This window comes from Miniopterus schreibersii, assembly GCF_964146895.1.
Source record: "Miniopterus schreibersii genome assembly, chromosome: 12".
NCBI lineage: Eukaryota > Metazoa > Chordata > Mammalia > Chiroptera > Miniopteridae > Miniopterus > Miniopterus schreibersii.
The window spans coordinates 16,871,675-17,015,853 of record NC_138112.1 but is presented as its reverse complement, the minus strand read 5'-3'; the positions used below and the strand labels follow the sequence as shown (position 1 = coordinate 17,015,853).

Genomic DNA, 144,179 nt, shown 5'->3' with positions numbered 1-144,179 from the left:
AGTGTTGAAGTGTGTCTGGATGATCGACCATTTGTCAGGGTTTCATAGAGGAAATAGAAAAATTCAATGGGTATTGAGACAAGTCTCTAAAGACAATTATTGAGTGCCACGGCCTGTGCAAGTCCTTGGACAGCCTGAGTAAATTAGGTGTCCTTCCTTTCAAGAGAACCATGATTTATTGGGGCAACAGATTATTAAAAGTCAATGAAATATAATATGATAGATAAAATGCTAAAAAGAGGAAGCATTGGGTGCTATGGGGTGTGGAGAAAGGGCACTATTCTGAATTCAGGAGATGGCAAAAGTGACTAAAAGAAGGTAGGCTGATTGCAGAGGGAAAAGTGGAAACAGTTGTGCCTGGGTGGTTGGTGTCACCCAACCCCATTTTGGTGGAAGTGAGAAGCTGCCAGGGGCAGGGCTCTGCAGTAGGCTGGGATTCCACCTTGCATGGGGGGGGGGCGCGCTAATAGAAGGTTTGGGGGGTGGGGAGGGAATAAAGCCAGTGATGGGATGAGCTGCACTTACTCTTTTTTCATGTTTCATCCTTTCAACCAACATGGTGCCAAGCACTCCTCTAGTTGCTCACCCTTTAAAAAAAGAGCTAGACATGGCCTTTGTTCTTAAGGAGCCCACAGCTCGGCGATGGAGACAGACGTAAGGGTTAAAAACCACAGGACAAATGAGGTCAGAGCGACAGAGGCACAGCGTGTGAAAGGAGTGACGATAACCCCAGAGCTGAGGGGGAAGGAAGGCGGGCGGGGGTCAGAGGAGGTTTTACCCCTGAGAGGAAGCATCCTGAGTAGACCTGAAAGGATAGCACATGCGAGGGGGTGAAGGAGCAACCACCCAGAGCCTTGACACTGAATGGGCTTTCTCCTGGATTAAAGCCAGTGCTAAGCCGGCCGGGCGCCGCTCGGGGGTTGAGCATTGACCTAGGATCCAGGAGACCAGGGTTCGATTCCCCGTCAGGGCACAGGCCGGGGTTGCGGGCTCGATCCCCAGTCGGGGGCATGCAGGAGGCAGCCGATCAATGACTCTCATCACTGATGTTTCTCTCTCTCTCCCCCTCTCCCTTCCTCTCTCTGAAATCAGTAAAGATAGATTTAAAAAGAAAAAGCTGGTGCTGATGCTGAGTAGCCTGGAAGTTGAGTGCTCGCACTGATGGACTGGGGGAGACTGAGGAAGGGCGGGATGAGGGAAAGCTGAGCAGGAATGGTTGCGGGAGGGCCAGCCTGGGGCGGCAGGGAGGGTGTAGGGAGGGGAATTGCGTGATCGGCTTTACCTTCAGGGAGACTGGCTTGGAGGCGGCAGTGCGAGTTCGAGTGACTGTGTGTCGGGCCCTGCAGCAGTGGGGCCGGGAGGCGATGTTGCATCAACCCTAGAAAAGATGAACAAGGCCCGAGCAAGGAAATGACTCATTTCACAGAGGTCAAAGTGACATGACATGGCCGCTGTTCTGAAAGAGTAATTTAGGGGAATCCACTGTGTCTCAGATGTCTGTAGGATGCTGAGGAAGGATCAACAATAAAACGAGCCTGCCCAAGTCTTAACACACAAAATCACGAGAAACAGCAAATCATTTTAAGCCACCAAATTTTGGCAAAGCTTGTTATGTAAGAATAGATAATTGAAACAGTAATCGTGGGACCATAGTATTAGAAACCCCTGAGCTATTCTGGTTTGTAGCTGAGTGCGGTAAAGATAGTCGGTTGTTTCCCAATGCTCTCAATGGTCTCCTTTTCCTCACAGTAATAGAAACCCCAATTTTTAGGCAGGGACATAGCAGCTCAGGGTAAAGGGGTTCTATTTTCTAGCCTCTCTTGGTATTCTCCGTGGCCATGTGACTAAGTTCCAAACAATGGAAAAAGAGTAAATGCATACAACTTCCTTGTTGATGCCTTTTTCTTTAGCAAGAGAGGAAGAGAGGGGTGAGAAACGTTAATGTGAGAGCAAAACATTGATCAGCTGCCTCCTGCATGTCGCCCCCGGGGATGGAGCAACCCTGGCTTGTGCCCTGACCGGGAATCAAACCGGGAACCTTTAGGTGCACAGGGCTACACCCAACCAACTGAGCCACACCGGCCAGGGCCTTCTTAAAGACAGAAGGGAAGCTTTTCTGTGCTGCATCCCTTTACCCTGCTGCTTGGAAGATTTTGGACCACACAGATGGGTGCACTCTCCAGAACAGATGGAGTCACAAACTAGAAGTCTGGGTCCCTGCATGATTTCATGAAGCAGAACTGCCATCCTCCTAGACCGCCTGCTTATTACTTGAAAGAGGAACTAATATTTTGTTTCAAATCTCTGTTCTCTGGCACATGTGGCTAAATGAAGTGTGCTATCCATTTCGTTTCTGCAGACCTGCAGATCTAGGGAGCAGTGAGGCCCAGGAGAAGGGATACAAAGGCTGCCCTAGGAGCTTCCCATGAGGTCAAAGTCCTGCCAAGGGAGAAACTTGGAGGTGGGTATGACTGGCTACTTAGCTTGGGGAGTTAGTCTCTAGCAAGTGTAATCCTCGCAGGTAAAGCAGAGGTGTGTCCTCCAGCTGAGTGTTTAGAGCTTCAGTGCGTGCTAAATTCGGGCAGTGGATTCTGGGTCTCATCCCGCTCAGGAGCCCGCATCGCACCTGCCTTGTGATTTCATCAAGCGTGTCATACCCGCGTTGCATCTGTCTGTTGCCTGTTTGGGGCCCACTAGACTGTGAGCTCCGTAAAATCATATCCTATGGGTCGGGCAGGAGCTGGGTAGACGTTGCCTACCCCAAGTCTGGGCCTGTTTCTCCTTCATGAAACGTAGACTGTGTTTGAGGTGTATCCAGCTGAAGAACTGTTTTTCTCAGATTCTTTTGCAATATGGAGATGATCCAATACAGTTTCCGCCCCTGAGATATAAGGAAAAGTCATACATGGGAAACGGCTGTGAAAGTTGTGTTTTCTTAAGAGTAAGTGCTGCCTCCTTCCTTGTTATCCCCCTGCGGGAAATGGGTGAAAGGCTGGAGGTGGAGCACCCAGTTAATGGTCATAAAAATGAAAGCAAGAAGGAACCTGAGACATTCGTACCATCGTGGAACCTGGACTGATTAATTCCAAATTGTACTGTTTTGTGAGAAAAAGCCCATATTTCAGTTACAGTTGGCCACATGAAATACCTTGCCTCCTCCTCATTTTACTAAACCAACCCATTTGCAGAACTAAAGAATATCTATCACGGAGAAATGTCACACTTAACATACATGGTGGCTGAGTACTGCTAATTTCTTCTGTGCCTTTCAAGGAACCAGAAACTGTGATATAGAAGGGTCTATGTTTGTGACCTACCATATATATATGTATGTATGGTACATAAGTGTACACATGTTAGACCTTCCCTGAGTCATGCTTCTTCCCATTTATATGTCCAGTGGCTAAAAATCACCAATCCAATGATATATTACAGATTTGTAAAGCCTTTTAACCTTAAAAATGAATGTTTTATTCATAATAAGTTTTGTTTATGATTCCATGAGACTACAATGAATCTGCTTTAAAAGTTATGCATTATAGCAAATGGCTCATAGCAACACAGTTCATCTAGATACAGTGCATTCTATATAATAAATGCTTTAAATGCTTTCTCCATCCATCGCTAAATTCTTTCCAGAGGGCTGCCCTACATGAGACGGACAAGATAGACTTGTGGACGGAGAGGCCAAGGAAGACGCTGGAGTAGGAAAAAGTTGATTTGAGGGACAACAGGCATTAGGGAGAAAGAAGACATTTAGGGGTAGCAGGGTGACAGAGATGAGGGGCTCTGTAGAAGGCCCCCAAACAGGGCATGCTGCCACTTATGACCAAGGCTGTTGTAAAACACTAAGCACAAATGGAGGCTCAGAATGAACAGGGCCTCTCAGAGTCAGCATGAAGGGAGCGTGGAAGGGTCTGGAACTGCTCCTCCCAGCTCTTGGTTCAGCGATGCTCTCTACGGTTGTGCAAAGCCTCAGCTCATTCATCATCAAGGAAGCCGTGCGTTTCTCATTCACTTCATTTAACATTTCGACTTTCAAATGTCTAAGTACAAAATATATTTGATTCTTTATTCTACCTATCTAAGTGGAAAACTTGCTTATAATTGTGAACATTTTGTTCTTATAACTTCACTGGTCAACAGGCATTGTAATTGAATGAAATGGGGCCAGGCTTGGAGTCAGAAACCTGGTTGTAATCATGGGTAAGCCATAGGCCTTATTGTTGTGCAACTCTTACCTGTAATCCTCAATTTCCCATGCAAAAATTAGAGATAACACCTACCTTACAGTTCGTTTCAAAGTATTTTGTAAAATAGTGTAAGGCTCTTCCCACCATACTCCCCAGCAAAATTGAAGAGATGAAGGGTAGAAACATCAAGCAGGGGGAGTGGCCCAGACAGCATGGGTTAGCAGGGCTCTTACATGCAAATGCCTACTAGGCCAGGCAGGAAAGGTGAAGGTGCGAAGTGGGCCAGGTAAGGCTGTGATCATTTAGAGACCCTGAAAGGCACAGGCTGATTAACCCCCAACTAATTGTTACCATGCAAAAATGCAGGCTTGGAATTTCAAATTTTTAAATCATATCAGAAGTCTGGGTGTTTATGTGTAATCCCTTGCTTTCAAAACGTTGGCAAATATTTCAGCATGTTAAGTGATTTGTTGGTCCAAACACAATTCCGTACGGAGCTAATGGGCTATCAGCTTGTCATCTTTGGGTACCAGGGAATGTTAGGGCATTTTCTTTTTTTCTGGCTGAAGAATAGGTCCTCTTAGATGAGGAAACTTGCACATGTCTGAGGCTCTTCTCACCAACACAGCTTCCTCATTTACCTTACAACTAATCAGGATCCATTTACACTTCAAAAAAATTTCTTCTTGACAGTGTTGAACTCAGACAGCTGCCAACACACAGGAGAGCTCAGCAGAATCTGAAGGTGTGGAGAAGTTGCATTATTTCATTGGAACAATGAGTGGGCTGAGGAAGTATCGGCTCGGAGTCTGAAGCGAGGGTGATTGGATATGGCCAGAAGTGGCCGACGATATGGACCTCTAAAAGAGGTCACCTCAACTAGTCTCACTGGGGCTTCAGGGAAAAAACACACAAATATTTTACCCAATGTCCAGTCTCTTTTAGTTTGAGATCCTCAGGTTTAGGACCAGTCATAGTCAGTACCATCCAGTCTTTTTTTTTTTTTTTTTTTTTACTTTTTAAATTTATCTTTATTGTTGAGAGTATTACAGGTATACCATTTTCCCCCGCAACTGACCCCCTCCACTTCGCTCCCACCCCCTCCCCAGGCCTTGACCCTGTTATTGACTGTGTCCATGGGTTATGCATATATGCATATAACTTCTTTGGTTAATCTCTTCCCACCCTCCACCCCCCTTCCCTCTTTCCTCTGAAATATGATCGTCTGTTGCATGTGTCAGTGTCTCTGGATCTATTTAGTTCATCAGATTCTTTTGTTCATTAGCTTCTTTTTAAAGAAGACCCTTCAACATTTCCTGTAGTGCTGGTCTGGTGGTGATGAACTCCTTTAGCTTTTTCTAATCTGTGAAGCTCTTTATTTGACCTTCAATTCTAAATGATAGCTTTGCTGGGTAGAGCAATCTTGGTTGTAGTTCTATGTTTTTCATCACTTTGAATATTTCTTGTCACTCCCTTCTGGCCTGCAAGGTTTCTGTTGAGAAATCAGCTGACAGTCGTATGGGTGCTCCCTTATAGGTAACTAATTGCTTTTCTCTTGCTGCTTTTAAGCTTCTCTCTTTGTCTTTAACCTTTGGCATTTTAATTATGATGTGTCTTGCTGTGGGCCTCTTTGGGTTCCTCTTGTTTGGGACCCTCTGTGCTTCCTGGACTTGAAAGTCGATTTCTTTCCCCAGGTAGGGGAAGTTTTCTGTAATTATTTTTTCAAATAGGTTTTTAATTCCTTGGTCTCTTTCTGCCTCTTCTGGCACCCCAATAATATGAATGTTGGGCCTCTTGAAGTTGTCCCAGAGGCTCCTTATACTATTTTCATATTTCTGGATTCTTTTCTTTTTGCTCTTCTGGTTGGGTGTTTTTTGTTTCCTCATGTTCTAAATTGCTCATTTGATTCTCAGTGTCCTCTACTCTACTGTTGATTCCCTGTAAATTATTCTTCATTTCAGTTCCTGTAGCCTTCATTTCAAATTGGTACTTTATTATGTTATCCATTTTCTCAGTTATTTCCCTAACCATCTGCTTAAACAACCTTATAACCAAAATTCTGAACTCTCTATCTGTTAGCTTGCTTGGATCTATTTCATTTAGTTCCTCTTCTAGAGATTTCTTCTGTTCTTTCTTTTGTGACATGTTTCTTTGCCTCCACATTTTGGCTGCTTCCAGGTGTTTGTGTCTATGTATCAGGTAGAGCTGCTAGGTCTCCTGGAATTTGTAGAGTGGCTTTGTGTAGTAGGTGTCCTGTAGGGTCCAGTGGCTCAGCCTCCCCAGTCACCTGAGCTGGGCCTTCTAGGTGCTCCCCTGTGTGGGCTGTGTGCACTGTCCTGTTGTAGTTGAGTTTGGTTGCTGTTGGCGTCCCTAGGAGGAATTGACCCCCAGGCCAATCGGCTGTGAGGACCAGCTGCAACTACAGCCAAAGAGCTGCTGTGCTGGAGACACCCCTATGGAGCGGGATTTACTTCAGTGGAGCTTTGGTTCACCAAGTGCGCCCCTTGAGTGTCACTCATGGATGTGGTAGGGTTGTAATCCAGCGTGGTCGAGTCTGAGCACCAGGTGCACTGTCTCTGGGGCCTCCCGGGAGGTGCAAAGTCAGCCTGTGCCAGTGCCTTGCCCAGGGCCCCCCAGCATGAGCTACACAGCAAACCGTAGTTGGCTGCTACTTGTGCTGGGCTTTGGGGTGTCCAGGAGAGGCCAAGCTATGAGCCAGGGCAGCTGCCGCTAGTGCCAGGCCTGGGGCCGCTTATCAAGCCGTATGGGGCAGCTGCTGCTTGTTTGAGAGATTTTAGGAAAGTCCTAAGCATGAGGCTCGAGAGGCCACTTGCACAGAAAAGCCCCTGGAAATGGCCTGGATGAGATGCAGGTGGGGAGGGGCGGGGCCTCCGGGAATCACGGGGCGGGGCCAAAGGTGCGAGTCAGGTGCTGGCGACTCAAACCTGGCGCCTGCCTGCCGGCTGTGCGGGAGGACTCGCCAAAGGAGCCATGGCCTCCGCCAGCCCTTCTGCCCGGGAGGAAGCCGCCCTCCGCCTCTCGCCCGGATCTCAGGCAGGTTAGTTCCTCCCTGAGTGTCCCGGGTCCTTTCAGGCCGCTGCCCGGCGCTGGGCTCAGAGGGAGCATCCGAGTGAGTCCGTGCCGGGCCCTTTAGAGGAGCTGCTGGGGCTCCCGCAGCCTCCGCGACCCTCAGGGACAGTCCCCGCTGGTTTCACAGCCGGAGCTGTGGGGACGTCTCTTCCCCGGCCTGGAGCCCTGGGCGGGGGGCCTGATGTGGGGCTGGGACCCCTCCCTCCTCCGGGAAACCTCCGCCGCTGAAATTCCCTCCCGGGTTTCAACCTCAGCACCGGGGGTGGGCCCGCGGCCTGGTCTCTGGGATTCAGCCCCGATCCGCCCGCATCTCTGCCCCTCCTGCTCTCGGTGCTTCTTCAGCTCCCTGGTTGTGGGGCTTCTGTTCCTCCAGATCTCAGGAGGCCCTGAGTGACGGTGGTTCTGTATTTTAGTTGTAATTTTGATGTGGTTGCGGGAGGCGGCGGGTGCAGCTGTGACCTACGCCGCCCTCTTGTTTTTCCTCCAGTACCATTCAGTCTGTGCATGTGAAGCACATTCATTGTAATCTTAGTGCCTGGACACTTCAATCCTGATCTCTCTTTTATGTTTTAGTTTTGGTAGCATCACCTTGGGGGAGAGATGAAATTTCTCTGCCGTTGCTTTGTTCTGACCAGGGAGGCCACATATTTATGCTGAGGTGGGATTTTACAGATGCTTCTCTAACCACAGATTAAATCTGTTAGAACCAACTCTAAACACAGATTAAATCTATTAGAATCAACTCTTTGAAAATCCCGATTCCTCATGATGTGGATCCGCTTGTTTCTGAGTAGGAGTGGAACAGTGACGGGGTGGGGAGCAGGGGAGGGGCCATCGCAGAGAAAAGGAGGGCTGCCTGACCTAGGCCGTGCTAGCCTAGCTGCTGTGAAAATTTCACTTCTGGGGTGTAGATTTCTAGGCCCTCCCCACGCCAGAGAAGTAATTCTGTAGCTGCTGCTTTCCCTCTTCATACAACAATAGGAGGGCTCAATAAAAAAAGAAGAGAAAAAAAATGAATTTTCTGTTTTCTGGATGAGAATCTCTTTGTCTTTACACTTTCACAGAATTGTCTTGCTTGCATGTTGTTTTGTTTTTACTCTTTCAAGAGCCACCCTCTACTGATGGTTTTACCTTTTTCTAGTATATTATCTTTCAGGGGCAGATAGAGTCCGAGTTAAACTCTGAAGATGCACTTTCTGATCTTGATTTTCTAAACCTCAGTATTCTACCCTGTAACACGGGGGTACTAATAAGATACCGCATAGATTGCTAGTATTACATAAAACATGAAATAGTCCTTAATGAAGAGTAGGTATTGCTATAATAATAATTATTATAATCATTTAGTTATGTCAATCCTGGAAAATAAGTGTTATCTAAATTCTACACATGTGGAAAAAAATGTAAGAAACTGCAATAACAAGAAACCACAATAATCTTAAAATCCCTTTACTTTTTTCTTCAGAACCAGTCCCTCTCATGGGTAGTTACTGATTTCTGTTGCTTCTTTTAGCTCCAGTTAAGGAATAGATTTTCCACTAAGACTGAGACAATCTTCCTGTTCATGATGATGCAGAACTAGGCTGATGGTGTGCTGGGTTTTTGGTTGTAGCAAATGATTGGTTTAAAAATGCAGTTCCATGTATCAATTTAATAGGTGTGCATTCTCCGGCACAGGATCAAAAACACTAAATAGGAACCTTCCATGTTGCTAGCACCGCTGGGGGGGGGGGGGGGGGGACACAGCAATGACAGAGAAACAGCGTTTCAAATACCAGACTTCCAAAATTAGGTATACTTGCTTAAAGCTTTTTCAGTCATTTTCAATTCTAGAACACAGTTTAACAGGGATTAAATCTCTGTCGTAGGCAGCTTGTGACTGGCATCCAGTGTCTCTGTAATAGTTCAGAAGAGAGAGATATTATTTTTCAAACTGACCTGCTCTATAAAGGAAGAGGCTGGTGCAACCTCTAAGCAAATGCAGAGCTGAGGGACAGGAGGAAAATGGGCCAGGAGAGTGGTCAAGACTGCATTTGCCTCTCCAGCTCTGCTATTGCTTTTGATAAGGCATCCCATCTCTCTGAGCTTCATTTTTGGCACTTCAAAAAGGCAGAAAATAAATGCCTGCTTTCTACCAGGGATGCTTTTCCAGATGAGATAATGGACATGAGGCAGCGATTGTGGAAGCTTTTCAAATGGGAGAGATCGATACAAATATAAGGAGTTATTAATGGTTCAGCTGCAGCTTGAAAAAAGCAAAGATGACAAAGTGAGTTAATTTTTTATTCCAACGGCATGAGATTCCCATCAGGAATGGGGAACCTTTTTCCTGCCAAGGGCCATTTAGATATTTATAACATCATTTGTAGGCCGTACAAAATTATCAACTTAAAAATTAGACTGCTATATTTGGTCAAACATTTAACTAATTCACCCCTAATGTGGTGGCTGGAACTTCTTTTTGGTGAGACCTTGGCAGGGCCATTCCAAATGATTTCGTGGGCCATATACATACAACCCACGGGCTGGATGTTCCCCACCCCTGCTAGACATTACTGAGGGGCATAATTTGAATTACTATTTCTATTTCATGATAAGATTTAATACCTATTTTGTTTTTAGTTCTCATGCTTTACACAGCAAAGGTTTCTGAACCTTGTTATGAATGAAACAGTAATCCTATAGCAAGTATGTTAATAGATAAGTGAAAGAAATAGCATGAGGTAGGAGGGAACATCTTTCAATATTTAGATTACAAATAGCTTCAAATTTCTAAAATTCTTACCCAAGCTAAGAATCTTATTTGCTAAAACATTTCCATGCTTAATAGATATTTCATGTGCTATTTGAATAAATAGCTGTGTTGTTTAGCAGAAGCAAAACTGACCAAGGAGTGTTGCCCTCTAGTTCTCAGCAAAGTCTCTCTAGTGTCCCCTAGTCTTTTGTGTCAGTTTTCTGTGGCTGCCAGATTTAAACAGGTCTAGGAAGAGGAGATTATTTCTTACTGTGAGGATTAAGGAGGTCATCATGGGGAAGGAAATTTTGATTTAATCCTTGAATGATGAGAAAGATTGAAAAGACAAATAAAGCAAAGGACACATGGAATTCCAACAATGAAGAGTAGGTACCTTAGTATCCGACAGATTTTCACCATTAATTTCATGGTTCTTATTTCTCTTTATCTGTTTTCAACTTAAGAATTATACCTAATTTAGTATGTCTTATTTGTATAATTTGCCTGGTCACATGGGCAATTTACATATGTTAAAACTTATTCTTATGTGGCCAAATGCTCGTATTCAAATATAATGTACTTTTTAAAAGCATATTTCTAATGAGGCACCTCTTTTTGACCTTCAAGAATGAAAAAAAAAAAAAAATCCAAAAAAACCCCAGCTCCCCAAAGCTCCAGGGAGAGAGAAGATGGTAGGTGTTGGTTGGCCACATGGAGCTCTGAGCTGCATCCTGATTCACTCTGGACTATACGTGGTCCTTCAACACCCAACTCATTATGCCCTCAAACCTCTCAAGGGTAAAAGACAAGGTTCAACTTTGGTTTCCTTGAAAACCTCCTAAAGTTTTAAAGTCTTTATGCAATGGGCGAAGGAATGGTCTCAGCCATTTCTTGCCCTGGAGCCTGTTATTTGTAAGATGTTTGTTTGGACACTGCCAAAAATAAACAGGAATTGTGGACTCTCAAACACATTTACTGCCTTTTTTTATCTCTCTAGATCTCAAACAGACCTCTAAGAAATCAATACAAATTTATATAAAAGTGTTAGCAGGACCCTCTTGCAGATGTGAATGCATATGTGCAACATTTGTAGTCTTATTGGAAAATATTTGCATCTTCTCTCATAGCTGTAATTGGAGAGACATTAGACTTTAATCATTGTCAAACAACTTCTAGCCATAGTTACTGTCATCCACAAAACTATAATCCTTTCAAAAAACCTTTTTATTAACCTAAATTCCAAGACTTTAGCACCCAAAAACCTCTCCAAGAGGCTCGTGCCTGATAACAGAAATACACCATTCCCTATGGACGGATGCAGCACGTTTTCTTTTGATAGACAAGTGCCCCAGGAAGGTGTATCCTTTCATTTACTTCTTAGAGTATTGATTGATCAGCTGCTTCCTACAGAGGCAGTTCACTGAGTGTGGGTTTGCAGGGAGTGAGTGTGGACAGGTACAGGCGTGCAGCAGACAGGCTGGGCTGGGGGGAGCTAGTGCAGCCTGCCTGGGCTGACTCAGTTCACAAGGCCCTGCAAACATGTGGGAAATGCCCTAAGGAAGAATTGGAGACAACTAAGCAGTTATGGGTGGAAAAATAAATCTTTCACAGCTCTCTCTGGGATCACTTCTGAGTCTTTGGGTGCCATTTACAAACGTATTCTTTAATTCTTTAGCAATAGTGTGAAATTAGCTAGCTTTCCATTGTATTTACAGTAACAACCTAAAAAGCCCAGCTAACCCAGAGCCACTTCCTTTGCCAAAGTTCACATTGTACTTTTGATATAAACACGCAAAGATTCATGGGAATGCTCATTGACTTTCAGATTTAGAACACAGAAAAGACTTAAAAGTACTGTACATAGGAAGCTGAAACCTTTGTTAATGTAATTGAGGAGCTGAGTTATATTTTTTTCAGTTGCTGCTCCTGGCAGTGAATTAAATATGACCTTATAAGGGACCACAGTCGGCTATGAGACTGCCCCCACCCCCTTAGTGTGTATGCGCGCTCTCTCTCTTTGGGTAGGCTGTTCTCATAAAGTGAGTTGCCACTCCGTTGATTTACTGTAGTTTGAGTTCCTCAGATGTTGAAATTTTTGTTTGAAAAGGAAACATAAAAATAAGTCATAACAGCAGCTACATTTGTGAGAAAGAAATAGCTGTTAAATAATGCCTAAACTAAATGCCCTTGCGGATGGCTGCAGGGACAAGATTTATTTACTGTGGCATTTTTAATGTCATATTACCTATTTAACTTTCTCAAGTTCTAAGTTTTCTTTTCTTATTCAATATTTCCTATTTTTCTCATTTATTTAACATCTCTTTAATGATACTATCAAACCATGGTAGTTTTCCTACTTAAGATGTCTTAAACCTCTTCTTTCTTGCTTAATTAACTTCTCTGTAGTTTTTTATAACATGAAGTTCTCAGACATGTTTTCTATTTTAAAAAATTTTTTATTTAGTGATTTTAGAGAGAGAAAAGAATGGAGAAAGAGAGAAACATCAATTTGTTGTTCTGCTTATTAATGCATTCATTGGTTGATTCTTGTATGTACCCTGACCAGGGATCAAACCCACAACCTTGGCATATCAGGATGACGGTCTAACCAACTGAGCTAGACCAACATGTAACCCAGCCAGTACAACATGTTTTCTATCTCGATTGGCTCTTTCATTACCTTTGTCTGAAGAAAGTTTCCACCTATAAGGAGTTTCATGCTGTAACTTTGACTTGCTATTTCCATTTTAGTCAACCTATCCAACTCCAACTGACTCAGTTTCAGACTAGGTTCCTCTGGTCTACACTAGCCTTTCTCTTCTCTGAACCTGAACATTAGAATTAAAGCCTATGATTTAATATTTATTTATATTATAGCTTAAATTTCCTTGAATTTCTCATGTGTGCAATATTCTTTATCTCTATTAAGACCATGATGTAATAGTGGGTGAGCATTGCCTTCTATTTAGATAACCTTGTAAATTCTTGGATGGTACATAATAGGAGCTCAATGCATGTTAGTGAGTGCCTTAGAAAACTGTGAAGCACATTCCTTCCTGACATTTTCAGGATCTTATTTGGTCTGAAGAAATGTTTTCTATTGCATTCCTCCCATCATTTTTAACTAATTTAGGTCTTCATTAAAATTGGATTTGATTTTAATAATGACCAGATCAAGTATTTAAATGATAACCTAAATCTTTTTTTTTTTTTTAATCATGGTCACTTTTGAAAGACAATGCAGCTTCAGTCTGTTTCTAGACCTACTAAACTATGCTTTGAAATATTTCAAAACAAAATGTATATTCTAGAGATCATTCCTCTCTTCATTATATATTTGGAATCACCACACTGAGTTTTGTACACATTAGTGGTGAGATACAAAGTTCCCAAACTGATAAACTCTTTATTAAACTTTATTCTGAGTTTTTTTTTAAATCCTCAAGGATATGTTCCTTATGGATTTTTAAAAAGAGAGAACAGGAGAGAGAAAGAGAGAGAGAGATGTGAGAAAGAAACATCGATTGGTTGTCTCCCCCACATACCCTGACTGGGGATCAAACCCACAACCTAGGTATGTGCCCTGACCGGGAATCAAACTCACAACCTTTTGGTGTATGGCACTATGCTCCAACCAGCTGAGCTGCCCAGCCAGGGCCTGACTTTTGTTTTTACTTTTCTCCCCTCTAACCCCAAAGAATAAGAAAGAAAAGATTATAGACATCTACTAATGCACAGGTTAAAGATCATAATCAGTGGTGCAGAAATGCCTACATCTATTATTTCTTTTGATTGAGAAAAAAGAATGGTCAGAGGTTTATTGTGTCCCCAATGAACTCCATTTATCTTCACAAATACGAGAGTTCATTTCAATTTTTCCATAAATCCATATTTTAAGACATAAAGTATGGATAATAAATTATAACTACATTATAGTTGTAATGTAATAATATTGTGATGCTAATTGAAATGAAAGGTTGCCCGGCTGGGTGTGGCTCATCAGTTGAGCATCGACCTAGGATCCAGGCGATCGGGGTTTGATTCCCAGTCAGGGCACATGCCCAGGTTGCGGGCTCGATCAATGACTCTCTCATCATTGATGTTTCTGTCTCTCTCTCTCTCTCTCTCTCTCTCCCTCTCCTTTCCTCTGAAATCAATAAAGATATATTTAAAAAAAAAAAAAAAAAAAATGAAAGCTTAACTTCACTACTTCAGCTCTATGTGAACAAACTTAAGGGAAAGCCACAATTTACTGGCCTCTTATGTCAGCTGAAAAACCAGTTCTGTTGGGAGCTCTGCTAGATCAATCATATTCAGGGGTCAACCTACAAATCAGTTCCTGGATCCAACTCTTACATTTATACCCTCTATGACCTTGGATGACTTGCATGCTCACTTGAGTCTCAGATTCTTTATTTGGAAAACAAGGTGGTGGAATGGATTTGTTTCTTAATATGCTTTTTGTTGCTGCCCCTTCTGAGAAGTTAATGAAAGCAATGGATAACACATGTACACACAGGCACTAAAATTACACGCAGACTGTGTTGGAATTTAAGCTGCCTCAAAGCCAGTCCTTGGACCACAGATAGAGAGCCCATGGACCAGATGATTTTTGATGTCTGTGTAACTCTAATGTCCCTATGACTCTCTGGGCATATTTTTATTTTAAATCAGCTTAAACAGTATACTGAGGAAAAAACACACAAACAGACAAAAGGATAAACATAATATTTATAAGCAATAAGATATTTCAAGGGCAACACAAAGCTGAGTAAGAAGAATCAATTTAGATACAGGATTGTGGAGTTTGAAATATGGTGAAAAGAATGACTTTGATATGCAGAAATGAATAAAATACATCAGAAGTAGCTGCATTTTAACAGTAATGTTTCAAATGGTAAATTGCTGTTTGTTACAAGATGAATTAATTTACACACACTCTAGAGGTATGGGTTCTTCTGCCGTTCAAAAATTTCATATAGATTCAAAGAACAAATTAAAACAATGGCTTTCAAATTAATACAGAAGACACTAGTATTTGAAATACATATCTTGAAGATAATTTTTAAATAACTAATTTTTACATTTAGCATGCACTGTCAAAATCTTCAGTTGAAATTTATTTTACAATTAATTTTGGTATAATCAATAAAATAAACTTTCATATTTTTGTTTAAACAGTGTATCCTTGGGGTATGGTTTAAAGTTAGTTGCTTATTATTTTGAGTGATTAAAACAATTGTTTTTATAATTTGCATTATTTCCCCACTGTGTTAAAACTTTGTATCTTGTGTCACCTGGAAGCATACTTTTGCAATTGAGTTTCCTGAAAAGATTTGAAGCACAAAGTTGACCAAGGAAATAATAAAATACAGCCATTAAAAAACAAACAAGCAAACAAACAATGTCATTGTCTGAATTTAGCAGGAAAGAATTAAAATAAAAGTCAACATTTTGAATTGTAATGTCAGATGCAATTATAAGAAAGTATAATAGAAAACATCATTTGTTCTCAGAACCAAAGGTGCTATTAAAGGGAGTGGGTGGGGAGCAAATGGAAAGACAAAGAAAAATTGCTTTTTAAAAGATGGTTAAAATGTACTGAAAATAGAGTACAGAAAAAATAGGATTTAAATGCAGGGAAAATACATTAGTTTTGAAAGTATCACATATTGAAGTATAAATATTTTAAGAATCATTAATGTTATATACTAAAGCTAATCAATTTTATAATTAAATGAGTAAAACCAGCATAAAACATTTGGGAAATTTTGTAAGTACCACAAATTACTTCAAATTATTAATAGGTATATTGAAAATAAAAAGAGGCTAAATGTTTCTTGCATTCTTTTTTCAGAAATTATAAACAGGTTGAAATTGCATGAGCTTAAACAAGGCAAGCATGTACAGCATAAATTAAATAAGAATCTGTTAGAGTCAGATTGAGCCACTGCTGTCCAGATTTCAATACCAAGGAAAGACATAGTGAGGGAGTCTGAAATGAAGTTAATAGACTATGATTTCCAAAATTTTTGAGAAACATATATATCATGGACCCTCGTTTTTCAGAGAGGGAAAGTGAGTTTCAGAAAGGGTAGGTAACACACTAGCTCAATAAGAAGTGTCAGAGTGCAGCTTACAACCTTTTTTTCATACACTTCCAAACGCCCCTGTATTTTAGCCTGCTTGATAACTTTTGTTCTCCTGTGAAAGACACGTTTATATTTCTCTAGATCGCTGTGTACGTCATCTCCCCTCATGCATTCACACAGAATTAAGAAGAGACATTTCCTATTCCAGGTTAGTTTCAATGTAGGCCCTACTTAAGTAGAGATAACTGGGATAGTAAGAAGTTAAAGCAATATAGCTCCACATGATAAATGTAATTTTATTCTATGCAAAAGTTTTTTAAAATATGAAAATTATGTGAAGTATGAATAGCCCCTGAATGTAACTATAGCATTTCCTTAGTTCTTGAAGAAATACATTTTGTATCTACACAGTAAAAATGAAATAAACCACCGGGCAAGAAATCAGGTGAATTCAGCCCTGTTTAGGTAGCCAAATCAGATAATGTAGGAACAAACAATAACCTCTTCCTGTAGCCAGATCACCTCTACTTAAGCCAGTTTCCTTCAGAAAATACTCTATTAACTGACCTACTTCCAGAGAATACTTCTGTTTTAAAGGATATACAAACTTTCAATAATAAAATGCTTTATTTTCATAAAATTTGCTTGAAAGGAAGGTCTCTTAATAGTCATGACTATGATTCTCTATTTGGAAGGAGGAAACCAAACATTCATGCGGATGTGCAATCAACCACTTGTGACATCACAGTTTTCAAGCAGCAGCTCCTCAGGGATCTCCCATTGCAGGGCACAGGCCTGCAGGGACAGTGGCCGCCCAAGCTGCACAGGAGCGTGAGCAGGCTGCTCGGCCAGAGGACTTGAGGATCCCATCCTCCCCATGGGCTTCCACACAAACTGCCTTCTCTCAGGTGCCATGGCTTCTTTGCCAGATCAGCATTCTAATTTTGGGGGCGGGGGGTGGGGGAAGGAGAAAGGTAGGTATAGTGTTTTAGGGCTTTTAAACAAATAGCTGTATCAGTAAGCTGAGTGTTTTGGGTTATTAAAAATCATGTATCTGGTGACTAAGATTAATTTCTCAACATTGTAGAATACATGTTCTAACTGTTAAGAATTTTTAGCATGTGCTTAGCTATTGCTTAGAGAAATTATGTTTGCAGGATGCTTTATAGTCTGTGGAGAACTTTTATAGGCACTATCTCATTTAAACACAAAGCTCTCTTTTGAAATAATTCTGTTTGATACGTGAGGACACTGGAGTTCAGAGAATGGAAGATAGATTACTAAGACCACAAAGCATGACATTTCATGGAAGTGACAAACCTATTTTTAAAAACTGAGTGAGTGGAGCGCTGCTGTTTGTTTTACTGCATGTATTTGAGTGCTGGTAACAACCATTTGAAGCTGTGCTTGGGCTTGCTCCGGGTCATTCACAGGCGTGCGTGGTCTGGCTCATTAGTTACCTCCATTCCTGCCTATGGACCTTAACCTTTTATCCATCAGGCTATTGTTGTGTTATGCATTTTAGAAATTCTTAGTGAGAATTATACTTTTCATAAATCAACACAACAAACACTTCCACCAAAATTTGGAAATTTGACCAAGCTAAATGTAAATACCCATTGGCTAAACTAATGTGGATATCACATAGTAGTTTTCCCCTCGGTTTGCATTTTCTTGCATAATTCTTAGATTTTTCACCTTATTCTATATTTTCTCAAGTTTTGTAATAATTTATGTCATATGTTTTTAACTATGCATAATTTCAACATGTGAATATCATTTAAGAACTTGAATAACTTTATAATAATGATTGTAAATCGTAAAAATTTTCATGAAATCTAACAATTTCTTGACAGTGACTCAAGTTCTTAAAATTATTTTCTTTCATGAATTTTTCATGACTCTAATGGTTTAGTAAGAACACTGCATCGTTGAAGCACTGCGATCATCAGGAAATGTGTAAGATTTGTGAAAATCAAAATACATCTGACAAGTAAAAACATTTCCTCTGTTTTACATCGTCCAGATTGGTCAGATTTAAATATTACTTAAGGGAAACATTTTTATTGTGCAGTTATGCTAAAATGGTTTTAATAAATTAAGGGAGAATTAATTTCAAAATTTAAATATAAATTCTATTAATAATCTGATATATGCAGCATTTTTTTCCCTGTCCAGCATGTGGCCTAACTTTAAGTGTTTTTCAACAGAACACCTTGGTGTTTACATGTGTCGTACCTTTAAATAAGTAGGAGATGGTTGTTTTTCTTAACCTTCTGTTCCATAAGAATTAAAACATAAAAAATGAAAGCTTTGAATTAGGACAGGCATTAAGGTATCAATTTTATCAGAACTATTTGTAAATACAATGATGGCAATATTGAGAATATGAATTTATCCTCAAATTTCTATCCAGGGTAGACTTCTGGAGCTACCCTGAAACTATGAGTCAAATCAGAGAAACTTTGACTTTCAAGGATGATAAATTCATCATACTTTATACATTGTTCAGCACAGGATGTGGCGTTGGGAACTATGAGCTAGTTATATTTGGGTTTCCCAGGACAATTGTCTTTTCCCCCCAAAAAACTCTTTATTAAGATTCCAAAGCTGATTCATTTTGACGAGGCTTAAATAGGCAGCCCATTTATTAATATTGATTACTTTAAGTTTCTTAATCTTTCAAATAAAAACTACCAAAGATATACTATGTATGCCAGGAAAAATAATTCAATTTGGAAAAATGTGGCAGACACTCTTTTCTTTTTGGAAGAGCAATTTATTTGCAAGAAACTGTTTTTCAAATTTAATGAACTACTCTGAAACTCTCTTTCCTCTTCTGTAAAATGAAACTCACAGTATTTAGATTAAAAGATTATTGTAAGCACTAGAGATAATATACGTACAACACCTCCCTAGTACAAGGCCTGGTGCATAGTAGCTACTCAAATAACTGACAGTTAAAAAAACCCCACAGTAACACCTGTTGAATGCATATTGATTACTGGTCTATAATAAATAGAAATTAATATTAATACAGATTAAAAGAAGTAGAAGCCGTGACATTTTAGGAAGAATTAATATATATATATATATACACACACCATATTTCATTGATATTAGGGATGTTTTTCGATCCTACCAGCAAGTGTCAAGGGAAGGTTTTCACTCAACTGGGTATGACTTCCATTTGGCTGATGGCATTGAATATAACATTAATTATAAGATGCATCCTGGTTTTAGAGATCTTAAAATGTGAAAAATCAATAAAATACATTATAGTTGGCTTTTCCACAGTAAGAAAATAAAATACAGAAGGCAAATCAAAAAATATGCTACACACATTACCACACACAATGGTTAAAAATGTTTAATGTTGGATATTATTTTATTCTCCTTTTAACATATTTTATTCAGTGATCTGACTTGTTTTATTGTGAAAAAAAAATTTTAAATTTCCAGGCTGTTCATCATGCGTGAGAACAACACAGAACATTATTCTCAAAATCAGGATGTAACTTTGGTCCCATAGTAATTTCTGAGATATTCTGTAAACAATATTGAAGTCCTTTAATCCCAACAGAATGAACTTTTAGATTCATAATTTAAAGTTAAACTTAAGTATTTTACAAATAGATTTTCCAGTAGTATTGTTTTATTAAGCATTGTAATACATTTAAAAATTATTTTCTTTCTTTTCCTACATACTTCTTTTCAAAGAGACATTATTTATTGGGGAGAAGGAGAGAGGCTGCTATAGATTTGGTTAGTCCAATCTGCTTTAAATGGAAACTGCCTCAAGTGCAGGAATTGAAGAATTGTGGCTACACTGGTAGATAGTTTTATTGATATATTTGTGATCATTTTTTAAATTTAAGACAATAGTCTATCCTTAATCTCATTTGCTAAAAAAAATTTACTTTGATGAATACCACACTATTGGATTTCACATGTCAAAAATTAAAAATTACTATTGCTTATGAGTTTTATGTGAGATAAAAATCTAAATGTCCTCTGAATCCTTAATCGTCTATTAAAGAAAAAGCCATTTGAATTGGATAAAACACCCAGACAGCGTGTACTATGCCAGGCAAGGCACTTATACTAATTCCTTTAATCGTCTTAACAAACCTGTGAGAGAGGTACTATTCTTATGCCCATTTTACATATATAGAAACTGAGTCAGAGAGGTGAAGGTAGCAAATGGTACAGCCTGTAAGCAGACTGAGACAGGCTCCAGAACATATGCTCTTCAACGCTGGGCTGTCCTGCTATCACAGCACAACTATATTCAGCTGATTTCATTCAGGTATGAAAACAGAGAGCTTTAGCTGTTTAATGCTTATGAAGTCCAAAGTGCTCAAGATCACTGATCACAGATCTGTGCATTTTATAAAGTCAAAATATTCTGTTTACTTGATTTAGATCATTTATAGGTTGGAATTTGACCTCATCTGATGAGGTAAATATATAACATCCTACCATTTAAATAAAATGTTGCTTTTAAAAACTAGGTAGAAGGGTATGTACACTCTTTAGCTTGTTATTGTGACTGACACCAGGGAAGAGTGTCACATGTATTTACACCCAAGACCATTGACCACGTTTTCTCTTTATTCATTAGTTAACTTAAATGTAAATTAGAAAAACTCCACAAACCATGAGAAGCAGATATTTACAATAAATATAGCATATAGTTTCAAAAACAAACATCATTTCTCAACATCAATTAAGTTTGTAATTCTGAATATGAGGACAGCATTTTAGAATTCTGTAATTCAAAAAACAGAACAGCATTGAAGAATAAATGAAATAATTTTTTTAAATGTTATAGGAACATTTTCATGGTCAAATAATCCACTAAAACTTTCTGGTTTCTCCAATCTACTCCAAATGTAGCTGATTGAATAAGAAAAAAGTATGTTTAAGTCTCACACAATATCTGACATTTTTATCACCTGGAACGTAAAAGCAAGAAATCTATTCTACACTTTTGTCTTTGTGTCTCCACATTATTAGCATTTAAGGCCTTAAATAGGTTCCATATACATTCTTGTACATGAGGTTCCTTATACATTCTAGGCACTTATTTTATTCACTAAAGGAGAACATTTGCATATTTTCAGTATTATATTGGAATATATAAAATATATAAAAATTGTATTCCTAGTAATGAAACCAATGCACAAGAGCCTGAAATACTTTGTTATTAAGTTAGATTACATTCTCTTTCACTTTAAGTGCATTAAATTTCATAGGAAAATTTATATAATTGTATAAAAATATCAACCTTTTTACTTTACCAATGTAACCAAAACAGTGCTTTATTGAAACATACTAGATACCAGTTGAGTGTATTGTCTTTGTGAACAATCAGTTGTACTCAATTTGTCTGAGATTCATTCCTTGTTTTGTTAAAATGTACACACAGTCAAGGATATTGTCTACATAATGCCATACCATCCATATTAATATCTCACCCTATGCCATGTATACTGTTGTACAAACTGAAATGCTGGTTATAAATTTAAAGTGACTGGTAAAGAGGAAATGTACTGATGATTCTTAAGTACCTTGTATATAACTGCATATAATTATTTTGAGGTTTGGGGTACTCTAATTCATTAATAAAGAGATATATAGAAATGAATTATTCTTATCATACAGAATAGTAATAAAAATAATAAGAGGAATTAGTGGTAAATTATTTTTAAGAAAATATATTATTTGAAGATGATTCATTTCAAACCACCAGCCAATTCAATGTTAGACATTTGTCAAGTAGAGCAGACTGACTCCATTTTCTCCTGTGACTCGCAAAATAAATTTTCTGAAATCCACCTTTACTTTAAAAACAGAAATTATATAGAAAGTAATGGTAATGTTGTTAGGTTCCCACTATCATCTAATTTTTACAGCTTTGCATTTGGCAACCAACCATCGCCTGGCAACCAGTGCCAGTCACATCCTGGTGAGGGAGAGTCACTTTCTTGGCAAAAATCTCATTCCAGTGTGCTTGCAAATATTGTCTTGCCCTCTCAGAAATATGGCAGTAGGTATGTGAAACTGGCTCAAAAAGTGTATAGGGGCCCAGCCGGAGTGGCTCAGGGGTTGAGCGTCGACCTATGATCCAGGAGATCGAGGTTTGATTCCTGGTCAGGGCATATGACCAGGTTGCAGGCTCGATCCCCAGCAGGGGGCACGCAGCAGGCAGCCGATCAATGACTCTCTCATCATTGATGTTTCTCTCTCTCTCTCCCCCTCTCCCTTCCTCTCTCTGAAATCAATAAAGATATATTAAAAAGAAAAAGAAAGTGTATAGGGGCTAAATTTCTTTAAAAAGTCTGGTGTATGTACTTACTGTTCTATATACTGAAAGTAGAGTAGCAGCAATGAGAACCAAAAGAGAGGGAATGATGATTCCCTGCGTCATGTGCCAAATATTATACTACTTTAATTTTTTGTTTTAATTTTTATTTATTGATTTGTGAGAGAGAGAGATCAATTTGTTGTTCCACTTATTTATGCATTCATTGGTTGATTTTTGTATGTGCCCTGACAGGGGATCAAACACACAACCTTGGCTTATCAGTGTGACAGTCTAACCAACTGAGCTACCTGGCCAGGGCCACTATACTAGTTTTATTAACAATGAACACAGTGGATAACTTTGAATTTTTCATTAATTTCAACATAACAAAATGTAAAAATCTGCTATGTGCAAAGAAGTCTGCTAAATATTTCAGGTAGAGTATAAAGCATTAGATTGAAAATAAGTAGGGATTATGTTGTTACGAGTCCACTACCACCTACTTTTAGAGCTATGCGTTTTTCACCAGCCAGTGCAGGAGCTCTTAGGCATACACAGATGGATGGAGGGTGTCACCTCTTGACAGAAAGTCTCACCTGAATTCCCAGAACATATCTAAAGAAAGTATTTGTTGAAATGCATTACTCTTTGTATTTTTCTTTTTGTAACTTGGCCCTTTTCCTGCTCAGTTGGAAGCAGCCATGTTGCTCCATGGAGAATTAGGACTCTTACAGTAGAAATGCTTAAAGAAAGTCAATGCTCAGCTTCTGACTTCCACACTGGTCTTTGGGACCCGAGCAAGACAAGTCTGGAGAATGGGACTTTCCTAAAAGGAAAAAATGGTCTTCTAATATCAAAGGTATCCCCAGGAGGTAGACTCAAAAGGAGAATTAGTAGGAACAGGTGAAGAAAACTCAATGTAAGACCCGAGGGAATCCTTGGACAGACAGGAAGAAGAAGTGAGAGGCTTCTGTTATTCAGAAGAAGGAAGAGGTAGGGCAAGGTGGTCAGATGACAGTGACCCAGTTTCGAAGGAGGTGGGTTGGGCAATAGAACATCCAGACAAGTAACGGGGAGTCCAAGAAAATTGTGGCTTTTGTGCATGGCTGTACAATCTGCAAGAGAAGCCTGGACTCAGCCTGGTGTCAGCTGAGCGAGGGCTTGGCAGACAGTGAAGTGGTGAGCCATGGCTCTTCTCAAGGGGCAAGGTATCCCCACAGAGAGGCCACATGGGGAGAGCAGCTGGGCATAAGGGCCTGAGCCAGCATGGAATGGAAGGTAACAAGTTAGATAAGTTACAGCACCCTGCAGCACTGACGAAGAAAGAACAGGTAAGTCTATGAGCCATAGACTCGGCTATGAGGTGAGAGCAGTGGGTTCTGAGCAGGCACGGCAAGGGACTGACAAGGCCCATGAAGACCAGGAGAAAGAAGCCCCTTCTCATTGCCACTGCCTCCATATAAGCTGCTTTCTCTACCTAGCTGCCATTGGTTAATGGAAGTAAAGAGGAGGAACAGTCCTTGGTGGGAACTGAATGAGGAAATCAAAAATAAGGCTCCCCGAAACTAAAAGAGGTGGATATACTCTTAACTGCCAAGTTTGCTACCCATTCTATCAGCCACCAGACTCCCCACACTCTGTGAAGAATTCATGAAGTCAAGACCCCTTACAGAGAATTAAGCATTTTGTGTGTGTACCATTTTTTAGTTAAACTGGAAAATGACATCTGAAGAAAAAATCTGTATAAAGGATGTGTTTGTATTTATTAGTTGAACTCAGTTTTCCTTTCTTTCCTATTTGCTGAATCTTGAGTGGTTCTAGTCTTACCTTTGTGCACAGACCAGGACCATGAGGTTCAGCCGACATGAAAAGGTGGGGATATGTGGGAAGCCTAGAGATTGTTTGGTTAGATAAGATTCTTGAACTTAGTAAACTAACTTTCTTAGTTTTTATAGTCCTTCTTGATAAAAAAAATATTTGAAATTTCAACACAGCAGCAGAATAAATATCTGAGCTTGTGTTTGACAGTTTATATGGCATATTTCACCTATGTTCATAAGTTCTGTCAATCTTTCTAAGTTAGGTTTTTAAAAGCTTCTGGAAAATTAGGGAGGAGGTTTTGATCATCCCCAAATTGTCATTGTTTAAGACCATCATTTTTCATCAAAATATTGTAACTTCCTCAAAAAAATTCGACTTCCAGATTTAGCCATCTCAAACTCTATTTTCCATATTGCAATGAGAGTGAATTTTCTTATATACCCATCTGAATTATAATGCACTCCTGCAGTATAATTAAGACTACACAACTTAATATGGTGTACAAGGCCACTGATACCCAGACCTTGTTTTGTTCTCCAGCCTCACATCAGCTCCCACCCACACTATCACCATTCGTCTGTGTATGCACACTATTTTTGGAATACTCTTTTCTCCTTGCCTTCGCATTGTCTGACTCTCCATGCTCAGCTAATTCCTAACCCAGTTTTAGATCATGGCTTAGACTTTTTCCCAGCCTTTGACTTCCCTTAAATTTAAGCTAGGTGCCTCTCATAGGTGCTCAATCGTTCCTGGTATTTTCTCCATCATAGTACTCACCAAACAATATTGTAACTATATTTCCCTGTCACCAGTCCTCATCCAATTCTAAACTTCCTTCCCTCCCTTCCTTCCTCCCTCCCTCCCCTTCCTCCCTTCCTTCCTCCCTCCCTCCCTCCCTCCTTCGTCTTCCCTCTTTCCCCCTCCCTATTCTCTTAATTTCTTTTTATAATCTCTCTTATTTCTCTTTTCCCCCCTCTTTTTCTGTGTTAAGACACCCAATTAACTGGCAACTAAACAGAGACTTAGAGATTGTAATTTTCCCCCCTAAACCATGTAGCCTTAAATTAGAAAATGAAGCACTTTCTGAAGAAGCAAAAAGCAAGTCTCTGAGCACATTTACATTTTATGTTTGGATAGTGAGCAATAATTTCTCTAACATTTAGCCTTAGCCTTGTTATCACTACAATCACCCATGTTTTGTGTCATTGGCATGATTGCTTGCTCAGTAATCAAGGGAAAAATATTTAATCTATTGTTTAGAGAAGCTCCCATTTCACTTTTGTAAGTAATATTTACTCCTTCCAAAGGACAAAAAACTTTTACATTTTTCATCTTTTTTTTCCTCCAAATTTCAATGAAAAGCTATTTAAAAAACTCTGCTCTGAGTTTTCTTGTGAATATGCACATATCAGAAAAGATAAAATGCACAAAATACTTGGGTTATAAGGAGATACTTTATTGGTTAAAGTGATGAATTCTGAAGACTGTCGTGAAAATCTCTTTCCACCCCTAGTTATCTCAAAAAATGGAGTTACCATTTTAAGTAAATTGTGGATAGTATTTTTGCCCTACGGTGAACAAGCAGAGCTGCATATCTCTGTTTTGACAAGAACACAGTATGCTTATATTAACTCCCTATAAGAGACTTTTGTCTTTCTCATGAGTTTTAAAGCTTTTAGAAGAATAAGACTTTCTTTTATATAATATATTATGACCTTAGATCTCTGGCTCTTAATCTAGTTTAGGAAAGCTATGACAGATGTCCATTGACTATTTTGCTATTATCTCCCCCCAACCCCAATTTTGTACCTTCTAAGTTAAAGCTGCATAAAATATATTAAATCAGTATGGAATTAACTGTTATGCTGCTCAACACCTTTAATTGATATGTCTGAATAATAAAACATGAAGAAAACAAAACAACTATTTCTTAATAGGAATACAGTTTGATGGGGGAACTTTAAAATATAAGCTTTTCTGAGAAAAGGACAGTAAATGGTATCTGTAGTGGCAAAATGTTTAAAGCAAATGCTTTTTATAAATAATTCATAACAATAAAACCTCACAGGTAAGTAAACATCACAGAAGAGATGTTAAGCTTTATGTATAATCGACTAAAGGAAAACATATTGAAGTGGGTTTCATTTAGAATAATTTGTTTGCTAAACTGGATATATCAGGATTTGATGTTTTAAGAGCAATTTCAAAAGATTATAAAAATAAGCTGCAGTGTATGATTTGACAACTATTTACATTACCATTTAAATATTTTGCTCATATCTATCTAAATATTGACCATGATGCTGATGTCACGCTGCAGAGTTAATGATACCATACATTTTCTTTAAAGAAATGGACACGGTATGCTTTCTTAGCTGCTTAATTCACATTTCCATAGAAGTGCTTTGTCAGTTAAAACTTTCAACTGGCTTAAAAGTAATGCTTTCCTCATTTCTCCATGAGTGGAAAGAAAGCAAACAAACTTGTGTTTAACAGTAAGGTCAGCATGACATAAAGCAACAAGTCAGTAAATTGAAAATGAGGTTGACATTCTGGGGCTAATCCAGCAGTCCAGCAACAGCCTTCCAAACTCCACAGCTGCACGAGGCTGTGGACAGGCCTGGGCGCAGCCTCCAGGCATGTGCCCGGAACTGCCTTGGAATGTGGTCAACTCCAAGGAGAGGAGCAGACCCATCCCTTCACGTTTTCCTTTGCTTTGACTATAGGATATTCAGATAGTGTATGCATTAAGCCACTACCTCTATGAACTGTTGCTTTATAACGTATCACCAACACCTTCAAAATTCTTAAATCCTCTGCAATGACAGGGAAGACAAATTATTAGACTACTCTTGGATTCTTATTTTCAATGTTTCTGTGGTCACATTATTTCAGTTCTATTAGTCCTATGTAGCTTATGGTGTATAGGATCTTTTTTTCTGAGTTTAAATAGGGATGGATGTGATTCAGACTGAATACAATTATCTAGTCCTAGTTCAACCTGGATTCAGATTATGGATGTAGACTAACCCAGGTTAAATCAGATTCCATAATATTGGGTGAGTAGTCACTTATTGTACTGCTTTTTGTTCAATTTTCGGATTTGATAAGGACCAGGGAGTATGGCCTAATGGTACATTAAATAGATGGAAGATGCTAGGTGGAGTTTGAGACTGTCCTTTTCACCAAAACTTGAGTAAGAAAAATACCATTATACCACAGACCCTGAGCAATATTTTCATTAAAATAATTGCATGACTTACTCTAGTGAATATAAGCAATATTCATATGTACAGAGAGATAATGAACAGTAACTGCATTTTCTAGATTCCTTGATTTCACTAGAGAATGTACCAGATTAATCTCATAAAGTTATATCTAGAACTATGGCTTAATGAAAACGTAACAGCAGTTACCATTTCTGAACACCTGTATATTTTTTTGTTTTCTATTTGTCACAAAACAATTCTGCAAAGGCAGGTTTATTCAGAGAGGTGAAATGACCTGCTCAAGCTCATCCGGATAGTTAATGCCAGAAAAGTGGGGCACAGGCCTAGGTCTGCTCTTTCCACAATACCCATCATAATTCTATCACTGCAGCTGTGGGTAATTTACAAGCTAAAGGTTGACATGCCAGAACTGTAGGAAAGGCATTGTTTTGGCTGAAACATATTGCCTATCATATTTGTCTATCTATGTAGCAATAAATTATTTTAATGTTAAATAAATGAAAAATAATAGCATTGGTTAATTTAAAAGTGCCATATTTTAAATGAAAACACACAAAAAATCTGTATATAACAACTGATAACAGAGGTACAATTGCTTCAGACTCAAGTGGCATCTCAAACCTTTTTAAGGGAAATACTTCATTAACTCAATAGTCTATTTGAGTAACCTGCAGGTGTTTTCTGATACACAACTTGTCTTTTTATGATTTCATTTCGCTTCAGAGCTACCAGAAAGAACATCACCTATAAAATAAAGTTTACAATGACATCATAATAGTTAGAGACATTAGTCGTCAGGAATTTGTAGAGCAAAAGATTTAGAGACTAGATATCTTCCATTTGGTGATGTCATGTTGTTTTTCAAGAGGTTGTTGTTGTTTCTTTTAAATTAGCCCAAAATATTAAATCCTAGTATTTAGACATGTACATTATGAATTAAGATCAAGATCAAATATATGAAACATCCTTATGAGACTGTAAAACAATAACCAAAACAGGAATCCCAATCCCTCTGATCACCACATTCTGTTCATCCATAGTTGAGTGAAATCAGGAAATTAAAAGTTATGTAAAAAATTTTTCTTAATCATGCTAGAATTTAAATCTGTACTGATGACAAGAGATCTGTGTCACCAAAATATTGTTTTAATTCAAATTAACAAGATCAGATAACAAAATGATCACATGATTAACTGTTCTCTTGGGTCCATTACTTGAGTGTGAAAGGCTAATGACATTGTTTTTTTTGGACATACCTACATTCCTTTACTTATGTCACATAATCCATTCTTAGAGGTACCATGTTCACATTGGTAGATTTCCTTTATTACATATGGGAAAAATTTAAAAATGCATTTATTGGGATGAAATTTATTGGGGGAAAGACATTGAAAGCTTTTCTCAACAAAATATACACACAGATTTAATGCAAATGAAATTTTGATATGACTAGACTAAGACGTCATTTGATATTTAAGGCTGGCATCTTATTTTGTGCTGCATTTGCCTCAGTCAAATTATACATAAATCAAATCCACACTTGTACACTCAACAAATATTTGAATGCCTACTATTTATTACCAGGCACTGTAACTTATACCTGTTACTGAAATGTAACTTTCTTGAGTTACAAGGGTCAATAGCATAGAATAATAATGCTTATTAACACATTTTCATGTGATAACAGCAGATACTCAATATTTGTTGAATGAAATAAAAAATGAGGAAAATTTGTATATTGGGGTTTATAATACAAGATAATTAAGGGCTACTTAAATATAAAAAACAATTGAATCTGGAATTTTTCTTAGGGAGGGAAATAATATTCCATTAATTCAATTTTAAAATTTAGGATAAAGAGCATAAAGTGTTTTTCTTAATAAATATAAAATGTACTTACATTCTTCTATGTTATAATCAGTACAAGGAGAGATCTCACAAAGTAGGAAGAATAGGTGGAAAAACAAAAAGATGAAGAGAAACAAAGAGAGAGGGAGGGACCATGAAAAGAAAAGGTGATAAAGTCATGTGTGCAGAGATGTGGACTGATGTAACAAAAGAATGATAGAGATCCAAGGTAATACTAAAAATAGAGAGAACATGTCATTGAACTCTCAGTCAAGAAATGCTGTTGACCCACCTCAAGTGGCTCCCAAACTTGTAGGCGAGTCTGAACTGTAGAATAACACACTATTGTAATTCCAATGTGCACAACGTGCCTGGTGAACCTTAGGAGGAAGCAAATAACTGTCTGGAAGATGCAGGGCAGACATTACAGAAATGATGTTTGGCTGAGTGCTGAAGGCTGAGATATAAATGGGACTGGTATCAAAGGGAGAAAATTTGGGCAGAAGATTGATTTACATGACTGGAACATAAGATAAGATGAATATGTGACAGAGTTGGACAAAGGGAAGCAAGTTATAAGAACTGATGCTTGAACACCATTGCAGAGTCCTCCTATGTGCTTGCCTAACAAAAGCGGACCAATTAAAATATAATCTCTGAAGAAGGAGCCCAGTTAAAGGTGTTTTTTAAAAGCTCATTTAGACATTCTCAAGTGCAGCTCTAGTTGAGAATCACTATAATAAGTGACTGGAAGTTAGTGAATGTTTTAAATGAGGAACTGGCATAATTAGATCCTTTTTAGGAAGATAACTTTGGCCTGGATAGTGCAGAGAGAATGAGCATGGGGAGGTATAAAGACCCTGAAGAACTGAATACCGGTGGAGTCTATTGTAATACATATACATTCACAGAAAAGACATGTAGATAGACATACTAAAGAAGAGACCATTTTTACTCTAATGTTGAAACTATTTGGAATACCTAAGTTAAACTCTTATTCAACGTTATAACCAAGGGTTATATGATTTGCATATTATCTATTATATTTGCCACACAGATCTGGTGAACCCAAGTCAAAGGCCCTACCTAGCTGGAGCTTGTTTTAATACCCATTTCAAATGCCTTATGTGAATTCACTATTTATAGATACTCATAGCTAATTCTTTTTTGTAACCTGAAGAAATTATTGATAAAGATTATGGTAACACTATTATGCTAATGTTTTGATCAGATAAAACCACTTTATCTTGTTTTGGGGGGTCATACTAGTATTCATTAAAATTATTCTGTTACTGTCCCTTGTTAAACTGCAAGTATTTATCAGTTGAAGGGAATGAGCAATTAAAAATGCATTAAGAAGTCAAAATTAAGTTTTCTATTTTGCTTTCGAAGTTACTTTTTCTCATGAACTACTAATTTACATAAGGTGGTATTTTTATTTGTCAGATAATGTCTAATTTTAAAGAAATTTAGAAGAAGAATTGGGTCTACTAGTTTCTCTGAGCTGCTAAAAATTATATATGTATCATATATATGATCTATAATAGGCACATAGAGCACATAGATATGCCTAATATTGGTATAAATTACTTTATCTAGAAAAGAAAACAATGGCTGATTTCAATTGACTTTTACCAGTGCTATGAACTTGGTTCTTCCTGTTTAAATATATCTTTAAAAAAATAGATCTCCAGTCACTCATCTCAGGAAAGAACTCTTGTCTATCTTCTAAAAGAATATTTTCAGTTCATAGGACAATGTGAATTGTATTTTCTAGTTATTGTAATTGGCTGCATTATTTTAAGACAGTATCTAGTATTCCCTGAAGTATCTCTCTTAGAATTAGATCAAAGGCACTCAAAAAGTTTCAACCTGTGATTAGACTATTATGCTTTGCTGGGTAGAGAAAGAGAATAGTACCTCTCTCTCTTTTTCCCTTCCCTCCCTCTCTCCCTCCCCCCTCTTTTTCTCCCTCCCTTTCTTCCTTTTTTGGCTTCTTTGATTTGAGATGTTAATAAGAAGCTCTGATCAAAAGGAACATTTTGCAGTAAAGATATTATTACACCAGTGTTAAAGGTGAGGAAATTGAGAACAGTAAAGTGACTATCCACATGCTCCCAAATAAGGAATGGAATTAGGCCACCAACTCTTCTGACTTCCTATTTCGATTCATAATATCTTACTAGAGGACAACTCCCCAAAGTTAGTAAAAAACTACAAAACCCACAATACTGATGTCATAATGATATGGCTCTACTTAATAACTTCTTTAGAGATTTATGTTTCCAGTCTGGGAAACAGTTTTATATATGTGCTACTTTTCCTAGTTTGAGGAACATCGATCTCTTTCAAAAATTTTAAACTCTTTTTCTCTATGTATTTTTTTTTTTTTTTTTGCATTTAAAAACTCTTGAAAATCTGATAAAGGTTATAAATTTCCTTCTAACAAAAATGTATATACACCCATGTAGACAAAATTTTGCATACCATTTTAAAGGTCCATTTTTGTAAAAGTAATCAAGGAGACAAAGGGAGCTGCCTAGAAGGAACATATATAATAGCTTTTTAGTATTACGTGTAAGACTTTTTTTCTCTCTAAAGCAGATTTGTTAGATGCAAAAGTTCAAAATCTTCACCTAAATGGTGTGAAATAATATGGATAAGATTAAGTTTACCTTAACCATCAATTTTAGTACTTTTTCAATCTTGTAAACTCGTAAAGAAAATATGGATACACAAAAACACTCAAAAATTCTAATGACACTGTATAAAGGAAAAACCATTAAAACCTCACAATTTTCTCTGGCATTTATACAGAATGGTATGATATGAATGTAAGGCTTTGAGAAGAGACATTGAAAGAATTTGAGACCTCATAATCCTAACCCAAACAAAAACAGACATACCATGAAATTTAATTTTTTTAAGGTAAAAATGGCATTCACTTTTTATGAAAGAGAAGATGTTTCACCATCCCTGCCAAGATTTTGGGTAATTGTGCAGCAATAACTTCAGACATCATTTCTGGAAATTCAACACTCAGTGCCCGGGACTGGATAAATGTATTCAAGCAGTACAGATGAAGTTGTTTGACAAGCTGTTGGTTTAATAAATGGGTAAGAAACATGTAAGAAAAGTAATAAATTCACATACCATTCAAACATGGCAACTTAGTTTTCTAACAATATATATACTTGCCAAGATGTTTTCTTCTTACCAAAATGAAAATAACTCCCTCCACCCTCAAGAATATATAAAATATCACATACCATCAAACATTATGATAGTACAAAAATATTTTTAAAAATGAAAGTAATTCATAATCCCACAAGATAACCAATCTGAACATTTCGGTGTATTTCTTTCAATTTTTTTCTTTTTATACATGTATACAGACATATCCAGGTACACATGCATATATATATGCACACATGCATATATATATACAAAAATGTGATTATTTTATAAAGTCTATTTGTTCATGTCACATTATATTGACTCTGTCAATAAAAAAACCCAACATAACTCATTTTAATCTAATATTTTTGTCAAAGTAATTCATGAACATAATTTCAAAAGTCAAATAGTACTGTAAGACTTATAACAACAGAAACAACAGCAACCAACTATGCGCCAAGAAACTAGACAACCTAGACATGGAAAAATTCTTAGAAACTTACAAACTATCAAGACTGAATCAGAAAGAAATAGAAAATCTGATTACTACTAGTAATGAGATGGCTTCCCTGGTGAAATTTACCAAACATTTAAAGAAGGATTAACAGCAATACTTCTTAAACACTTGCCAAAAACTGAAAAGGAGGAAAGACCACAAAGACCTGGAATAGCCAGAGAAACCCTAGGAAAGAAGAACAAAGCAGGAGACATTACACTTCTTGATTTCAAGCTACACAAAAGAGTTATAGTAATTAAAACAGTGTGGTACTGGCATAAAAGCAGACAAATTAGACCAGTGGAACAAAATCAAGAGCCCAGAAATAAACCCAGAGTCAATTTTTTTTTTTTTTTAAATCCTCACCTGAGGATATGTTTATTGATTTTAGAAAAAGAGAGAGGGAGAGAGAGAAAAGCAAAAACATCGATGTGAGAGAGAAACAGACTGGTTGCCTCCTGTACATGCCCAACCAGGGATCAAACCCACAACATTTTTGGTGTACAGGACTACACTCCAACCAACTGAGACCTGGCTGGGGCTCAACTAATATTTGAAAAGGGGTCCAAGAATACTCAATGGAGAAAAGACAGTCTATTCAAGAAATGGTGCTGGGAAAACTGGATATTCACATGTAAAAGAATGAAACTTGATATTTACTTATACCACTCACAGGGATTAACTTGAAATTAATTAAAGACTTAAATGTAGGACCTGAAAGCATAAAACTTCTACTAGAAAACATAGTTAAAAAAGCTCCTTAACATGAGTCTTGGTAATGATCCTTTGGAAATCACACCTAAAACACAAGCTACAAAATAAAAAAAAGCAGGACTACATCAAACTAAAATGCTTCTGCACAGCAAAAGAAACCATCAACAAAGTAAAAACACAACCAAAGGAATGCGAAAAATATTTGCAAACCATGTAACTGGTAAGAGGTTATTACCCAAAATATATAAAGAACTCCTATAACACAATAGCCAAAAAACAACAAAAAAAAACACCAAAAAATAAATTATCCAATTTACAAATGGGCAAAAGACCTGAATAAACATTTTTACAAAGAAGGTATATATGAATGGCCAACAGGTACATGAAAAGATGTCATTAGAAAAATGCAAATAAAAACCACAATGAGATATCAGCCTATGCCTGTTAGAATGGCCATGAGTAAAAAGACGAGAGATAACAAATGCTGACATGGATATAAAGAAATGCAAACCTTTGTGCATTGTTGGATGGATGGTAAATTGGTACAGCCTCTATCGAAAACAGTATGGAGATCCTTCAAAAAATTAGGAGTGGAACTGCCATATGATCCAGCAATTCCACTTCTGGGAATATATCCAAAAGAAACAAAATCTCTAACTCAAAAAGATATCTGCACCTCCATGTTCATAGCGGCATTACTTATAATAGCCAAGACACAGAAACAACCTAAGTGTCCATCATTGATAAATGTATAAAGAAGATGTGGCATATATATAATATATATATGTTATTTGGCCATAAAAAAACGAGGAAATCCTACCATTTGCAACAACGTAGATGGACCTTAAAGGCATTATACTAAGTGAAATAAGTCAGACAAAAACTGTATGACTCACTTAGGTATAGAATTTAATAAAGAAAAGAACCCACCAAACTCAGGAAAAAAGATCAGATTTCTGGTTACCCAAGTGTGAAAATGGTGGGTGGAAATAGGAGGAAGGTGGTAAAAAAGGTGCAAACTTTCAGTTACAAGATAAACACTAAGGATGTTATGTACAACATGATGACTATAGTTAACAGTGCTGCATGATATATAGGAAAGGTGAGATAGTCAGTAGATCCTAAGAGTTCTCATCATGAGGAGAAATGTTTTTTCTATTTATTGTATATACAGGGTGTCCAAAAATAATACATACACACTTTACAGCTGATAGCTCAATGGATGTTTCTTTTCAGATTTAACCCACTGGAATTAATAATCATTCAAAGTGTGTACCTTGTATATAATATATATACATATATATATACACACACACACACACACACACGTTATATATGTATATGTGTATATGTGTGTATGTGTATATATTGGTAATCATTTCACAATATAAGTAAATCGAACCATAATGCTGTACACCAGGGGTAGGACACCTTTAACTTGCCAAGGGCCATTTGGGTAGTTACAACATCATTTGCGAGCCATACAAAATTAACAACTTAAAAATTAGCTATGAAAAAAGCTCCTAGATTTATTGAATTTCGAATCCCGCCTGTGGTTGCCTTGGCAGGGCCAGGCCAAATGATTTCACAGGCCGCATAGGGCCCACAGGCCACATGTTCCCCACCCATACTGTATACTTTAAACTTATATAATAATATATGTCAATTATTTCTCACTAAGACTGGAAAACAAAACAAAACAAAGAAAAACAAAACAAATAAGCAACCCCCGCCCTACAAAAAAACTGCAGCAACAACAAATCCCAGCAGTTCCTGATGTACTTCTTCCGATCCATATTCCAGCTCCCTAGATGCAGCCACCTTCAACTTTTTTAGCCTAGGCCTTTTAAATGTATCTCTGTATTTCTAATAATTTCCCCCCCAAATTAGACATTGATTGAATCTGCACTATGAAAAATGAGGATTTATTTCTCTTATACTACCCCCCCCCCTTTTACTTTCTTTACTCTCTATTCTCTTTATAGCTATATCTCACTTTTTGGCTAAATCAATATCCAATATGTATAATATAAAGATTTTTATTGTTGCCTTCTGTATTACATTTCCTCTCCTATATGACATTTTTATTTTGCTACAGCGAATCACCTTGCATTTCCACTTGTTTCATTTTCTCTGTATTTATCACAAAGCCACAGTCAAATTCTCTGACAGAATTGTAAAACTCACGTCAGTATATTCATACATACTAGTAATCTCTCAGTTCTTTTTCCAGGGACTAGATCCTGAAATCCGATGCATTACTCTCCAATATAGACTAATGACTGCTTAGCACAGTTAATGAGCTGGGGTGTGCACTGCATCTCTCCTGGACTGAGTCTTATTCTCTGACTTACCCTCAGTGTTTTGTTGTAAGACATCTTACAGATGTCCTTGAGAAAAACTGTATTTGAGGAAGCACTATGAGACCCTAAATGTGAAAATACTTTGATGGTGCTAGCCTACTTGTTTTACAGTTTGGCTGGGTATAAGGATCTTTGAAGATTTCCCTTTAAAATTCTGAAGGCTTTGGGTCAGTTTTCTGGATTCTAGTATTGCTGTTGAAAAGTCCAGCATCTTTCTAAATCCTGAAAATTTATGTGTGACTTGTTTCTTTTCTCATTGGTATATTTTAGGATATTGTCTTTATTCCTGGTAGGCTGAAATTATAGAACAACATGCCTTGCTTCAACTGTGCTGTGCCTGTATACTGGACCCCTACATTCAGATAACTAGTATCCTTCCGTTTCAGTGACTTTTCCTCTAGTATTTTTAACATAATTTCCTCTTGATTTTCTTTATTCTTTCTTCTGGAACTTTCTATTAATTGGAGAATGGAACCCCTTGGACTAATCCCCTAAATTTTCTCTCTCACCTCTATAATTTTTCATATCTTTATTTTTTGTTATTTTTTCCTGGGAGTTGCCTGAGATTTCTATTTCAGCTTTTCTATTGAATTTTTAATTTCTGATCTTCTATATTTAATTATCCAAAAGTATTCTCTTGCTCAGTGTTCCTTTAAAATGTTTTCTATTCTCATTTCATAGACACCATATCATTCTTATTTCTCTGAATATCTTAATTTTTTTAAAGCTTTCTTCCGTTCTCTGTACGCATGCTTTTTCCCTTTAAGTTACTTTGTTGTTGTTGTTTATTCTGCTTTATACCTTTTATTTTAGAAGCTTCCCCTAAATGGCTAATATCTTTGGCGGTCTGATTACATTCAAGAGTAAGTTCTCAAATATGACCTGGTGAATGGACAGCTTGTTTTGTGCCTTGACTGTCATTCAGTGTGGTTTCTGAACACAGCAGCAAGAAAAGCTTGTATTTAATATGTCTTGACTAGCCACAAAAATCTTGTTTCAGTAATCCAGTTCTAGTGTTGGAAATTTCTTGGGTTTTTTCTCTTGTATAAGCAATGCTACAGTGAACTTCCTTGCATATGTATCTTAAATATTTGCATAATAACTTATTTAAGATAAATCCTAAAAAGTGGAAATTTGACAAGCATGCCAATTTCAAATTTTGCTATATAATGCCAGATTGTTCATCAGTATTGTGTGGGAGTTCAGACTGAGTCACCCAAAATGTGCCTCTACGGTATATGGATTATTTTGAGCTATACGCAACCGAGACCTTGCAGGCTCAGGAGAAATTTCTGTATCTCCCACCCTTAACTACCTAAAAAAATTTAAATTAGTGGCCTTGCCCATAATAAGAAATTATAGATATAACCTTTTTGACCTCTCTTTATGGCAAGGCAAACTACTAATTACTGAACCACTGTTCTTCTTATTGTTCCTCAATTACTTTCCTCTCCTCTAATGCCCCAAGGCCCCTTACCTCATCCTTGGCTCAGAATGCCATATAAACCTCATTTTACCTTTCTGTCCCTGAACTTCTCATGCATGTGGTGTCTCTGACTCTTTCATGGGATTCTCATATGTATATATGTAATTAAATTTGGTTATTGTCTCTTGTTAATCTATCTTCTGTATACTTCATTATTAGACCAGCTGAAAGAGTCCTGAAGGGTAAGAGGAACATTTTTTCCTCCTCAATTTTTATTAACTTATAATTTCATCAAAAATGCTATGAGAGTGTTATTTTCTACATCCATACCTTTTCTTTTTCTTTATATATGTACATATATGTAAATTTTGCCTAACTGAAGGCAAAAAATATTTTAGAACATATTCAGGAAAATGTATCACAATTCCTATCAACTCTTAGATGACCCTCAAACTACACAAATACTAATAAAAGGATATTAGGGTGATCTAAAAAAAGGGCAAAATATAAACTCAGAGCAATATGATGCAAATACTGTTTTAAAATATAAGGACAAATATGAATTGAAGGAAAACATGAAGTAAAATTTAGATTTAATATCTAAAAAGTTACAGAAATTCAGAAAATAATCGTTGATATTCTAGAAAACAAAATACTTACATCATGCAAGTTATCAAGAAACTTTGTAAGTTGGTAGAAACGCTGTGAACTAGAGACAACTCCTTTTTGCCTCAAACCAATTGCTTTGATGAGCTCTCTAATGTAGCTTGCTCGCATTTCTTCAAACTGGTTTTGACTTCTTAGTCCTTCCAAAGGAACTGCAGAAAGACAATGACAAGTGTCAGTTATGTTTAAAATGATGACACAAGCGGATTATAATACCAATTTTTGGGCCGTATGGTGATTTTTTAAAAAATATGTTTTTATTGATTTTTAGAGAGAGAGGAAGGGAGAGGGATAGAGAAATAGAAACATCAATGAGAGATACGTCATCTGTCAGCTGCCTCCTGCACACCCCCTACTGGGGACAGACCCTCAACCTGGGCATGTGCCCTGGCGAGGAATCGAACTGGCGACCACTTGGTTCCTGGGTCGACGCTCAACCACTGAGCAACACCAGCTGTGCTGTAGGATGATTTTTTAAAATTATGTAACTATATACAAACATCTTAAATAGGAAATAGTGTTACTGAGCTTTAGGACATATAAATTTCTAGTTCTCTGGAAGGATATAAGAGCAAGTATGTAAGATAAACAACATTTCAGCTTACCTATTTTAGAGTTGTGTCAATGTATTATGCATTTTAAGTGAATTAGAATTTGCTTAAAAGAGCCCCTGACAGTATTCTACAATTTTGTCTCAAATACTTGGTTTGACTTAGTTTACAACAACATGTAGTCTTTTATCTTTCTTTACTTTTAACAAATACTTGGATCTCTCTGTAAACTCTTGTCTTCTATGGATGAAAAAGGGGTGTTGTAATAAATCTAACAGAAAGTAACCTTACAGGGTGATCTGATCATAAATTCCTAACTGGGCAGGTCATAGTGAGTAGTCCTGACCAGGTCTGCAACTTCCTTACTGAAAGGTTTTTAAGCCAGCCCTGTCCATTGTTCTTGTGCAGCTGGGTTAACAACACCTTTGAAATGCCAGAACGAATCCTTTTTTCCAAACACCTAGAAGTTGTAACCACCCTCAAGAGAGCACTCTATCTTAACTGTCCCATAATCCAATCGCTGCCTTGCTTTCTCCCACCTTCATGTAATCTCCCTTCCTTCCCTTCCCTTCCCTTCCCTTCCCTTCCCTTCCCTTCCCTTCCCTTCCCTTCCCTTCCCTTCCCTTCCCTTCCCTTCCCTTCCCTTCCCACTTCAAAATGTATAAAAGAAACTGCAAACTGTTATCCTCTGGAGCATTTGAGATTTGCTTCCTGGCAACTGTCATTAGTTTGGCTCAAATAGACTCTTATACAATTGTCTATAAATTTGGATGTTTCTTATTTTGATTTCATATAAATCTCAAGTATTTCTCATTAATTAAGATTATTCCTGGATAACTTATTTTTGTTGTTGTTATTTTAACATTGCTTCATTAAATTTTCTAACCCCTTCCTGATATGGGAGAAAACTATTGCTATTTGAATATTTCCCTTATATCCTGCCACTTGGTTCTACTCTATTTTTATTTTTTATTTATATTGTTATTCTAAGCTTTTGTTGATTATACTTTGTTTTCATGGTATACAACAATACTATATACAAATAATATCTTTATTTTCCTCTTTCCAAAACAGTTGTGTACCATGTAATGATGTTTCCATCAACAACAACGGGCATATACAATGGTGGTCCCATAAGGTTATAATGCAGCTGAGAAATTCCTCTCACCTAGTGATGCTGTGGTGCAACGCATTACACAAAGAGCTTCTATGCTCTTCCTTGTTTCACTGTCCCAAGTATATTTTTGCTGCCATTATGGACCCAATTACCCTTTGGCTCAGTGCTGTGTAGTCCTTTGAAATATCCCCACCCTTCCCTTTGAATCTCCCCACCCCCTTTTAATACATTTAATTTTCCTTTATTCACCCATCTGGGATGGCTATTTAGCCTGCCTGCGCACCTCTGACCGTCGTTACCCTTTCATAGGCTATCTCCCATATAGCCCAGGTGTGTAGGAGGCTATGCCATCCAGGTCTGTGCAAGTGCACTCTTCAATGTTCACACATGATGAAATTGCCCAATGTCCTTTTAAGTAGTGCAGGACTGTAGTTGTAACTCTTATTTCTGCTTCATGATTCAGTACATTGTTCAGAACTTCCAGAACAATATTAAACATATTAGTGATGACAAATGCCTCTATTTTGTGGCTGATTTTAGGAATGGCTCTTATTATATGATGTTAACTGATAATTTAGATACTTATCTCTGAAATCTTAAATTCATATATCTAGATCCTAGGCACAACTTCCTGTTCTTATGGCTAGGTCTCTTGTTTTCACTACATTGTCAGTTTACCTACATCTTTGTTCTTAAGTCTATTAGGTCCTTTTGCTACTCGTCTGAGATGTCCTGCTTGATCTCTTTGGTGATTTCTTCTTTTATGTTTTTTACTGTTCTTTCTAGATCACCAACAATTTGGGTGTCAGACCTCCTTGATTCTGATTTCCCACATTTTTTGGTTTTGTTCTACTTTTAAGACATTTTTAAACTTTGTCTTCCAATGCCTCTATTGACTTTTAAATTCTGCATATATAAATATATAGATATAAAATTATTCAAAGTGGGTGTATACAGTTTGGGGGACTCTATATATAGATATAGGTATAGATATTGAGTTATCTGCTGTTAAAGTGTGTGTACATTTTTTGGGGACACCCTGCATACATATAATTTTAGTTTCCAAGGGCTCTTTTCTTTCTGCGTGCTATTCCCTTTTCATAGTATCTAGTTCTTAATTTCATGGGGTACAATATGTTCTCTTATCTTTCGAAGGAGGGTTAACTTTTGAATTTTTCTGAAGTTTTTGTCTCCACGATTTCTGTTTCCTCCAAGTTCTTTTTTTTCTGTTTTATCTTTGTGTCTGATGTCAAAAGTATCCCTCAGATGACTTGGTTGTTTATTTGTATTCAAGAGTGAAAAGCTAAAAAGCTGATTGATAGTTATGTCTGAATGGGTAGTGCTTAGTGACCCTGAACTTTCGTGCCAGGCAATCTGGCGGAGCTATTTCAAAGAGAAATTAATGCTATTACTTAGTTATTTTTCTTTCTGGCTAAACAGCTTCCGCAGAGAAGAACCTTCCATTCCCCTCTCTGCAGCATATAAGTTTGGAAGGCAGTGTTCTGGGAGGCAGGCGGGAGAAGTATGCTGTCTCAGTATTTGGTATATAATCTGAGTCTATTTTCAATACAGAAAGCCTCACCCTCAACTGTACTGTGGTTCACCAACACAGCTTTCCTCTGTTACATCTTCTTCAGGAAATAAATTTACACTCTCTGTCTGAGCTGGAGAGAATCAGCTGGCGTGGTTGGGTGATATTTGGAAACAGACTTTCAACAGAACTTCCTGCTTTTAACTCTGCCTTCCCTGTCTTTTCAAAACATCACGGAAGAACGTGCCAGAGGCTCAGTGATGCAAATAAAGGTACTTAGATTTTCTTACTTGTGGCTTAGAACTCAACCTTTTTAGGTATGCTAAATTTGTGGTTCTTGCTGGCATACAAAATTTTATTGCTATTGATTCCTCTTTCCTTCTCTCTTCATTTTTTCTTTTTGTAAAATAAAGTTAATCACAATTATAAAAATGTGGCATTGGGTTTGCACCTCATTTTTATTTTTAAGGATTCCATTACTAATATCTTAGTGTAGTTTTAGAGGGATCAATGGAAAAATGTATGTGTTCAACCTGCCACATTTTTTCTGGAGATCTGTATTTTAGTTTTTAATGGCAAATGGGAGGCTTAAATTTTTATGTATCCAATCATCAAACTTTTCCTTTGCCAACTTACTCATTGCATTTGTTTTTAAAAAGATACTCTTTCTTTAAGATTTCAAAAATATTTATATTACTTTAATATATTATTTATATTAGTTTGTTTTTAACAATATGAGTGTTCAAATTTAACTTTTTTTCACATTTAACTTAATTATTTGGTATTTATTTTAAAATATAATTTCAGCTAAATATCCAAATGAAATTTTTCCAAAATATACTGTTATTTTTTTCCAAAAATGTTTATTCCATACTCATTGGTTTGTGATGTTTATATTACAGTATATGAAGTTCTAATATATACTAGTCAGACTTGGACTAACAGTTCAATGTATCTATTCTTTTCTCACACTGTATTAATTATGGTAGTTTTCTAATTCCCTCCCCTGTCCCCCAATTTTTGTAATGCGTATCTATTTATTCCCTTCCTTTCCACTGCTCTAGTGACTGTGGAAACAAATGTCAAGATACAGCCTCCATTTGCCTGGGCACCCACGTGAGGACAATGAGGGGAGCCCATCTGTTGATTTGCATTAGCCATCTAGTGGGAAGAATAAATATTTGGAATTTTGTTGTTAAGCTACTGAGATTTCGGGATTGTTTGGTCCACAACATAATGTAGCCTATAAATCAGAATTATGTTAATGATAACTTATATGGGAAATAAAATAAGACCATCTATGACATAACTGTTATTGGATTCATCACCGTCAAGAGAGAAGGGCAGAAGTTACTGCTATAATTTTGTTTATGCCATTTGATGCTCTTGACCGGTCCCACATCAATGCTCTTAGTCCACTTTGTGCACTTGATCAAATTAGGCTTGAAAATATTTGCTCCAAATGAGTTTTCAAGGGAGAAATAAGGCTATAAATCCTTAGATCCTGAATTTGTAAAGACAGGTCCCTGTCTTTACAACGATTTCATAAGGAAAACTTATTTTTTAAGGGTTGAGCTCTTCTGCCTTTCCTCCTGATGTGTTTGTTACTCCCTTACCCCCACCATTTGAGATTTGTGCCACTAGAAAGAAGTTCCTGCAAAGATACTACTGATAAAGACCCTTGACTCGCCTTCTATCTAAGATCATAGCTCTCTTCTGTTCCCTTTCAGGTCACTATGAATGAAGGAAGGATCAATTCAGACATTTAAGGGCTGAACTTACCTGTGCATGGAAAGGGTAAAAATAGGGTAAAAGGTAAATGCAGTTTAAAAAATTTGCTCACCCAGACCCTTGGGGATCCACTGAGGCAGAGGTGCATGTGTTCTTTGTGCAAAAAATAGGATGAAATTAAATGCCCCTACATTCTGGTGACCAAAGCTGTTTCCTAATATACTATTTTCTTTTTTCTTCTGAATATACAGCTCAGGTGCATTTCCTAGCCTCTCTTGCAGTTAAGGTGGGCCATGGAAAGCAGGTGGAAATGACCAGTAACACATGATACTTCCAGGTTTCCCCTCCAAGCCTTCTCTCACTCATTGTTCATCTTCTAGTCATATCCAGTGGCAGGCTCCAAGCTGCTAAGAAAGGGTGGAGTCCCTTTATGAAAGGAGCATGGGTTTTCTTGTTAACCCACTGGACTATGACTGTGCATGATAAACAGCTATTGTATTATGCTGGTCTTCTTTGTAGTTATTTATCATAACAGTTAGCCAATCCTGCCACAGAGAATACTTCCAAACAAAACTGTGTAGTTTATGCAGTAAATCCTTTGTGGGGTGGGGTGGGGTGGAGAGAAGCACAGTGTTTATGCAATATGAATTAGTTTATAATAACCTAAATGTGTGAATATAAAATAGTCATTTAATGTTTTATCCAAATAACAGAGTTGGCTGATTTGATAGGTTATTTTAGTACTATGTGACAGGTAAAACCTGAGAAATAGAAATTTTATTAATGTCTATGATAATAAATAGGGTGTTTCTCCTTTGCAGTTACAATAGAAGATTCATACCTCATGTGTAATCATATGATCATATAGTTGATTAGACTTCCCTAATAAATTAAAAATAAAGAAAGTAAGAATCTTATATTAAGTTACTTATACTCACTTGTATTAAGAAGTAGCAATACTTTCATACAGAGGAACTCTTCGTGGCTAACTTGAAGCTTCACAAACTCCTGTGGAATCTGCCACATGGTAAGGCATAAGGAATAGAATGATAATTCCTTCATCCGCTGTCTTCCATCACACACAACACCCAAAAGAAAAAGAAAAAGGAAAAAAACAACCACACACACTATGTTAGCCAGTTTATGTAATTTATTATAGAATATAAGCTTTAGTAATTACCTTGTTTATTACTGAAAATTACTTTTCATAAAGAAATTCAGTATTTGGAATCTTAAACATCTAAATTTTTTCACAATGAGGAATTTTTGAGGTTAAGAAATTTTAAAGTTAGAAAATCATATTAAATACACATTGACCAAGGTTAATATTTCTCTTTTCTATCATCACAGTTTAGAAACCTAAACCAAGAAGTTGTAGGAGTTGAAATTGTGGATCTAAGGAATGCTCAGGAAATAATTTATTTACTGATGATTTTTTTCTGTGAAAAAAATATATGAAATTTTGTGTGCAACAATAGGAGAATGGATTTACTTCACAGAAACTAGAGTATAGAATAGTTCAGTGTGTTCAGTTCAGAGTATTCAGTGTACAGTTACACTGTGAACTATTCTAGGGGAAATGTATGGCAATACAGGAAAAGAACATTAGGAATAATTAAATAATTGACAAAGTCAAACACTAATTCTGAAGGTTAAGGACATTTAAAAAAATTATTTTCTCAACGTGTACTGTTTTACAATATTAACATTAGTCAAATGAAGCTAACAGGAATGATAAAAAGAAAAGCAGAATCTGACTCAGAAGAGTGAAAGATTAATCCCGACTGCCATTCGGATTCTTTGGCATGTTATGCCATGGTTCTGAGCCTCAGTTTCCTGAGCTCTAAAATGAAGGATATGGACTCCTTATCAATTTCAAGGGATTGTAGGATAAAATGGATTAAAGTATACAAAAGTTACCTACAAGTATAAGTTAACGTTATATAAATCTGAGTCAGCATTCACCATTAAAACAGTATAAATTATTTCCATGAAAAGATTCTTATTTAAAGGAAGGAATTAAAAGTAGGCTGGAGGAAGCGGAAGATAGAATCAGTGATTTGGAAGACAAGGTAGGGAAAAAGCTCAAACAGAGCAACAAAATGAAAAAAAGAATTGAAAAGAACAAGGATAATTTAAGGGAACTCTGGGACAACATGAAACCTAACAACATCTGCATCACAGGGATACCAGAAGAAGATGATAGCAAGCAAGGGATAGAGAACTTGTATGAAGAAATAATCACAGAAAACTTCCCTAACCTGGTGAAAGAAAAACCTATACAAGTCCAGGGAGCACAGAGAGTCCCAATCAAGATGAACCCAAGAGTCTCACATCAAGACACATCATAATTAAAATGGCCAAGGCTGAAGACAAAGAGAGAATGTTAAAGGCAGCAAGAGAGACAGTTATTTACCTACAAGGGAACTCCCATAAGGCTGTCAGCAGTTTTCTCAACAGAAACGCTTCAGGCCAGAAGGGACTGGCATGAAGCATTCAAAGTAATGAAAAGCAACAGCCTGCAACCAAGACTGCTCTATCCAGCAAGGTTATCATTTAAAATTGAAGGCAAAATAAAGAGCTTCCCAGACAAAAGAAGGCTAAAGGATTGAAGTACCATCAAAAGAGCACTGCAAGAAATGTTAAAAGGACTGCTTTAAGAAGAAGAAGAAATATAGGGAGAAAAGTACATAGGCATAAAGGAAAAAACGGCATTAAATAAGTACATATCAATTATAACCTTAAATGTAAATGGATTAAATGCTCCAATCAAAAGACCTAGGGTGGCTGAATGGATAAGAAAACATGACCCATATAGATGCTGTCTACAAGAGACCCACCTCAGAACAAAAGATTCACACAGGTTGAAAGTGAAGGGATGGAAAAAAACCTCCCATGCAAATGGAAATGAAAACAGCTGGGATAGCAATACTTATTTCTGAAAAACAGACTTCAAAACAAAGACCATAACAGGGGACAAAGAAGATCACTATATAATACTAAAGGGATTAGTCCAACAGGGTGATATAACCCTTATAAACATATATGCACCCAATATAGGAGCACCTAAATATATAAAATAATTCTTGGTGGATTTTTAATGGTGAGATCAACAGCAATATAGTCATAATAGGGAACTTTAACACACCACTGTCATCATTGGATAGTTCATCCAAACAAAAAATCAACAAGGAAACAGACCTTAAATGACACACTAGATATAATGGATTTAATTGACACTTACAGAACATTTCATCCCCAAATGGCAAAATATACATTCTTTTCAAGTGCACATGTGTAATGCTCAGAGATAGGCCACATGTTAGGACACAAAACAAGTCTCTACAAGTTCAAGAATATTGCAATCATATCAAGCATCTTCTAAGATCACAATGGCATGAAACCAGAAATCAACTACTATAAAAAGTCAAAAATATTCAAACACATGGAGGCTAAATACCATGTTATTAAACAATGAGTTGGTTACCAACGAGATCAATGAAGAAATAAAATACTTCCTGGAAACAAATGAAAGTGAACACACGACAATCCAAAATTTGTGGGACACAGCAAAAGCAGTTCTGAGTGGAAGATTCATACATAGCATTACAGGCATACCTCAAGAAATAAGAAAAAGCTCTAATAAACTTTCTAACACTACAGCTAAAAGAATTAGAAAGAGAACAGCAGGAAAAGCCCCGAGGAAGTAGAAAGAAGGAAATAATAAAGATCAGAGCAGAAACAAATGGCATAGAGACTAAAAACAAAACAAAAGAATAAAAAAGATCAATGAAATCAAGAGCTAGCTCTTTGAAAAGATAAAAAAGATTGATAAACCTTTACCCACACTCACCAATAAACAAAGAGAGAGGACCCAAGTTAAATAAAATCAGAAATGAAATAGGTGATATAATAACTGACATCAAAGTTATATAGGATTGTAAGAAAATACTATGAGCAACTATATGCCAACAAACTGGACAACCTGGATGAAATGGACAAATTTTTAGAAACATACAATCTTCCAAAACTCAATCGGGAAGAATCAGAAACATGAATAGACAGATAACAACTAATGAAATTGAAGCAGTAATCAAAAAACTCCCAGTGAACAAAAGCCCAGGACCAGGCGGATTTAAAGGTGAGTTTTACCAAACATTCAAAAAAGAATTAACATCTATTCTCAAACTATTCCAGAAAATTCATGAGGAGGGAAGACTTCCAAGATATTTTTATGAGGCCAGCATTATCCTAATCCCCAAACCAGATAAAGATACTAAAAAGAAAGAAAGTTACAGGACAATATCCCTGATGAACACAGATGCAAAAATCCTCAACAAAATATTAGCAAATTGGATCCAACAATACATTACAAAGATCATACACCATGACCAAATGGGATTATTTTCAGGGATGCAAGGCTGATACAATATTTGCAAATATATAAATGTCATACATCACATCACATCAAATTGAAAGACAAATATCACATGATCGTATCAATAGATGCAGAAAAAGCATTCCACAAAATCTAGTACCTATTTTTGATAAAAACTCTCAGCAAAGTGGAAATAGATGGAACATACCTCAACATAATAAAGGCCATATATGACCTACAGCTAACATCATACTCAATGGGCAAAAACTAAAAATATTTCCCTTAAGAACAGGTACAAGACAGGGTTGTCCACTTTCACCACTCTTATTCAACATAGTAGTGGAAGTCCTTGGCACAGGGATCAGACAAGAAGAAAAATAAAAGGCATTTAAATTGGAAAGGAGGAAGTAAAACTGTCATTTTTTGCAGATGACATGATATTGTACATAGAAAACACTAAAGATCCTACCAAAATACTACTAGATCTAATAAATGAATTCGGAAATGTAGCAGGCTACAAAATTAACACCCTGAAATTGATGGCATTTTTATAAACCAATAATGAACACCCAGAAAGAGAAACTGAAAAAACAATATGATTTACCACTGCAACAACAAATAAGATATGAAGGAATAAACTTAACCAAGGAGGTAAAAGACCTGTACTAAAAAAACTACAGGACACTGAAAAAAGAAATAGAAGAAGATACAAACAAATGGAAGAATATACCATGTTCATGGACTGGAAGAATTAACATCATTAAAATCTCCATACTACCCAAAGAAATCTATAGACTCAATGCCATTCTTATTAAAATACCAATAGTATATTTCACAGAACTAGAATAAATATTCCTAAAATTTATATAGAACCAAAAAAGACCCCAAATAACCACAGCAATCTTGAGAAAGAGGAACAAAGTTGGAGGGATCACTATACCAGAAATCAAACTGTACTATACTACAATGCCACTGTAATCAGAACAGTCTTGTTATGGCACAAGCACAGTCCTATAGATCAATGGAACAAAACAGAGAACCCAGAAATTGACCCAAGGCATTATGGTGAATTAATATTTGACAAAGGAGGCAAGAGTATACAATGCAGTAAATACAGTCTCTTCAATAAGTGGTGTTGGGAAAATTGGACAGGTACATGCAAAAAACATAAAACTAGACCACCGACTTACACCATACACAAGAATAAACTCAAAATGGAAAAAAGACTTAAATGTAAGTCTGGAAACCATAAAAATCCTAGAAGAAAACATAAGCAGTAAAATCACAGACATCTCACGTAGCAAAATTTTTGTTGATACATCTCCTAGGTCAAGAGAAACAAAGGAAAAAAGAAACAAATGGGACTACATCAAATTATAAAGCTGTGGCACAGCAAAAGAAACTATCCTCAAAATGAAAAGGGAACTTGTTTGCCAAGGATGCATCTGATAAGGGGGTAATTTCCAAAATATACAAACAACTCAACTCAACAAGAGGAAGACAAACAACCCAATTAAAAAATGGGCAGAGGACATATGTCTGGCCAACAGACATATGAAAAATTGCTCAACGTTGCTAATCATTAGAGAAATGCAAATTAAAACCACAATGAGGTATCATTTCATATCTGTCAGAATGGCACCATCAACAAATCAACAAGTGACAAGTGTTGACAAGGATGTGGAGAAAAGGGAACCCTAGGACACTGCTGGTGGGAATGCACACTGGTGCAGCCACTATGGAAAACAGTATGGAGGTTCCTCAAAAAATTAAGTATGGAACTGCCTTTTGACCCTGTGATCCCACTTCTAGGAATGTATCCTAAGAATCCCAAAACACCAATCAGAAAAAATACATGCAGCCCTATGTTCATAGCAGGATTATTTAAAATAGCTAAGATCTGGAAACAGCCCAAGTGCCCATCAATATATGAGTAGATAAAAAAGCTCTGGGACATTTATATAATGGAGCACTATGCAGCTGTAAAAAGAAAGATCTCTTACCCTTTGAGTCAGCTTAGATGGACCTGGAGAGTATTATGCTAAGTGAAATTAGCCAGTCAGAGAAAGGCAAATATCACATGATCTCACTTTATGTGGAATCTAAGGAACAAAATAAATTGTCGGACAAGATAGGACCACAAACATGGAAGCATGAAACAGACTGACAAATCTCAGAGGGAAGACGGGAAGGAGGGCAGGAAGAGATTAACCAAAGAATTTATAAGCATATATGAATAGCCCATGGACACAGACAATAGAAAGGTGAAGGCCTGGGGGGTTGGGGTGGAAGATGGGTATAGGGGGGGAAAAGGGGGAAAATAGGGGTCATCTGTAATACTCTCAACAATAAAATTTTAAAAAGATTCTTATTTAAAGGTTATATGGGAAAATTACAGTAATTTAAATATAATCAAGCAAATTGGAATATTTATCTTTCAACTTTTTTCTTATTTATATTTACTTATTTTAATCCTCTCCCAAGGATATGTGCATCACTGTGAGAGAGAAACACTGGTTGCCTTATGTATGTGCCCGACTGGGGTTCCAACATGCAACCTAGGTATGTGCCCTGTCTGGGAATCGAACATGCAACCTTTGGGTATACAGGACTGCGCTCCAACCAACTGAGCCACACCAACCAGGGCTAGTTTTCAATGTTTAAAATAAATTCCCAGGATTGTTTTTACTCTAAAGAGAGATGTCTTTGCCTTCTGATGGTAAGTCAATACTTTCAAGCAAGTTATTTCTAATTTACTTCATTATCTTCATTGGTACCAAGGTATGAAATTTTAACATTTTATTCTGTCTTTTAGTTCTTGATATATTCTTGATGTTTAAAAAATTGGATTTCAAATAACTACTGTACATTGAAGCAAAAGGGAAACTCTCCAAACATTAAATTGATAATATAATTTTATTAATATTGTCAAGCTGTAATACCAATTGTTATGAGGTAATTATGAGAAACCTTTCAGGAAAACCTCCACTTTGTATACTAAATGTATGACTATCTATTGAAATGTAATTTTCAAGATCATCCTACATATACACTTAGAATAATAAGGACAACAAAAGTCAAGTTACTACTTACTCATTTAGTATTAGATCAGGTGCAAAATACAGCATCTTCCCACTGACATGTTTATAGGATCTCCACCCTAGTCCAAACACCATTAAGCTCATCCAAGAATACTGGATGAGAGTTATCTGGTCATCAATGTGTAAGTTTCTAAAACCTACAAAACACATTAAAAAATAAAATGATCATGAAAATGTGTGTCCAAAATGTTAAAAATACATAGAAATTTGAAAATAAATGCAATTTTAGTAATATTATATTTTCAATTTCAATACATTTTATATTAAAAATAAGGAATTATTAATAAATAATAGATTTTGAAAAATTGAAAAAGAGCAGCAATTTTGGAAACCATTAAAATTAGTCACTGTGATTTAGCATTTTTGGGAATCCACTAATTGACTCAATTGTCCATCACTCACTCATGTAACACTCATTTATTGAAAACCATTTGTATATTGGGCATTATGTTAAAATGCCAGGGTTACAAAGATGGATAAGACACAACCCTGGCCCTTAAAAGAATCTCACAAATCAATAGGAGAAACAAGCTCATAAGTGCAGTGATAGAGACGGTTAGAGGGAGCACACCTCACAATAGGAATATCAGGAAAAACACACTAAAAGAGAAAGAGACAATGTCCAGGCAGAATATAATGTTTGCGGGGGAAGCTCAATTCTTTAAAACTTAAAAATAAAGTATTATGGTTTTTGTTTGTTTTATAAAACCGCCACTTACAATTGTGCTGTATCTAACTTTTCTTCAACATCCCTTAATTATGTGTTGGGTAGATCCCATAGTTTTCTAGTCACTCTGTGTTTTTGAAACCATCCAGTTTCATTTTAAACTCCTAGGTGGCTTAAGATGTTTAGAGAGTCTGTGTGTATATGGACACTCTGGTGTTTCACACCTTCACCACCTCCCTCTTGTAGGCCTTTCTCTGGTACTGGTGGCACAGGGAGGATAACAGGGAAAGGACAAATGCATTGTGACATAAATGGTCAAAGTCTTCTCTCCATCTCATTGCAACTTTCTTTTTCCTCCTGGGGGGAAGATCACCAGCTCAGCACTGATGCCCTGACAGGAGGGAGAAACAGGTAAGTTTGGAGATGCAGACTGGGGTCACATTGTGGGTAGCCTTTATGTCTATAAGGAGCAATGAGAGGGACACAGCCTTATTTATATTATGGATGATCCTTGGTAGCTACGTGGATGATGATTTCCAGGGAATAAGTCTGGGGTTAGGGAGAGAATTTGGGAGCTCTTGGCAAATGCCAGGTGAGATAAAAGCCTGATAAATGTCAACAGGTAGGAGTAGAGAGGACAGAGTGCATCAAAGAAACATTTAAAGAGTAAAACCAAAGAAATTTGGCAAGTGATTGTATGTAAGTAAGAGGAGGAAGTTGCAAATGTATTTTTCAGTATTTTACTTGAATGATGGACGACGGTAATGACATTAATGTGATAAAATAAAGAAGGGGAAACAGGTTAGGGAAAAAATAGTAAGTTCTGGATATGTTTGCGAGACCTCTGGGATATCCAGATAGTAGCTGGACATACAAATTAAAATAATGGAGAACTATGTGAGCTAGAAATATAAATTTTAAAGTTATTTGTATTTGAGTGTAGCTGAAACAATGAGAGTGGATGAAATCTTTTATTAAAGTTATAGAGAAAAACAAATGTTTTGGAACATCAGCAGCTTTCCACAAAGCTATTTAAACATCTATTCCCCCTAAAAATCCATTGAAGTCTACCTACAAGTGACCAGTTTTAAAAGTAAAACCAAAGCAAACTTAATTTCTTAGATCTCAAGGGCAAAAGACATTTATTTCCTGATTTTCTTCATCATCTCAAGGTTGGTGGCAGAAAAAGTTATCTTCTTTCCATACACTCCAGATAGTCCCATCTTCATGTGAATAGTAGGTATGTATGCATTTCATACTTATGTTACACACCAACAAATATATATTTGTCAAATATATGTGTCCAGAATATATTTCATTCATGTCATTAGAGATACATAACAGATTATCATTTCATATAAATATATATACATATATATGTGAAAAATGGCAGACTCATAGCAAGTGAGGTTCAATTAATCAGATGTATTAAAACATTAACATATTTTTCACTATCATCCCTGATATATTTTTATTCTCTGCACCTTTCTTAGTCAATGTTACAGCTTTCTATAGAAAGCATTATATAAAATTAAATATTTGACCTACTACGCTACATATTTTATATTCTAGAGCTTTGTTATATGTTAATCTCTGAGTAGTTTTTAAAACCTGACAAAATTAGAAAACAGTTCACTCATCTGTTCTTTTTTTAAAAAACCACAGATTTGGCTTATATTTACATACTTGCATTTATTTTACCCTTTGGTGATTTTTTTGTTTTGTTTAGCATTCTGGAATTATTAAGGACTAGAAATTATGAAACACTTTTATTATATTATAATATAAAAGGCAAGTCTTGCTGAAATAACTTAAAGCTTATGAAATTACCAATGTTTACAGCAGAAAGTGTACTCTTTCCATTTAACAGAATGTAATGCAAAGCAAAACATAGCTTTATTTACTCTGTCTTTTACGAAGCTTATCTGTGATAAATGTACAATGTTAAATTGACTTGAACAGAAGTCAATGCCTGGTCCAGCAGTGCAATTTTTCCCCAATTAACTGTAACATTATTCATTACTTTATACTGGAACAAAGACAGGAACACTGAGATCAAATTCCCATTGATGATAATGATCGGGGAAACTCAGCACATTTGACATGATGATCAAAATGAAAACCTTGACATAAGAGAAGTGATGGATGGTCCCAAATTGTGTTTAACAAGTTGTAAAGAAAAATACTCTCTCCTTTTATGTGACTTGACCTGATAATTTTTGACAAAAGCCCTGCTACAATCTGCCCAATCCTTAATGCTTAAAAAAATATTTAAAAGAGTAAGGACATGGCCTGTACGACCTTCTAGGTTCTCCTATCGTCCAGAGTTCTCATAAAATAGTTTTTGCTTCTGTAGAAACTGTCATGTATTGAAACAGTAAATCTACAACAAAGGCAGAGCATTGAATACCTCAGCAGCTTCTGACACAAAGTATGAACTTTGAGGAGCACCATAAAGCTTCAGCACAGTAAGTACAATCACTAGCATATATTTGATGACTTAAGAACAAAGACTCGAAGTTTAATGGTCTAAGGCAGCATAGTTCTTTTCATATCAAAGCCATAATTTAAATTTCTATAAATAACCTATTTGGAATGAAGCATTATGCTTGAAACCAGGCATAAAGATTGGAAAGATGGTGTCTCTGTCTTTAACACTGGTGAGACAGACCAAAAAGTAGAACATAATTATAACTCGGAGTAATAGTGGTGTGGTTGACAAAGGCAAGGGTGATGTGGGAGAGCAAGGGGGCCTTTGACTCAGCCTGGGAAGACTCAGGGAAATCCCGAGGGGAAATAACAGGTGATCAGAATCCGGAAGGCAGATTAGGGACCAGCCAGTGGACGATGCAGGAGAGGAGAAGGGCCCCTAGGCAGGGAGAGCAGCATGCGCAACAGAAAGCAGGAAGCTGAGCAAAGAGCAGTGTGGGAACTGAATCTTAGAGTCGTTTGATGAGGAAGAGTGAGAGGTAACGTTGCAAAGTCAGGAGCCAGATCGCGGAAGGGCCTTGGATGATAAGGCTAAGAATTTTGGACTTTGTTCTGAAAAAGAAAGGGAATAATATAATTACTATAATTCTTTTACAAAGATGATTTTGGAGGCAGAATAGAGGATTGTTTGGAGACAGTGTGAAACTATTGAAATAAGCTCTGTGTGTGTGTGTGTCGGGGGGGGGGGTACAGCAGAAATCTAGGAAAGAATTGTGAGGACCTAAACTAAGTCAGGGCAGTAGCAGTGGAAGCATGTAAAATGAATCATATAATTCATAAGCAGAGATGACAGAATTTGATCACTCATTGGACAGGAGGTGATGGAGAAAAGTGAGCTAAGGATTATACATACCCATGAGTCTATATCAGGTGCCATTTCAAGATACAGAAGATGGTTTTAGGTTTACAGAATAGGTTTATGCTGAGTTGGAAGTTCATCCAGGTGGGAATGTACAATAAGCAGTTGAAATACATGGTCTAATAAGTTCAGTAGATGGTCTGGGTTGATACTATGTATTTGGGAGTCATCAGAATATAATGGAGTTGAACACAGGCTATGAATGAGTTCATTCAGACTGTGTAGAGTGAGAAACTAATGCCATATTTATGGTGTGAGGAGAAGAACAAATCTATAATGAAAACAGAAAATGTGTAAATTGAGAGAACCGTATCTACCTCGAAGGGAGGTAATGAATGACAAAGGAAGAGTTTCAGCAAGAAGTGGTTTTGTCAGTGGCCTCAGAGGCATGTGAAACCTGGTAAGGACTAATAGTATTTATTTAGTTTGGTACGTAGTTTCAGTGGAATAAGATGTTAGAAAAATCATTTTTTAAAGTCTCTGTAAAGTATTATTAAAGCCTAACTTTACTAATAGGCTAATCTCATTTCTTTCCCATCCCTTTTTTGGGGAAGTAGTTCAATTTTTCATTTTATTTAGGAAGAAAGAAGAAAATCCTTTGTCGCATATGCAGCGGCTGCCACTGACTCGGAAGACACGCTGGCATGCTCCAAAGGCAGAAAATGAGGCAAAGGGCCGAGCCAGTCTTCTGATACTGATGACTGTAAGGAGTCTGGCTTAGACCAAGAAGTATTTATTAAAAAATGCAATGCTTCAAAATGACAAAGCACTGGCCTAAATAAATTTTTTCCACCAAATAAACAGAAGAATCAAGACAAAATTTATAAAAAAGAGATATTTTCCCCAAGCCTCTTTGTCACATCAGTGCTGCTACAATGTATTTATATACCTATGAAGAATATTTAAAGGAGAAACTGATTTGGGAATAAGTACTTATTAATTTAATTTCCAAAGCCTACCCTGACTTGTAAGACTCTACTTGATCAGCCCATAACTGATGGATTTAAATTTACTTTCTGCTACTCTCTCCAGTATAAATTTAGTGTTAGTGGTGTTTCTAATACTCAGGTAATGAAAACCCCAGGAGACTAGTATTTATTGTAGTAATGTTTGAGAAACCTTATGCACAAATATATTTTCTCAATCAGCAGCTATTTTAAAAGTTATAGTATTTTTTATGTTACTAAGGAACCCTCATACTTGAAAAAATTGGGAATCATTCTTATGATGGTCTAAGTCATTATTCACCAAACATAACTAATGCTTTCCTTATTTCACATCATCAGCCACACTATTCCTTCTATCTGGAATGCTTTCTCTTCTTATCATGAGTTATCAAAGTCTCTTTTCTAATTGAAGGTGCAATTTAATGGACACCTTCCCTCAAGCCTTCTCTAGTTCCTGAAGCCAGAAATGTTCTGTTCCCATTTTCTATATATCTGTATCTTGTCACTTTCACTATAGTTGTTTGGGTATCTTATTTGCCCCGTTGGATTGAAAGTTCCTTAACAGAAAGACTATGTCTTGTTCATTTTTTAAATGTTGCAAATACTGTGTTACTTCACTCTCCAAATAAGAAAATATCACCCATTGAAGTTAAGAAGCAAAAAGCCTATGTAAAACCATTCATATATAAATGCAATTTGTCAGATGTTATGTACCCTCACAGGTCATTTGTAAAAGTGCTGTCATGAGGCTAAAGCATCTTTCAAGTTTCCATTAAATAGTGACAAGAGAAAAATTCTGAGATGTCTTAAATTAAATTACAGTGGGCCAGAGAGTGAAAGAGGCAAGAGTAATAAACTAATTAGTAGCTGTAGGCCAACTAACCGACTGCTCACATTCCTGAATATATGTTGGAGCTTTGAACCAACTTCCGGTGGCTATTTAAAAAGAAGTAGCCGAACACCACCTCATCCAGCTTACACAATGAACTTTAAGGACTGTTGCACACAACCAATAGAAAGTAGTAAATATCTCTTCCTTATGAACTGTGTATTTAACCTAGAACTGCCCCTGCTTCAAGTTTTCCTGCCCTTCCCCTTATCTGTTGCCAGTGTAAATTCTTTAAAAAACAACTTACATCTTTCTTCCTGAAAATGTAATGATACAAGAGCCCATCAACTCTAGGAGGGTGGGCATGTCTTCTCCATCCAGCCCTGCTACTGGTGGTTTAGGCTTCATGCCCCAGGACCTGATTCGTCGCTGGCTAACTTTGGCTAAATAAACCCCTCCTTTTAGAAATGCTTCCAGCTGTGAAAGTTATTTTGTTTGTTTAACAATAGAAAAAAATATATCCCTGAAATATTATGAGAGAGTTGTTAGATAAACTAATTATTTTAACAGGTCCAAGAAAATAGAGGAGCTAGATAAAAAAACAAAGAAGGAAGTCTTGACCTGGCAAGAAGAATCCTCTCAGGGACCTCAGATCTATGCCTTGGGGCTCCTCAAGCATGCTGTCACCTTTGTTATGATTATCATTCTAAATCTGATCTTAATCTGACTTCATACATTTTCTTACTATGAATGACTTGGCTATCTAACATGTTTTCCTAGCAGTATTTTTTTTTTGTACTTTAAGTAAACTGACATCCTGGTGTATTAGTAAACTTCACTTAACAAAAGTCCCTTTTTTGCAGAGCAATAACATGTAAGTGAAAGGAGATTAAACAGTCAAAATGGCAGAGTAAACTCTGAACTTGCCACTTTTCACAAACATCAAAACTGCAACTAAATTATAGAACAATCGTCACTAAGAACCTCCTAAGACTAGCTCAACAGAATTCCTATAATTAAGGCTATAAAGAAGAAGCCACGTCAAGATAGATAGGGGGGATGGAGATGTGGTCCAGAGAGATACCACACCCATGGTGTGAAAATTAATAAATGGGAGGGATAGCTTGGCTACATAGGCCCACCCAAGGAGGGAGGGGTACAAGTCCCATTCTGGGTTTTCCAGCCTGGGGCACCTGTGTCAGAAAGAGAAGTTCCATAATATCTGGCTTTGAAAACCAGCAGAAATTATATCCCAGAGAGACAAAAGGCTGCAGGAGATTCAGACACTGCTACTAGAGGGTTCACACACTTAATCACTCTTTCCAAGTTCCATGGCAGGGGCAGCAGTTCAAGAAGCACCTGGGTCATACAGGAGAAATTAAATTGACTAACTTTAAGGTGAGGGCTGGAGGGGGCAGAATCAGGAGAACACTCAGGAGACAGAAGTGCTGGCGGGCACCATTGTTCTTTTGTTGAGCTCTTCTCCCACCCACCTGGCTCTGTGAAGGTGGGCACAAAATTTGTCACTGTCCATTAATCCAATACCACTTGCCCAGCCCATACCATTTGCTCAGCCGTAGCATCTCCCTGAGACACTATCCTACTCAACCTTCTCATGCAGTCAGAGTTTCCTCCAGTGGCTCCAGACCCTCCACATGAGTGGTGCCTGGCCTAGACTCTTGCTGTAGACAGTCCCCAAAGGTCTGCAAACCCCACACAAATGTCAACCAGCCTCAGAAAGCCCTTCAGACTTTCCCAAAGGCCCACAAACCTCATAAAAGCAGTGACTGACCTCAACTTGCATTGCAGTTCCCATCAAATGTCCCCAAGTCTGGCACAAGTGGCAGCCAGCCTCGGCTTGCAAGGTAGCTCCAACTAAGAAGCCCCAAGACTAGTTTAAGTGGCTGCCAGACTCGGCTCACATCACAGTTTCTCCCAAGCCCTTCCAAGCCTAGCACAAGCAATGACCAACTACAGATCATGGCATTGCTCTTACCAAGCAGCCCCAAACTCAGGAAAAGCAGCTGTTAACCTTGGCCCCCACAAGAGCTCCTGACAAGAGACTCTAGACACTACACAACCAGCAGCTGGCTTCAGACTGCACCAGAGCCCCACCCAAGCAGCTCCACAACTGACACACCTGAACAGCAGCCATGGATGGCACTAGAGCCCTGCTGAACTGACTCCCACTCCCTGGAATCAGTACCTGCACAACAGCTCATCCAATGTAGTCATAGCCAGCCCTCACAGAAGTCAGCCTGAGGGTCACCCCCACCCAGTGATGTGCCAGTAGCAGTTGAGCCCAATTATAACAGAAGGGCATACACAACCCACACAGGAAACACACCTTGAGCACCTGGCTCAGGTGACCAGGGGTATTGTACTACTACTGGGACCCCCCAGACACCTACTATATAAGACCATTCTTTCAAGCCTGGAAGAGAACACTTCATGTAATAAATAGAAATAACTACACAGAACCAGCAAAAATGAGGAGACAAACATGTCCTAAATGAAATAGGATAAAACTCCACAAAAAGAACCAAACAAAATGGCGATGAGCAATATACCAAATAAGAGTTCAAAATGTTGGTAATAAAGATGCTCAAAATATTCAAGAAACGAGATGAATTCAGTGAGATCTGCAACAAAGAGACAGAGAATATAAAAAAGAACCAATCAGAAATGAAAAATACAATAACTGAATTTAAAGATAGAGTAGAGGGAATCAACAGCAGATTAGGTGAAGCAGAAGATTAAATCCACAATCCAGAAGACAAGGTAGGGTACACACCCAATTAAAAATAGCAAAAAGAATAATAAGGATATTAAAGGGACCTTTGGCACAATATCAAGTTACCAACACTCACACCATAGGAGTTCCAGAAGGAGAAGAGAGAAAGAAAGGTATTGAAACCTATTTGAAGCAATAATGACTGAAAACTTCCCTAACCTGATGAAGGAAATAGACATACAAATCCAGGAAGTGCAGAGACTCCCAAACAAGACACATACCAAGACACATTATAATGCAAAGTGTTGTGTTAAAGACAAAGAGAGAATCTTAAAAGTAGCAAGAGAAAAGCAGCTAGTTACATACATGAGAACTTCCATAAGACTTTGCAGCTGATTTTCAACAGAAACCTTGGTCAAAAGGGATTGGGATTATATATCCAAATTCATAAATGGGGAAAACCTATAACCAAGAATACTAAGCAAGGGTATCATTTAGACTTTAAGGAGAAATAAAGAGTTTCCCAGACAAGCAAAAGGTAAAGAAGTACATCACAAGGAAATCAACATTACAAAAAATGTTAAAGGAACTTCAAGTAGAAAATAATAGTCTAAAACTAAAAATAAATTTTAAAAAACATAGGAAAGTAAAAATCTCATTGAAAAAGGCAAACACTGGATGAAAGTAGTGGATCACCAATTATAAAGCTAATGTGAAGTTTCAAAGATAAAAATAGTAAAATCATGTATGAACACAATAAATAAAGGAATTAACACATACAAAACAGGTAAAAAATGATGAAAAAAACATAGCTCATGGTAACCATAAACCAAAAACCTATAATAGATATATAAAAAAATAAAAGGAAAGAAATACAAGCAAAAACTTTAGAAAGTAATCAAAGTACAAGAGAGCAAGAGAAGAAGAAAGGAACCAAGAAGAACCACAAAGAAAACCAGAACACAATTAATAAAATGGAAATAACTACATACCCGTCTTATTAACTAATAATTACTTTAAATATAAATGGATTAAGTGATTCAAATGAAAGACATAGGGTGGCTTACTATATAAAAACAACACCCCATATGCTGCCTACAAGAGACTCACTTCAGATGGAAAGACTTTCATGTAAATAGAAATGAAACAAAAGCTAGAGTAGTAATACTTAGACAAAATAGACTTTAAAACACAGTGTGTAACAAGAGACAAAAAAGGGCATCACATAATGCTAAAGGGATAAACTCAACAAAGGATGTAATTCTTGTAAACATCTATGCACACAACATAGGACCACCTAAATACATAATGGAAATATTAACAGACATAAAGAAAGAGACCAACAGTAGGACAGTAACAGTAGGGGACTTGAACACCACACTTACAGCAATGGATAGATCATTCAGACAGAAAATCAACAAAGACGCTGCCTTCTTAAAAGACACATTAGATCAGATGATCTTAATAGACACCTATAGAACATTCCACCACAAACAGCAGAATATACATTCTTTTCAAGTGTACATGGAACATTTTCCAAAACAGACCACATGATAGCCCATAAAACAAGTTTCAATAAATTTCAAAAGACTGAAATCATATCAACCATCTTCTCTGATCACAATAGTATGAAACTAGCACTCAACTACAAGAATAAAACTAGGAAAAACACAAACACATACTTGGAGGCTAAACAACATGCTCCTAAACAAAGAATGAGTTAATGAACAGATGAAGGAGGATTTTAAAAGATATCTTGAGAGAAATGAAAATGGAAACAATAATAAAATCTATGGGACACAGCAAAAGCAATCTAAGAGGGAAATTCATAACAATTCAAGCCTACCTCAAGAAACAAGAAAAATCTCAAGTAATCTAACTTTACACCTAAAGGAACTAGAAAAATATAACAAACAAATCCTAAAGTAAACAGAAGAAAAAAAATAATAAAGATTAGAGCAGAAATAAATAAAATGAGACTAAAAAACAGTAGAAAAGATCAATTCAACTAAAGGATTTAAAAAAAAAAGTAAACAGAATTGATAAACCTTTAGCCAGACTCATCAAGAAATATAGAACCCAATACATATAAAATCAGATATAGGAGAAGTGATGACTGACACCACAGAAATAGAATGGATTATAAGAAAATACTACAACCCATTATATGCCAACAAATTGGACAACCTAAAAGAAATGAATAAATTCTTAGAAAGATACAATCTTTCAGACTGAATCAGGAAGAAACAGAAAATCTGAATAGACCTATTACTAGTAATGAAATTGAATCAATGATAAAAAACTTCCCAACAAACAGAAGTCCTGGCCCAGATGCCTTCACAGGTGAATTCTACCAAAGATTCAAAAAAAGGATTAATACCTACCTTCTTGAACTATTCCAAAAAACTGAAGAGGAGGGAAGGCTCTCAAACTCATTCTACAAGTCCAGCATTACCTTGATACCAAAACCAGATAAAGACATTACAAAATATATATATATATATATACATACACCTGATGAACATAGATGCAAAATTCCTCAACAGAATATTAGCAAACCAAATGTAGCAATGCATTAAAAAGATCATACGCTATGATCAAGAGAGATTTATTCCAGGATGCAAGGTGGGTTCAATATCCACAAATCAATTTACATGATACACCACATAAACAAAATACAAGATTAAAATCATATGATCATATCAAGATGCAGAAAAAGCATTTGACAAAATACAACTCTATTTATGATAAAAAACACACAGCAAAGTGGGAATAAAGAAAATATACCTCAATATAATAAAGCCATGTATGACAAACCCAGAGGTAACACGATACTCAAGAGTGAAAAGCTGAAAGCTTTTTCTTTAAGATTAGGAACTAGATCCTTATGCCCTCTCTCACCATTTTTTATATAATATTGGTGTCCTAGCCACAGTATTAGAAAGGAAAAGAAATAAAAGGCATCAGATTGAAAAGGAACAGGTAAAACTATCACTATTTACAGGTGACATGATACTATATTAAAAAAAAACACCTAAAGATTCCACACACAAAAACTATTACAATTAATAAGTTCAGTAAAATACAGGACACAAAATTAATATTCAAAAATTAATATTGGTTGTGTTTTTACATAATAAAAATGAACTATTAGAAAGAGAAATTAAGAAAATCCTATTTACAATTGCATCATAAAGAATAAATACCTAGGAATAAATCTAATTAATAGAATTACCATATGACCCAGCAATTCCATAATGCTGTGTTCACTGCAGCATTATTTACAATAGCCAAGATCTGGAAGCAACCTAAGTGTCCATCATTAGATGAATGTATAAAGAAGATGTGGTGCATATATACAATGGAATACTACTCAGTCATAAGAAAAAATGAAATACTGCCATTTGTGGCAATATGGATACATAGACCTAGGGGGTATTATGTTAAGTGAAGTAAGTCGAACAGAAAAAAACACACACCATATAATTTCACTCATATGTGGAATCTAAAATAAATGAACAAACAAAACAAAACACAAACAAACTCATAGATACAGAGAACAAACTGATAGTTGCTAGATAGGAAGGTGTGGGGAAGGTTGAAAAACTTGAAAGAGATTAAGAAGCACAAACTGCCAGTTATAAAATTAGTCAAGGGATGTAAAGTACTACATAGGGAATATAGTCAATAATATTGTAATAACTGTGTATGCTGTCAGATGGGTACTAGACATATTGTGATGATCAGTTCATAAGGTATATAAACGCCTAATCACTATGTTGTACACATGAATTAATGTAATATTGTATGTCAACTACCATTAAAAGATAAAAGAAAAAAACGTGACTGCCTGGATAAAATAAGCTTCTCTTATGTGCAAAACCGATGACCAGGTGCTAGGATGTGCTCTATCAAAATACATTCACACCAGGAGCACAGGCTCCTGGCTTCTGTTTCTAACACCAGTTTTAATTGCTAGGTTTTGCAAACAGCAGGTCCGCACCAAACATTTACTAAGTGAATCAAGTGAATACAACCTGAACTCTGGTTTAAAATCAGCTGAAAAGTCTTGAGACGCTAATGATATCACATTACTTTATCCAAGTCCTTTCGCTCTGGTTCATTAACCACTGTCATCATTCATTCGAGTTACTCCCAGAATGCAGGCTACGCAAATACTGTTTAAAAAATCATGCAGCACACAATACTTTCATAATCTTGATGCTTTCCTTATTGTACAGTTAATGGAAACTGTACATGTAATATGGGTGATGCCATCATTCCTACTGACTTATACATGAACTACATTTTACAATAAAAAAGTTGCTACCAAATTCAATGTAAAAATTTCCTCTCATTCTTTTCGAGGGTGTGCAGGGGTTAAAAATCTTGGCAGATAACAGGGTTTCAACTTTTTGAAACTCAGTTTTTATCAAAAGTGAATAAAAATTATCTTCTAATTTAGAGTTGGTTATTTTCTTACTTTGCTGATAGCAGAATCTTTTTAAACAGTAAAGAACTTCCAAAATACAAACAAAAGAAATATAAGCTATATTAACATAAATCAAAGAAGTCACATTTTCTAAATAACAGAAAAACTGAGAAATTTTAAACATACATTTAAACACTTATTTTTAAACAGAAAAAGTTAATTATATTGTAATATTTAATAAAGATCTATCAAATTTGATAACTACTTTACTGTAAGTTTTAAATATTTAGGGCTTAATAAAAAAAAAAAAAAAAATACATGTCCAAGGCCTTTCAGCAAGACCAAAGCTAATAAAAACCCAGGCATTTAATTTTTTTCTATAAAGTTACTTTATCTCCATTTGAAGTAAATTTTATTAACTTTTCTCAACATATATTTTTTAAAAGCTATTCAACAACCAGGAGTCTGTTTTTTCCTTATGTTTCATGTAAACTTGAATTTTCAGTAACAAGTCATCTATTGTATTTCAACCTTTTCTTGTAGAATAATAACTGAGAAATATATTAAGGCAAATTGGGAAGAAATTATATTTTAAAAGGCTATTGAATTTGATTGTAGACTAAAATGACATAATATGTTTAATTCTTGATCAGGTAGTAGAAAAATAAATTAGCATAAAGGAGTATAAGGATATTATTAGTGTAAAGAGAATGTAATTTTAATAAAGTTCTATTTCTAATTATGGGATTAACACCTCCACAAGCAATTGCTACCCACATATTCTCCTGGCTCTGCAGTATAAGATTTAGCCAACTGAGAACTGCATCCTTGTAATTCAACCTCTTAGCTCCTGTAAAGTGGTCTGAGGTAGCAAAAACAGCTTCCATAACTGAAATCCTTTCGTGATGATACGGTTTAAATTCTAATTGTCACCTATAAATTAGGGAAAATAATGACTGGGGGGGGGTTCATTTCTCTCTGTCAAAATTATTTATTTATGTTTAACAATTTTGTTTCTCAATTACCTGTGGATATCCTGCTGTACTCTGAATACTATTTTGATTTGTTATATAATAGATCTTTTCAGTTTTATTTTCAACCAACTGAGTTTGATCAAATGAGGGTTTGGAATGAACTATACATTTTTACGAAGATGGTCAATTTGTCCTTCTCTGAACTACTATGATGTCTATGGTTGAACACAAAAACTTATGCTGTTTTTTACCTGTTTGATGTATGTAATTCTTGACTCATTAATAAGAATTAGAGTGTTATCTACATCTTTTGTATTTCCATAGAACATAGTAGGGTCCTAGACAAATAGCACATAATCTAGGATCCTTAATACTTTGAACTGTTGAAACACATACTATAACCTGCTGTTTACATTATAATTTACTGCACAGACTTTTATTTTATTTAAAAATCAACAAACACAGTAAAATTTTTATTACTTCCTACTATTTAGAAATGATTCTTACCTGGCAGTGATTTAGACCACTTGACTACTGAAAGAAGTTGTCTCTCGCCTAGTTGATTAAGACTTGTCAGCAAAGCACTAGAGGTGTCCGGTTTGGAGTTGTCATATCCTGCGTAGACCATGTCTGGTTCAATGCTCATTAGCAGGTTGATCAGCGAGGGGACCAACTGTAAATCTTGGGTTGGTGAAAAAGTGATTCTCTGGCTTAGGGCTTGACTTTCGCTTGGAATGCCCACTGGCTGTGGGAGAGCGACAGCATCTAGCGCTCTCATAACTCTGACTTTATTGAACTTTTTAAACTTTCGACCTACAGAGAAGAAAAAAAAAAAGTTAATGTAAATACATATCAGCTGAATCTTTTGGCAGAGTATTATTTTTCTTAAATCTCAGAGCCATAACATTACAGGTTTTAGCATCAAGCTAGTAAAATAACATTGAATAAGTAAAATTGTTAGGTCTCAGACTGAGATTAAAGAATTAATTATACCAGCATTAATTGGGTTAGTGCAGTGCAGGTAATTACAACAGTATCCAGTAGGGGGTTATGGAGTTTTGCAGCAAGTAACATATATGAAAAGACAAATGGCTTTTAGCAGAGACTAAGCTCAGTATTGGTCAATATTCTGGCAGGACTGCCTCCCAAAAGCTAATGCTACAGGCTACATTAGTTGAAAGTCTTTAACAGATGCTGAATCTTCTTAAGGGTTTTATTCCTTTAAGAATCTGTTTAAAAATACGCATATACATATGCAAACCCCACAAAATCTTGTATACAATCTTAAGTGGGTTTATAGTTTCCTTTAAATGCTTTGAAATCAATATAGGGACTATTATGAGATCTAAGAACCCAAAATTAATCATCTCTTTTCTAAATTAAGGGAAGAGAAAGTCTATTCCCTATGCTGATCAGGCCACATTTGTATTTCTAGACAATTTCTAGAATTTTTACTTTGATGAATTGTGATGTGTTAAGGAAGAAAAAAGCCCGATGTTGAGATGAGTAGAAAATCTGTGTCACAAAGGAGACCAGGATGTTCATCTGGGCCTCGGGGTGAATTAGAGAAAGTCTTGGTGATCAGAGGACAGGCTGGATTTCAGCCCCCACCTGCTCCTGTTCCAGGCATAGGCTGCTTAACAGTATGAAGTGGCTGTGCTTGTTATCCAGGAGAAAAGAGTGAGAAGCATGGTAACTATTTGCAATTATCTAAATAGAGGTTGCAATCTGATGGCTCTAATGCCTGATCTGGCCCATAGACATATTTTGTTTGGCCCATACAATGCTTTCCAAAGTTATGAAAACATCTCTGAATTGGTTAGATGGCAGTAATCTGTTGGAGCTGAGCTGCAGCTGCTGCTTTTGAATGGCACACGGGCACTCCAAAGTGCCCCAGTTCCTACCACAAACTGGTAGTAGGCCATTGGTCAGTTTTCTCCAGTCTTTCTACTCTACCCAATTATTTTACCTGCCCAGTCTCTCTAATCATTTGCCTTTGTGATTTCTGAGCTCAGGTACCTCCATAAACAAAACGATTATATTTGCTATAATTTCCCAAGGATTTGAGCTGGAACCTGTAGGTGACAGGAAAACAAATGCCAAGGTCAATACACAAAAATGATTCAGAACTGTTTACAGTTGGGCTCCCTGGGAAAGGAATGAATCACTAGAGGGAAGGGAAGTAACATTTGGAGACTATGGGAATTTTAAGAGAAATAAAAGCTGCTAGACCAGGGCAAATAAAAAGTTTAAATAACTATTTTTACTTTGTCCAGATCCTCTACTATAAAAGATTAATTATATCTAATAAATTTCTAGACAAAATTGAAAAAACAATTAAAGTAACATTTATGGAGTATCTATTATATGCCGGGAATTTTACATTTGTGTCAGTTAGCCTCATAACAGTATTGAAAGGTAGGTATTATTAATTCTATTTGTAGATTGAGAAAATGAAGAGTAGAGAAGATGGCATGCCTCGTGTTAGATTACAGAGCTCGGAGTTTCAGGAATGGACTGCATTTCATTTGGTGGGATTCTGGAAAAGAGATATAGGCAAGGGCACAAAGATTGAGCTAAATGTGTTTTAAGGTTCTTCCAATCCTAAAGTACTATGATTAATAGAAAATATGACATACACCTCCCCCTAGCTTTCTCTCCAATAATATCTCTAAAATGATTTCTTTCCAATTTACTTTAACCTCTTTTTTCCAATTTCTCTTTTTCATGCTCTTCCAGTTCTACTTTTATCAGGATTTGACTATACCATGAAATCCTGGAATCTCTTTGAACACCAAAGCAAGTGTTTTATACTTTGATCAGTCTTGGGAGAGTCTTATACCCAAAATAAATTCCAAGACAATCTCCTAGTGTGCTGACTACGTAAAGTGCAGCCTGAATTAATACAGCAAGTATTCACATTTCTGCTTGTGATGCAGTCTTTTCATGAGTTCCAGTGAAAAGAGAGAATACCTGATAAAAACAAGGTTGAAAGGTGAATTAATATTGAACCAGGCCATTTACATATCTATCTTATCTCATTTAACTTGCAGCACAACCCTTTGAGATAAATATTACCATTTCCATTTTAAAGAGGAGCAATAGGTTTATAGAGACTAAGCAATTGGCCAAGTTTGTGAAGCTGATAAATGCCAGAGCAGAGATGTTAATCAAAGGCTATTGTCCTTTATTTTTTTCTTTTACTCATTCACAAAACATTTATGAGAGGTTTTATGTACCAGGCACAGTTTAAGGTTCTGAAACTACAACAGTGAATAATCAGATAAGGTACCTGCTTTCATGGAGTTTATATTCTGAGGAGCAGATGAAGAAGACCCATAAAAAAATAGAGAGTAAGATAATATCAAACAGTGGTACGCACTATGAGTAAAACGTGTGTAATGAGATAGTGATTTGAGAGAACAGGGCAAAATTAAATAGTATGATTGGGAAAAACACTGCTGCCCCTTCAAATAGGCTTTATTTCTCCAAATCTGCAGGCTATTGATTCTTTTGGAGCAAATCAAGCGATGTAAGTCAAAGGAAAACTTTGCACACCAGGAGAATTATGTTAAAAATGAAAAAAAAAAAGTATTATTAATAGATATTTTCCTAAAGTGTTAAAATTGTTACCATCTTGACACCTCTACACTATACCTCTCAATGACTATCAGTTTGGTCTTTCAAAAATACATCTTAAGAGATATAATGGCTATTTGGGTTGGCCATATCTGAATATGAAGCCTGTTATTTAACAGCTTTATACCTGGGATGAATAACTTTGCTTATCCAGGTATCAGTCTACTCATCTTTTAAATAGGGCATTTACCTCTCAATACCACCATTAGCGTAAATAAGATAGTGCGTGAAGTACTGGTACAGTGCTTGGCATACAGTACACACTCACTAATGCTGGGCTTCGCATAACTCACTCTTCTGGCTACTCTTTCAGTCTCCCTGGCCGGCTCTTTTCATCTTTTTAACTTCTAAATCTTGAAGAGCCCAGAGCCCAACCCTTAGACTTCTCTTAGGTATCTACACTCTTTTTCTAGCTGTTTCCATCTGGTTGCACACCTTTAATATGATCTAGATATAGATAATTAACAAATTTATAACTCCTGCCTCAACTTTTTCTGAGAACTCTGGACTCAACTATCCAACTTCCTGCTCAGTTTCTCCACTTGTATGTCTAATAAATCCCTCACACTTAATATTGTTTAGAGCAAAACTTTGATGCACTGGCCCCAAAACTACAGATTCCAGTTTTACAACTCCATTTACACATCTGCTCTGGCCCAAAACTCTACAGGCATCCTTGATACCTCACTTATTCTCTTACCTTATATCCAACTGATGAGCAAATCCTGGTGGATTACCATAAACATATAACCCAAATCCAATCCCTTTCCCACGGCCACTGCTTCCACCATAATTTCAGCCACATCATTATAGTTGGACTATTCCAACAGGTGCTGTCTGGTTTCCCAGTTTACATCATTGCATCTCTATAGTCTATTCTCTTTCCAGCTGAGTGAGCCTTTAAAACTTAAGTCAGATTATGTCACTTCTTGTTCAATGCTCTCAATGTCTTGTCATTATACTTAGAATAAAATCCACATTCTTTACCAAGTCCTACAAGACCCAACATAATCTTGTAGAGACAGAGTCTACATAGAATATAGTCTCTCTTACATCCTTCCCCTTGCTCTGTCCACATGGACCCACATGTTGTTCTTGGAACTTGTTGAGTGTGTTCCTGCCTCAGGGCCTTTACACTATTTACCCTATCTAAAATGAGCTTTCCCTAGATATCTGCATGGCTTGCTCCCTCATTTCATTTAGATTTATGCCCAAATATCCCTTTATCCTATAGGCTGTTCTTTCTCATTCTCTAATTAGATACTTGCAACATAAATATCCAGAATATACAAAGTATTCCTACAAATCAGAAAGAAAAAGCATGCAAAGACATTTCACAAAGGAAGAAAAATATAAATACACAACAGAAATACAAAAATATAATCTCATTAGTAACCAGAGAAATGTAAATTAAGAACACAATGAAATACTGCCTACCCCAAATGGCAAGGACACATAATATAGCAACTTTCACACAGAACTGTTGTGGAGTGTAAAATAACTGGTACAACTACTTTGAACACAATTTGGCATTGTCTAGTAAAGCCAAGATGATCATATGTTACAATCAGCAATTCTACATCTGGGTGTATACCATACCTGCAGAAACTCTCACACATGCGCAGAAGGAGACGTGGAAGAATGTTCACAGCTGCACTATATATGTACTAGCTCTCAAAGTGGAAACAAATGTCCATCAACATGAGAATAAATGAATGATAGATATTCATAGGATGGAGTAATATAGTGCAATTAATGTAGTAAAAATTAATAAGGCAGAATAATATACATCAGAGTGAAAGAACACACAATGTTTGGCAAGTAAGATCAAATTGCAGAAATATACATATCATATGTTACTATTTCTATAAAGTTAAAAAAAAACTTTCAAAACTAAAGAACAGGACTGAATCAAGAAGAAACAGAAAATCTAAACAGACTGATTACTGACAAAATCAAACCAGTAATCAAAACACTCCCAACAAACAAAAGTCCTGGACCAGACAGCTTAATAGGTGAATTTTACCAAACATTCGAAGTAGAATTAACACCTATCTTTCTTAAACTATTCCAGAAAATTGAAGAGGTGGAAAGGCTCCCAAACTCAGTTTACAAGGCCAGCATTACCCTCATATCAAAACCAGACAAGGACACTACAAAAAGAGAAAATTTTAGGCCAATATCAGTGATGAACATAGATGTGAAAATCCTCAACAAAATATTAACCAACTGAATTAGTCAATACATTAAGAAATTCATACACCATGATCAAGTGTGATTTCCTGAGATGCAAGGTTAGTTCAATATCCACAAATCAATTGAAGTGACACACCAATTAAACAAAATGTAGCATTAAAATCATATGATCATAACAAAGATGCAGAAAAAGCATTTGATAAAATCCAAAATTCATTTATAATAAAAACTTTCTGCAAAGTGGGGATACAGGAAACCAAGCTCAACATAATGAAGGCCAAATATGACACACCCACAGCTAACATCATACTCAATGGGGAAAAGCTGAGAGCTTTTTCTTTAAGATCAGGAACAAGACAACGATGTCCGCTTTCACCACTTTTATTCAATAAAGTATTGGAAGCCCTAGGTACAACAATTGGACAAGAAACATAAAGCATCCAAATAGGAAAGGAAGAAGTAAAACTGTCATTATTTGCAGATGACATGATAATATACAGAGAGAACACTAAAGATTCCACCAAAATAACTATTAGAACTTATAAATGATAGAGGAATACAAAATAAATATTCATAAATTGGTTTCATTTTTATATACAAACAACAAATTATTAAAAAGAGAAATTAAGAAAATAATCCTATTTACAGTTGCATCAAAAAGAATCAAATACCTAGGAATAAATTTAACCAAAGAGGTAAAAGACCTGTACTTGGCAAACTATAAGACATGGAAGAAAGAAATCAAGAAATATACAAATAAATGGAATCGTAGGCTGTGCTCATGAATAGGAATAATTAACATCATTAAAATGTCATACTATCCAAAGCAACCTATAAATTCAAAGCAATCCCTATCAAAATACCAATGGCATTTTTCACAGAACTAGAACAAATACAAATCCTAAAATTTATATGGAACCACAAAAAGATCCTGAGTAGCCAAAGCAATCTTGATAAAAAAGAATGAAGTTGGAGGTATCACGCTACTTGGTATCAAACTATACTACAAAGCTATAATAATCAAAAGAGCATGATATACTGGCATAAAAACAAACACATAGATCAATGGAACAGAGTAGAGAGCTCAGAAATAAACCCACACCTGTATTGTCAATTCATCTATGACAGAGGAGGCAAGACCATGCAATGAGATAAAGACTGTCTCTTCAATAAATGGTGCTGGGAAAACTGATGTTGGCAAAAAAATGAACCTAGACCACTTTCTTACATGATATACAAAAAAAATAAATTCAAAATGAATTAAAGACTTAAATGTAAGACCTGAAACCATAAAACTCCTAGAAGAAAATGTAGGCAATAAACACTTTGACATGAGTCTTAGCAATATCTTTTTTATTTTATTTTTTCCATCACCATTTATCCCCTGTATGCCTTCTTCCACCGCCCCCCAATCACCACACTGTTGTACATGTCCGTGACTTCTCTCTTTTTTTCCTCTTTTTTGCTGAAATCCCTCCACAACTCTCCTCCCCCCCCCGAGCTGTCTGCAGTATCTTTTTGGATATGTTTCCCCAGTCAAAGAAAACAAAACAAATAATAAATTAGTCTACATCAAACTAAAATGGTTTTGAACAGCGAAGGAAACCATCAACAAAATGAAAAGACAACCTACTGAATGGGAGAAAATATTTGCCAAAGTTACATTTGATTGGGATTAATATCCAAAATATATAAGAACTCATACACCAGTAAAAAACCAAACAACCTGATTAAAAAAATGGGCAAACGACCTGAATAGACATTTGTCCAAAGAGTACATACAGATGACCAACAGACATATGAAAAGATGCTCAACATCACCAATCATCAGAAAAATGCAAAATATAACAACGAGATGTCATCACACACCTATCATCGATAAAGCAAAAAACAACAAGTGTTGGAGTGGATGTGGAAAAAAGGGAACCATTATGCACTAAAGGTGGATTATAAATTGGGACAGCCACTATGGTAACTCAAAAAATTAAAAATGAAACTGCCATATGACCCCACAACTCCACTTCTGGATATTTATTGGGAAAAACCCAATACACTAATTTGCAAGAATATATGCATCCCTTTGTTCACTGCAGCATTATTTACAATAGCCAAGATATGGAAACAACGTGTCTCCTTCAATAGACAAATATTTAGTGTTCGCATAAGCCTAAAAACTTTAGTTGACAACTTTCACCAAAGCTGCATTTACATCGCCACCCACCATTTCTCTCTCTTCCACAGCAAACCAAATAGCTGGGATTTCAAGTTTTCCAGCTCAGATTATATGGGGATAACCAAACCAGGAAGGAAGCCAAAGGGAACCAGCTAATAATTACTTAGTCAAATGGCAAGCCGAGGTAGAATTACATAGACTTAAATGTGTAATAAATGGCAAGCATATTGTATGGAAGTTAAACAAAAGTATTTTTAGGAAGATAAATGCAAAAATCAGATGAATACAAGTTGGAGGAAGAATGTTTCTAGGAAATGGACTTAAGCAATCCTTTCACTGTGTTTCAATGATTAAGTGGCATCTCAGTTTCAAGAAATTAAAGAGAAACAAAATCAAATAAGAGTTGAAATAAATTACAAAACATAAGATAGAATGAGAGGAGGGAGAGACAAAATTTAAAAATAAAGAAATAGAGCCATTATAGATTTAAAAACTTAAAGAATAAAAAAATTAACTCTAAGTATAAAAAATTAAACTAGTGACATGAAGTTCAGACCTTGAGGTTCTTGAGAAAAATCATCAAAGGGAGTATAAAAGAATTAAAATTAGAGTGAGTAGAGAAAAGAAGACATGTGGGATATATAGAGGCAACATGCAGAGGTTATTACTGGGGGAGAAAAGGTATTTTCAGTGGAAAAAAATGAGTTTATTATTAACAAATTTCTACGGAAGGAACTGTAAAACAATTTATTTTAAAAATAAGGAAACTGAATAAAGGGTTGAGATGGGAAAAAACTGAGCAAACAGGTAAATGCGTACGTAGGTAAAGCTATTAGACAGACTAAAATAATAATGCTTACTAATTCTGGATCATGTTCTGAAATGAGTGCTGTTTACGTTGCCATGGCCTTTCTGCTATTTGTTTTCATTTCTGGCAAACATATTTTATACTGGATGACACAAAGTGTTCACATGATAATGCTGGACCTGTCGCCTAGAAGTAAAGGAAGGTTATGTTGGATATTAAACTGAAGTTTTATGGCAGTCAGAAGGGCAGAAGGCTTTCTGGGAATCGTATGAGGAAATAGAGTATAAAGATCAGAAGATAATTAAAGAACGGTGCAAATCCTTTTTCATGAGGGTCATAAGAAGAATTGCTGTGGTTTGGGTGGATTCACAGGCAATTATCCCGACATTAGCTGTCAGAAATTATGTCTAGTTACATGTTATTGCTCTGAATTAGCGAAAAGATGTTGCTGGGATGAGTCCATTGGGACCATGCTCCAACAAACCCTACAGCAGCAGCTTTAAGCAAAGAAGGGAGAATGTAGACGCTAAGGAGTGTCCTCACTCAGGGTGTGGGGGACAGCAGTCAGGGAGGACAGTCAGGCAGTGACCAGGCTGTGGGTATCAATGCCAGGAACTGGGGGAGCAGTGTGACAAGTACTGTCTCTCATGGGTGCTGACTCAAAGGGACTGGGTCGAAAAGGAGATGCTCCTAAGAGGAGGACTGTGAGAAATCTAAAGAGGTAGGTGGCATTAAAGAGACAGCAGATAATTTCAGTTTTTTTTAGTAATTAAAAGCAGAGACTAAGCTTCTACTCTCCAAAAAAGGGATTTTTGAGTGTCCCAAGTTCAAGAATTTGGGGATACTTCAGAAAAGGAATTGAGGCTTTGTTGGCTTCAAGTATAAGAGGAGAAAAAAAAACAAACACAAAACTTTATTACATAACCCATACTCTGTAGCCCCAAAAGTTATTCTCTTTGACAAGAGAATTGGGGGTGAATCTAGGATGGAGGAGAAGGTAGGAGGGAAACTGGATTTCTAACATAATCTTTTACAATTTGAGGATATGGCTCTCTACCAAAATAAAATAAATAACAACCCTATAAAAATAGTCTGCAGCTTTAAAAAATGTCAGCAAACATAAATATGCATTTAATCATTCCTTTATGTAGAAAGCTACTTATTTTCGAAAGAGCTCGTTATCTTTATAATAGTTTAGCATTTTTACCACAAATGCAAAACACAGAGTTGTATTCATTTCAGAAAAACTTTTTGTGAGTCATTACACAAAAATGTTTTTTGAAGGAAAAAAGTTAGAAGCGGAACACCTAAATTAGAAGATATATTACCATCTTTCAGGGTGTAACTATCTTTCCTGCTCAGTATTGTACAGCAATAAACAAAATGCAAAAGTTCACAGTGACCTGGTGAAGGTAAGGGAAGTGATTCATTAAAAACAAGAATCATATGCAACTAAGAGACCAAGTAACTCAAACATAGTTCTTATATTAAGAACATAGCTGTCGAAGATGATTTAAAGCAACCTGCAAAATCCATGTTGTGACATCAAAAATACTGATATTTTGACCTCTGATCTCCTACCATAGTTTTTATTAAGTCTTTTAAATGTGTTTTAGTGTTTTCTCCTGTTTCATCTTTTGTTACTCAAATGCTTTCTATATCAGAAATGAGAAATCTCAAGAAGGAGTGACAAACAGGAAGGGAGGAAAAAAGGAAGGGAGGGAATAGGGTGTGGGCTCCATTTTCAGTAGTGTGTAGGCAATTATTACTTCGGGGAAACTCTTCTAATTTTGGAAGTATCCAACCATGAGCAATCCTGATTATCATTCCAAAGAAGGCTCTCAGTCTCAGTAGACCACAAATATATCCCCCCACACCTTACTCTAGAAACCTATTACAGGACTAGCAACTAGAATCTAATCCTATGAACTGAGTACCTTCTTCCTGGTTTACCAGAACTGCACCCTCCAGACCAGACTTTTGCAACTGACTCTCCCAGGCAGAACAATATCAGAACTATGACCTATCAGAGTGTGTTGCCAGCTTCTTTCTAATAAACCTCTGTGCAAATCTACATATGAAATAAATGCACCAAAATTATATTTCTCAGTTTGTGATGCTGACCACAAGATAACGCTAGAATTGAATCAATTTTTCTTTCATATAAGTCTGAAATAGAGTAAGGGCTTTTTTTTTTTTTTAATCCCAGAATTATCCCCCAAAAGATACTGCATTATATATTAGTTCTATGAACCACTATATTATGAAATTCTCTAAATTATTTTGAATGACAATATGTTGTTTAGACAAGACAAGTTAACCTGAAATAACTTCAATCAGTGGTAGTCTGTAAAGTTTGTACAAATTATCTGGAAAAAACAGAGGCAAAGCAATTTGATATATCCCTAATCATAGGGGTAAGAACTCATGGTTTTAAGTGTTAGATGCTATTATGAATAATCCGTTTAAGTATTACTTTAAAAAAGCAATTCAAGAAAAGCCAACAATTTTTAAAAAGTATAACTTAGGGAGAATTATTCTACCAGGTATCAAGATATATAAAACTATATTATTTCAGATAGTGTGGTAGTGTTGCAGGAAGGGGAAAAAACACTTTACAATGGAGGGAAAAAAACACTTTACTGCACAACCCATACTCTGTAGCCCCAAAAGTTACAGAGCATAGAGAAACCATGAATAGGAGCAAACACATATGGAAATTTGACATATAGCAGAGGTGGTATTACAGATCCCAGCGGAATTTGTAATTAATGTATTGTTAGAAAAATAATACAATTACTATTTATATTTTTAGTAAGGAAATGAAAAGAAATTAAGCATCACAACATGTAATGTAATTTGATAGTAGTGAATACGTCTCATTTACTTGTAAACAGACTTATGTTGGAGATAGAGAGTATGAACATTTTACTTACATAGGAGTGCACTATCAAAAAATTTTAAGACCATTGTGCCAATAAATGTGTCATGGCAACTGGTTATCCATATGGAAAATAAAATAAAGTTATATTCCTGCCTCTCTAAATTCAAAAAACAAACAACAACACTTGTAGACAGGTTAAGGACATAAATGTGAAAAACAATCTTTTAAGGCTTTAAATGATTTTTAGTAGATTATTTGTATGATTTCAGGGTAGAAAAAGATATAAAGGGAAACTACTGACATTTGTGATTATATAAAAATTAGAAAAATACATCCTAAACAAGGTAAAAAGTCAAGACATAGACTACACGTAACTAACAAAGAATCAGCATGGAGTTTATAGTAAGTTGTATGAATCACAAGAAGGACAACCCAGTTAAAAATGGCCCATGGATAGGAACAGCCTATTCATGGAAGAGTAAATATAAATGACCAATAAATAAATGAAGCAATATTTGTTTTCTCCACTCATCAGGGACATACAAATTGAAGTAAAATTAGATACTACATTTATGACCATTAATTAGAAAAATTTAAAAGTCTGAAAATACCAAGTACAGCGAGGGTGCATGGGAATAAGAAATCTCATACATGGGAGGAAATAAACACTTTGGAGGTCACTTGGTGATTAGGTAACACTGAATAAAGTCGAAAATACGTAATATCTTAATGAACCAGAAATTCCCTTTCTAGATATAGAGCCTAAAGAACTTCTCAAACATATGCACAAAGATACAGGCACAAGAATGTACATTGCAGCACATTTTATAATTATGAAACATTAGAAATAAATGCCCATTAACACAAGAAAGAAAAGCACTGTGGAATGTCCATAAAATCTATCACAGAGAAGTTAAAATGAAACTCTAGTTGCATGTAATTATGAATAAATTTGAAAAACACGTATTAAGTGAAAAAAGTAACTTGAAAATATATAGTACAATACCATTTATATAAAGTTTGAAAATTCAAAATAATACTGTGTTACCTAAGGATTCATACACATGAGTTACAAGTATGAAGATACTGAACAATAATTCAGCAAAATTATTGGCGAAGAAGAAATGAATCTAATAGGCTCTGGAAAGAACATACCAGAAGCTTCAAAATATCTGTAATAAAATATAATAAATTTTTTAAAATATAAAAATGATCTGATGTTAAAAATTGAGTGATAGAGACATAGGTTTTATTTTTTTAAGTATTTCTGGTAGGCTTAATCTATTTCCTAATTAAATAATGCACCAAGTTATTATATTATGAGGAATCTCAAGAATAGTACCTCTTACAGAACAAATATTAAAACTTTTATATTGTGTGAATGGGTATCTGGCTTAGGTTATATTTCCAATTACAGTACTAAATATCAACTCAAAAAGTGCTGCCTATCAAACATCTTAGATAAAATGATGAACTCTAAAGAATGATTGGCTGACTTAAAAAGTGGTTCTACTGCAGCAAAGACCCTGCTGCCAATGGTTTGTGAAATCAGCTTGAATAAAATTTTTCATAAAATGTGAGAGTAGAAATGCAATACTTTTAAATCAATAGATCTTTAAATTTGTGTTTAACAAAATTAATACATTAATATTTGACTGTTTCATCTACATCCCCAGAAGTTTATGTATTCATTTTGGCAAGAACACGTTTGTATCTTTTAATGGGAAAAAATGGGGGTTTTCCCTATGGTCCAACAGCTGGGGAAAGTCTTAGTTTACATGTTACCCCAATTTTAATTATTGACAGTGCTCATTTCATTCTCAGCTGTGTCCTGGTTGGGATGATTAATTTTATGGTCACCAGGCATAAAAGGTGGTTCACTGACTGAAGTAAATTATGCAAGGGTCAAAAATCCATGAGACTTTAGGAGAACTGGGCTTCAGGATGGCACCATGGAACCTTAGGAAACTGGTGCGAAAACAACAAAATTAAGGACAGTATGACTGGGCAGTGATAACTACCTGCTCATATTTCTGCCTATTTCCCATTCTAATCTCTGAGGCTGGGGCTGTTTAGTTCTGAATTAAACTCTGCCCTACAATGGAACCAGATAAGAAAGCTGAAGCCAATTAAAACAGCTTTGCACTAACGTGGTGCTGCTGGCGACCCTGCTCTGGTGTAACTTCAGTCCATACCCCTGATGACACCCTTCCCTTTCGGCCAAGTTCTAGCTCTCTTCTTCTTGCTACTGTATTTCTTACCGTCTGTCTTGCTGCTGGCCGGAACCCAAGTCTCTCCTCTAAATGAAACCCAATTTCTCAGTGACCCGGGGTTTCATCATTTTACTTTGCTCATTTTAATCACTTTTCCATTAATAATAGTAAGACAATTAAAATGCATGCAGCCATGGAATGGAAGACTGCCTCAACGGTTACTACCCGTCCTCAAAACGCAAAACACTACTTTACACCACATGCCCTCTTCCTTCTCCAAACACTCTTTCTGTGTCCTGGAAGTGACTGCACATGGACTTTACGTTCAAGAATGCACGGAAGGCGAGAGAGCCGAGTGTGCAGATCTCCCTGCTCCACATACGCCACCAGCCAGACCGGGAGCAGAGAGGAGGGAGCCACAGGAGACACAAGGGCCTGGTGGTGCCTGTCCACCTCCGCAGCTCTCCTGGCTTCCACTGGTTTTTGAAGCCACAGCAGCCTTGGTGGCCTGTGGAGTCTCAACTATTTCACTGGTGCAGCTCTCCTTTCTCCTTCTGGTTACCAGTCACCTTCAGGCCATTGAGAGGAGTGAAGAGAGGGGATATGAAGTGAGCCAATTCCCAAGTGGACCACATCAGCATGGGGAAAACCAGCGGGCCAGCAGCCCTTCGCAGTCTCCTCTCAGTTCCTCTGCCTCCCCTTCTCAAGTATATGTGACCTATGTTGATCATGGACTCACAATTCCAACACAAAATTAGAAACACGGAGACAAAGAAGCTCAAACTGGAAGATTATAAGGACTGCCTGAAAAGTGGAGAGCAACTTAATCCAGACCAATTGGAAGCAGTAGAGAAATGTGAAGAAGTGGTACATAACCTAGAACTTTCTGAGGAGCTTCAGAAAACCTTTCAGGACTTAGCCAAAGTCTACTTAAAGCTCAGAAGATGGGGTGGAGAAAGGAGCACATGCTGCAACTTGAGGCTGAGAAGAGAACTTCACACCATACTTCAAGTTCAGTATGTATTAGGGAACTTGGCACAGGAACGTGCTCAGAAAGACTTGAAAGAGGGCTGAAGTGGTGCAGCCCATCCGCCTTTAAAAGAACTTAAATACCTCACTAAATTTTCAAAACTGACCTGTCCCGAAAGGAGTCTGAGTGTTGCAGACCAGGTGGAGCAGTCATCCTTGTACTTTTGGGGCCTTTTGGAAGGTAGTGAGAAAGCAGTGGTAGGAATGAATGACACACAAACACACGAAAGATCCACTGTCTAAATTGCTGAACTCGGGCTATTTTTACTTTTCTTTCATTTTTAAAAATAATTTTTATTTTTATTGATTTCAGAGAGAGGAAGGGAGAGGAGGAGAGAGAGATAGAAAAGTCAATAATGAATCATTGATTGGCTCCCTCCTGTACCTCCCACGCCCACTGGGGATGGAGCCTGCAACCCCAGCATGAGCCCTGACTGGGAATCTAACTGTGATCTCCTGGATCATAGGTCGATGCTCAACAGCTGAGCCACACCGGCTGGGTGAGGCTATATTGAAAGTATCCTAGTTCCAAAAATGCTCGGGGAAAAGAAGTATCACTGGAGAAAGAAATGCTAATAAAATCAGAGGAAAAAAAACAATTATTGAAGACTGAATCTGTCAGAATCAGAGTCTCCTACGGAACTTGCACAGAGATACAACCACAAGAGTTCCTTAACAGACACTGCATAAGAGAAGTAGATTATTCAAGCCAACAGGATAAAGAGCAATCCTGGGAAGCAGATTATGCTAGAAAACCAAATATCTCCAAGCACTGGGATATGCTTACTAAAGCAGACGGTGAGAAGAAACAGGAATCCTTCAAGTTCTGGGAATCTTCTGTTAAGCACCAGGAGCTAGCAAAGCCTGCAGTTTCCTTAGAACAGAGGAAACAAGAGATTGCAAAACTCAGGTCTACTACTCTGCAGGAAGAGCAGCAGCAGGGCGTCTCCAAACCAAGCTAACTCCTACCTAGTGGAAGCAAGAAACACCTAAATCCAAAGCAGGATACATTCAAGGGGAACAGAAGAGGCTGGAGACACCAGAGCCTGGGTCAGTTCAGCTGCAGAAAAAACAGGATTCCACGAAGCAAACTGCAAAGTCTTGGACACCCTCTCTGCAGAGTGAACAGGACCTCAGCAAGTCATGGACCACTCTCAGGTGTGAAGAACAGGGTTCAGGACAGCCAGAGACTCCCAAATCCTGGGAAAACAATGTTGAAAATCAAAAACACCCTTTAATACCACAATCACAGATTTCTCCAAAGTCCAAGAGGGAACAATGTTGAAAATCAAAAACACCCTTTAATACCACAATCACAGATTTCTCCAAAGTCCAAGGGGGGGCGGGCCGGGTAGCTGCAGGAAGCCTCATACCAAATGACCAGCTCCTGCCCAGGAAGTTTAATGCAGAACCCAAAGTTGTGCCTAAAACTATGCATCAGCCTGCAGGTTCTTCCTCTACCCTTCCAAAGGATCCAATATCAAGGAAAAAAAAACTGCAGGATGTGATGACCCAGAGTCAAGTAACTTGTAACTTTATGCCAGAATCTACTCTGGACTTTGACAAACCTTCAAGTGCAATTCCATCGTCAGCCACCTTCAGCTACTCTGGGTAGCCGGTAGCATCTACAGAACAAAATCTATCCAGTCAAAGTGATTTTCTTCAAGAGCTACTACGGGCGGCTGCTTCTCCTGTTACTTGTAGCTCAAATGCTTGCTTGGTTACTACAGATCAGGCTTCTTCGGGATCTGAAACAGAGCTTATGACCCCAGAGAACCCTGAGGAAGTGGTTCCCCCAAGCGAGCAACCATCTTCACTGGTTCTCCAAGTCCTCCCATGTCAAAGGGCCCTGAACAGGGCTTCCAGTCACCTCCAGCAAGTAGTTCAGTAACTATTAACACAGCACCCTTTCAAGCCATGCAGACAGTATTTAATGTTAATGCACCCCTCCCTCCATGGAAAGAACAAGAAATAAAAGAATCACCCTACTCACCTGGCTACAATCAAAGTTTTACTACAGCAAATACACAAACACTACTCCAGTGCCAACTGCCAGCTATACACATAGAACAAACTGTTTTTTCTCAAGAGACTGCAAGTTATCCTGATGGAACTATTCAAGCAAGCAATGGTAGCCTTGCTTTTTACCCAGCACAGATGAATGTATTTCCCAGACCCTCTCAAACATCTGTCAACAACAGAGGACCTGCTAGAGTATGTACTTGTGGTGGGAGATTACTAACCAATATGTATCAGTTTTGATACTTATAGAGGACCTACTTCAGTTTCCAATGGAAATTATAGCCAACTGCAATTCCAAGCTAGAGAGTATCCGGGAACACCTTATTCCCAAAGGGATAATTTCCAGCAGTGTTACCAAAGAGGAGGGACATCTGGTGGTCCTAGGGCAAATTCAATAGCAGAGTGGAGTGATTCATCTCAGGTGAGCAACCCAGAAGAAACAAAGCCTTCAACAATGGTGACTCTGGACAAGAAGACTCTTGTGGCATGATCCCTGAGGATGTGCCAGTGACAAATCCAGCAGCCACCATGCTGCGAGTACATGTCTATCCACTGCCTCAGCAGATGAGAGTTGCCTTCTCAGCAGCCAGAACCTCTAATCTCGCCCCTGGAACTTTAGACCAACCTATGTTTGATCTTCTGAACAACTTGAGAGAAACTTTTGATTTTCAGCTTTGTAGATCTATTTGCCCAGTGAATGGCATGTATTTTCTCATTTTTTACATGCTTAAGCTGGCAGTGAATGTGCCACGCTATAGGTTAACCCAATGAAGAATGCAGAGGTCTTGGTACCTGCCTATGCCATTTATAGTACTTCGCTGTTTTTAGGTAGTATATTGAATACATATTTAAATGGCTATAAATTTTGAAAATGTTTAAGAAAAAAATTTAACTACCACATCAAACTCAGGATTTTGGAAATATTATTGCTTAGGAAATAGATAAGTGAAATGAATACTATATCAATAAAAAAATAAAGTTTTCAGGAGTGACTCCCCTACCTGATAGTCTCTATTAACTCATCCCGCGTACCATTTTCCACAGTATTTATTATCCTTTGACTTATATATTTATTGCTGCCCCTCTGCCCCAGAATTTAGGCTCCACAAGGGCAGGGATTTGGTCCATTTTGTTTGGTGCTAAACTCCAGAACTTAAAATAGTACCTGGTAAGTATAAGGGCTCAACATACAGTTATATAAAAAGAATGGGGGAGGGATTGACGGCGAGTTAGAGAGATGGAGATTAATGTGTTGGACCAATTTACAGAATCTGGTTTTGGTATGGAAGGGATTTTAGTGCTCTCATTTTACAGATAAGGAGACTGATGCCCAGAATTGGTTGGCAACTTACTCAAGGCCACATAGGCAATGAGTACAGAGCCAAGACTCCAACTCATGTCACTTAATGAAAGGTTATACCATAACATATACTTATAGGTAATACAGACAAATGGAGGTTTATTACTTCTCAAAACAGACCCTAACATGCTGGGAATCTGTAAAATTAATGGGATAGGATTGGTTGCTTCATTTAGACACCAATAATCAAGACAGAAAAAGCAAAGCAAGAACAAAGATGAATGAGCAAATCCGGATTTTCTGACCCACAGTTTTGTGGAGTAAATATCAATATGTTATTGATGAAAACATCAGCATTACCTCCAAGGACCATGCCGGCCTGACAGCACTTTCTAAGGCGACAGGCTGGGCAGTTTTTTCTGCGGATTTTATCGACGATGCAGTCATTTCTTCCAGCACATAAATAATTATGCTGTCCTAAAATATAAAAAGGTAAACATTATTTACAATAAGTAAAGACCAATGGGACTTTTATGCAATGACAACTGAAAAAGAGGGTAGGTACACATCAGCAGGCGCGTGACTGTCTCAGCCAGCCTCTTGATGGCATAACTGGATGTTGGTGATGTTCCACACCTGCTCAGTACATTACCTGTGTCTTCAGGAGCCTCACTGAGGTGAACACAGCTTAGAAATCAATTTCAGTGCTCCTTTAAAAACCTTTTGTTCAAGATTTGTGTATCTTCTTAATGGTGTCAGTATCAGAATGCCCTTAAACCTTTCTGCCATTTCAAGCAGCTGATAAGCATTAGTTATATAAAATAGTCAAGTTCTAGTAAAACTGTTTTTTCCTAAAATCTAAACATTCAAGGAAACAGATATAGACTCAAGAATTAAAGAAGTCTCTAGACTAAACCTTGCATAAACCTATGTTTAATTCTATTGGAAAATCTTGGAACTAGCTCACTCTTAAAGGGTCTGATGATTGTGAGTAGCATGCAAAGAATGTCACTAATTGTACTGACTTTAGGTGACACAAGCCAGCCCCTTCTGGGGTTAACTGGTGGTCAGCTTGCTTTTGTAAAATGGCTTGCGTCATGCCAAGTGCCCAGAATCCATCCTCCCTCCCTCCCTCCCTATCATCTATGTTTCTACCTACCTACCTACCTACCTACCTATCATCTATTGACCTATCTATCTACCTATCTATCATCATCTATCATCAGTCATCTAGACCTTATACTGGTTTCTCACAAGAGAACAGAAAACAGGAAACAAGATTCTCCATCCTACACAAAGAACAAACTTAAGGCAACAGTGCTCATGGGTGTAATTGTTGTTTGAAAGGGTGCTGTCCTATTTTCTACTCCTAGATCACAAATATCCAGGAAAAAAGCCTGAAATACTGACAGCTGGAATATTGCAAATGTGTCTCATTTCTACTTCTTAAATGACTTTTAACAGTACCTCCTCCTTCAGTGTCTCAGTGAAAGAGTGACCCTTTACCAGGGCTCTCAGTTTAAGTACTTGAAACCATTCCATCCTGCCTTCAAATCTTCCCCATCAGTTTCCTCCTTTCTTTTCTAAAGTCTTTCCCTCCCAATGATGTCCTACTTTCTCCTCAAGTTGCTCCATTCCAAAACCTCGAGCAGTGAGACGGGTGTGTGTGTGTGGGGGGGGGGGGTCCATCTCATTCTAAATTCTCACTGTCTCCATCCCTCTCTGTCATCTAAGTCATTGAAAAACTCACCTTCATTTGCACTCTCTAATTACCCAACCTTCTTTACTCCTCAGCATGCTGTAGTTCGGGTTATAAAGTAACTAAATGTCATCAAAGATTTCTTTATTCCTAAGTACTGTGGATTCTTTCTTGACATTCTGTATAATTTACCACTGGCAAGTTCTCCCTACCTGCCCCTCTGCTTTGTTTTTGAGAGCAGAACTCTTATGATTCCAACAGTCCCTTTTTTATTGATTTTTTTTTTCAAGAGAGAGACAGAGAGGAGCATTGATGTGAGAGAGAAACATCGATCAGTTGCCTACCGAATGTGCCCCACCTGGGAATTGAACACGCAACCTGGGTATGTGCCCTGACCAGGAATCAAACCCACCACCTTTTGGTGTATGGGATGACACTCCAACCAACTAAACCACACTGGCCAGGGCCAACAGTCCTGGGCCAACAGTCCCTTTTAAGTTCCCTTTGCCAATCCCTTTTCCTTTCCCTTCTTTATATGTTGTATTCCACTGTGCACACTATGTGGGTAACTTCATCATCTTCTCATGGCTCCAAAATCTCATCCTGAGCTCTAATCTCCCAACCATCTCTCTGTAAGTAGCTCAAATTCAGTGTGTGTGTGTGTATGTGTGTGTGTGTGTGTGTGTGTGTGTGTATATATATATATATATATATATAATGTAGCAATTATCTGGTTAAATTTTTTATTTAATAAATTGTTAGAGAAATTTTGTAACAAATTAATGAAATTCAAAACAGAAAATTATCTACAATCTCATTACCGTGCTACTATTTTCATTTTCATGTTTCTTTCCAATCTGTCTATACAGACCTAGAGAGTACATAATATCTAATATCTATTTGTTAATATTTGCTAAGTAAATATATATATAGTTTTATAAAATCCCATTTATTCAACAAGGATTTATTGTTTATCAAATACACCCCAACACTGTTTCTCAACTAATCCCTTTCATTCCACTTAATTGAAATACCATTTTAATTGCTGATACTGTATGCTGAACAGCAGTTACTGAAGTCAGACTGCTTGTTCAAAGTTCAGATGTGCAGCTTACTATCTAGGAGATAGTAACAATAATAGCAACAGACAATTATTAAGCACTTACTATGTTTTACACACTGTTACAAGCTACTTGCATATACTAACTCATTTAATCATCACAGAAACCTTGGAAAGTATTATAGTCCCATTTTATCGAGAGTTAGCTGAGGCGCTGATAAGTTAAGGAACATACTTCAGGTCACACAACTAGAAATTTTAGCTTAATTAACCCTAGAGTATAGGAAGTTAAGAGTATGAAGCAATATTGCTTAAGTTCAAATGTCAGCCCCACTGTTTATTAGCTGGTTGACCTTTTCTTTCCCTTTTGCTAAGTAAAATAAAGATAATATTAGTACCTAGGGTTGCATCAAAGGATTAAATGAGCTCATGTAAGAGCTCAGAACAGTCTGGCACACAGCAAGTACTTAATAAATGTCTACTATAATTATGACTATCATTTTATCTCTAAATCCCAAATATAGTTAGATCTGTCCTAGATGTAACCAAAGAATTCTATACCTAGTCAAGCTATTCAGTTTTAAAGGCAACTGAATGACATTTTCAAATATGCAGAAAATCAGGAAATAAGATCCTGATATATTCTTCCTGCAGCGGTTCCTACAGATGTAACTTAGCCAACAAAGATGAGTACAATAGAGAATGTATGAGGGAGAAAGTCTGGTGTGAAAGAACTGAAAATGAGTTCTATATAAATTTAAACACATACAGATGCTCTTTGACTTACAATGGGGTTATGTCCCAGTAATCCCTCTGTAAGTTGACAATATAGTTAAATTGAAAATACATTTAATACATTTAACCTACCTAACACAAAGCGTAGCCTAGCCTACCTTGAACATGTTCAAAACACTTACATTGGCCTATAGTTGGGCAAAATCATCTAACACAAAGCATATTTTATAATAAACTGTTGAATATTTCATGTAATTGATTATGTAGATTGCTTTCACACCAGTGTAAAGTAGAAAAATAATACCTAGGATTTAAATCTCACGAGGGGCTGGGATTTGTGACCTCAGGCCCACTGGGAAAAAAAGGCAAGAACTGAACTTCCCATAAAATGGGGAATCTCAAAAGGCTGTCTTATCCATGGAAATAGCACTAAGAACACATCACCAAGATATGCCAATGAAGCTAGGAATCTGCCTAAAACTTTGGATGGGGAAAAGTCATCCAGGACTGAAAAAAAACAAAAATTTGGGCATTTATGAGGGTAAATTTTCATCATTAAATGGTATATTAATATGCACCAAAGAATGAATACTGTCCTAGGACCATTGAAATTCCCAGGGTTCTGGGAGGAGCATATGCAAAACTCATGTGTAAAGACAGGTATGCATATATGAAGAAAAAAAAAATGTGTAAAGAAAATTCACAGAAGCAGTGTTCTTAATAGCCCCAAACTGAAAACAACCCAAGTAATGATCTATAGCATAATGTACAGTTTTGTTAATTCAATGCATTATTACACAGCAATGAGAATAAATGTCTCACTCATGCAAAAATGAGGATGAATCCCTGTGTAAAATAAGTAGCCATAGAAAAATACTGTGCGGTTCCATTAAAATAAAGTTCCCAAACAGTTAAAACCATCTACGATGTTAGAATTAGAAGTTGGGACGGTAGTTACTTTTGGGGAGCCATTGGAAGGGGTGCAAGGGTGCTTCTGGGAAGCTACTAATGTTTTAAATTTTGTGACCTGGGTGATGGTAGTAACATGGTTTCATTTACTTAGTGATAATTCATTAAGCTCTACTTTTAATTTGAGCAGGTTTCTGAGAATATTTGTGCGAATAAAAAGTTTCCATCTTTTTGTTTTAAAATGGTTCCACCCAAGAGGACAGCCTAGAGGGCACTGCAGTCCAACAGAGGTCCTCTGGGTAGGGCTGACCACTGGAAGTCCAGAGGCTGAGGGCCAGAGTCAGAAATGTCCAGAGAGAAGACAGGCACCACCCGCATTACAGGATTGCAGTTCGAGCTCCCCAGTGAAATATCCCCAAGAATCCCACCAAACTATTTTGCTGGAGAGTCAGCTGTGATTATCCATAAAACACAGAGAATTCCAGTGACAGTCATATATGTACCTGCCTTGTATAACCTGTCCCCTTCCCTTTAACCCCTCTTCCTATGCCATCATTCTGAGCAGCTGCTAGTGGGTCTTAGGAGTCTGAGCGGGATACACAGAGAGGAAGGTGATCTTGTGTTTTTTTCCTTCCCTGAAGGCTTCTGGCCCCAAGCAGTACTGAACTGGGGCAAAGGAGAAACCCTAAATTAGGTGAGAGTTTGGAATTTTGACAGTAATGATGGCTTGTGCATTTTGATTACTGAAATGAGATTATTCTTCTGACAAAAAGATATGTGATTGGCCTAAGATTTCATGCAGAGGATGGAAAACTAGCCCACAGAGCAGGTTTTGTTAGATGTTATGATAATATTGGTATTTTGGGGGGAATAATACAAACACACAAATGAATAAAACACGGAATTACTTTAATGTTGCTGGAAATATAAGTGTAGACCAGTGGTTCTCAATTAGAGGCAGTTTTTCCTCCTTACCCCACACCCACTTCCTCTGGGATATTTCACAATGCACAGGCATAATTTGGGTTTACATAACTGAGGGGTAGGTGCTACTGAGGATAGGCCAGGGATGCTGCTAAACATCCTACTATACACAGGACAGTCCCTACAATAAAGAATTAACTGGCCCAAAATATCAGTAGTGTAGAAGTTGAGAAATGGTCTAAACTCATGATCACCCTGCTTTTTAAAAAGATGAATTTTCTAGGTCTGTCCACTGAAAGTGCCCAGAAGTAAAGACAACCGTAGCAGCAATAAATTCTGCATCCAGATTGTCATGTCTAATATTTTCATCTAAAAGGAACCAGGGTGTATGGTCATTGGGAACATGGGCCCCTTCCCATGCTTCAACCCCCCCTCACCCTGTGAGAATATAGTGAAGGCCATCTGTAAGGGGACTGTGAGACCTTGGCAACCTGGCCAGCAACTCGATCTAAGAAAGGCCAAAGAGAAACTGCTTCTAGACATTAGCATGGATTGTAAATAGCCAGCGTTTTGATCTTAGATAGCTGGCTAATGGACAGTCCACAGTCCACCTCCCCCTGCATTCCCTGTTCTTCTCTGCTTTCTGTACTCTCTAAAACCTTGTCTTGGGAAAGTCTGTGTGGTGGCAAAACAATAGCAAAAGGCAGCCGCCCCCAGGGCAGCCCTTCCACGGGCCAGATGGGACTTAGCGGGGCAATTTCACCTGCGGCAGCCAGTGTGGCTGTAAACGTCACTGGCAGGCTGCCACCAGACTGCATGTAAGTCCTAAGGAACCCATGTATTTCACAGCCAGTCCTCTGGGTTATTTCTTCGGAATCTACAAACAATATGCTGAGGTTTTCTGGGACCTCAGCACTTTGCATAACACAGGGATCCTTGGAGACATGGCTGGGACTGGAAATGGACAAATTGAGTTTGAGATACTTCATTGTGACAGAATTTGATGTTATTGAGAACTAATAAAGCTGCGTCAGAGACACACTGACCAAAGATAAGATAATTTGAACATCAAAAAGAATTTAGTTTAAGTGATTAAAACACACTGACTATATAAAAAGCCATGAGTATATATAATATGTAAGAAAAAAAAGGAGAGAAAGAAACAAAATGAATTCACTAGAAACTACTGGAGGCTACTAGAGCAGAAACTCATTGCTTTAAAAATTGATAAAGGGAAATAAACATCTGATAAGCCTTCTAGCAAAAATTATATTTTAAAATTACAAAATTACATTTGGAAGAGAGAAAGAACTATAAAAAAAGATTTACAGCCGATAAATTTAGAAGGAATAATAGTAGAATATCATCCTTTTGCAATCCTTAATGAAATGATCTCCACTTGTCAAATCTGAAAAGACAATTAAAATACTCCTCCATTTTCCAAGTGGACATCTGTGTGACACATTTTCTTCATATGCTTCGGCCAAAACAACATATTGCAACAGATGAATGTAGACGAAGGTATGAGACACAGCTGCATTCTATTAAGGCTGACATTAAATGACTTACAAAAACGTAAAACAATGTCACCCTTGTCATTAAACTTTTTGGTTTGAAAAATTAACATCTAATGAGTTTGCTTTTTTAAATGAGTTAATAAAAAGTTTGAAAAATTATGTTTTAATTTCTCATATGATAAATATTGATAGATATAATCCACATAAAAACAACCCTTTAGGCTCTTAATAGATTTTAAGCATGTAAAGGGTACATGATACCAGATGTGTTGGAACCACTGGCCTGTTTAAGATTATTGTCAAAATGTTTAATCTGAGTTAATAATGTGGGAAAAATCAGACATCCAGGTCATGGGGAATTTCTACCTGACTGCTGTCCTAGAAGCCTCAAAAAATATCAATGTCCCAAAAGACAAAAAATGGTAAGAGATCTTTTTAGATTAAAAAAGACTAAAGATCAAATGAAATACATAGCTCTTGATTGGATCCTACATGAAAAAAATAATCTATACAAGATGTTTTGGAAATAATTGGGTAACTCTGAATTCTGGCTATATAATAGATACAATTATTGTATCAATGTTAAATTTGGGATATGGAGATATATTGTAGTTATATTGGAGAATGTTCTTGTCCTTAGGAGACACACTTTGAAATCTTGAGAGGTGAAATTTGATGTCTACAACTTACTCTCACACAGTTCAGTATAGATACTCATTTTACTATTTATTCAAATTTTCTGTATGTTTTCTAAAAGCCAAAGTATTCTAAAGTTAGAATAACATAAAGGTTTAAACCACTGTTTCACAAACTATATGGGGAGAGAAGGAAAAGAAAGGAAACAAAGTTTTATTAAGAACATTATAGGCCGATATACTAGGAATTTAACCGCTTATTTCATGTAATTTTTATAACAAAATAGATATTACTTTAAATTTCCTAAGGGGAAATGGCTAATAAGGTACATGGAAATACCTAAAGATAGTAGACATAGAGAACCTTGGTTTGGGAACAAAGAGCACACAAAATATGTCCCTTAAGAAGAAAGACATGGGCACTGGGGACCAGACGTGAGCATATGACACCTGAAAGGGGTCAAGGTGAGAGTTACATCTCTTTTAAATATGGTTTTTGTTTCTGTGGTTTTTTTTGTTTCAGAGAGAGGAAGGGAGAGCGAGAGAGGTAGAAACATCAATGATGAGGCAGTCACTGGTTAGCTATCTCCTGCACAACCCTCACTGGGGGATCGAGCCCAAAACCCGGGCATATACCCTGACCAGGAATCGAACCTTGGCCTCCTGGTTCACAGGTGGACATCTCACTGGTGGGTAGCAAGGGCAGAGAGAATGGCACCTCTCATCTCTTACAGAAGAACATTGCTAAGATTCATCCTGAATAAGAGGCTACCCCAGGTATCCAATTTCTCCCAAGTATCAGAGAAGTAGTTCAGAAGAGACTGGACATGTTCCTAAACCCTGACACATATGTGAGAATATATGTTGCCTTCACCCAAGAATAACGACTCACCTTGACAGAATTCTTGCCAATCCCAGCACTTCGTGTTTCAAACAGGAAATCTAACGTCAGCCCAATTTGTATTTGTTGGTAGTTAACCAGTTTTCTTCCCGTTTAAAATCATATAGGGCATTTTCTTTCTATGTGAAATTAAACAATTTTTAATATATGCAAAAGTGTTAGCCTTTTTCATTATGCTTGTTTAGGACACAATAAGCCCCTTGGACGTATAAAGTAAAATGTTTATTTAACTGTTAAATTTACTTCTGTTATCCAAGTTCTACCACCTATTAACTATAAGACCCTGAATAAATCATTTAAGGTGCTTCATTTTCCTCATGTATAAAATAATAGTTCAATACATATTATAACTCTGCTCTTGCATTTTTTGGGGATCTTTAGTATTTTCTTATCTCATCCACCTACATTTTTATCTCATCTAGTTTCCTGTGACACTCATTCTTGTTTCGCAGATGCTGTCATCTTTTGTCTTAATACCTCAAAGTAGATTATTACCCAAAGTTTTCTTTTGCTTCTTTTAGCAAATCACATCAACTTATTACTTCAGAGATGTTAAATCAAGCCATTGGACAATACTCTAGTGGGGAAATATGACTATTAAATGAGACACTGGAAGTTTGGTATATTTCAGGACATTCACCAAACCTGGAAATTAGAATGAGCTGGAGAAGTGTGGAGTGTCAGAAAATGGAATGAGAAGGGAAAGAGCCAATTTTTAAGAGAAAAATTGTCTGAGAATACTAGTAAGGTGAGGGCTGACTGAGCCAGGGAGCACAGTAGTAGAAAGGAAGTTGAGAGTGTCACAGGGCTCAGGTCCTGAAGTGGCCTGGGAGACCACTGTAAACACTGACTTCTCTGAAAGAAATATAATGCCACTGCGGAGTTGTGAGCAGAGGAGTGATATAATCTGGCATATACTTTAACACTCATCACTTTGGCTTCTAGTTTGAGAATGGACTCTAGGAGGGCAGAGGTGGAAATGAGACCCGTTAAGAGGCTGTTGCAGTAAACCCAAAGGAAGACAACTGCGGCTTCAGCCAAAGTGGTGAGTGGAGGTGGTGACAGGAGGTCAGATTCTGGACACGGTCCAAAAGGGAAACCAAGTAGCTTGTAGAATCTTACTAATATTTAATTTTTTAAGTCCTCCTCAAAGTTACTATTCAAACTTATATCCTATTCTTTGTTACTTTCATCTCTGTTAAATCTAATTTTTTTTTTTTTAATGTGGAGCAGTTTCTCATCTATTCCTCCTAAAGCTAGTCCTACTGCTGTCTTTATAGACAAAACAATGCTCCTGGATCTCTTCTGAACTCTCTCCTAATTATTTACATATCTTTTAAGTTGTAGAACACCAAATTGTATGCAGCATCTAACTAGTTACACCTATACTTCCAATTACATATTTAGCTAACGAGAAGGCATTTAGGGGAGACAAGGGACTGCATAGGAAAATTTTAAAACCCACACAACTATTTGACCTTCAGGAAATTTCACATGCTATTGAGTGATGAGGCATGTAAGTCATCTATATAAAGCATATAAAAAAATTACAAAACTCTATGTCAGCAAGGTTATTTAAATTGCTGTGCTACTCTGATGCCAGATTATGACTTTTTACACATATGTAAATGTTTTTTCCCTCATACTTATGCAATTTATTTTTCCTTTTGAGTATATCAATCTGCCCTTAAGTTGACAGGAGGAGACTGGACCTAGTACACACAGGGAGAGGGCTGGCCTTGAAGAGGAGCACAGATCTCTAGGAACAGGAGGAAAAGTCAAGGATGGGTCAGATGCCACATGAGAACATGTGGTGGTAGCAGTTTCATGAAGGTTTCTCAGAAAATTAAGGAAGCAAGGTTATGAGCTGAAAGTGAGGGCAGGAGAGTGCTAGAAGGCTGAGAAAGTCATCCAGAAGCATGGACAAGGAATGAGTGGCCCGTCTGCAGCACAGATTACTTAGTAATGATAATAGTTTTTCAATTCCTTCTTCCAACTATACAAAGCTTCTTTGCCCCTGAAATTCAGCTAGTAAATTTCACACATGCTCTCCTCCCCGATGTGGGTCAATTTTCATTACAAAAAGTTAGGGCAAAGAGACACTAGATAATAAATAAAATGCAGTGTAATGAATAAGAGGGAGGGTTCTTTGGGTTCCAATCTCAACTCTGACATTTATTTGCTATTTGTCTATGCAAGTGATCTAACCTTTGTGCTCACGTAATAACATGTAGCCCAGTACCTGTTATGTGATGTGTCACATAAATGCCACTATTATTATTAAATATGTACAGAACCTACCACTGAAACTCTTTGGAAGGTCTTTTTAAGAAGTTAGAAAATCTGCCCGGCCGGGCGTGGCTCAGCAGTTGAGCATCGACCTAGGATCCAGGAGATCGGGGTTTAATTCCCGGTCAGGGCACATGCCTGGGTTGCGGGCTCGATCCCCAGTCGAGGGCGTGGAGGAGGCAGCTGACTGATGACTCTCTCATCACTGATGTTTCTCTCTCTCTCTCCCTCTCCCTTCCTCTCTCTGAAATCAATAAAGAAATATTTAAAAAACAAAAACAAAAAAGAAGTTAGAAAATCCTATTTCCAAGTGTTTAAGTATGTAGTTATGAAATGCACTTATCATGCCTTCACAACAAAATCAAGTAGCAACAAAATCACCTGCAGGCACTTGTTTTTCAAAATGCTCTCTACATCACAAAAATGTCTGGCAAAAGGGAGTTACCTTTGCTTTTCTATCCAAAACATTGTTTTTAACTTGAAGGGGCAGATGAAGTGTCCTTTCTGCTAAATTTCTTCTAAGTAGCATACTACTGAGACATTGTCATCATAGGAAAAGTCAGCGATCCTTTTATAAAAGAAAATATAAAGCTCATCTTTGAATCTGACAAATTTCCGTAAGTACTGTGCAGTGAGAAAGCCACTGGGTGGAAAAGGAGATTTCCATTGTATGCCTCATTACATTGCAAACTATCAACATTCTACAGTACTTTAAGACCCTTGAGTTAAAAATCAACCTCAGTAATAGTATCTTGCAGAGCTTTCTTCACTTATGATTTCAGCTTGTTTGCTACAACATCTAGCTTGCCTATGAAAAAAGCAGTATCCGAATTTAATGTATGTTACCTGCAACCTTCACCTGAAATCTCTTTTCTAATGGCACAGCAACAATCCTATCAGTGGTTTGTGCAGTCTTTCCATAAAACATTCTTTTAGTAAAGAAGGCAATTACTATTTAGACATTTTCTTCTTTATATACCTTTGCTTTACTGACTCATCAAAAACATATTTCTTTGTATATTTCATTATTGAAACAGAATCTAGCAACCAGTAAAACCCCATCATAAAACATTTAACGACGATGAAATGATGTTAACTCAGATAAAATCTAATTGTCAAATGGCTCCTGTCCTCCAGTTAGCTCCTATTCTCAAAAATTAAGAGGAGAGTCAAACTGGGCAGAGAAGAGGCAGGCAACTCCTATCAGCCTTAATCTGTGTTAATTTCCCGGGTGGGCCAACAAAAAGAGTACTAACTAATCAGATTTCCTAAACTCTGCTCACAAGGTCAAGAATCTTTTTTTTTCTTTTTCTTTAATATATCTTTATTGATTTCAGATAGAAGAAGGGAGAGGGAGGGAGCGAGAAAAACATCAATGATGAGAGAGTCATTGCTCGGCTGCCTCCTGCACGCCCCCACTGGCCATTGATCTGGCACCCGGGCATGTGCCTTGACCGGGAATAGAACCACAATCTCCTGGATTATAGGTCGATGCTCATCTGCTAAGCCATGCCGGCTGTGCAAGAATCTTTTCCATTGCTGTTTAACATAGTGCAAAACCACAGCGGAGACTAGATGGGTTTGGATTGCACAGTGGACCCGACCCCCTGAGCTTCAAGCCACCAGGCTGCGCCAAGCTTGTTGTTCCAATCATTTCATTAGTTTCATAGTAATACAACCTCGCATTTTACTGAATTGAAATTTTAAAGGCTCACCTTTTATGATAATGTATATAAATCCGTATTTCAAAGTGACTTCTTGATAATTTTTACTTTTTTTTCCAGTTTCCTGATAGCTCTGATTACATTGTCTAGTTTAGAGCTCTACATCTGGCTAATGAGTAGCTATTATTGGAGGTAAGGGGTATTTCAACTTTGCTATTTTTCTTGCTTACTATGCTTAATTTAAGTGATATTATCTTGTCTGTGGTTTCTCTTTGGATCCAGATAACCTGCAGTACTTGGCCATACATAAGGAAGGGCTTGGCACTCATAATGCCTCTGCGCTATGAAGGCCAGGAACTTCCACTAGGAGGCCTTGCACTCCACTTCCACTAGGAGGCCTTGCACTCCTTAACCAATATATGCCCTGATGTATTGAGAGAGTGTCTAGGGCAGGTACCATTGACAGCAATGGTTCATTTCTTATTTTTGAATAAAAATAAATATAAATATACGTTTTAACATTTTCTTCACACATCTCAATGCATAACCCTTGGGTTGCGTGCACATTAGAAAACGGGTGCTCTAGTATATTTTAGAAGACATGGCCCATTCCAACCCTAACACACTCTCTTGGCTCGTGCTGCTGCTGTCCTCTCTTGCCAGCCTCCTTTACCATAGAGACTGAACATCACCACCTTTTTTCATTTCCCTAAAGCAACAGTAACACAAGCTGACTATGTGAAGTGAAAATTCACTTAAGGTTTGGGAGTCGCTGGAGGTAACGAAAAACATAAGACAGTAAAATAATTCCAAAGTTGCTGCCAGACATCACCATTCCTAGGGATTTATCAATCAGTCCCTGCAACAGGGAATTTCTCCTACAGGCACTTGTTCCTACTAGAGCCTTTGCCCCTTACTTTGTTAGATCCTCTCTCGATTTCCTACTCTGCTTCCACTACCAGCTGACAACCCTCTTATTTATATTATAATTGTACACAGAGAGGTTCAGTTCTTCACACTTACACCCCCTCCCTCAACCCCCACAACCCAAAGTGGGCTCTGGACTGATTTTGAATAAAGAAAAACATTCACTGAAATGCTCTGCTTAACAAAAAGAACCACCATTGTGGTCTCCACTGTTAACACAAACATTGCCACAGACTTCGAAATTATAAGGATTTTAAAATTGTAATATTTTTTATCTAATGCTTATGCAAGATTCATATTTTCCCTTCCACCCTCTGGTAAGTAAACAGCAGAGTTGGCTACTCCCTAGCCTATGCTTCCATTGGGTAGCTCGTATCTCTTATAAATATTACTAGATTGTATTTTACTAATGTGTTTACATTTCTTTCTCCATAAGCTATGTACTCAAGTTATTCACTTCTGAATCTTAATATTTAACACAAATCCTCACACAAAGAAGTAATTCAAAAAATGGTATGGTTTTTTTGTATGAAAATATAAATGAACAAACAAATGAGTGAAGTAACATATCAGAACATCTCTCAGAAGTTTTATTGTGCACAAAAGATTATATTATCTCAATATCCTGGTGAGTATATTATGTAGGCTATAATATACATCACTTGAAATTAAACTACATCTCATAAGCCATGTATCAGTTCCACAGGGGTTCTCTCTGACTCAAAGTCATCTAACTGTTCAAATCCATTTTGCATGGTGCTCTGGGCATAATTCTCTCTAAATACTACTTTCAACATCAATCCTTTACTTGGTAAAATAATCATGTACTTCCTACTTCTTGGTCAAAGTTCCACTATCTACATTTTCCCCCCCAAAAATTCTTTTGTGGAGCTTTCATTACCCAACTTGGTCCCATGTACCCATTGAACCCATTCCTCTTGGCCACCACCCAGGCTTAATTACTTATTGTGCTATCCCCAGACTGTTCTCACAGCCTCCTAGTTTCCCTACCTCAATCCTTCCTCTACACTACTGATACATTAATTTTCCTAAAGTACATATTAAATATATCACCAAGGTGCTCAAAAATCTTAAGGGGCTTCTCACTCTTTTCTCAGCAAATTGCCAAACACCACATTGTGTCATCCCACGTTTTTCAACCTTCTGTTTAATAATAATTTTCACTATTCCTTTGTAGCAGTGGTTCCTTTTTATTGAAGGAAGGTGTCACTGAACCCTTTGAAAATCTTATGAGAGTGATCGCCCCAGAAAACACACACAAAAATTTCATATATAATTGTAAGGGTTTCTTGGATCCCTGACCATGTTCCATGCTTTAGCCAAATTATACTTCTGCTCATTCCATACTTTTTGTTTATAAAAATTATTACAATTCTTGCTATTAAAATCATTCATTCTCAGTATTCTATCTAACATGTTACTTTCCTCACAAAAGCAGTTTTTTGGCCTCCCTAATTAACTATGATCTTTCTTTCCCTGGAAATCCAAACCACATTCAGTTTATATTACCAATGTTATGTTTACTTATGGGGTTGTCTTATTTCCCTGATAAAATTTAAAAGTCTATGAGGTTAGGTAGTAAGGCTTATTTATCTTTGGTAGCCCTCTGCAGAACCCAGAATGGTAGTAAAAGTATAGTAAGGATAAATAAACATTTATTGTAATTTTCTGGGCTGCTACATTGCGAAATTCCAGCAGGCACCATGTTCAACACAGTCTATGAATTTATTTCTTATTACATGCCTGAAATTTCTTAGCTAAAATCTTTTGAACCAGATATGTTTAGAATTCAGATTTGTTTAGATTTTAGAAAGATGATATAAAGCAAAACTGCATAATGAAATACATTAGTACTTATGTAGCAAAATATATGATTATTCACACAGCCTATAAAATGTGAGTTCTGGTCAGGTTCTGCTGCCAAATGAATTCAGGTCAGGTATTACTGACAAGCATCTACAACAAAGTGTTTGTAAAGTCTTTTGGATATTGTAATTGTGAATAAGGAATTGTGGGCTTCTAACAATTTTGGGCTCCACCTAGTCCAGCTGGATTGCTTAGTTTATGATGCAAAGTGACCTCAAGTTTTACTTGTATTTTTCTGACATAAGTTCCATTCTTTGTTGGTCTCTCTCAACTTCTGAGGGTAGCTGAGGGACAAAAGTGGTATAATGGACAGCACTCAGGAGCGGAGGCTAGCTCAGACTACTCAGAGCTGGTACGGAGGGAAATCAGGTCGTGAGTTATAGCCTCCTCAGAAATTCTTGCTTAAAGAGGAAAGCATATCATTATATCTTATCCCAATAGTAAGTAGTTGGTGTGTTTTCTTTTTCAAATAGTTCTCTGCACATAGTAATACTAAATGGGTAAAATTATTTTTACCCAAAATTATATCACTGCTTGCTTTTCCACAAAATCATATATTTTAGATAACTTTTTATGTCTGTAATATAGACAGCTAGTTCACTCTTTTTAAATGCCACAGGTTATTTCATTGCAAGGATATTTCAAAATTTATTAATCTCCTATTAACAGATATATGGGCTACTTGGGTTTTGGTTTGTCATTATTGCAAATATGTAGTAATAAACATCCACCTAGAGGTATTTCTATACATTACTAGAATTTTTAAGAACCAGTTTCTAGAAGAACTGTTGGGCCAGAGTAATGAATATTTTTAATAGATAATACCAAATTGCCCTCAGACACTCAATTGGTCGTTTATTTATTTTTCTATCAATCTGACTGCTAGAATGCTCATTATTATTTTAATCATAATAATTATTAGTGAGTTGAACATTTTTTACACTTCTACAAACCAAGTCCTACTATGTCTTCATATCTTTTGTTCATTTTTCTTTTTGGCTATTTGTCTGTTTTCTTGGTGGTTTGTAAGAATATTTTGCATATTAGTAATAACATTATTTTGATTTATACATGTGTTCCAAATAGTTTCCCAATTTGTCCTTTGATTTTTTTGACTTATAGAACAAGTTTGAAATTTATTTTTGTTTTTTCTAAAAACAAAAAGAACAAAACCCACTTAAATTGTTGACCCACCTGAAATTTTTCATTTGCATAATAGGCCAGTAGTTCCAAGACCATTTATTGAATAGCCCATTTAAAAATAAAAACTTAACTCTTTTTTTTTTTTTTTTTGGTTAATCCTTGCCCAAAAATATTTCCCCCCCATTAATTTTTAGAAAGAGAGGAAAAGGAAGGAGAAAAGAGAGAGATAGCAGAGAGAAAGAGAGAGAGATTGTTTGCCACCCCGCATGCCCCAATGGGGTCCAGGGATCAAACCTGCAACCCAAGTATGTGCCCTTGAATAGGAATTGAACCAAAACCCTTCCTTGTGCAGGCTTCAACCACTGAGCCACACCTGCCAGAGCTAAAAGCTTAACTCTTCTATTTTTTGAAGATTGTGACTAAGTCCTACTATGTCCAATAAATCACCCTTTTAACTATTACAAGACAAAATAAATAATCTTGTCCAGCACTACTTTTTGGCAAATTATTGAACTTCTGAGTCTCTGCTCACAGAATAAGAACAGAGATAATGACCATAAAGAACTTAGCATGGTTTGTATTATCTAGAGGCTGTCAGTAATGACAGCTGTTGGTACTTTCTTCCCAGCACTTCAAGCTTGCATCACACAACTTAATCAGGCACTTAACTATAGATTGCCTGTAATCAGTCACTTCCATATGCACTGCAATCCCCTTGAAACCAAGAGCTGTACCTCCTGCTGTAGAGGCAGTAAGTAGCCAGTTGAGAGCAAGAGCATGGGCCCCAGGAATTGAGTTCTGTTCTCACTAACTGAATGAACCTCATTTGTAAAATGAGGAAAACAGAACTTGTTGAAGAGGATTATTGTGAGGGTTAAATGAGTAAGTACATGTAAAAAGATTAGAAGAGTGCCTAAAGTTAGTAAACACTTAATAAATGATAACCATTATTTTTACGCTTCAGTTTTTATATCTCCTACAAATGTTATAGCACAGTTTTGACCTCATGGTCTACATTCAGTCTCATAAATAAATCACTTCGCCATAGAAGAGTAAATAACATTGAAAGTATCTTTTCAGAAGAAATAATGATTATTATTGAGTACTATGCTTCAAGAAAAAACAATATAATTCCTAAAAATGTCATATAAAGTACAAAACACCAGAGGCTGTAGCAACAGTTAAGAATGACATTAAAAATCTGTATTTGAATGTTAACCTCTACATTTGTAGTAACCTTTGTGTATACTGATCTGTGAAATACAGGTAATAAGAGTACCTCCACCACCTCATAGGACTCTTTCAAGGATTAAATGAGATAATAAACTAAAGTACTTAGAACAATGCCTGCATCATAGTCAAGAATAGTTTTTTGTTAAATAAATAAGCCCCTTAATCAACATCAGAATATGTTAGTGGAATAAACGGCAATCCTTCTAGATTTGACTAATTGAATACTTGGTGTGTCATCCAAGGCTTTGGCATAACTCATTCTGAGACCAGCATTACCCTGATATAAAACCAGACAAAGACATTACAAAAAACTGCAGATTAATATCTCTCATAAAGATAAATGCAAAAATCCTTAATAGAATATTAGCAAATGGGATCCAAAAAATTATAAAAAGAATTACACACCATGACCACATGGGATTTATCCCAGGTATGCAAGGCTGACTCAACATTTGGAAAATCAATAAATGTAATCCATCATCAACAAATTAAAAAGAAAAAAACAACAACATTCGATCTTATCAGTAGATGCAGAAAAAGCATTTGACAAAATCCAGCACTCGCTCATGATAGAAACTCCCAGTAAACTAGGAATAGAAGGAACTTCCTTAAGTTGATAAAAAAAATAAAAATAAAAATCTACAGATAATCTACAGCTAATGTTATCCTAATGGTAAGAAACTAGCAGCTTCCACATTAGATCAGGGATACGGCAAGGACGCCCCCTCTCACCACTCATTGTCAACGTTGTAGTGGAAGTCCTGCTAACGCAATAGGACAAGGAAAGGATATAAAAGGTATATTCACTGGAAAGAAAGAAAAACTGTCTTTGTTTTCACAGGACACATTTGTCTATGTAGAAAATCTGAAAGAATTGACAAAAAAGAAACACGCTTTTGGAAGTAATAAGCTATTATAGCAAGGCTGCAGGATACAAGGCTAATACATAAAAGTCAGTCACTTTCCAATATACCAGCGACAAACAAGTGGAATTTGAAATTAAAACACAATGTCAATTACATTAGCACTCCCTAAAATAAAATAAGTATAAGTGTAACAAAATAGGTACAAAATCTCTATAAAGAAAACCCACAAAATTCGGGTGAATGAAATCAAAGAACTAAGTAAATAGAGAAATATTCCATATTCATAGGTAGGAAGAATCAGTATTGTTAAAGTATCAGTTCTTCCCAATATGACTTACAGATTCAAGGCAATCCCAATCAGAATCCCAGAAAATTATTTTGTGGATACTGACTAACTGATGTAAAGTTTATATAGGGAGGCAAAAGACTCAAGATAGCGCAACGCTGATGGAGAATCAAGCTGGAAGACTGACATTGCCCGACTTCGGGCCTTACTATAAAGCTACAGTAATCAAGACAGTGTGTTATTGGTGAAATAATAAAAAAACACAGCAATGGAACAGAATAGAAAGCCTATCGACAGACCCACTTAGTCTACCAATCTTTGACAAGAAAAAGGCAATACAATGAAGCAAGCATAGCCTCTTCAACAAATGATGCTAGACATCCACATGCAAAACCAAAAAAAATCTAAACACAAACATTATGCCTTTCAAAAAATTTACTCAAAAAAGATCACAGACCTTTTTGTAAAACACAAAATTATAAAGCTCCTAAAAGATAACATAGGAGTAAATCTAGATCACCTTGGGTTTGATGATGACTTTTTAGATACAATATCAAAGTTATGGCCCATCAAGAAATAATTGAAAAACTGAATTTCATTAAAAGTAAAATGTTCTAAATTAAAAAAAAAAAAGTAAAATGTTCTGCTCTGCAAAAGTCACTGTCAAGAGAATAAAAAGACGGAATGGGAGAAAATATTTGCAAAAGATATATCTGGTAAAGGAATGCTATCTAAAATATACAAAAAAAACCTCTTAAAACTCAACAACAGAAAACTAACAAGCCAATCAAAAAATGAGCCAGTCCAGCTGGGCGTGGCTCAGGGGTTGAGTGTAAACCTAGGATCCAGGAGACTGTGGTTCGATTCCCAGTCAGGGCACATGCCTGGGTTGCGGGCTTGCAGCCAATCAATGATGACTCTTCCATCATTGATGTTTCAACTCTCTCTCCCTCTCCCTTCCTCGCTCTGAAATCAATAAAGATATATTTAAAAAAAAAAAGGGCTAGAAACTTTACAGACACCTCACCAAAGAAGATATACAGATAACAAATAAGCATATGAAAAGATGCTCCAGGTCATATGTCATTAGGGAAATGCAAATTAAAACAACAAAATACCACTACATACCTATTAAAATGGCCAAAACCCAGAAAACAAACAATACCAAATGCTGACAAGGATATGGAGCAACAGGAATTCTCATTCATTAGTGGTGGGAATGCGAAATGATACAGCCACTTTAGAAAACAGCTTGGCCGTTTCTTACAAAATTGAACATGCTCTTACCAAATGATTCAACAAGCACACTTTTTGGTATTAACCCAAAGGAGTTCAAAACTTATGTACACACAAAAACTTGAACATGTGTGTTTATAGCAGCTTGATTCATAACTGTCACAAGTTGGAAGCAACCAAGAAGTCCTTCAGCAAGTGAATGGATAAATAACTGCTACATCCAGACAATGGAATATTAATCAGTGCTAAAAATAAGTGAGCTGTTAAGCCATGAAAAGACATAGAAGAACCTTGAATGCATATTTCTAAGTGAAATTATATGACATTCTGGAAAAAGGAAAATTATGGAGGTAGTAAAAAGATCAGTGGTTACCAGGTATTACATGGGTGACAGAGGTATGCTGAGGTGGAACACAGAATTTTTAGGACAGTGAAACTACTCTGTATGATATACCATAATGATGGATATGTGCACAATACTAAGAGTGGACCCTAATGTATACTGTGGACCCTGGGTGATTTGTGTGGTAGGTTCATCAATTATGATAAATGTACCACTCTAGTGGAGCAAGTTGATAATTTGGGCCAGAAACATTACAGATACCTCACCAAAGAAGATATACAGATAACAAATTTGGGAAGGTTATGCATGTGTCAGGGCAGGGGTGTATGGGAAATCTCTTACCTTCCTCTCAATGTTGATGTGAACCTAAAGTTGCTCTAAAATAATAAAATTAAAAAAAAATTTGAATGCTCACCTGGCTTGCTTGGCTCATTGGTTGAGCGTCCACCTATGAACCAGAAGGTCACGGGTTCGACTCCCGGTCAGGGCACATACCCAGGTTTCAGGCTCGATCCCCAGTAGGGGGCATCCAGGAGGCAGTCGATCAATGACTCTCTCTTATCACTGAGTTTTCTCTCTCTCTCTCCCTCTCCCTTCCCTCTCTGAAATCAATAAACAAAAAAAAAAAACATATTCAAAATATTTGAATGCTCATTACTTCTCTTTTGTAAGTCATAGCAGTGTGAACAATGCTACCAAATGAGTTTTCATCTTTAGTCTTTGATACCAACTCTACTAAACTTTTGAAAGAGATATGTTTTTCATAAAAATATTTCATTTCTGTACAGTTTCCTTTGTGGTTTACACATAATGGTGTCTCTCTAATTCTCAAAGGCTTTTCCCACCATCCCCAGCTTCTGAAGAGGAGTCAATCTCTGGTTGTCCAGGCAACTGCATAAACTGATCACTTAGTACATCTGTAATTAGTTATGTGCATGCTAACTGATAGAATGCTACTTTCCTCCACTATATTATAAACTTCACTAAGGCTGCAGCCAACCAGGTTTGTCCCGTTTTACTGTGATTTCAACCAGCTGCTATGATAGTGTCTGGCATATGGTAGGTGCTCAACTAATATTTCTTAATACATAAATGAAAACAACAAAAAAGATGAAGGGAGAGGACATTATAGTAAGTGAAATAAGCCAGACAGAAAAAGACAAATACCAGATGATATCATATATATGTGAAATAAAAAATAAATAAATAAATAAATAAATAAAGTCAAATGCATAGAAACAGAGAGTAAAATAGTGGCTGCCAGGGTCTGGGGGGTGGGGAAATAGGGAGAGATTGGTAAAACTTTCAGTTATGAAATGAATGAGGTCTGAGGATCTAATGTATAATGTGGTGGCTACAGTTGATTATACTGTATTGTATAATTAAAATTTTCTAAGAGAACAGAGCTTTAATGTTCTTGCCTAAAAGAAAAAAGGGTAAATATGTGAGATGATAGATGTGTTAATTAATTTGATGGCAGGGGTGTCCTTTTATAATGTATATGGTATATCAAATCATCATGTTTTCACTTTAAATGTCTTATACTTTTGTCAATTATACCTAAATAAAACTAGAAAAAAATGAGAATAAGGTAATATAATTTAAAATCCACCAATACCCACTTAGCCTAGTATCTTCTAAATAATATGTTTCAAGTGTATTATAATATTTGTCCAACCATACTCCATGAAATATATTCACTACAAACGCTGTTACAGTGTCAAGCATCGAAAGCATCAGTACTTGGCATCATCAGTTATGACGATTGGTTCCTTTAGCAAACAGTCATTTTTTAAATGTCTAGTATATTTCTAGCATGGCGCCAGTCACAGTGCATAGAGAAGTAATCCAATGAGAAATGATCCTTTCCTTCTTAATACCAGGTCACACTAGCCTGCATTTGTAGGACTGACAGGTTACTATGACTTATCTCCTTGAAAGGTCCCAAGGCAATTTTTGACCACTTACTTCCTGGTTCATTCCAAGTCTTAGTAAAGGAATGTAATGAGGTATTCAACCAATTGCTTTTCGGCTAATTCATTTTTTAATTCTTTTTTTTTTTTTTTTTTTAGCTTAAAACAGGTAATCCCCACTTTTTGAGTGGTTTCTTTTTTTCTCTGCCTCTTCTATCTCATACCAAGGGGGACACCCAGTTTTCCTGGGTGACTTTTTCATGAGCATTATCATCTCCCACTCCTAACTTGGAGATAGGTGGGGAAACTGACTCTTGGCCCCTATGTCTTCTCATCGCTGCCTTAAATGTGAAGTTAATATAGTCCATCCATTTATATCACTCACTTCTAATAATCACCGCTTCCTAGATGTTGTATCACTCGGATCACATTTTTTTCCTTCCAACACTTTATTATTTTTTCTTTGAAACTTAAACTACACTTGCTATTATTACGGGGAAGAAAGTAGAGTGGTTAAGAGCACAGATCCTGGAGTCACACCATTTGGGTTTGAATCCTGACTCTAACACTTCAACTGTGATTAAAACAATCTGACATCTCTGTACCTTAGTGTTCTTATTTGTGTAGTGAGTAATAATAATATCTACATTATAAGGATTACATGCGTTAAGGCCCATAAAACACTTAGTCACTGGCACATTAGAAAGCACTCTAACTTGCTACTGTCATTATTGTCCTTGGTACCATTAATACCCAAATTGCTGACTACTGACTTTCAACTTCTGGACATATTGGCGTCCACACATAGTTCTACCTTGAACCAGCTTGTCCCACAGCCCCAGTTTACTCTAAGATTTCAAATGTATCTCTCTCCAACTCTAAAAATCCTTCCTCATCTTTCTCGCTCTTGAAAACTCCTAGAACCTTCTCTCTCTTCTCGTTTAAATCACTGATTCTCTCCAAAGAGAGTTAGCAACCTAACTTCCCAACCTTTAACTCTCATAATTTCCTAATATGAATCTTAATTAGTCTAATCTTAATCTCTTCCCTCTTCTCAATGTCCAGAGACTGATAATCTCACTTGTCCTTTAATAACTAAATTTGTATCTTCCATGAAGCCTTTTCCCATCATTCTAGGACATACACATTCCATCCTACAACCTCCTTCCCCTGCCCAAACACACAAACTCACAAACCACACAAATCTTATATACTTCACAGAACTGCTTCCCTGGGCATTTAGTGAGAGTCTCTATTTTACATGCATATATGTTACCTCCTCCCCTCTATTATAAACTCCTTGAAGGTAAAACCACCACCAGTCGAAGCTGATGATATGCTAGGCATTCTTTTAAAACTTTACACTTATTGACTCATTTAATATTTATAACAATCTTAAGAAGTAGCTATTGTTATCCTCATTTTATGTCTAAGGCAGAGCGAGGTGAAGTCGAGAAAAGAATATCTTTGGCACAGATCTAAACATAGAGATATACAATAATTGCTGAATGAATGAACTTACTCATATAGTTCTGTAATCTCATTCTAGTTTCATGAATGATGTATCAACATTTATCTTGAGTTCCTCTTTATAAATATGGCCAAATAAAGGTGCTTCATTTCTACTACTCCAGACTAAAACAGGACCATGCCAAAATTCGGGGTCCCACAAATGCTAAGAGTCAATCTGGGAAGGAATCTTTTATGGTTTTGGATGCTAGTCTGATAACAGTGGCATGAAAGCATTTGTAATTTAGTTAGGGCACGCTTGGTTCTATATGTACTTTTTGAAGTAACTTCCAAGGATTAAGCAACTTTTATCTCATAGCTACTGAGTAAGAGGCATAAAAGTGAAAGAACATCTAACCTATGCTGACTACCAGTCAGCTACTAACTACTTGTGTGCTCTTTGGAAACACAGGTTTATGTGGGGTTTCTTATCTGTGAAAAGAGGGAGCTGGGCTAGAATAAACTGGCTTTAGGGAATTCTAAGTTGGTCATTCACTTATAAAACTGATCTATTCTAAGGAGACTGTAAGAATGAAGAAAAATCATATTAATGCAGAAGGAAATGTTCAGGAAACCAGAACCAAAGCCAGATGGGAACAGTAACTCCAAATACGCTCTGGAGAATCGACTCTTCCACACAGAGAGCTCAAGGAGGTCAGTGGGAAAGTTAAGGCCACTCTAACTTGTCCCATTGTCACTGTGCCTCAATTAATCTAAAATGCAATCAAAACCCCCTGAACCTGAATGTACATGTGTTCAGCATCAATTAAATACATTCATCTTTTGTGGGAAAAAATCATTCTAGCAATACACAAAGCAAATATTTTATGAAGGATTAATTTCAGTAGGAGGAATCAAATCTATTAATAAATAGTTGAGAATCATTTTCATAAAAAAAGGCATAATAGTTGTAAAGAATCACCTGTTAGGCATCTACAGGGATAGGGGATTTTTTGTTGTTGTTAAATGTCAGTTAGGTTAGTATTATTTTGGTGTAAATGTGCATTTGAAAGCCCTCTTTAGGTAAAACATCCCCACTCCCTTGTTTCCTACTATAAGTACAGGACTCTTGAAATGCAAAAAACTCAACAGAAAGCAAAAAAAGCAGACATTCACATCTTTGGTTCCTTGTCCAGGTGTGATCTTAGAACTCCAGAGGACACCCTAAACTCATTTCAGGTCATTATAAAATACTTATCATTAAAATTCAAATGTGAAATAATCTTTAAATGTATTTTTATCTTCAAATGTAAATGCGATCAGCTGTTTAGCATTTAGTGTAGCCAGAAAGACAAATTAAAAAACATTTTCTATGAAAGTTCAAATCTGAAATACACTGTGCAAGGCAGTTCAAAATCATTAGATAAATATGTAATTTAAATGGTATTAAAAACAGGAAAGTCTTATTTAAAGCAAAATACTTCTCCAGAAATTAGATTACTGTGGTGTCCAAATTTTTCATTTTCTTTAAACTGTGTACACCTATCTTCTTACACACTTACAAAAATATACTAAACAAAAAATTTTTTTAATTGTTTAGAATTACCGTCATATAATTATTACATAAATACGAACGTAGGGAAGACAAAATTGTGTAGAAAATTTGTAACTGCATCATATATATGCATATGTACACACATACACAATTATATATATATAATTTTGACTTTTACCATTTTCTTTTGATCAAAAATTTAAATTTACCATATACTATATAATATATAATAGAATTATAAGACTATGATTAGAACAAAGCTGTTCTTTAAAGCTGAATAGTGAGTGAACAATAGCATTGTTCCCAAGATTAATATGATTTGTGTCTAATATTGAAAATGTTAGTCAAATAATAGGCAATTATAATATCCAACTACATTCAACTTTATTATAAATAAGCCCATATTGTGGAAAGAAAACATCATCATGTTTTAAGTTATACGAAATACCTCCATTTCCTCGAAGGCAGTGAAAATTGGCATCTATAAAATATTAGATGGTCTCCATTTACAATCAGACCAACAACAGAGGATCAGGGGAAAGGAGCCTACCTTCCATTGCCCTTTTAAAGAAGACCTTACAGCTCCCACAGGTAAGGACACCGTAATGACATCCTGACGCTTCATCGCCACAGATTAAACAGATCTTCTGAGGTAATGACTCGAAGCTGTACTGTGGGCTCTGGCTGGCTTCTGAATCTGGCCTTGAAATGCAAAACAAAGTACTCCATTTATTTTTAGGTGCAACACTATCTAATAGCAAAGTTTCCTTAAGTGCAGAATTGACAGAATGAAGGGGTTTTAAAAAACAGAACCGTATACACACACACCTGAAAGACATGCGAATTAAACTTGCAAACCAAACCCCTTGTTGGATTCACCAGACTTGCAAAGTTATTGACCATTCATCAGTAGCACTAACGGGTAATACACAGTTTTTGCTCAGGAAAGTTCAGTCGTACTTTACCAGTGCTTTGGATTTGAGTTTTAAAACTCAACCCCGTCATGGTTGTTTAAACAAGTTTAGGTGTTTGCCATTTTAAAGTAGCGTTCCACACATTGACACTGTTTTGCCTGTTCCCAGCACTTCAGATTCTTTCCTTAAGGTCCCATTTACTCAGCGTGTAAATTAAATTTTTTTGGAAAACGTGTAAAAAGTTGTAGCGAATCCCAACCAATGTCAGAATACAGTGCACTGCGGGATTGATATTTAAAAATATAATTTAAACGTATTACACAAATTCACTTTCATCCTGAGATTCCTATGGGTATCGATCTTTCTGGCCGGCGGCCCTAAGTCAGGTGCGACCCCCTGCAGGGGGACGGTGCTGCGCGCCCCCTCTCCCAGACAGGCGTTTGCAGCAGAAGTCCTGCTGGCAAGAGCGGTTTTACGCAGCCCCCACCTGCGCGCCCCGTCCTCCCCGCCGGCTGCGGCGGAGCTCGCGTGACGCCGCGCGTTTTACAGTCGGCGCTGGTCCTGCCTGGGAATCTCGCATTTGGGGCAGAAGAAAAGAAAAAAAAAATGTTTTCGGAGGCTCGCTCCACAATCCTGCCTATTCTGAGCACAACTTTGTGTCCCCCCCCAAAAAAAAGTGAGGCGGGGAAGGAAGAGAAAAGCAGCCCAATTACGGTGGTGCCCCGCCCCGGCCACCCGCCCTCGCGCGGCCCCTCGGGCAGCCTGGCCCGGCGCGCCCCGCGGGGCCCTCACCTCAGGTAGTTGAGATACGGCTGGTAGACCTGCGACAGGCCCTCCTTGAGCACGGCGGCCGGGTAGCCGAGCTGCGGGATGCCGTTGATGCCGAGCGGCGGGTAGAGCGCGGGGGCCGCCCCGGCGGCGGAGGCGGCGCACGCGGCGGCCGGCAGCGCGTCCCGCGGCAGCACGCAGGGGCCCGCGCCCGGCGCCTTGCACGGCGGCGGCGCGAACGGGCCGGCGGGGGGCGGCGTGGCCTCCGCCTTGTACAGCATGCACTCCAGGGCCGACCCCGACGGGGACGCGGACGGGGACGGCGACGACACCGAGACCGAGGCGCCGGCGGGCGCGGCCGCCGCCTCCCCGGGTCTGGGCGCCGCCGGAGCGCGCGGAGGAAGCGGCGGCGGCGGCGCCAGCGGGAAGTCCGGGAAGACGGCGGGGCCGGCGCCCGCCACCAGGTACGGCCGCGGGGAGCGCGCGGAGGCCTCGGCGCCTTCCTCCTCCTCCTTGATCTTCAGGGCGGGCGGCTGGAAGTCCCCGTAGAGCGGGAACGCGTCGTCCTTGGGCTCGGAGTCCGGCGGGTACGCGCAGTCGGGGAAGTCGCCGGTGGCGACCGGGGCGGCCGAGGCCGAGGGCGAGCCCCGCGGCGGGGCGAAGGCGCTGACCGCCGCGGCCCCGCCGTCAGAGCCGTCCCCCTCCAGCAGCTGGCGGGTGCGGGCGGCCAGCAGGGTCGGGTTGAGCGGCAGGATGGGCAGGTGGATAAAATCCATCACCATGGTGGTCACCGGGGAGCGCCCGGGCCCCGCCGGCGTGTCTTGCTCCGCCAGGGCGACCCTGGGCGCCGGAAAGCGGGAATCGTCCTTGGGGACCAGGGCGACGCCTCCGCCGGCCGCCCCGGCAGCGGTGGCCGCGGCCCCTCCCTCCGGCGCCGGGCCGCCCAGGGGCCGGGGCTTGCCCTTCAGGAGCGCGCCCGCCGAGCCCTCGCCGCCGGTGCCGCCCCCCTCCTCCGCCTCCAGCGCGCCGGGCTGCGGAGCCGGCTTCCCCGCGGCCGCGGGCCAGGCGTGGCTGCCGGACGCCGCGGGCAGCAGCTGCCGGGACGGTGACAGGCCCCTGGGCAGCACTTTATAGGCAGCTGCCGCCCCGGGGCTGTCGCCAGCCTTGCTCTCCGGACGGCTCATGAGCGCGGGCAACACCCCCTGCGCGGCGGGGACGGCCTGGGGCTCTTCCGGAAGCTCGGGGCCAAACAGGCACCAGGGGCTGGCGGCCCCGTAGGCGGCGGGGCTGGGGTGGCTCTGCGCGGGGCCCGCGGGCGCCAGCAGGGTGTCCAAGACACAGTCCAGCAGCCCGCTGTCCTTTTCTGGGGGTCTCGGGCCGCCACCGCCTGCACCTGCTGCGGCTTCCACTCGGGGGTACCCCCCGTCCACGTTGGACAGCGCCTGCGGGCCCAGCGCCTTCCCGTCGGGGTCCGGTCCCTGGCAGGGCCGAGGGAAGAGCAGCGCGCCCAGGGCGGCCGAGGGCGAGGCTCCCGGGGTCTGGCTGTCGGGCGAGGGGCCGGCGTCGGGGCGCAGCGGCCGCGGGGAGCCGACCTGGGGCGGGGAGGGCGCGCCGCCCGCCACGTGGGGAGCCCGGGCAGCCTTTGCCTTCAGCTCTGTCATCACGACCTGCCTCCGCTTTTCCCCTCCCCTGTATCTGGGGAGGAGGGATCGCGGAAGGAGGAGGGGGTGCCGGGGCTATGGGAGCAGCTGGGAGAGAAAATAGGTGTTGAATCCGGCCGCGCCGGGCGGGGTCGGGGGTGGGGGATCGCCGCCTCCCGGGCCAGGAGGGGGCGGCGCCGCCCCGCTGCTGCCCTCGCCGTCCGTCCCGGTGGCGGGCAGGGGGCGGCGGCAGTGGCTCGGTGCGCGGGGAGGGCGGGCAGGTGGCCGCGGGGACCTCGTGTCCTAACCGGGGGAGCTGTCCGGGAGCGGTCTCCGACCCTGTGGACGCAGAGTACTCACAGGTCGGCCGTCGAGCGGCGGCGGCTTGGGCAGCCCGTGAGAGGCGGCTCTGCCTCCCGACTTGGTCTCCGGCTTCACACCGGCGCTGGCCGCGTGGCTGCCGGCCCCTGACCGCGTTCCGCTGCCCGTCTCGCCGAGCCCCTGAGGCTCCCTGGACCTCCCAGAACAGCCCAGCGGCCAGAAGAGCAGCGTTTCTGCCGGCTCCTCAGGGCTGAAGACAGGGGTCCCTGCGGCGCCCCTTCCTGGTGCTTGCAGAGCCCACTCGGATGCCTAGGGAAACGCTCCCACTGAGGGTGCTGCCCGCGCACCGGTCCTCGCACACGCAGGGAGTACGAGCCTTCCCTCGAGTAGTGACAGCTCGGGCCGCCCCCGCGGCTTTCTCGGGCCGCCGCCTCCCCGCCTGAAGCCCCGCCTCCCCGCCTGGAGGCCCCGCCCACGGCCCCGCCCTCCCCCGGTGACGGCGGAGCTGAGGTCCGCGGCTGGCATCCCCGAAGGCCAGCCTGAGTGCCACGCCGAACGGCAGGTGCTGTGGGATGGCACTGACTGCATAGGCATATTAGATTCTGTGCTGCCAGTTAAGGATCATGCCCAGTCTAACCGGAAAGACAAATGGATTGCATCCAAAAAGCTGAATTTTCAGGATTTCAGGTTTGTGAAGATGTAACCTAGAGGGAGATATTTGGCTCCATTTCCTTTGAGAATAAGTGTATCAAGGATGATCCTAAGTCATATAGGAGATTCTCTCTTTCTCTTACGAGTTCCATAAAAGTGAGGACTTGTCAAGATGTCCTGATCCTCTGGGACAATGTGGCAGAGAAGTCTGGGAGTGGAAGGTGGTTGACAGCACCTCTAGCTATGCGGAAAGTTCGGATGTTGTGTATCATACTTTGGTCCTTGGGGAATGCATTCCAATTTTTAATAAATAGCACTTTAAGGGAAGCTTCCTTTAGCTTATATCCTGTGCTAAATCATAAGTTTCTTAAAAGAGTTGTTGGACAGTATTTTCTCCCCTCAACATTCTTATTCTTGAAAATAATTATATTTGAGTTTTTAAAGCACCTGTTAATTCATAAAGATTCGGAAGAGAGAGGGGGAGATTATTACAATATATTTGAGATAGAGTCATAAACTAACAATCTCTCTGCTGAACCCAAGACCATTGGGTATCTTGACATCATCTGAAATATACCATGTTCAAAACTGAGTAATTCATTTGGAAAGTTCTTCAATGTCCTCTATGTGCTGATGCCCCACAGGGTCTCTCTACCAGATGTACAGCGTACAATGGAAGACTCAGAGACTCCAGGATGGGCAAAGCCACTAGAGGTAAGGGGCCTGGATCCCTGAGTCACCTGAGGAGGGTCTACATGAGTGAGAAATAAACCTACATCATGTTAGTCCACTGGATTTTGGAATTGATTCCATCAGTTAGCTTACTCTGACTAATTTTAGGTATAAAGGAGTTAGGCATATAGAGGAGAAGTGAAGAGAATTCCAAGAAACACATATAATAAGTTCACAGGACCTCAAATAGGAAGACATAATATGGGAACTGCAGTGAGGCCATTATGGATAGAACATAGAGTAAAAGTTGGAATGGAAGGAGATGAGCCTAGAGAGGTGAACTAATTTATTATTATTAATACTGTTGTTTTTAGGCTTTCCTCTTTCCAATCCATTTTAACCACTTAACATGCTTTATTGAGATATAATTCACATAATACAGTACGCCCGTTTTAAAATGTACAATTCAGTGGTTTTTAGCATATTCATAGTCATGTAATCATCACCACTATCAGTGTTAGAACATTTCCTTCACCTCAAAAGGAAGCCTTATACCCATTAGCAGTCACTCCTCATTTCCCCCCCAAACTTCCCAGCAGACATTAATCTACTTTCATTCTCTGTGGAGTTGCCTATTCTGGACATTTCATATAAATGGAATCATTTAATATGTGCTCTTTTTTACTGGCTTCTTTCACTTAGCATAATATTTTCAAGTTCAGCCATGCTTATAGCATGTATCAATACTTCATTCCCTTTTATTGACAAATAATATTCCGTTGCTGGGATATACCACATTTTATTTATCAATTATCAGTTAGGTTGTTTTATTTTTAAACTTTTGTGAATATTCATGTACAAGTTTTTGTGCAAGCATATTTTCATTTTTTCTTAGATACATACCTAGGAGTAGAATTACTGAGTCATATGTAATTTTAGGTTTAACCTTTTTGAGGAACTGCCACACCTCAAAAGTGACTGCACATTTTACATTCCCACCAGCAGTGTATGAGGGTTCCAATTTCTCCACATTATCGGCAACTCCTGTTATTATGTCTTTTTTATTATAGGCCTGAGAGTGTGTGTGAAGTGGTATCGCACCGTGGTTTTGATTTACGTTTCCCTGATGGTTAATGACATAGCATCTGTAGAACCTGGATAGCACTGGCAGGTAGTCTTCTAAGACGTTTACATGTGTTAACTTATTTGAACCTTCAGCAGTTCCACGAAGTAGATACTATTATCTCCATTTCATAGTTGAGAAAACTGAGGCACCAAGTTTCCCAATATTATAAAGATAGTAAGTAGCATAGCTAGATTTGAATCGAGGCGATCAAATGCCAGCATTCTTACCAGTGTGATTTTTAAATAGCTGATGACTCAGAATTTGGTTTTCAGGTTGCTATAGCTATAAACTTGGCACTGGGCTTCATTTTAAATGACAAACCGTATTTGGCTTAATTTTGATTGGTCATAAAATTTCCCTCAACCCAGACTGTCTGGTTAAGTTGATTCCATCAGATCGAAAATCTTGAAGTGGAAACACCATAGTAAAGATGACCAGCATGTCTTAACTTACCATTATACCGTGAAATTTGATGCGGGTGATTAGGTTGTTGGTACAGGATTCCCAAATATATGAATCTTTCAGTGAAACACAACTCGCTCATTAATTTCAGGTGTGATGGGGCTGATTACAAATATTCCTGAAAGCTATTTATTTTGGGAGAAGAGAATTCAAATTTGGAAGTTTTTTGTTTATACTTGCAAAAAGCTTTAAGAAGGTATATTCATCATACAATAAGCTGCACATATTTTAAATGTACTTTTTGTTAAGTTTTGACATATGTATATACCTGTGAAGCCATCACCACAAACAAGATGATAAATATACTCTTTTCTTCCAGAAGTTGCCTCATGCTACTTTTTAATTCCTTCCTAATACTTTTTTCTATCTCCTCCCATCCCTGGCACTCCCCATTGAACCCTAGACAACCACTAAACTATTTTCTGTCACTACACATTCGTTTTTTGTAAAAAAATTATACATGATTTATTAAATGCATGAAATTATACATGCATATATGTCTGCTTTTTAATTTTTTTTATTACTAGACTTTAGTTTTTAGAACAGTGTTAGATTTACAGAGAAATTAAGCAATAGTATACAAAGTTCCCTTGCACCCTCTGCATAGTTTCCCCTATTAACATCCTATATTAACATGGTATGTTTGCTACAATTAATTAACTAATATTGATACATTATTATTAATTAATACACATGGTTTATTCAGGTCTCCTTAGCTTTGACCTAATGCTCTTTTTCCTTTCCAGAATCCCATCCAGGACACCACATTACACTGTGGCCATGTCTCCTTAGGCCCCTCTTGGCTATGAAAGTTTCTTAGATTTTCCTTGTTTTTGATGACTTTAAGGAGTCTGGTGAGGCTTATTGGTAGGATGTCCTACCATTGGAATTTCATGTTTTCCTCATGATTAGACTGGGGTTCTGGGTCTGAGGGAGGAAAATCACACAGTGAAGTGCCATAATCATCATCAAGAGTGCATACTGTCAACATGACATCACTGTTGATTACCTGGCTGAAGCAGTACTTGTCAGGTTTCTCCACTGCACAGTTACTTTGCCCCTCTCTTTCCTTGTTGCACTCTTTGGAGAGAAGTCACTATAAGCAACCCACACTTAAGGCAGTGTGGGGGAGTAAGGAGTTATGCTCTTCTTCTTTTGGGGTGGAATGTCTACATAGTTTATTTGGAATTCTTTTGCATGAGAAATTTACCTCTCTTTCCCCACTTACTGATTTATTCAGTCTATTTATTTATTTATTATAATATTATTTTTTTAATCCTCACCCAAGGATATTTTTCCATTGCTCTTCAGAGAAAGTGGAAGGGAGAGAGAGAGGAAGAGAGAGAAACATTGATGTGAGAGACACATTGATTCATTGCCTCCCACAAGCACCCCAACTGGGTAAATACATATGAAATGTCTGGATAAGTTAGTAGGTGTTTATTTAACTACTGGACAATTTTCCAAAGTGGTTGTATCATTTTACATTCCCATTTTGGTATGATCAGTATTTTAATTTTATCAATTTTAATAGGTATGTAGTGGTATCTCATTGTGGTTTAAATTGCATTTCCCTAGTGACTAATGATGTTGATCCATCTTTTCATGTGCTTATTTGCCATCTTTGTATCTTCTTTGGTGTGTCTGTTCAAGTATTTTGTTTGATTTTTTTTTAAACGGAATTTTTATTTCCTTATTGTTGAATTTTGAAAGTTCATTATGAATTTTGAAGCAAGCCCATTGTCACATATGTGTTTTGAAAATATTTTCTTTTTTTTTATTCATGCTCTACTATATTTGACTAATGTATCTATATTGCTTGCTACTGAAAGCCACTTCAAGTTCACTTCTGGGTTTGTTTGTTTTTTAAATTTATCTTTATTGTTGAAAGTATTACAGATATCCCCCTTTTTTTCCACCCATTGATCCCCTCCACCCCACATCCACTCCCACCCCTAGGCCTTCAGCACACTATTGTCTGTGTCCATGGGTTATACATATATGCATGTAAGTTCTTTGATTAATCTCTCCCTACCCACTCCCCCACCCCCACTTTCCCACTGAGATTCATCAGTCTGTTCTATGCTTCTATGTCTTTGGGCTTATTTTGGTCCTCAGTCTGTTTTGTTTATTAGATTCCACATATGAGTGAGATCATGTAAAACTGAACCAGGAAGAATCAGAAAACCTGAATAGGCTAATAACAACTGATGAAATTGAAGCATTAATAAAAAACTCCCAGCAAACAAAAGCTCCGGTCCAGACAGCTTCATAGGGGAGCTTTCTAATTCTTTAAGTTGTAGGGTTAAATAGTTCACTAAAAATTTTTCTTGCTTTTTGAGGTAGGCCTGCAGTGCTATGAACTTCCCTCTTAGGACTGCTTTCTCGGTGTCCCATAGATTTGGGGTTGTTGTGTGTTCATTTTCATTTGTTTCCAGGAAGTTCTTGATTTCTTTCTTGATCTTATTGGTAACCCATTTATGGTTTAATAACAAGCTATTTAGCCTCCATGTGTTTGAATGTTTTTGACTATTTTTACTGTAGTTGATTTCTAATTTCATGCCCTTGTGATCTGAGATGCTTGATATGGTTTCAATCTTCTTGAACTTATAGAGACTTGTTTTGTGTCCTAACATGTGGTCTATCTTTGAGCATGACCCATGTGCACTTGAGAAGAATGTATATTCTGCAGCTTTGGGGTGAAATGTTCTCTAAGTATCAATTAAGTCCATCTGATCTAGTGTTCCATTTAGAGTTAGTGTTTCTGTGTTGACTTTTTGACTTTTTTTCTGGAAGATCTATCCAGTGAAGTCAGTGGGGGTTTAAAATCCATGACTATGACTATATCACTGTTGATCTGTCCCTTAAAGTCCGTAAGGTTATTATTGATAGGTCCTTATTTATTGTCATTTTAATTCTTTATGCCTATGTTTCTCTCTCTATTTCTTCTTATTATTACAGCAGTCCCTTTAACATTTCCTGCAATGCTGGTTTGATGGTGATAAACTGCCTTAGCCTCTTTTTGTCTGGGAAGCTCTTTATTTCATCACCTATTTTGAATAATAGCCTTGCTGGATAGAGTAGTCTTGGTTTCAGATCCTTGTTTTGCATTACGTTGAATACTTCATGCCATTCCTTTCTGGACTGTAGTTTCTAATCAGAAGTCAGCTGACAGCCTTATGGGAGCTCCTTTGTAGGTAACAGATTGCTTTTCTCTTGCTTCCTTTAATATTCTCTTTGTCTTGAATTTTTGGCATTTTAATTTTGATGTGTCTGGGCATGGATCTCTTTGGATTCTTCTTGCTTGGGACTGTCTTTGCCTCCTGAACTTGTGTGACTTTTTCTTGACCAGGTTAGGGAAGTTTTCTGCCCTTATTTCTTCAAACAGGTTCTGTAATCCTTGCTTACTTTCAACCTTCTCTGGCACTGCTATGATGTGAATATTGTTACGTTTCATGTTGTCCCACAGCTCCCTTAGACTGTCCTTCTGTTTTTTAATTGTTTTTTCTTTTTGGATCTCTGATTGAGTGATTTTTTCTACCCTGTCTTTTAATTCCCGGATCTGATCCTCAGCTTCTTCTAATCTGCTATTTATTCCTTCCAGTGTATTTTTTATTTCTGCTATGCCATTCTTAATTTCCTTCATAGTTTCCATATCTTTCTTCATGCTATTGAGCATCCTTACAATCAGTATTCTGAACTCTATATCTGATAGATTGCTTATCTCCATTTCATTTAGCTCTTTTTCTGGGGATTTCTCTTGTTCTTTCATTTGGGGCTTGTTGTTTTGTCTCCCCATTTTGGCTGCCTATTTGGGCTTGTTTCTATGTATTAGGTAGACCTGCTAGGACTCTCAGTCTTTTTGGAAGGTCTCTGATACAGGCCAATGTCAGACACTGTTTGTGACTGGCCTTGAGTACCCTGTTTGGAGCTATCAACAACCCACGGCTTGAGGTCCCCTCTGTTGGGGCTGGGTACATTAGGACAGGACCAAGATGCATACCAAAGTCTGCTCTTCCAAGGCCCAGGTCCAGAAGTGGATCAGGCAAAGACTCAAAGCACTCTGAGGTCTACTTCTGCCTGCAGGCTGATTAATGTGATTCTCTTAATGAGCCTCAGGCCCTAGAAACTCCAAAGGGTGGGGTGGCTGATTGTTATCAGTCTCTTATTGAACCTCAGGTTGTGGAAGCTCCACAGGGCAGGGCAAGAGGTTTTCCAGCAGGGTGGGGCAATTGCTTCCCCCTCAGGCAAAAGCTGCTTGGTACTTAAATGTCTGCCTATGAAAGATGTACTCTGCAGTATGGGGGAATGATTTGGCACAGGATTCCAGAGGGTTGCCGTCTGAGCTCTAACTCCAGAGCCCACAACCCAAGATTCTCCTCACATAGCTCTTTAAGAGGGTGCCTGCATTTCCAGCCGTTTCTTCCTGGCAGATAGAAATCTGGCTTCTTTTCACAGCCTGAAGTTATGTGAGTACCTTTCTCAGTTCTGGTGCTCTTGGCTGGGAAGCCCAGCCTGGAGTTAGGCCCCAGGGTCCACAGTGGGAACCCCCCACAGCTGAGATTTCCTTCCACACCTTCAGCTGCTGCCTGTGGGAACCCAGCCAGCCCTCTCATGCCTCCGAGCTTCCTAGCAGCCTCTTTGTGGTCTCCACTTTTCTCCTTGGTTACAAGGGTGCTCCCCAGCTAGTCTTCAGTTGCAGTTGATTATTCAGGATGGTTTTTCTATATTTTAGTTGTAATTCCAGTTTTGTCCCGAGAGATTGTCAGTTTTGCTGCCACTCTGTCCACCGCCATCTTTAATCTCTCTGAAAATGTTTTCTTATAGTCCATTCCTCATCTTTAAGTTCTAAACATTGTCCTTTGAAGAGCAGATGTTTCTAATACTGATAAAGTCTAATTTATCAATTTACACTTTTGTGAATTGTGATTTTGTGTCATAATTAAAAATCTTTGCCAAACCCAAGGTTACAAAAATTTACGCCTGTTGTTTTTTTGTTTTTTTTTTATAGTTTTAGGTTTTACATTTATATATGTGAATCATTTTAATTTACTTTTTAATACGGTATGAAGTATAGATCAAAGTTCTCTTTTTTGCGTATGGATATCCAGTTCTTCTAGCACCACTTGCTGAAAAGACTATCCTTTCTCCATTTAATTGCCCTTGTATCTTTGCTGAAAATCAGTTATTTATATATATGTGGGGAAGGTGTTTCTGCCCTCTCCATTTTGTCTCATTGTCTATTTGACAATATGTCTAATTGCTGTAGCTGCATAGCTCTTGGAAACTGGAAGTGTTACTGTTCAACTTTATTCTTCTTTCTCAAAATTGTTTTGTTCTAGGTCCTTTGCATTTCCACATAAATTTTAGAATCAGACAGCTGCAATATTGATGGGATTGAATTGAAATAGATTGATTTGAAGAAGAATTGATGTCTTATCAACAGTAAGTCTTCCATCTTCCCATGAAGATGATATATATTTCCATTTCTTTAGGGCTAATTTCTCTCAGTAATATTTTGAAACTTTCACCCTGTAGGTCTTTCACATATTTTGTCAGATGTATCTCTGTTTATTTCATATTTTTGATGCTATTATGAATGGTATCAAGATAAGTTTTCTGTTGCTGAGCAATAAATTATAACAAACTTAGTGGCTTAAATATCACCCAGTTATAACCTCACAGTTTACGTGGGTCAGGAGTCTAGGCGTGGGTTAGTTGGATATGCTGCTCAGGGCTCACATGGCTACAGTCAATGGATCAGCCAAGGCTGCATTACCATCTGGGGCTCTGGAGCTCTTCCAGTTCATTCAGGTGGGTAGCAGACTTCAGTTCCTTCAACTTTTGAACTCCTGGTTGCTTCCATCTTCTTTGAGGTCACCAGGAGAAATCTACTCATGCTTTTTAAAGGTTTCATTTGATTAAGTCGGACCCAACCAGATAATCTCCATTTTGATTCACTCAAAATAAACCGACTTGGGGATCTTAATTACATCTGCAAATTAACTTTTGCTGTACATGTAACATAATCATGGAGTGAAATCCATCATTTTGATAATGTCATCGCATTCCAGGGGAGCAAATGATACAAAACATGTATGCTATTACGAGGGAATTTTAGGGACTGTTTTTATAATTATACCTAATTTTTGTTTTATACTGTACATTTCTAGTGTTAAGAAATACAATTAATTTTTTATTTTTATTTATTTTTTATTTTTATATATCTTTATTGATTTCAGAGAGAGGGCAGCAGAGGGAGAGAGAGAGATAAACACCAATGATGAGAGAGTCATTGATCGAGCCTGCAACCCGGGCATGTGCCTTGACCGGGAATCAAACCCCGATTGCCTGGATCCTAGGTCGATGCTCAACCGCTGAGCCACGCCAGGCCGGGCAGAAATACAATTAATTTTTTAATTGGAGAGATGAAAGCGGGCATCTCTGGTGGTTTCCTGATTTTACCGGGAGGAGGGAAACCATTCAGTCTTTTATCATTAGGTATGATGTTAGCTGCAATTTTTTTTCATAGATTCCTCTTATTAGATTGAGGAAGTACCATTCTAGTCCTAGTTTGCTGAACAGTTTATTAGGAGTTGATGCAGGTTTTTTCTCAAATGATCTTTGTGGATCTCTTGAAATATCATAGTTTTTCTCTTTTAGTTTGTTAATACGGTGAGTTACATTAATTGAGTTTGAATGTTAAATTAACCTTGTATTCCTGAGCTAAACACTGCTTAGTCATGATGTAATTATATTTAGGATTTTAAAATCTTCCTTTATGAGTAATATTGATGTGTTCTCTTTTCTTATAATGACTGTCAGGTTTTTGTATCATAACTTCCCAAAAATAAATGGCATATTTTTATATCATTAGAGTAAAATTAGAATTATAATAAAATTTAAGGTCTCCACAGACACATGTATTTTGGCATATGCTGTTCTTTGGTTTTGTGTCTCCACTATGACAGTGGGCGTGCATGCAAAGAAAGCTTTTTTAAAAGAAAAGATGGTTGACTTTTGTCGAGCCTACTCCAGTTTTTATAGTGAATGACAGAATCATTCATTCATTTTACAAACAACTGCCCACAGTATGTCCTTAAACACTTTGCTTTCTATGTTATTTTATAATACACATACAACACATTTTCCACACTATCACATTTGATGCTTACAAAACTTCATGATATAAGTATTATCTCAATTTTGTAAATTAGAAAATTGAAACCTGAAGTCATAGACCTAGTAATTAGTAGAGCCAGAAACCACTGCTAGGGTTTCTGATTTCAAATCTAGTACTGTTTCACTTTATTCATTGTGTTTCTTTGGGATTTTTTTACAGTTCAAAGTGTTGGGTAGTTGACAAGATACATGGAATAGTGTAGAAACATTTACGTGATCCAAGGCCACAGAGATTTATTTGATCCTAGAGTACATTCGGAAAGGCATCTTGGGCCACCCAGACCTATGATTTGGTTAAGTTTGGAATTTTTTATTGTTTATACAACTTTGAGGACTAGAATTCTTTTGTATTTATAAAGGGACGATGTAGTTGAAAGTTGGCCCTTGATGTGAGTTCACAAAGGTCACTTCTCTGACCTGCTGGACACACTCCCCTGGGTTAATCCAGTGCCCCATACAAGTCTTGGGTTATTCAGGTCTCTCCAAGATGTACTGGTCACCCTCAAATGTAAACCTGCTTTTTATATCTATGTCATGTAGGATATATTTTGGCTCTAAGTAACAGGGTACTCAACAAAAAGGGACTTATGTAACAGACATTTATTATCTCACATGATGAGACTGGAGGAAAGCAGTTCTAGGGTTGCTTAAAGTTGCTTAGTAATATCCTCAAGGTCGCAAACTCTCCATCCTTCCAGTCAGCTAGCGTCAGAGGCTTAGTTTTTTGTTTTTCTTTACTAGTGTCCAAAGATGGTTACTGAAGCTGCAGGCATCAGATTCTCACATAAGTGCATCCAAAATTAGGAATAAGGAGAGTTTTCCTGGCATGTTTTGTCTTCTTCTTTTTCATAAATCAAAGAAGAAAACCTTATCCAGAAGCTGACCCCACAGATATCGAGCCATTGTTTAGAACTGGGTCATCTGCCGACCACTAAACCAGTTACTCAAAGGGAACTTGATGAAAGTAATTGTGATTCATCTTCTGCAGCTGAGTCCACGGCTCTGCATACTTTGCTACCAATATGTGAACAAATTTGGGATTCTGTTAAAAAGGAATGGAAGTAGGAAAATGACTGATGGGAACTCAACAAATAGTATCTGATAGTATGCCAAAGTCTCATTTCCCACAGAATCCTAAATGACAATCTAAACTGAGAAAGACATTCACACTAAAGTTTGAATGAGTTTAATAGCTGCAGACATACCTAGGAGATATTGTGGGCTAACCCACAATAAAGACCACCACAATAAAGCGAGTATCTCAGTAAAGCAAGTTGTAATCATTTTGTTGATGGAGGGTTCTTGCCTTCGAATTGTAAGAAACACAACATCTGTGAAGTGCAATAAAGCGAAGCACAATAAAATGAGGGTTGCCTGTAGTTATTTTTGTAAGTATAATCTTCACACTTTACCTTAATAATTAGTTTTTATACATGCCTAACACATTCTTCTGATTCTCTCTAGTATAATGTTTTAAAATGATTGTCAACTCAAAATATTTTTTATGCACCTTGAAGCATTCTTTGACTTCATACACTAATTATGGGGCTGTGGCCCTAATTCTTTGGGTCTGCAGTTTAGCATATAGCCCTCTACAGAGCTTATATATAGGTGCATTCGTTATATTTTTGTATCCTTGGAGCTATATACACTTAAAAAGATGGCCTATATTAAAGTTTTGAAATATTTAATTTTATAGTCTAGCTTTTCCTCTTTAATGTAATGATTTTTAGGAATTTTTTTTCTTATATATATTATATGTATATATAAAATGACTGGTAAATATAAGTACTAAATATTAAGATCTGTCACAGTTAATCTATAGTTGATACTGTTTAATATGAATATACATTCATATTTAAATGCATATTAAAATAAATATTCATTCATTTTATTCTATTAAGGAGAAAGCTACTATGATATTGGAAAGGAGCATAAAGATCAAGAACCAGAAGGTAATTCTCTTACTACATTCTGAAATCAGATCTTTTGATTTATCTTACAGTTTTTATTATATAAACTTAAAGTTTATCTCTCTAGGAAGGGGTAAAGGAATAGAATGCTGTTCTGGCTAATTTTGATAAACTAAACAAAAACAAATGCTATGTGAAATAGCTATGTCTTTTCTTGATTAAATACCAGAAATAATACTTTTCTCATGAGGCTTATAAGAAGATTAATAGTAATTGTTTAGTTGAAGTTAAAATAAGGAACTATGATAATTTTAAGTTTAAAGTTATACTACATGAGACATAAAGGAAGGCTTTCTTTATTAGTTTTGCAGTTATACTACATATAAGTATTGTTAATATTAAAAAGGATATTGGAGTGGATTCCCCATGCCTAAAAAGAGTATATAAATAGGACCTATGTAACTTGCAAAATATGCAGTAAATAAAATAGAAAGTGCAAATTCAGATGCAATAATGAAAAATGACAAATCGATGCCAGACAGCTTCTGGAACTGCACACTTTTCAGTTGTGAGCCAAACTCATTTTTCACAAAGACAAACTTCATTTTTCCATTATTTTGACTTATTTTTTAAACTAACCAATTCATTGAAAATGAAGAAATGTAGGCTTAGAGGAAGCCACTATCTTTTTACAACACCAATTTCAACCTACTACACATGGTGTCTGTGTTCTTTATTTTCTTCCAGTTTTTAAAGAACTTTCTATTTGGGAATAATTTCAAGCATAGGGAAAAATTTCAATAAGGATACAGAAAACTTCCATATACCCTTCACCCAGATTCTCCAACATTTTGTCCTGTTCACGTCATTATTTTCTTAATCTAATCCATCTACCTAATTAACCTATGGCATTTCATCTCTTTATCTATCTGTGGTGATAGATAGGTATACTTTTTTTTTTCTGAACCACTTGAGACTAAGTAGAACAAATCATGCTGGTTTATTTCTAAATACTACCGTGGGAATTTCCTAAGAAGAAGGATATTCTCTTACATTGTCACTGTGTGATTATCATCTGCAGGAAATCCAACATTGACATGATGCTTTAATCTATCATCATATTTCAAACTCTGTCAATTGGTCAAATCATATTCTTATAACAAACTCCTCCAGTTTAGGATTATATATTACATTGAGTTGTCATGCCTCTTTAATCTCTTTTAATCTGGAATAGTCCCTCAGCTTTTCTTAATTTTTCATGACTTTGATGTTTTTAAAAAAGAGATTATTGCTCATTGTTGGTTAGTTAGATGTTTTCTTATGGTTAGCTTCAAATTAACCACCCCTTGTTGGAGCACTGCGTAAATGACACCATGTCTTAAGAACATCACTTTCGGAGGCACTCATGGCCCATCTGCACCTCATTGCCAATATTGATTTGGATCACTTGGCCGAGGTGTTGTTCAATTTACCCACCAGTTGGTTGCTTTCTTACCCTCTCTGTCTTTATTATTACAGTTGAAAATTTATAATTTTCCTACTCCAAATTTTCCTTCACCTTTTATCAGCCAGCATATTCCTGTACGGAAACAGCCTTCTTTCTCTTTCCTATTCATTGTCAAAATGGATTTATGGATTCTTATTTTTTTTAATTTTTATTTTTAAATAATATATTTATTTCAGTACCCAAAGTATACCAGATTTGGCCAGTGGGAGTTCCTGTGTACCATCTTCTTTGTCCTTTTAACATGCCTCAATTATTTATTGTTAACACTTTACTTTATGATTTAATATGTTCTAGGATCCTTTTGTATATCCTGTTCCAGCCATTTAATCATCTGTTTTTCTGAGGAAACTTTGTTCATTTTAGTGGAAAATGCAATTAGAAACCAATACCTTGGCACTCAATATGTTCATTGCTACTGGAATATCATCTTTGCTTCTAGGCCCTTTCAGCAGACAGAAATAAGAGATGTGTATGTGCATGTATGTGCAAATATAATCTATGATCTGTCTAACATATGTATATGATCTGTATGATATGATTACATAACAGTATATAATCTAATTATTTTTCTAGGAAGATATTGGAAATCATTGGTTATTACTGATACCTCCAAATCCAATCAGTCTCCAGAATTTTTCTTTGCTATCCCCTCTTCTATGTTTGTACCTCCTTCAAAGGGAGAACCATGGTTCCTAACAACATCAAAACATTCAAATCACTCATCCATTTCCTCAATTCAACAATATACTTAAAATAATTTCTGAATATTTTTATCCATGCCACTATTAAAATACATACCAAAAATTTAATTTTTTTGCTTCACTCCCTCTACTAAAGAGATATAATTAAACACTGTGTTTAAACATTTTCAGCTTTGTCACTTTCTTTTCTTTCCAGTATTATTTGTTATTCATATGAAATACAGTTGTATACATTAGTTTCAGCTTGCTCTCAGTTTTCGTTTTAATTTTTTGTTCCTCTACTCCTTGGTGATTTATGTTTATTTCTAGAAAAGGTAGAAATTAACATGCTTCCAGAAGTCATAACTACAAAAAAATTATCCTTACTCAGAGAAATGCCATGCCCTCCTCTGTCCCTTTCATCTCTCACCCTACCCCATATAGGTAATCAATTTGTGGCTTTCCATTTTACCCTTTCTTTTTGTAAACATAAGCAGATAAGTTTGCTTTTTAGATTACTCCTTATTTACCATACAAAAGGTAGCTCTCTTCACTTACTAATATATCCTGGACACCACTTTATGTTCATATAGTTCTTTCTCATTAATATTTACTGCTACCCCGTACCTCACTGTTTGCACATAAACTATAGTTTATTCAAACTATCCTGTTGTTATTCTGATTTTCTCAAGAGTTTTTAATTGAGAATGAGTCTGAATTTTGTAAAAGGCTTTTTTAGTATCTATTTTCCTTCCAATTTAGTCTTGATTTCTGAAATTTTGGGGCCCTTTTTCTTCTATTTTTTACGTGAGTTTTTCAGATTCTTGATTCATCTATCATCACATGATCACCTACTGTTTTCTAGCCATTTCTTCCCTGAGTTTTGTGTTTCTGCTTTGTGGTCTTCCTTCAGAATAGTGATTGCTTCAGTATGTCTCCAAAAAGTTTTGGCTTAAACAATTTACATCTGATTGATGATAATATCCTGGTGATTTTTTTTTTTTCTACAGGAATGTTTTGTTGCTCTTTCCCCATTTTAGAAACATGGTATTATTGTGTGGATATGGTGCTTATGCGTTTCCTGTTTCTCATACTTGGTTAAGTTTTTTATTTTATGAGTCAGCTTTTTACAAAAACTCATATTGAGGCAAGAGAAAGACTAGAGCATTTGTACAGCTCAAAGGCTATAGTGATGGAGCTCTGTGAAACCATCTTCTCTCCCCTACTTCTTGAACTTGACCTGTTCTGGGAGGTTTCTATTGCCATACCTGAAGTTCTACAGGCTCTACTCTGCCCTTTTCACCAAGGGACAGCACCAGCCTTTTGGGGGATACTTCTTAAATTTAGAAGACCTCTGTTTGATGATTTTGTGATCTGTTTCTGGGTAGCTTCTGAGCTCGCTCTCTCTCCTCTCTCTGCCTCCCACTGTGATCCTCAACCCTGCTCATAGCAGTTCCCATTCTGAGTGTGTTCTCCTCAGGCTTTGTGTATGTGCTGATGACTTTTGAGATCTGCTAGCTATGTTTCTACTGCTCTCCCTACTCTTCCCTTGACTTTGATCAGATCCCATCACAGTTTTCTGCTCGGTTGCGCTACCAATTCTGTGTAGAGAGGCATTTATACACAAAATTTGTAGTTTGGAGGTGTTTTCTGTCTTACGCCTGTGTTGAACATTGAATTTGCATTTTTCTTATTGTCCTTGTTTCCTCTGGCCTTCTGGAGGAGTGGAATGATTCATAATTGATCTGCCACCAAGATTTATCGGAAGTTAAAATCCATTTTACAATATTTCCAGTGTTTTACTTGTCATATCACTCTAGACCAGTTATTTCAATTCTTTCTACTGCTGTTGCCTCATCTTCAAAGTCAATTAGATAATATCTAGTAAGGTTCATGCACAGATACATTGAAATACTAAAGTTGGTATAATATCTGATATGTGGTAAGTGTTCATCACATTGTAACTGTTAATAATAATAATTACTATAATTATTATAATTGATGATGATCCTGAAAGTCTAAGCCTACAGATACATACTGATAGAAGAGCGGAGCACCTGGTTTGAATTAATAAGGAGTTTTTAGGAGGAATATTATAAACTTTCGGCTTTGCTCTTCTCCCCTTTCCTTTCATTAATTGCATCTAGAAATACTTGGTTTGATTGGATAAAAGTACTACTACAGCCCAGCCAGGCATGGCTCAGCGGTTGAGCGTCGACCTAGGATCCAGGTGATCAGGGTTCGATTCCCGGTCAGGGCACATGCCTGGGTTGCGGGCAGCGGCCGATCAATGACTCTCTCATCATTGATGTTTCTATCTCTCTCTCTCCCTCTCCTTTCCTCTCCCTGAAGTCAATAAAGATATATTTAAAAAATAAATAAATAAAAAAAATAAAATAAAAGTACTACTACAAATCATCATATATATGATTATTTAATATTTGTGGCATTTAATGACCTTGCAGAAATACAACAATTAAGCATATTATTAGGGGTGCCCAATTAATTTTATTATATACTTGATTATAGTACTAAGCCAGTTTATGTCACCTCACTTGGCTCAACTTTAATTATAATATATGCCTTTTTAGAATTAAATGCAAAAGCAATGAGATATCTGTGCTTACATTTATGATGGTTTTCTAAAAATCTACAGTTCATGATGATTTGAATACCTGAACCAAGAAATTTGCTTTCTTCTCCACCAGAATGCCTTCTAATCTACACCCCCCCAGAAAACCCCACATTTACTTACCAAAGCTTTCAAAGTCACCAGCTTATTTTCAGTTATTCTTTCCTTTCCAGCTAACTACCTCTCAAGACATTTGGAAGTTAGTTTGTATTTGAAATGATTGTGAATATTTTCTGTATTTACATGTAACTTTAATTTAAAAATCAGAAAGTCTCCATAATTTTATTGGTATCTCATCTTAAATAAAAATATTGTTCCTTTTTCTCAAAGCCTAAATCAAATATCACTTCCTCTGTGAAGCTTTCCTTGACTTGCCTAAAGCAATTAGAGAAATTTACTTTTCTTTTGGCACAGTTTCCGCATGGTGCTGAGCTTTGTGCACAGCACATGGCTTCTAGTGCAGAATTGAATGCGCTACATTTGTTTCTTCAGTTGGATTCTGTATGTTTCTTGGGAATGTGGGCTGTATCTTTTACATCCTCAGAACATAGCACAGTGCTTGGCATTGAGAGGCACTCAATAAATATTTGTCATATGAATGAATGTATTCCTGGAAAATGCCCTTAAAAAGTAATTTTTGATTCATTAAAATTTCTTTCTGGTAAATGTCACAATAACATTAAAGATGGGATTCTCAACTCTACAACATTATAAAACTGGCCTTATATATGACCCAGACAAAACAATGCAATCTCTGTGGGCTTCATGTACTCATTTATAAAATGAAGAGTTTGGACAATATGATCTCTAAAGATCCTTATAGCTCCAAGGTTCTGTAACAGTGACACCTAAGAATTGAATAAGTGGGAGAGGTTGGTTTGAACACATGTTTTCAACCCTACTTTCTCTACCAACTTCTTTTTGGAATGACAACAATTAAAATAAGCCCACATGTGTTGACTGAAAAGATCTATGTGTCCATATGCATTGAATTCTAGGAAAAGGAGAGTAGGTAGGAAGTGAGAGTCAAGGACCACTACAGGATGGTTGGAATTAATTGTGAGACTGCCAAATTATGGAATATTATGCAGCTATTAAAATTCATATAGAGACCATAATGAGATATCATTTCACACCCATTCGAATGACTAGCATTGAAAAGATTGATAATACTGAATTTTGATAAGAATGTGTCACAACTGACACTTCTATTAAAATATAAAATACAACATCTAAACACTTTAGAGAAAAGTGTAGAAATTAAAAAAACACACAAATAAACATACACCTACCCTGTGATCCAGCCATTTCTCTCTTAGGTATTTTAAATTTCATTTAAATTAGCATACAATAAAGTTGACCTTTTTTTTTTTTTTTTTTTTTTTTTGCCATAGAGCTTTATGAGTTTTAACACACAAATAGATCGTGTAATCAGTTTGCAATCAGGGTATAGTTCCATCATCCCTAAATTTTTCTAGTGCTGCTGCTTTATAGTCACTCCCTTCCCCTAACCCTACCCTTGGCAATCACTAATCTGTCTTCTGTAGTTATTACTATATTTTTTTCCAGAAATGGAACCATATAGTATGTAACCTTCCGAGACAGGCTTTTTTTACTCAGCATAATGCCTTTAAGATGTATCCAAATTGTTGCATGTATCAGTAATTCGTCTTTAATTTTTTTTTCTTAGTAGTATTGCCTTATATGTTTGCGCCACAGTTTGTTTACTCATTAACCGTTGAAGTATATTTGGGCTGTTTCCAGGTTTGGGTGATTATGAAAAGAATGGCTGTAAGCAAGTTTTTGTGTAAAGATGAATTTTCTTGTAACTATTTCTCTAGAGTAAATATCTAGGAGTGGGATTACTGGGTTATATGGTAAATTTATGTTTAACTGTATAAAAAACTACCATTCTCTTTTCCAGAGTGCCAATACCATTTTGCATAACCACCAATAATGCATGGGAGTTCCAATGGTTCCACATGCTTGGTATTGTAAGTATTTTTATGTTTTAGTCATTGTAATAGGTCTGTAGTGGTCTCTCACTCTGGATTTAGTTTGTGCTTTCCTAATGGCTGATAATATTGAACATTTTTAAAATGTACTTATTTGAAATTCATATTCTCTTGAAGTATCATTTCAAGTCCATGGCAGATTTCTGAACTGTGTTCTTTATTTTCTTGCTGAGTTTTGAGAGTTATTTATATAATCTCGTCTTTGTTGGATATGTGACTTGTGAAAAGTTTCTCTTGATCTTTTCATTTTCTTAAAAGTGTCTTTTACAGAGAAAATGCTTTTATTTTGATGAAGTAAAACTCATTTAAATTTTATTTTTTTATTGATTTGATGATATATTTAAGAAATCTTTGTCTAACCCCAATTAATAAACATTTTATTCTGCAAGATTTATAGTATTAAGTTTTACATTTACAACTATAGTTAATTTTGAGTTAATTTTTAAATAAGGTGTGAAGTTTCAGTCCAACATGATTTTGTTTTTGGATATGCAATTGTTCCAACACCCATTATTGAAAAACTATCCTTTCTCATTTCAATTATCTTTGCATCTTTGTAAAAAACCAATTGGTTATATTTGCCTGAGTCTAATTCTGAACTGTATTCTGTTTCATTGTTTTACTTATTTATTTTTTAATCCTCACCGGGGATATATTTTTTTTCCATTGCTTTTTCAGAGAGAGTGGAAGCGAGAGAGGGAGAGAGAAACATTGATGTGAAAGAGACACATTGATTGGTTGCCTCCCTCCCCCCAGCCACACACACTAACTGGGACCAAGCCTGGGGTCAAGCCTGCAACCGAGGTACCTGCCCTTGACTGGAATCGGACCCAGGAGCCATCAGTCCATGGGATGATGCTCTAACCACTGAATCAAACCAGCAAGGGCTGTTTCATTGTTTTATATCTCTATTTTACCAATACCACACTATTTTGATTATTATAGTTTATAGTAATTCTGAAAATCAGGAAGTATGATTCCTCTAACTTTGGCCATTCTAGGTTCTTTGCCTTTTCATATAAATTTCAGAATCAGCTGATCTATATATACAAAAACCTTGCTGGGATTTTGACTAGAGTTGCATTAAATCTATAAACTAATTTGGGAGAATTATCATTTTTGTGATATTGAGTGTCCTTCTAATCCATGGACACAGTATGTTTGTCTTGACTTAGGTCTTCTTTGATTTCTTTCTTCCATTATGTAGCTTACAGCATACATATCTGTACATGTTTATTATAAGAACAAGTATTATACTTAAATATTTATTATAAATGGTATTTTTTAAAATTTGGTTTCCAGTCATTCATTTCTAATATATAGAAAATGCAGTTTACTTTTGTGTGTTGATCTTGTATCTTATATTTCTAAACTTATTTAATACTGCAAATAGCATTTCTGTGGATTCCATTGAATTTACTATATAGATAGTTATGCCTGTGGATAGAGGCAATTTTATACCATTTTAACAATCTTTATACCTTTTTCCCCTCCTTTCTCTTCCCTCTGTCTCCCTCATTTCCTTCCTCCCTCTCTTTTGCCTGTTGCACTTGCTAGGACTTTAAGTCTGATGTTGAATAGGAGTGGTCTGAGTAAACATTCAAGACGATAAAAGTAAACCCAAAGCAAGGGCCACAAAGGAAATAAGAAAGGTAAGAGCAGAAATTAATGAAACTGAAAAGCAAAACACCTTGACAGGTTGACTCTTTTAGGGGACAGCATTGTCTTTACCACTAAGTACGTTAGCTGTATGCTTTAGTATGTGATCTTTATCAAACTGAGGAAGTTCCCATCTATTCCAAGTTTTCTGAGAGTGTTTATCATGAATGGATGTTAAACTTTACTACATGATTTTTCAATATTTATTGATATAATCATGTGATATTTATTCTTCTTTAGACTTTCTTATGGTAGATGACATTGATTGATTTTCAGATGTTGTATCATTTTTCCCCCCGGATAAACCTTACGTCATGATTGTGTATTATTATTCTTATATATTGTTGGATTTGATATGCTAGTATTTTGTTTACGATTTTGGTGTATAGTTTTTCTTGTACTGTCTTTGTTTGGTCTTAGGGTAATGCTGGTTTAATATAATGAGTTTGGAAGTGTTACCTCTTCTGTATTTTGGGGTGAATTGTATAGATTTGATATTGTTGCTTATGTATTCATCTGGCTCCAGCAATTTCTTTTCCACAATATTTTTAAGTATGAATTCAATTTCTTTAATCAGATATAGTCCAAAACACAGTTGGTAAGTAAAAATGGAATGCTAAAAATGTTCAATTAATTAAAAATTCATAAAAGGGGAAACAGGATGAAAAATGAAGAGGGAACCATAAGAAATCAAGTTTAAAGAAAGGTATATGGACACTTAAACAGAAATATTAATTATCTGAAAACACCAATGCAAATACAGAAACTGTCAGAATAATAAAAACAAACACACACACACACAAAAGAAAGATATGCTATTTACAAGATACACTTGAAAGATAATGGTATATGTAGAATAAAAGTAAAAGAACAGAGAAAAGAAACCCTATGCAATCCTACTCAAAAGCCCAATATTGGACGGACTAGGTTTCAGAGCAAAAATAATTACCAGAATAATAATAAAAAGGTCATTTCATCAAGAAGACATAACAATCTCTAAATGCTTATGTACATAACAGTGTTTGCAAAAACTGAAAGAGCCGTAAAAGAAATAGACAAACCAACAATAGAATTGGAGACTTCAACACTCCTCCATCAGTAATCAGTAGAAGTAGACAGAAAAATTGCAAGGATATAGAAGAACTGAACACCAACCAACGGAAGTGTTGTAGAGCCTTGCATCCAAAAAAAGCAGAATATGCATTCTTTTCAACTGCACATGGAACATTCTCCAACATAGACTATGTCCTGAGTCAGAAAACTTAAATTTAAGAGAACTGAAATCATGCAAAGTATGATCTCTGACAGTAATTAAATCAATCTAAAAATCATAACACAAAGAGATAATAGGAAAATATTGAAACACTTGGAATTAAAACAAAATATTTCTAAAGTATCCACAGGTCAAAGAGGAAGCCTCAAGGAAAATTAGAAAATATTTTGAACTGATTGAAAATTGGAACATACTGAAATTTATGTTATGCAGGAAAAGCAGTGGTTAGAGGGAAATTTATAATATTAAAAGCTTATATGGGAAAAGAAGAAAGGTTACAAATAATCGAAGCTTCTACTTTAAGAAACAAATACAAGAAGGTAAAAATAAACCCATATTAAGGACAAGGAAGGAAATAAGAACGATAAGAACAGAAATGAATGAAACTAAAAGCTGAAGAGAAAAACAGAAAATCACTGACACCAAAGGCTGGTTGTTTGAAATATCCATTAAATTAATAAACCTTCAGTGTGACTGAGAAGAAAAAGAGAGCTGAGATGCTAACTACCAACATCAGTAAAGAAATTAAGGATATTATTAAAGAGCCAACAAACATTAAAGGACAAGCAATATTATGAACAACTACACAAATACAACAGTTTAAATAAAATAAACCAATTTTTCAGAAACCATATAGTATAAAAACTCACCTAAGACAAAAATAGATAACCTGAAGAGTGATGTTCTTAATTTCATTGGTGTTTTCAGACAATTTATATTGATGTGTGGGTGTATATACACACCATTTTTAAAATTTGACTTACGATTTTTCTCTCTCCATTTTTGTTTGTTTCCCTTTTCTGACTTATTTTTAATTATTTAAACATTTTTAGCATTCCATTTTTACTGACCTACTGTGTTTTGGACTATTTCTCTTTGACTAATTTTTAAATAGATTCTCTAGGGTATAAAATAAAATTAGTTAACTTTTGACAATATGCTTAGTATCAATATTTTACCATTTCAAGTGGAATATAGAAGGCTTATTAATATATAGTTTCCTTTACCCTCTGTATTAATTTATAATTTTCTTATGTATTACATATACATGTATTGGAAACATAAGAAAGTATTACAGTTTTGTTTTCAATGGTCAAACATTTTAAAGAACTTTAGAGGATAAGAATAATGTATTATATTTAAGCAGATATTTATCATTTCTGTTGTCTGTCATTTATGCCTGATGTTCAGATTTTCCCTGGTGCCATTTTCCTTCTATCTAAAGAACTTCCTTTAGCATTTTTTTAAAGACCAGATCTGTTTGCATCAGTTTTTTTCTTCTTCTAAGGATATATTTATTTCACCTTCCTTCAATATCAATCACTTATTGTATTCTCCAGTCCTAAATTTTTATTGGGATCTTATTTATATCTTGCACTTATTCGATGATACTTTATACCTTCCATTAATTTATGAAGCATATGGCTTTACCTCTTTGAGCATTTTTATATTAGCTGCTTTCATATCTTTGTCTAATTAGTCCGACATCTGTGTTATCTTGGTATTGGCATCTCCTGATTATATTTTCCTATACAAATTAACATTTTCCTAGTTCTTGGAATACAGAATAATAATGGATTGTGTCCTGAACATTTTGAATATTATATTATGAGATTCAGGACTTAAGTCCTGTGAAAAATGTTGAATTTTTTGTTTAGTAGGTAATTGGACCACTTGATTTCAGGTTGTAACTTATGAATAACATTATCTGTTATATTTTAATATTATTTCCATGTATAAAGCTTTTTTTGATCTATCCCTGTGCTAAGGGCTGATCATAGTAGCTTCTTTCATTCAGTTTTTCTTTGAGTAGGAAAGAGAAGAACAATTAATCTAGGAAGTAAAATTAAATGCATTAAAAGGGAGGTACAGAGAGCTGTGGGAACACATTTCCTGCACATTCTCACCTACCATTCAATCCTCAACCCACTGCTATTAAAAACCCTGTCACTTCAAGTTGATGAAACTGATATCACCAAAGTCACAAATTTCCTTTAAATAGTAATAAATTCATGGAAATTTTTAACCCTATCTCATAAGATTTCTCTGACATTATTACCATATAAGCACCTATAAAAGCTTATTTAAATAAGTTGTATAAGTTCAGAACTAACATAATATTTGAAGACTTGCTCCTATATATATCATCTATCACAGGACCAAACACATAGAATTTTACATGTGCTCTGGAAGAAAGAAAGATTAAACAGATCACTTGAGAATTTTGATTAATAATCCAAGATGATAGAACAGGTAGAAGATACACCCACCACCTCCCAGGATCAAACTGGACTTAAAACTGAAATATACAATAATCAACCTAATTAACTGAAGAATAGCTGAACAAAAGTCTTAAAACCAAGGAATTACAAAAGAAGCCATATTGAGACTAGTAGGAAGGGTGGAGAAGCACAAAGGGCTGGCCCAGCTCCCACAGGCAGCGGCTGAGATTCCAGAGGGATATCTCAGCTGCAAAGATATCCCTGAGAAGCATTAGAGCTCAACCCCATGCCAGGTTCTTCAGCCCAGAACACCAGAGCCAGGAAGAGGTACCCACATAACATTTTGCTGTGAAAATCAGAGGGGATTTTGTCTGCTATAGAGAGATGGCACTAGGGACACAGGTTCCCTCTTAAAGGGCCAATGCACAATATCTTATTCACAGTCACTCACCTTGGGCTCTCTCGGAGGGAGGGCAGAGCAGACTAGAGTCAAGTGAAGAGAGACTAGGGTTTGTGGCTCTAGAGAGAGAGTTGAGAGACAGCTGCCAGAGTTGCTATTCTTAGGCCCTCTCCCATACCACAGATGCCATCTTTCTTGGGTGGAGAACTCCCCTCAATATGGCATCGACCTGTAGGAATGCAGTAGCCCCACCTTTAGACTCCCACTGGCCTTGCCCTGCTGAGTGCTGGCTTCCAGTAGAAACTGGGACAAACTAAGTTGTGTGGCTCTAGGGTAGGGGCCATTTTTTCCTTTTACACCTGACTGGTACAGAGCCCTCCCTTTACATGGCCAAATCTTGGTTTTATTGGACCTGTTAAACTCTGCTGGCCTCACCCTGATGACTCCCTGAGACCCCACCACACCACAGAGTTTTGCAGACTCCCAGTGGCTGCCAGACAGATGTGATATACCCTGGGACTTTTGCTGGATGGCCTCAGACCCAAGACTGGCACTGAGATTGAACCAATATCAATAAGTTTGGTGATCACCTCTCACTGCTACCTAGTGAGACTCACTGAGAACCTACCATAAGCAACTTGATTACTGCCAAAAGTGCTTTCAGTGACTGAGCCTAGCAGGCAGCCGACAAGCAGAGGCAGGTGGAGGCGAATCTTGGGGTGCCCTGGGGCTTTTGCTGACCTGCCCTCAGGCTTAGTGCTGGTAGAAGCCTGCCTTGGTGCATAGCTTGGTCCTTCTCATGGACAATGAGGCTGTGGAGAGGCAGCCACAAACTGTGGATTGCTTTGTAACTCCAAACAGGTTGCCCAGGGCCATTCACAGGCAGTATCTGACATTGACCTACACCAGAGTCCCTCCCAAGAGGCCCCAGAATCAACACAATCAGTGGCCAGCTTCAGATAACATCAGAGTAGGATCCAATTACCTTCACTAGCGACAAATCCAAAGGGAGATCTCTGCAGGCACCAGACCCAGCTGAGATGAATTTCACTTGTGGTCAGCACCTGCACAGTAGCTCATACACTGTGGTCAGGGTTGATCCTCACAGTTAGCAGGCCTGAGGGTAGACCCCATGCTCACACAGATCAATACCAATCAAGACTCAATTACAACAGGAGAACTTACATAACCGACACAAGGAACATTCCTGGAGCACCCAGCTCAGGTGATAAAGGAGATTGCAGCACTGGGTCCCATAGGACACCTACTACATAAGCCCACCCTACCAATACTAGGGGACATAGCAGATCTGCCTAATACATAGAAACAAACACAAGAGGCAGTCAAAATGGGGAAACAAAAAAACATGCCCCAAATGAAAGAACAGGAGAAATCTCCAAAAAAGAGGTAAATGAAATGGAGGCAAGCAGTTTACCAGATATAGAGTTCAAAAAAATGGTTGTAAGGATGCTCAGGTAACTTAGTGAGAATTTCAACAGCATGAAAAAGGACATTAAAACCATAAAAAAAAAAATTCAGAAATGAAAAATTCAATATCTGAAATGAAGAATACACTAGAAAGAATAAACAATAGGATGGATGATGCATAGGATCAAATCAGAGATTTGGAAGACAAGGTAGCAAAAAACATCCAATCAAAGCAGCAAAAAGAAAAAGGAATTTTAAAAAATGAGGATAGTTTAACAGACTTTGGTACAACATGAAGAGTAACAATATCTGCGTCAGAGGATTCCAGAAGGAAAGAAAGACAGCAAGAGATCAAGAACTTATTTGAAGAAATAATCACTGAAAACTTTCCTAACCTGGTGAAGGAAAAAGACACACAAGTACAGAAAGCACAGAGCCCCCAAAAGATTAACCCAAAGAGGCCCATACCAAGACACATCATAATAAAATTGGCAAAGGTTAAAGAAAAAGAAAGAATCCTAAAACCAGCAAGAGAGAGATAGTTACTTATAAGGGAGCTCCCATAAGACTGTTGCTGATTTCTGAACAGAAACATTTGAAGCCAGAAGGAGTTGGCATAAAACATTCAAAATTATGAAGAGCAAGGACCTACAATCAAGACTACCCAGCAAGGCTATCATTTAAAATTGAAGGAGAAATAAAGAGCTTTCCAGACAAGACAAAGCTAAAGGAGTTCAATATCACAAAACCAGTATCACAATAAATGATAAAGGGTCTTCGTTAAGAGGAAGAAGGAGGAGGAGGAAAGAAGAAAAAACCCAAAGGAACATAATTAAAATAATGAAATAGCTATAAATACATATCTATCAATAATCACTTTAAATGTAAATGGCTTAAATGCCCCAATCAGAAGAGATAGGATAGTGAATTGGATATGCTGTCCACAAGAGACCCACCTCAGAATGAAAGATACACACAGACTAAAAGAAATGGAAAAAATATTTCATGCAAATAGAAAAGAAAAAAAAAATCTGGAGTAGCAATACTTATATCAGACAAAATAAGCTTTAAAATAAATGCTATAATAAGAGAAAAAAAGGAAACTACATAAGGACAAAGGGAGCAATGCCACAAGTGTATATAACCTATGTAAACATTTTTGCCCTCAATATAGGAACAACTGAATATATAAATCAAATCATAATGGACAAAAAGGGAGAGATCAACAGTAATACAGTCATAGTAGGGGACTTTAACACATTATTTATGTCAATGGATAGATATTCCAGACAGAAAATCAATAATAAAACAGCAGCCTTAATTAACACAGTAGATTAGATGGATTTAATTGATATATTCAGAGCATTTTACCCCAAAGCAGCAGATTATACATTCTTTTCAAGTACACATGGACCATTTTCTAAGATAGACCACATGGTAGGACACATAACAAGTCTCAAAAAATTTAAGAAGATTGAAAGCATATCAAGTATATTCTCTGACCATAATGCAATGAAACCTGAAATCAATCACAAGAGAAATTTAAAAAGAACACACAAAGACATGGTGACTATATAACATGTTACTAAACAATGAATAGATTAACAATGAGCTCAAAGAAAATATCAAAACATACCTTCAAACAAATTAAAATAAGTGCACAACCCCAAATCTATGGGACACAGCTAAAGCAGTCTTAACAGGCAAAGCCTTAGCATTACAGGCCTACCTCAAGAAACAAGGAAAATCTCAAAAAAAAACATTGTAACATTACACTTAAAGGAACTGGAAAAAGAACAGGAAACAAAGACCAAAGTGAACAGAAGAAAGGAAATAATAAAGATTGAGCAGATGTAAATTAAGTAGAGTCTGCAAAGATCTATGAAACCAAGAGCTGGTTCTTTGAAAAGATAAAGAACATTGACAAGCTGCTAACCAGACTCATCAAGGAAAAAAAAAAGGATCCAACTAAATAAAATCAGAAATGAAAGAGGAGAAGTAACAACCAGCACCACAGAATTACAAAAGATTTTAAGAAAATACTACGAACAACTATATGCCAACAGATTGGACAACCTGGACAAAATGGATAAATTCCAAGAAGCATACAGTCTTCCAAAACTGAATCAGGAAGAACCAGAAAATTTGAATAGACAGCTTACAAATAAGGAAATCGAAGCAGTAATCAAAAAAATCCAACAAGTAAAAGTCCTAGACCACATGACGTCACAGGTGAATTTTACCAAACATTCAAAGAACTAATACCTATCCTTCTCAAACTACTCTAAAAAATTTAAGTGGAGGAAAGACTCCCAAGCTCATTTAATGAGCCCTGCATTATTCTAATTCCAAAACCAGATAAACACTACAAAGACAGAAAATTATAGGCCAATATCCCCAATGAAAATGAATGCTAACATCCGCAACAAAATATTAGATGGATCCAGCAATACATTAAAAGGATCATACACCATGGTCAAGTGGGATTTATTCTGGGCATGCAAGCTTGGTACAGTATTCGCAAATCAATAGATGTGATACACCACATAAACAAAAAAGGATGAAAATCACATGCTCAATAAGTGCAGGAAAAGCATTTGATAAAATCACCTATTTATGATAAAAACTCTCAGCACACTGGGAACAGACAGAACATAATCTCAACATAATAAAGTCCATATATGACAAACCCACAGCCAACATACTAAACAGGCAAAAACTAAAAGTGTTTCCCTTAAGATCGAGAACAAGACAGGGATGTCCGCTTTCACCACTCTTATTCAACAGAGTACTGGAAGTTCCAGCCACAGCAATCAGACAAGAAGAAGAAATAAAAGGCATTTAAATTGATGAGGAAGAAGTAAAACTGTCATTATTTGCAAAACATATGATACTGTATATTGAGAACCCTAAAGATTCTACTGAAACTACTAGAACTGATAAATGAAGTCAGTAAAGTGGCTGGATACAAATAAATATCCAGAAATCAGTAGCATTTTTATAAACCAATAATGAACTATCAGAAGGGAAACTAAGAAAATAATCCCATTTACAATTGCATAAAAAAAAACAACACCTTGGAATAAATTTAACGAAGTAGGTAAAGATGTGTACTTGGGAAACTTTAAGACAGTGAAGAAAGAAATTGAAGAAGATACAATTAAGTGGAAGCATATACCATGTTCATGGATTGGAAGAATTAACCTCATGCCCTCGCCAGTGTGGCTAGTGGTTGGAGTGTCGTCCCATGCACCAAAGGGTTGCAGGTTGGATTCCCAGCCCAGCTCTGAAAAGTGCAGGAGGCAATGGATCGATGTGCCTCTCTCACATCTCTCTCTCTCTACCTCCCTCCTTTCCACTCTCTCTAAAAATCAATGGAAAAAATATCCTTGGGTGTGGATTAACAAAAGCAAACAAACAAAAAGAAGTAACATCATTAAAATGTCCATAATACCCAAAGCAATCTATAGATTCAACACAATTACTATCAAGATATCAATGGCATATTTCACAGAACTAGAACAAATATTCCAAAAATTTATATGGAACCACTAAGGACCCCAAATGGCCACAGTAATCTTGAGAAATAAGAGCAATGTTGGAGGAATCACACTACCTGATATCAAACTATACTACAAGCCATAGGAATCAAAACAGCACGATACTGGCATAAAAACATATATAGCCCTGGTTGGGTGGCTCAGTTGGTTGCAACATTGTCCTGTATACCAGAAGGTTGTGGGTTTGAATACTGCTCAGGGCACATACCTAACTTGCATATTCAATCTCATCAGGGTGCTTATGGGAGGCAATCAATTGATGTTTCTCTCTCACATCGATGTTTCTCTCCCTTCCTCTCTCTCTAAAAACCAATAAGCATACCCTCCAGTGAGGACTAACAATAAAACAAACAAACAACAAAAAACAGACATTTAGATCAATAGAACAGAATACTAGCCCAGATAATAAGCCCACATCTTTATGGTCAATTTATATTTGACACAGGAGGCAAAAACATATAATGGAGTAAAGATAGCTTATTCAATAAATAGTTGGGAATATTGGACAGATAACATGCAAAAAAATGAAACTATTCCACTGTGTTACACCATACAAAAGAATAAACTCAAAATGGGTTAAAGACTTAAATGTTAAACTCAAAACCATAAATATCCTAGAAGAAAACATAGGCAGTAAAGTCTCAGACATTTCTCTTAGCAATATTTTTCTGGTATATCCACTTGGACAAGGGAAACAAAAGAAAAAATAAACAAATGGAACATCAGACTAAAAATATTTTGCCCAGCAAAGGAAACCATCAATAAAATGAAAAGATAACCCACTGAATGGGAGAACATATTTGCCAATAATACATCTGGTAAAGGGTTAATACCCAAAATTTATGAATAATCCAAACTCAACACCAAAGAAAGAAACAATCCAATTAAAAAATGAGCAAAGGACCTGAATAGATACTTCTCCAAAGAGGACATGCAGGTGGCCAATAGACATGTGAAAAGATGGTCAGTGTTACTAATCATCAGAGAGATGCAAAGTTAAACCACAATAAGACATCACCTCACACCTGTAAAATGGCTAACATCAATAAATCAACAAGTGTTCTTGAGGATGTGCACTGTTGGTTGGAATGTAGACTGGTGTAGCCACTGTGGAAAACAGTATGAGTGTCCTCAAAAAATTAAAAATGGAGCTGCCTTATGAACCAGTGATTCTACTTCTGGGAATATATCTGAAGAAACTCGAAACACTAATTTGGAAAAATATATGCATCTCTATATTCATAGCAGCATTATTTACAATAGCCAGGATCTGGAAGCAGCCCAAGTGTCCATCAGTAAATGAGTGAATAAAAAGCAGCGACATATGTACACAGTAGAATACTACTCAGCAGTAAGAAATAAGGAAATTTTACCTTTTATGACAGCATGGTTGGATCTGGAGAGTATTATGTTAAGTGAAATAAGCTAGTCAGAGGGAGACAAATACCGTATGGTTTCAGTTATATGTAGAATGTAATGGACAAAATAAACAAGCCAACAAAATAGAATCAGACTCATAGATAAAGAGAACAGACTGTCAGGTGTTAGAGGGGAGGGAATTGAGGGGCTGGGTGATAATGGTGAAGGGATTAAGAAAAAAAATTAAACTGGTAGACACAGACAATGGTATGGTGATTTCCAGAGGTAAAGTGGGGTTGGGGGATGTAAACATTGTAAAGAGAAGATAAATTTTGATAAAAAGAGACTTGACTTTGAGTGGTGAACACACAATACAATATACAGATGATGTATTATAGAATTGTACACCTCAAACCTATGTAATTTTATTAACCAATGTCACCCCAATGAATTCAATAAAAATAATTTTGATTGGGAAAGGGAGAATGCAGTAAAAACCTCTAAGATTAAGGAAAGATTTTATTTTATTTTTTGTAAGAAGAGAGCAACTTGAAAATATGTATAGGATGAGAAGAAGGATCCTGTGGAAATGGGAGAGACTGCAAATATAGAGGGGAGAGAGAGTAAGATCCTGGAGGATATGGGAAGGAGATGGCATTGAAATCACAGGTGAACCGATGGCTTTGATCACCATCTACTGTGGTACATGCATTTTGATCCAGTCATTTCTGTTTTCTACCTGGTCCTTTAAGTCATTAAACAATTTCACTAGAAGATCTATATGGCCTTTCTAGCTTTGGATATCTCAGCCAGCTTCTCTAGGGATAATGTTTGTTGGTAGAGAACTCTCTAATCAGAAGTAACTGGACACAAATCCGGAAGGGAAACAAAAGGGAGCTTTTTCTTTTCTGCTGAACTCAACTAATAATACCTTCATAAACATCATATATTAAATTATTTTGCTTCCTTGAACAATACAATCTCTCGCTAGGCATCTGTTTTCCTCTACCATCAAATTTTGAAATAAAAGTGAATTACTGCCAGAAAAAAGTAGAAAGAATTATTTTGTCTAAATTATGTGTGTTGCTAAATGATATATGGAAAGCTTCCTGTTTATAAATAGATGTTTTCAACTACAAGTATTAGAAATGATGTATGAAATGTATAGAGGATACTATTATGATTAAAAAGAAAAATTTTTTAGTATCTAGATATTAGAACTATTTTTTAAAATATTAGTATTGTAACATTGTGTATCAGTGTTTCCAATTCTCTGAATGAATTTTGTTGATTTCTGAAATTTAATTAAGCTTTAAGAGAGCAATACAACTTCATATACCATAGGCCCAAGAAAGATGCTTTCCCATTTCAGAAGGACATCCTCATGATGGCAGAGAGGAAGAGCAACATTCCTGGGCAATCAGATAAGCTAGATTAAGATCATTTGACAATTGTTTTTTATCACCCCCTTTTCATATCTTGTTTCACACTTATAAGAGAAATATTGCAAATACGTAATATTAAATCTTACAACTCTTATTTTTACTTATATAAAATGCCTGAGTTTTCGATAATTTGCAACGTTTTAAAAATAATATATTCTATCTTTATAGCATATTTCCCAACTATTTCATCGCCCTTGGTAGGAACATAGATATTTCAATTTTATTTATTTATTTATTTATTTATTTATTTATTATTTATTTATTTATTTATTTATTTATTTTTGGCACTTCTATTTTAAATTTGAATTTTACCTATAATCTTTATGAACAGTTTTAACTACCTTATAGAAGAAAGATAGAAGAAAAGTTGAGCTCTGAGTATTCAAAGCCATTTCAGAATTATTTAAAGACTTT

At 37.2% G+C, this 144,179-nt stretch overlaps 1 protein-coding gene and 1 pseudogene across 3 annotated transcripts; one reads left to right on the top strand and one right to left on the bottom strand.

The window, feature by feature from the left end:
• Positions 1–31,714: 31,714 nt before the first annotated feature.
• PGR (progesterone receptor) lies at positions 31,715–111,279 on the bottom strand (the record flags this gene model as incomplete). Of its 2 annotated transcripts, XM_081153251.1 has the most annotated exons (8): positions 31,715–32,415; positions 38,155–38,312; positions 44,029–44,159; positions 50,562–50,706; positions 65,009–65,314; positions 83,126–83,242; positions 108,487–108,638; positions 109,643–111,279. In XM_081153251.1, 8 exons carry the CDS (start codon positions 111,277–111,279, stop codon positions 32,260–32,262), a joined length of 2,802 nt encoding a protein of 933 aa, XP_081009377.1. In that variant the 3' UTR covers positions 31,715–32,259. The 2 variants fall into 2 exon arrangements, with proteins under 2 accessions (XP_081009377.1, XP_081009378.1); XM_081153252.1 differs by lacking the exon at positions 65,009–65,314.
• On the top strand, positions 78,675–82,334 carry LOC308564875 (caprin-2 pseudogene; annotated as a pseudogene). The gene is made up of 3 exons: positions 78,675–79,714; positions 79,962–80,723; positions 80,763–82,334. The product of its transcript is annotated as a caprin-2 pseudogene (transcript).
• Positions 111,280–144,179: the final 32,900 nt, after the last annotated feature.